Source organism: Dendropsophus ebraccatus, chromosome 3 (genome assembly GCF_027789765.1).
Source record: "Dendropsophus ebraccatus isolate aDenEbr1 chromosome 3, aDenEbr1.pat, whole genome shotgun sequence".
Classification (NCBI taxonomy): domain Eukaryota; kingdom Metazoa; phylum Chordata; class Amphibia; order Anura; family Hylidae; genus Dendropsophus; species Dendropsophus ebraccatus.
The window spans coordinates 38,811,246-38,955,424 of NC_091456.1; the positions used below are offsets into that span (position 1 = coordinate 38,811,246).

General features: G+C 43.0%; 3 protein-coding genes and 1 non-coding gene across 13 annotated transcripts in view; 1 reads left to right on the forward strand and 3 right to left on the reverse strand.

Moving 5' to 3' along the window:
* Nucleotides 1-9,492, reverse strand: part of SMTN (smoothelin) — a 110,041-nt gene extending 100,549 nt beyond the window's left edge. The window contains exon 1 of one of the 3 annotated variants that reach the window (XM_069961499.1): nt 9,376-9,492. In XM_069961499.1, coding sequence (XP_069817600.1) covers nt 9,376-9,477 — 102 coding nt within the window. In that variant the 5' untranslated portion in view covers nt 9,478-9,492. The remainder of the gene's footprint in view (nt 1-9,375) is intronic. The other 2 variants (XM_069961498.1, XM_069961500.1) reach the window with 2 other exon arrangements.
* A 35,120-nt stretch (nt 9,493-44,612) lies between these two features.
* MORC2 (MORC family CW-type zinc finger 2) lies at nt 44,613-85,944 on the forward strand. Of its 6 annotated transcripts, none has more exons than XM_069961506.1 (27): nt 44,613-45,377; nt 45,557-45,839; nt 53,057-53,110; nt 53,694-53,728; nt 56,024-56,092; nt 57,572-57,662; nt 60,264-60,372; nt 61,079-61,238; nt 61,349-61,460; nt 62,840-62,965; nt 63,306-63,385; nt 64,258-64,340; nt 65,579-65,664; nt 66,122-66,262; nt 72,862-73,016; nt 74,392-74,520; nt 74,784-74,889; nt 75,913-76,045; nt 76,341-76,412; nt 76,483-76,851; nt 77,721-77,903; nt 79,007-79,055; nt 79,926-80,067; nt 81,740-81,913; nt 82,790-82,883; nt 84,197-84,385; nt 85,614-85,944. In XM_069961506.1, the coding sequence occupies exons 2-27, from the start codon at nt 45,772-45,774 to the stop codon at nt 85,680-85,682; spliced, it is 3,078 nt and encodes a 1,025-aa protein (XP_069817607.1). In that variant the 5' UTR covers nt 44,613-45,377; nt 45,557-45,771; the 3' UTR covers nt 85,683-85,944. The 6 variants fall into 6 exon arrangements, with proteins under 6 accessions (XP_069817607.1, XP_069817602.1, XP_069817603.1 ...); XM_069961501.1 differs by having other exon boundaries at nt 44,614-45,377; nt 78,947-79,055; XM_069961502.1 differs by having other exon boundaries at nt 44,614-45,377; nt 45,561-45,839; nt 78,947-79,055.
* LOC138787659 (U2 spliceosomal RNA) lies at nt 82,929-83,117 on the reverse strand. The gene has a single exon (XR_011362423.1). It is a non-coding gene; the product is annotated as a U2 spliceosomal RNA (small nuclear RNA).
* An 8,934-nt stretch (nt 85,945-94,878) lies between the features above and the next one.
* On the reverse strand, nt 94,879-113,147 carry LOC138787037 (rab5 GDP/GTP exchange factor-like). 3 transcript variants are annotated; one of them, XM_069964138.1, is made up of 9 exons: nt 113,049-113,147; nt 111,529-111,752; nt 109,017-109,165; nt 106,618-106,763; nt 104,978-105,047; nt 101,132-101,267; nt 100,680-100,771; nt 98,206-98,462; nt 94,879-95,492 (listed from the first exon to the last, which is right to left on the reverse strand). In XM_069964138.1, the coding sequence occupies exons 2-9, from the start codon at nt 111,747-111,749 to the stop codon at nt 95,181-95,183; spliced, it is 1,383 nt and encodes a 460-aa protein (XP_069820239.1). In that variant the 5' UTR covers nt 111,750-111,752; nt 113,049-113,147; the 3' UTR covers nt 94,879-95,180. The 3 variants fall into 3 exon arrangements, with proteins under 3 accessions (XP_069820239.1, XP_069820240.1, XP_069820238.1); XM_069964139.1 differs by lacking the exon at nt 113,049-113,147 and adding an exon at nt 113,007-113,040; XM_069964137.1 differs by lacking the exon at nt 113,049-113,147 and adding an exon at nt 112,944-112,986.
* Nucleotides 113,148-144,179: the final 31,032 nt, after the last annotated feature.

A 144,179-nucleotide genomic window follows, 5' to 3' on the forward strand; every position in this document is an offset into this window, starting at 1 on the left:
CGATTGTGGACATCTTCCCCGTAATGAGGACAAAGGTTCAGCAGTGAAGGATTTATGACAATACACAAGGAAGTATTCTAAAATAGTCTGCTTTTCACATTGGTAGCTGCTGTCAACGTTACTATGCAACAGAATAATGGCAAGCTCGTAAATGAGCAAGACTAAAGTTATACTATAATGGTGCGTTCACACCTACAGGATCTGCAGCTGATTTTCTGCAGCAGATTTCATTTAAATAACTGAACACAGCATCAAATCTGCTGCAGATTTGATGCTGTGTTCAGTTATTTAAATGAAATCTGCTGCAGAAAATCAGCTGCAGATCCTGTAGGTGTGAACGCACCATAAAGAGGTATTCCAGGAAAAATAAACTTTTCCCCTATCCACAGTAGGAGATTGGAGGGAGCCCCCATGCCGATGTACCCCATGCCAATCTCATATCAGGACCTGGCTTCTGCATTATGAATAGAGGTGCAGCACATGACCTGCAGCTCTATTCATTCCTATGGAGCTATGGAAAGAGCCGAGTACAGCGCTATTCCGGCATATTTGCTCTTTCCATAGCTCCATAGGAATGAATAGAGCTGCAGGTCATGTGCTGCACCTACAGCTCTATTCATAATACAAAAGCCAGGGCCTGATACGAAGATCGGCAGGGGTACAGAGGTTGGACCCCCCCTCCATGATCTCCTACCTTTCCCCTATCCTGTGGATAGGGGAAGAGTTCATTTTTCCTGGAATACCCCTTTAACTTTAAACATGACATTTCTGCTACTACTTAGACATACAGTCGGCAACAAGAAGAATTTACACATTTCAGCAATAAATGAAGAAAAGAAAGTCAAAAAGCGACAAATGTTCTATACAGTTACAAACCAGAATTCCAATTCCCCAAATGTTTGCCAAGTTTCTAACCACTAAAGGATATAATGACACTGTTGTACCACTGAACACTCTGTTCCGCTGAAGTTTACAGAGTCCTTTAAATATCACAAATTCCATCCAAAGGCAAATTATATGCAAAGCATCTGTAAACCTTTTACCTTGACAAGCGACAATTCCTCAGGAAATAGCATTGTGAGGACAATCCAGATGGAGATACTACTGGAAAAGAAGGACTGTAACCAAATATCAGAGGAATATTGTAGAAATCAAAGGTTCGGCTTTGTATACACAGGTATCTCCTAATATCGAAAAACCATGATGGTAGCGCCAAATGGCGGACACTGAACGTGCCCAACAGACCCCACAAGTTGTGCTATTCTTCCCATCATATCTGACATAGGCTCCAAATTCTGACGGTAATGTGAGCACATCCAGTCACGTCTACAAGTCGAGAAGAATTTTAGAATGAACACTCATTTGTAAACTTTGACTATCTGACTCCTACAAATTATCCATTCTGCCTTAAGATCCTATAAATAATTACCAGGAAAAATACATTAACAGAACAGAGGGTGAAAAGAAAAAAAAAATCCGGAGCTCAGTGCCAGGGTGCACGTAAATACTCGGCATTCCTAAACGTACAGGAAATCAAAAGACTGCCTTTGTAGCCATTAACCCCTTTACTGACATACTGGTAACACAAGATCAAAAGCTTACTTACCACTAACAGCCCCTGTCCATCATCTCCATTGTTCCTGCAACAATTTCACATCTTTTTTGTTGTTAATTTCAACTTGAAATTTTTTATAATTTTTTTAAACTGAATCTAATGTTCTTGGGCCTATGATTACATGTGGACACAGTGCTTCAGCCCAATATAGAAAAAAAATTGGAGATATAGTAAGAAACACCAAAGTGTTCATGCTCCATGAAAAAGAACCTGTAGTGAGATTTTAGGCCCCTGAACTGCCACAATGCTATTATACACAACACTAATAGTATGATATAGATGTCCCTGTATAATCTGCCAAATGGTGATAACATAAAAGCTAAACCTACAGCACACACTGCACATAAAGAGTCATTTACCACGTTTCCCCGAAAATAAGACAGTGTCTTATATTAATTTTTGCCCCCAAAGATGCGCTGTGTCTTATTTTCAAGAGATGTCATTTTTTTTTTTTATAAAGAAGAGTTAACACTTAGGGGGAGATTTATCAAACATGGTGTAAAGTGAAACTGTCTCGCCCCTAGCAACCAATCAGATTGCACTTTTCATTCCTCACAGACTCTTTGGAAAAAGAAAGGTGGAACCTGATTGGTTGCTAGGGGCAACTGAGCCAGTTTCACTTTACACCAGCTTGATAAATCTTCTCCATATTGTTGAACAAGAATTGAGAACATTATATACTGTATACTAATTATCACAAACCAGCATAACCAGACAAAACCAATCACCTTCCCCCATACGCCCCCCACCCCACCCCGCATCGCGCTTGTGGCGTGGCGGCGATAGTCTTACTTTCGGGGTATACCTTATTTTGAAGAGGATGTACCATCAGGTATATCCTCTTTAATATGACCCACGGATAGAATGGCGCCGTGGTCCGTTTTATGAACTGCGGCCCGGTTCCTGTGTACAGCACCATTCTATCCACCGGTACCGGGCCGGGGCTGAAACAGTTCCATTCTAATGGAGCCGCGTCATAGAGAGGAGGGAATTCCCTCCCACTGGGGGCAGTAATTTACCTAAATTGTTCTCAATTGTTAAAACTGAACCTCAGAGACCATTGTTTGCCACTATGCCACCTGCCTTTAAAAGCAGTTGTATCAGGCCATGTCCACAAAGAGCAAAATGGACACCATTTAAAATTTAAAATAACAGCCGCTGTTTACAAATTTTTTGGATTACCCGTGAAGTGTATGTAAACAGCGGCCGTTGGTGCACACAGTGTATTAACTAACAGCAGCCGCCAAGTTAATGTTCGTGCCATTAATTTGCGGACGTTATTTTACATTGCTCACACACAGTACAGTGAAAATACTGTACAGTACAGTGAAAACTGTTCTTTTAACTGTCCTTTCTATTCAACTCAACTGACACACACATATCGGCCATTTTTAACTTTAAACTAGAATGTTTCAGCAGCAGCCATTGCAAAACCATGGCCGTTATTTGATCCTCAAAACAATGGCTGTTGGATAACAGCCTGTCAACATAGCCTTTATGTGACATGTTTGCTAATTCTACCATGCCCCCCCAATACACATTTAGGGTGCGTTCACACGTACAGGATCTGCAGCAGATTTGCTTTGAATCAGCAACTTCAAATCAGCTCCATCAAATCTGCTGCAGATCCTGTACGTGTGAACACATCCTTAAGAATTTACCACAGCAGCTTATTTTAATGGGACTAGCCAACTGTCCAACCTGTATGGCAGCCTTCCAACAGGGGATGTTGAGGGCAAAGGAGGATTGGGCATGCTAAATTTTAATAGCGTGATCCCTTTGTTCTTAGGGAGAGAAGTTGCTTGCCCCTAGTCTGTCAGCAGCAACCCAATCTATCTCCAATGCAAACATTAACGCCTGGCCCAGCGTTCATATGAATGGGGAGTGGGATCCAAGAAGGCGGACAGCTATCTCGTGTATATCTCATATTTGCTGCATCCGGGTGACATGTAAGATGTAATTTTCCACTTCCTCAATCAAACTTATGGACCAAAGTTTTAATAAGGTTTATATTAATGAACATCAGCCCTTCCCATTCTGTTATTTCAACCTAAAAGCCTGTTCTACAACATAATACATACTATAGAACTAATGATAAAGAGCAACTACCACCCATGTATTACCAAACATTATAGCAGACTAAAAACCATACAAAGAGTACTGTATGTAAAACAGGGATTTACAAATCTCATTGATGACTCCATAGAGTTTATGTGGGAGAGCCCACCTCTAAACGTGTCATATCCACCCATGTCATTAGTATGTGTACAAAAGAAAACAAATCTGTCTATACAGCTGACAGAACAGGCCTGACTGACGGACACAAATAGCTGTGTGTCTGCTATAAACTAAGGATGAATCATTATGATCTCATATCAACTTAATGAAAGAGATCACAACAAGATAATTATGAACGCCCTCCGATGCTCACACCTAGGCTGCCGAGCTAGAGTCCTGTGCTGCTCCTAAGATTAAAGTGACTGTACCACCAGGCCCAGGCTGAAGCACTGGAGGCGGGCCGACCACCCTTAGTGGGAAGAAACCCCAGCCCCTCCATGACGTGACTCCATTAGAATCAATGGAACCCTATCATAGAGGGGCTACGGTTTCCTACCACTAAGGGTGGGTCGGCCTGCCTCCAGTGCTTCAGCCTGGACCTGGTGGTACAGTCACTTTAAAAAGAGGATGTACCACCAGGTACACCCTCTTTAACCTGAACAGACGGATCGAAAGGCGCTGGCACGGGGAACCCGGTGCCGCGGTCAGTTTTTCGGACCGAGGCCCGGTTCCTGTGCTTGGCGCTGTTCTATACACCAGAACCGGCGGTGCTCAAGCACTGGAGGCGGGCCAGGCCGCCGCCAGTGGGAGGGAATTCCCTCCCCTCTCTCTATGACGCAGCTCCGTTAGAATGAATGTAGCCGCGTCAAAACGGACCGTGGCACCGGCTTCCCTGAGCCAGCGTCGTTCGATCCGTCGGTTCAGGTTAAAGAGGATGTACTTGGTGGTACATCCTCTTTAAGAACTTAGAAACCCACTGATAGAATTCTAGGGAGCATGCGACTCGTAAGCACCAGTGGAGGGGGTAGCATCAAAATGTGGACACTCAGGAGGAAAAAAAAATTTGAAAATCTGGTGTCAGAAAATTATTTAGATTTGTGACAGTTCCCGACATTGACAGATATGGCAGCAGAGAGCACTGTCAGACTGGAAAGAATACACCACTTCCTGCAGGACATATAGCAGCTGATAAGTACAGGAGATGTTTAAGTAGAAAATTAATAAATTAATTTCAAATCTATAAAAAAAACTTTCTAAAACAAGTTGATTTCAAAGAAAAAAAAATCTTTGGAGTTCCCCTTTAAGGATAAAAAGTTATGCTCAAGGGACAGAATTACTTACGTTATATTTATTATTTGAATTAAAATCTTTCCCATGAGAAATTTAAAACCATTACATTATAGATAATGGGACACTTGGAAATGAGTTTTTCATGCAGTTCCTTAAAGGAGTTGTCTAATGGGCTGTGTTTTCAACCCTGACACTCCAGCTATTAAGCCAATTCTATTCCTCATCCACTACACTGACTAAAGCAGTGGTCTCAATCATGCCACCCTCCAGCTGTTGCAAGACTACAATTCTCATCATGCCTGGACAGCCAAAGCTTTGACAGTGCAGGCATGATGGGAAATTGCAGTTTTGCAACAGCTGGAGGGATGCAGGTTTGACACCTGTGGTGTCCTGTAACAGTAAAGGCCGTACTACACACAACGATTTGCCGGGGGAAGGAATGGGCCCTATTACACCAACAGATATCTGACAGATGTTTGCAGCCAAAGCCAGAAATGGACTAAAAATAGAGAACAGGTCATAAAGGAGAGACTGGATTTCTCCTCTTTTCACATCCATTCCTGGCTTTGGCTTGAAAAATCTGTCAGATATCTTTTGGTATAATAGGGCCCTATGCGCTCGCTGCCTGTGCTATTACACGCACAGACAGCAAGCTGTGAGCAGTAGAAGGGACTATCCAACCAATTAGGGTATGTTCACACTGTGCAAATGGGGCGGAATTCAGTGTCAGACCGCATCCCTATGGGAGGGCTCGCGCGTTTGCACTGGAAGTAAAAGGGAACGGGACCCTCAGATGTAGGCGGAGCGTAGATCAGGTAAAGTATGCTCTGGCCGGCGGGGGGGGGAGGGGGGGGGGTTAAGGGGGCCGGCATTTACACACTTGCAGGGGGATGACAGTCCTGCTGAGAGTAGGTTATCTCATTGAAACTGACAGCTTGGTACTTGCAGCGGATTTTGCCGCAAACTCGCAGCATGAAATCTGCTGTGGATACGGTATGTGTGAGTCTAGCCTAAATATCCTTTTTATTAGACTGTTAAAAATAGGCTTCATCGGCAGCCAGACCCTCTAAATAGGAATTATTACTTTAAGGAAAACCTTAATGTCGTAGAGACTCAAAGTGTTAATCGGTGAAGGTCTGGGTATAAAGCCCACCAGCGATCCCTAGAATGAAGTGCACACTAAGGGTCCTATTTAGGGATGGTCCGAACCTGCCGAGGTTCGGGTTTGTACGCAATGATTCCCGCTGTCTGCCCGCTCCGTGGAGAGGGTGGATACAGCGGGAGGACCGCCTGGAAAACTGGGATACAGCCTATGGCTATGGCTGTATCCCAGTTTTCCAGGCAGTCCTCCCGCTGTATCCACCCTCTCCACGGAGCGGGCAGACAGCGGTATTCATTGCCGAGAGTTCAGGTTCGTACAAACCCGAACCTCGGCAGGTTCGGACCATCCCTAGTCCTATTACACGGAGCAATTTTTAACGATTGACGACTAACAATAAACGATCGCAAACGAGATTGTTTATATTAAAATCATTCGCCATATTACACAGAACGCTAGTCGTTAGGTACGATCGTTTCCCTGAGATCAGAAGGAATAAACTATGTGCAATGCGCTATTACACTGAACGATTTGTGAAAAAGTGCGGAACTTGAGCGAACGAACGTGGGATTATAGCGAACGATTAATTTTAGGTTCAGATCTAAATAAACTATCAACGACATAACGATTTTTCGATCGTTGCCTGCAATTACACAGAGCGATTATCTTTCAAATTCGAACGATTTAACGATTTTTCGCTTGATAATCGTCTCGTGTTATAGGGCCTAAGCCTGCTCTTTCCTAGCTCTGTGCATGAGACCAAGCCAGGCTTCTATAGTAAGTATAGGACCATTTCACTTCGCACACAGAGTCGCATACATGCTTCTCCCCACAAGTTCCTCGCCATTTTTGAGGGTCCTAATGGGCGTTAGGTCTGGGTGGTCCTTCATCAATCAAAACTTTTGACATATCAAGTTACAGGTACACTTTAAGCCAAAGTCAGGAGTGTATTTAAAGGGAATGGAGGAAAAGGACGACTTCTTCCTGGATGACCCACTTTGGTAAAACACCAGCAGCAAAAACTGAAGCTGAATATACCTTTAAAAAAAAAACAAAAAAAAAAAAAGCACTGTGTGCACTCTCACCTACTGGAATGCAGCTCCTCGAACCACTGGCTGACCATGGCTCGGTGAGGCAGAGGGTGTGTGCACGCAGGCTACGTTGTCTTGCACTACAAGGATTTATTTATTTATTTTTTTTACAACCTCAAGATCTTCCTACGTGAGCTGGGGGCAATCGCTCCACAAAACGTTCCCCATTGTGGTGAGGACACAGTCCTTTTACATGGAGCAAATATCGGACAAAACTCTCGATAACGACCAAAACTCAGCGACAATCTGCCTGTGTGAATACAACAACCGATCAAACGGTGAGCAATAAATTGTTTATCGTGGTCGTTCAACATGTCCTAAAATGGTTGATCGCGAGCAGATCCATTCGCCTAAACAGTCGTTCAAAGCAAAAAATATCAGGATAATGATTCCCCGCAAGGATCTTTTGTCGATCTCTTAAAAGACTAAATCATCGCTTCACTTAACAATCGCTTGAGCGTTTTATTTGTACGTGTATGGGCCAATTCACACTCAGCAAAAATCGGTGGAAGTTTAGGAAGCGTTTTAGAGGTGACATTCTCTTTAAAAACAAATCTTGGAGCAATAAATAAAATATGGGAAATCACGGGTGTTCTGGTTACAGGTAATGATACCTTTAAACTTTATAGGTGAAAGTATGAAAGTAATGAGAAGAGAGCGATCCTTATACAAGTGGTGCCTTGGATTACGAGCATGATTTGTTCCGGGACTGTGCTTGTAATCCAAATCCACTCTTATACCAAAGCAAATTTTCCTATAAGAAATCACTGATATGCAGACAATTGGTTCCACACCCCCAAAATAATATTTTTTTATTCTGAATAACGTGTAGAACCCAGATGAAACAAACAATGAGAAACAGCTGAATGTAATATTGACAGTTAAAGGTCTGTGTGGTCACTTGACACTAATAGGGAAGGGGTGTGTTCAGAATGGACAAATCAGAAGGAGAGAATCACAGAGCTGTGCAGGAGGACAGTGGCAGAAATTTTATATATAGCAGTGTGAATGGCTGAGTGTGAGTGCAGGCACATTATAGCAGCAGTGTGTATGGCTGAGTGTGAGTGCAGGCACATTATAGCAGCAGTGTGAATGGCTGAGTGTGAGTGCAGGCACATTATAGTAGGAATAGAAAGAATAGGAAAGAAAAGGGCTGACAGAGTATGAAGGAATGAGCAGGGCAGATGTGGGCACAGTATAGCATCACTCTGTTCAGGAGAGAGGGATTACAGGCAGCTATGAAGTGATTACCTCCACAGTCCTGTCCCCTGATGTAAGCCCCAGCCTGAAGTGGATCTGCTATGATTTGGAAGGTGAGGGAGACTTCCTGGGTCAGAGTACAGTGCTGTAGACCCCGCTATGCAGACCATACCCCTCCCCCACTCCCCTCCCACCCAGTACAGGGAGCTCTTAAACCAAAGCAATGCTCTTAAACTGTGAGCTCTTCTTGCAAAACACTCTTAATCCAAGTTACTCTTAAACCAAGGTACCACTGTACAACTGAAGCGTTCCACAAGTGATCAGGCGTGGCTGTGTCAGTACTCCAGCACAAAGCTTAAACTGTTTAGAAGGCGTAAGATGAGACCGACAACGCTTCTGCCACTGACTCCCATAAGGACACCTGGGAGGCACTCTACCCCTACATTCAGAGCCTGTCTGTTATTGGTTAAAAGAAAAAAAAATCAGCAGCATCACAGCGTAGAGAGTAGTAATAAAGCGAGGAGGATCAGCAGCCACACTAATATATATATATATATATATATATATATATATATATATATATATATATATACGCACACACGTACACACACACAGCAGTGATCAGCAGGAGTCATATCCTGACAAGCCGTCAGCAGGTAGGACACAGCCCCCAGGCAGGAGACTCAGACATCCTCAGTCTGGGAGTCCTCCTCCAGGTGACAGGGAAGCAGCAGACATCCACATCATACACCTAATAGACTGATGCTGCTGCCTGACCTGCGATCATTGATGAATGTGAGAAAGAAACGTCAGATCTGTGTATACGATTCCGCAAAGTATGTGCATGTTCACACAGAGTGCAGAAAACCGCAACTCGCGGGGAAATCTTATCAGCAGCATCTTTAAGACTGGAACAAAGACGTCAGAATGCCAAGAGGAGAGATAACCGGCAAGTGGGCACCGTGCGGTATAGGCAGCGCATCCGCACAGGACCGTATAAGCGGATAATCCGCAGCACTCACCAGCTTCCGCAGGGAGCCCTCATCCATGGCGGAGAAGCGCTCGTCAGACATGTCTATGTCACCGCTGAACCCCTCGCGTCTCCTGCTCCTGCCGATCTCCATCAACTTCTGAGCTCTCTCCCACACCACAACTTCAAATCACAGCGTTTCCGCTCACGTCCCCGCCCTCTGCCCCGCCCCTACTATTTAACCCAACCACGGTGCAGGAATGAGCGTTATGCCACGCCCATCTGATTCCTGAGTGGTTGAATTGAATCCCGAGGGCACGCTTCACCGCAAGGCGCGCCGGGAGTTGTAGTGTAGACGGGTGAAGCGCACTGTCTGCAGGTAAATACGGCTGTTTTAAATAAGAACTGTCATTCGCAACGGTCTCCGGCGCGGATCAATGAGCCTCCTGTGTGGCTTCAGGAGCAGCCAGGGATGACGTCACCAATGAATGAGTCATCAGGACTCTCCAATAGGCACTTTATTTCCTTACGGGAATGCTGCACATACTCACCCCCCTCTGTCGGCATGCGTCTGCCTTACCACGTACCTACCCTATTGATAAAGTGCACCAGACACTATCATTATTTTATTGATTCCTATTTTGTTAAGATGTTTATTTATTTTTATTTTGATGAGTAATAATAAGGTATGTGTCTTATCACGTCTGATGCACTAATGATATATATATATATATATATATACACACACACACACATATTGTGCATATACTCTGACTCTGTTTACACGAAGCGATAATTCGCCCAATCAATCGTTTAATGGTTTTGAAGCAACGATTTGGTTTAGACAAATAAATCGTTAGAAAAACCGTTATTGCGATCGTTTTTAAGATCACTTAAAGTGACACTGTCACCCCCTATTTGCATTTTGACTGCTCTCCACAGGTGTAAAGGGTCTTTGAGCCACATCGCTCCGCCCCTAGCGTCACTTAGCCCCGCCCCCATCAGTGACGTCATCACCACATAGGCCCCCTAGGGGGTGGGGCCTAATGACGTCATAGATGGGGGACGGGGGGGAGCGATGTGGCACAAAGGCCGCAAGGCCCCGCCCACATATACCAATCCACAGGGGATAAAAACGACTTTTTACCAGAACAAGCACCATGAGGTATAATATAAAATAAGTAATGAAAGCTGTAACATTTACCCTTTACACCTGTGGAGAGCAGTCAGAATGCAAATAGGGTGGGACAGTGTCACTTTAAGCCCATCTCACACATAGGGGGAATCGGTGAAAGACTCTTGTCACGGAGCGATCTGCGAATTTTTAGCAAACGACGAAGAACATGCTGAAAGATCAAAATGAACGTTTCCTCGCTTGTCGCTTGATTGTTCGCTGTGTTTACACGAGCTGGTAATCGCTCAAATGCGATCGTTATCGCGAAATTCGAATGATAATCACTCCATGTTAACGCATCATAACTGGGGGCAATTAAATTGATCAAAATCACAAAATGTCACAGACTTATGCAAAAATGTATGTGTGCACTTCTACATAAATTAGGGGAGTGCGGGAATCCCCCATGAGGCTACATTCACACGTTGCTTCTTTTGTTGTTGTTGTAGAACTGTATAGCAGTGTCAGCAGTCTTTAGTCCATGATCTGCAAAACTGCATCCATAATGCGTCCGTATTCCTCTGCATTTTTTGCAGTTCTGTAAAAGTGGAAAGTACATTACCTCCGTAACATCCGCAAATCATGAACAATTGGTGCGTCTGTCTGTGCCGCAGATTACGGCCAAATCACCGGGTTGTAAAATTATGGACATGTGAAAAGGTCTATAGAAACCTATGACACTACGCTTTGTCCATAATTGCAGATCCATAATTACAGACAAAAAATACAGAAGTGTGAATAAGTCCTTAGTATAGCTTAGAGCAACACCACAGCCTTGGATGCGTCACTGGTTTTCTCTGCACCGCTGCTCCCTGACTGAAGGCCCTGTTACACCAAGCAATTATCGGCCATAATGGCCGATTATCAGCTGTTATGGCCCATAATCACTTGGTGTAACAGCTAGGGTTAAGGGTCCATTTACACAGAAAGATTATCTGACAGATTATCTGCCAAAGATTTGAAGCAAAAACCAGGAATGGATATTAAAAGAGAAGAAATCTCAGGCTTCCCTTTATGACCTGATCTCTGTTTATGGTCTGTTTCTGGCTTTGGCTTCAAATCTTTGGCAGATAATCTGTCAGATAATCTTTCTGTGTAAATGGACCCAGTGGCGGATTATAATGTGGTCGGTGTGGGCGGCCGCCCGGGGCCCGAGGCTCCAGGGGGCCCATGCCGCGCCGCCCACATTATAATCCGCCCACGCCGCTGCGGCCCGGCCCCCCACTGCACTCTTGTGACCGCAAGCATTATTTCGCTTGCGGTCACAGGAGTACCCGGCTGATGTGCGGCTGCCGGGGGTGTCTCGTCCTATCCCCAGCAGCGCGCGCATCACACAGCTCACTGTGCCACCTAAGCCCTGACTTCCGGTATTAAGAGCGCACGTTAGAGACGCTCTGTACCAGAAGTCAGGGCCCAGGCGGCACAGTGAGCTGTGTGATGCGCGCGCTGCTGGGGATAGGACGAGACACCCCCGGCAGCCGCACATCAGCCGGGGACAGACCAGGAGCCGAGAGGATCGACAGGGGAACGGATGGCAGGTGAGTTGTGTTTTTTTTTTAATTTACTGACTGCTGTGCAAGGGGGGGGGGGGGCATCTATAAAGAGGGGACCATCTATAGAGGGGGAACATCTATAGAGGGGGAAACAGGGGGACCATCTATAAAGGGGAAAAAAGAGGAGGACCATCTATAAAGGGGAAAAAAGAGGGGGACCATCTATAAAGGGGAAAAAAGAGGGGGACCATCTATAAAGGGGAAAAAAGAGGAGGACCATCTATAAAGGGGAAAGAAGAGGAGGACCATCTATAAGGGGGGAAAAGAGGGGGACCATCTATAGAGGGGAAAAGAGGGGGACCATCTATAGAGGGGAAAAGAGGGGGACCATCTATAAAGAGGGAAAGAGGGGAACCATCTATAAAGGGAAAAAGAGGGGGACCATCTATAAAGAGGGAAAGAGGGGGACCATCTATAAAGGGAAAAAGAGGGGGACCATCTATAAAGGGGAAAAGAGGGGGACCATCTATAAAGAGGGAAAGAGGGGGACCATCTAAAAAGGGGAAAAGAGGGGGACCATCTATAAAGGGAAAAAGAGGGGGACCATCTATAAAGGGAAAAAGAGGGGGACCATCTATAAAGGGGAAAAGAGGGGGACCATCTATAAAGAGGGAAAGAGGGGGACCATCTATAAAGAGGGAAAGAGGGGGACCATCTATAAAGAGGGAAAGAGGGGGACCATCTATAAAGGGAAAAAGAGGGGGACCATCTATAAAGGGGAAAAGAGGGGGACCATCTATAAAGAGGGAAAGAGGGGGACCATCTATAAAGAGGGAAAGAGGGGGACCATCTAAAAAGGGGAAAAGAGGGGGACCATCTATAAAGGGAAAAGAGGGGGACCATCTATAAAGGAAAAAAGAGGGGGACCATCTATAGAGGGGGAAAGAGGGGGGCCATCTATAGAGGGGGAAAGAGGGGGAACATCTATAGAGGGGGAAAGAGGGGGACCATCTATAAAGGGGGAAAGAGGGGGACCATCTATAAGGGGGGGAAAAGAGGGACCATCTCCTATAGGATTAGCACCTCTCCTGACATCCTCTGTGCTGCTGTGACCTCCCCTATAGACCAGCACCCTCCTCTCCTGACATCCTCTGTGCTGCTGTGACCTCCCCTATAGATCAGCACCCTCCTCTCCTGACACCCTCTGTGCTGCTGTGACCTCCCCTATAGATCAGCACCCTCCTCTCCTGACATCCTCTGTGCTGCTGGGACCTCCCCTATAAGACCAGCAGCCTCCTCTCCTGACATCCTCTGTGCTGCTGGGAACTCCCCTATAGATCAGGACCCTCCTCTCCTGACATCCTCTGTGCTGCTGTGACGCTGTGACCTCCCCTATAAGACCAGCAGCCTCCTCTACTGACACCCTCTGTGCTGCTGTGACCTCGCCTATAAGATCAGCCCCCTCCTCTCCTGACATCCTCTGTGCTGCTTTGACCTCCCCTATAAGATCAGCACCCTCCTCTCCTGACATCCTCTGTGCTGCTTTGACCTCCCCTATAAGATCAGCACCCTCCTCTCCTGACATCCTCTGTGCTGCTGTAACCTCCCCTATAAGATCAGCACCCTCCTCTCCTGATATCCTCTGTGCTGCTGTGACCTCCCCTATAAGATCAGCACCCTCCTCTCCTGACATCCTCTGTGCTGCTGTGACCCTGTGACCTCCTCTATAAGATCAGCACCCTCCTCTCCTGACATCCTCTGTGCTGCTGTGACCTTAAGGGGGGGGGGGCGCAACATCAGGTTGAGTTGGCAATATGTTTATTGGGGGCAGCGGAAGTGGGGTGGACAATGCTTACTGGGGGTAGCAGCAAGGGACCAAACATTATGTTTATTGGGGCCAGCAGGGAGGGGAGGCAGGCAGTGTTTTTTGGGGACAGCGTGTGGAGGGGGGCAGTAGCGGATCATAATGTGGGCGGATTGACTGGGGGGGGGGGCCCAGGTTGGGTGGACAGCCCGGGGCCCAGGGTACATTTAATCCGCCACTGAATGGACCCTTAAAGACAGCAATCAGCTATATATCAGATATATGGGAGGAGGAGCACAGGGAGGCTATATACTACTGGGAGTGCACAGGGGGGCTATATATTACTGGGGAATGAACAGGGGGGCCATATACCACTGGGGGAGCACACAGGGAGGGCTATATACTACTGGGAGAGCGCACAGGGGGGGTATATATTACTGGGGGAGCGTACAGGGTGTTATATAGTACTGGAGGAGCGCACAGGGGGGCTATATACTACTGAGAGAGTGCACAGGGGGGCTATATACTACTGGAAGAGCGCACAGGGGGGCTATATACTACTGGGAGAGCGCACAGGGGGGATTTATATTACTGGGGGAGCGCACAAGGGGGCTATATACTACTGGGAGAGCGCACAGGGGGGCTTTATATTGCTGGGGGAGTGCACAGGGGGGCTATACACTACAGGAGGGGTGCACAGGGGGGCTATATACTACAGGAGGGGCGCACCGGGGGGCTATATACTACTGATGTTAAGCTCGGACCTTCACCTTCACCTGAAAGTCCACCCCGGTAAGTGGACCTTCACTAAAAGTTGTTGAGTACCCCTGTCCCATGGGCTTCCCGGATGATCTAAAGATCGTCCGGGGAGTCCCTCCCACATTTTCCTGTGGCCCCCTGCTCACTGTCGTCGCGTGTAATAGTAATAGGTCAGTGCTCACTTGCTCTTCCTGATCAAAAAGTTAATAGGGGCTTAACTCTCTACACTTTTTTTCTCCATCTTGGTTTAGTGGTCAGCACTGTTGCCTTGTAGCATCAGATTCTGGGTTCAAAACTCACCAAGTGGTAACATCTGAAAGGGGTGTTGAGGCAGAAACTATTGCTTCACATAGTAACAGTGCCCCCTGTGCCCTATATCACCAGTTATGCCCAATATGTGGCCCTGAATAGTATTCAAGCCACTCTGTGCTGTTTCCCCATATAGTATAGGAGGGGAGGTCTTCTTGCCCCCACTCTGTAAGTAGAATTTCCCATATAACTATCCACCAGGTTGGTAGTCCACCTGGTAGTTAGTACCCCCCCCCCCCCCCCCCCGTATTCCTTATGTAGGTTAACCCCTTGTAGTAAGCATTCTGCATCACGACTTGATAACCCCTGACTAGAGGTGAGTGAATTTACAGTATTCACAAAGCAATTCGCTAGCTTGGCAGTCGGCTTATCAGCTGGCCACTGCGCTTCAAGTGGTGGGAACAGCTGGATTAAGTCCTGGGAAACTGGGAGAAGTTTCTCAGGACTGGATCCAGCTTTTCCAGGCACCCGGGATGGTGCGGCGCAGAGTTTAAAGGCAGCAGGCTGATAAGCAGATTACCAAGCTAGCGAACTGCTTTGCTTTGTTAATACTGTAAATTCGCTCATCTCTAATGATGATCTTTGCACAGAGGCTCATACATTTTTCTACTTGCGGGCATCCGGAGAATGGAGGTCATCAGTGCAGGAGCGGTGAAGCAGAAATCTCTTTGTCTTCTGCTCTTTAACCCTTTTTGTGTTGCAGCATGGAAGTGAACTTTGTGTCATTTACACGCAGCAGTACATAAAGGGTTAAAGAAGCAGTTCACTTTTTTTTTCACCCAGACCTAGTAGAAATGCACTGACTCCACTCCAGCTTCAAAGTAAGGACATTAAATCACATTAATTTTTATTATTATCAATATTATTATTATTAGATATAGGTTAGTAGTCTGATGGTGATTAGTGATGAGCAAACTTGCTAGATGTTTGGGTTCGGCTGAACCTGAATGCTCGGCATTTGAGTCCCGATGGCTGGAGAGGTTGGATGATATGGCTGTATCCGTGATTTCCAGGACTCCCTAGGGCTGCATCCAACTTAAAATGCAAATGCAGAGTGTTCAAGTAATAAAGACACCAATTACAGTACACAGTCCTGAATTATAATACACAAATTCATCTTTATGGAAATGCTGCCAGACGAAGCAAGACTGAAACATGTTATGATGCCGTGGCTCCTCTTTTGTATCCTTTGATATATACATTTTGTGATCTGTATTCAGTTTGGGATCTGGTTCTATGGCCCATTATACTTTTATAATTGTTATACACATCTGCTCTACTATTTATGATTGTATTTACACTTACCATATAGACATCACTTTCTATTTAGCAGCAGCCATGTTATTTAGTGTGGTTGTGTACATCTATACTTTAGTATGCTTTTATTATGTATAAGTATGTCAATACAATAGAGATGAGTTTCTGTATTATAATTCGGGCCTGTCTACTGTTATTGATGTCAATGTTAACATGTCAGTATAGGTAAATCTCTATAATAATAAAAATTATATTCCCTTCATTTATATTATTATATTATAGTAAAAATGGTGAAAGGACAGTGAAAAAATAAAAAAAATAGGTAGAAATATGCACAGGTAATTATAGGGGTATATCATTGGTATGCCGCCCTAAGAAGCTTTTACATGAGACTGAGAACCTGGTCTCAGGTTGTCACCATAGGGACTTCAGTCTTGTCAATTATGTTGCCCTGGCTGATGCTCAAAGGTACAAACAGTCCCTTGGCCATTGTGCAGTGCTACAATAAGACTCGAGTATGGCTTCTGAAGATTGGTTTGGCTGGATTTAAGTTTTCTCTGATTCTGGCAGCTGTGGCAGTACACCTGTGTTCTTCCACAGGTTAAACTGACTTGCCCGTGTCCTTGATGCACTATTTGTCAGGGTGCGGAAGAGGTTAATGCAAATACAGAATGTGGAAAGAAGAAAAAAAAAGAAAGAAATCTAGCGCCACCTAGGGGCCTCCATAGAAAAATGTGTTCACATGACTACATTTTTATCTTAAATCCTTTTCCTTTATTGACATGGATTTAGGTGTGGGGGGATTTATTACAGTAGGTGTAAGGATGTTTGTGTTTATATGCGGCCTTTGCCTACGAACTTGTTAAATTGGCGCACGCACCTTAATGAATTTGAGCCCACTATGAAGCTAATGAATGTCAGTGTTACACTAAGCTAACAGACGTAGCTATTTAAGTGTGGTCCTGACTGGAGTGGATTTGCGCCAGTATCAGGGACTTTTCAACCAAAGTCACAATTAATAAATGTGCCATGAGCTCTAAACTGGACGTATTTGTCACGCTTAACTGACTATAGACGTGAAGAGTAAACTGTAAAGGCACAAATGGAGCAAATACGCCAATTTTTTAATTACGTTTTCACACCGAACTACAGACATACAGCAATGATAAATTCCCCCCCAAACTTTTAATGGTATACATCTCAGTATATGACAGAAAAAGTAGCAACCTCTTTACTCACTATTAGGGTACTGTATGTTCACACATACATAAATGCAATCTATATGAGGCACTAGTCCTCAAGTGCGGTTTTCCCACACTCCCCCAGACTTCACCCCTTCAAGTAGCTTCTCTTAATGGCGCGGCCCTCCCAGGAGTGGTGCTCTGTACACCACTGCCCCTTAAACTGCAAGTTGGGGTGCTGCTTGTTGAAGAAATCTACTTCTGTGTTCTCTCGGACTCTGTGAACCCTGTGATCCTGGGTGTCCCCTGGCTACAACTACATGAGCTCGTTATTGGTTGTCATTCTGGGCAAGTCCTGCAATGGGGATCTTCCGGACACAGGAGATCTGTCCTGAATCCCGGCCCCAGATACCAGAGAATATAACTGTGCTGACACCCAATACTCTTATTTGCGGACATCTTTGGCAATGAGGAGGCTGAGATGCTACCACCACACCCTCCATATGACTGCTTCCTTGACCTGCTGCCAGGAACCACACCCCCACATGGACAAGTCTACTATCTCCCTGAGATGTCAGACTTTATTAAAGGGGTACTCCGGGCTGGAGTTTTTTTTAGGGTATGGCCGAGGAAGGGGTGGAAATAGAGGCTGCCGATCACTTACCTCCAGGCACGGATTGGTAATCTGGCAGACCGGGCAAATGCTCTCTGGGCTGCCTGGGGGGGGGGCTGCGGCAGGGGCGGGCTGGGCCGGGGGCATATGCCCCCCGGGCCGGTCCCCCCCTTGCCGTTAAAGGGCCGCGGCCGCCGGACCTCTTGTAAATTCAGTGAGCTTACGAGACGCCGGCCCCGGCGGGAAGCTCACTAATGCAGCACTGCGGCACGCGGAATTCTTCTCGCTCCCGCTCGGCAGCTGACATGTGGGGGCTACAAAGGGGCCTATACTATGTGGGAGCTACACTATATGGGGGCTACACAGGTACCTATACTATGTGGTGGCTACTCATGGGGTCATACTGTATGGGGGCTACAAAGCGGCCTAACCTATGTGGAGACTACTTTGAGGGGTTTATACTATGGGAGTTACACAGGGGGCTACACTACATGGGTCTACTATACAGGAAAGGAGTGGGGCTATATTACATGGGGCTGCTGCACAGGAAAAGGCGGGTTATACTACATGGGGCTGCTGCACAGGGAGGGGGCTATAATATATGAGGACTGCTTTACAGTAGGGGTCTATACTATATGGAGGCATGAGGGTTCTATAGTATATGCAGAAACACAGGGGACCTAATACTATGTGGGGTTATGGAGGAAGCCTATATGGGAGCCCAAAGAGGGCATATGGGGCACAAAGAGGGTCAAACTATATTGCACACGGAGGGACCTAACTACTATAGGGGGCATAAAAGAGTGACCTAATACCATATGGGGGCAGAGCACACAGGAGGCCTATTACTAAATGAAAGCACAGAGGGGACACAGTAATATATAGGAAACGAAGGGGGCATAATAATATATGGGAACATAGAGGGGCCTGGCTACTAGTGGGAGGTTCAAAGTGGGCCCAACTGCATACATGGGGGCACAGAGGAGCAATGTCACTGTGTGAAGCAATACACATGAGGACTTTGTATAGAAAATAGCATGGTGCTGGAATGAGGAGCCTAAAATGTTTGTCTGATAGATTCTATGGAGACGACTGGAGAGGACTTTGTGATAGCCGGGCCGGATGGAAAAGAAAAGGAAAAATGAACAACCATTATTAGCAAAAACGTTGCTTGCAGTTCATGCAGAGAAGACGCCCCCTGTGAGTCACTGGATGTAGCTGCACTATAATCAATTATTATGTCTGCAGAACCTGCGTATGCTGCATCTACCTCTGCTTAGGGAGTAAAGTGGTATTATCCAGTTACTGTGTTGTGAAGATGGTAGTGGTCATGGTGTATTATTTCCCCTGTGTATACTGGTATCATTGGTAATTGTGTTTATATGGTGGATTTTATTCTGTATCAGTATTCAGTTTTTTGGGAAAAAGCAGACATGTTTTTTTAATCCTGGATAACCCCATAGGTAGGCGTCACTGAATGAGGCTTCACTGAAGAAAGGTGGGAGATTCTCTACAATGGCAGATTCTGCCTTATACTGCGTCTGATCAGTTCTGTAGTCTGTACTATAGTCGGCAGTGTGATAATACTTTCCAGTGCACCTATGTATTATCCGTTTTATTGTTCTTTGTGTAGTGGTAGTGGACACTTATTCCTGTCATTAGTGTCCGTGGTCCTTTTTTCCCCTTCTTGTGATGATGATGGAGGTCACCATATGAAATGAGGGGCAAAGATTGTGACCTGGTAAATCAGAGTTTGCCACAGCTTGCATTGCTCTCTGTCTTAAGACCGGTACAAGAGCTGATTATTGGCAAGGAGCAATGCTAGAAATGTTCCTTCTGCTGATAATCAGCCTGTGTAAAAGGGCCTTAACACATTTGTGCGGCCTGGCTGCTAGGTTAATCGTACCTTGTGAGGGCACTGCAAACAAACACCGGGGGTATTGTATGTGGGCTGGTAGGGTTAGACTGCCAGGGCTGCTTTTTAGTCCCAGTCAGGCACTGCTTACCTCCCCGGTTCCAGTGCCGGGTCCCGGATCGGGCCACCCAGTTCTTCCGTCCCACGGCCGATTCCTGGTCTGAGCTGCGGCTTGAGACGTGACGTCTCAAGGCAGCTCAGCCATTCAGCAGTCGTAGCGGAGTCCCGCCTTGGCCGCTGAATAGCAATAATACAGCAATGATCGATCAGATCATTGCTGTATTACTGTGGTCTGCAGCAGACCAGATAGATGGATTGCCGAGCCAGGATCAGCGTCAGTGCGACGCTGAGTCCTGGCTCGGTAAGAAGAAGAGATCTCCCCTTCGCAATCGCATCGCGGGGGGAGATCCCCCCACTTGACACCAGGGAAAGGGTAAACAATACATTTAAATGCAGCTGTCAGTTTAGACAGCTGCATTTAAATTTATAATTAGCAGGCGCGCTAATAGCCGCGGTCCCAGTCTACACCTAGCACCCGGGGTCGTGGCGGTTAAGAGCGGGGTCGACGTGGGGTCCCGTGAGCGGGACCCCTCTCTGAATGCCCTCACCTGCATCAGGACATACAATTACGTGCTGATGCGGGAAGGGGTTAATACCCGTGATGGTCATTACGAATACTCTAACTCGTCATGCCTTTCAGCCTCTTTTATTCTCCAGCTGTTTTTCAGGAGTTAATCAACAATGTGTTTCGGGGTCTGTCCTATGTCAGCGTGGTGATATACCTCGATGCCATCTGATTTACTCCGCAGTTATCACCACGCATCGGAGGCAAGTTTACTAGGTCTTGCAGTGCCTGAGGGAAAATGGACTGTATGCTAAGCTTGAGAAGTGTGTCTTCTAGAAGTCCTCTGTGACATTGTACACTGTACAATGCTAGTTAATAAAGTTGAACTGATAAAAAAAATTTAATTAGTTTGCTTAAAGGGAACCTGTCACCCTAGTGCAGCCCCGGATACTTACCCTTTCCTGTAAGTCCCACTCCTGGACCCGGTCCGGGGACGGAGATCTCGGCGCCCGAAGCTGAGCGTGCGCTGTATGCTAATCAGCAGAGATGAGTCCGATGCCCATAGAGAATGAATGGAGCCGTCATTCTCTATCAGCATCGGACTCATCTCTGCAGTGCGTGCATACCACTTCCGATGGGGATATCTTCCCCCCGGGACCGGGTCCAGAAGTGGGACTTGCAGGAAAGGATACGTATCCGGGGCTGCACCAGGGGGTCGGGCAGGCTCTGCGCCCGCGTTCCGGGAGACAGGTTCCCTTTAATTTTGATCTGTTTTTTTTTTCCACACGTCACAGATGTGACGTCCATGACGTCTGTGAAAAACACAGATCCCATAGACTTCTATTGGCTTATCCATACTGCAATCACAGTCTCCAGACAATTCTTCGTGGAGGTTAGAGGAAAAGTCCGGCGAAAATTTTTATTAAAGTATTTTATTGGCCCCCAAAAGTTATACAAATCCCCAATGTACACTTACTACGGGAAATGCACATAAAGTGCTTTTTACCCTGCACCTCCTACTGCATCAAGGCTTCACTTCCCAGATAAAATGGTGATGTCACGACCCGACTCCCAGAGCTGTGCGGACTGTGGCTGCTTGAGAGGATGATGGCAGAGGGATGCTCAGTGTCTATCCAGTGCCCTGTGTCCTTCACAGAAAGAAACCAGAAAGAACATTCCTGCAGCCCTTGAGAAGGGTATCTATTTGATTGTGGGAGGCAATTAAAATTTGCACCCCAATAAATAAATTATTGGGCAGGTTTTTAACTGTTGGACCTTATGTAGTTGGTGGATTTGTGACTGATCCTGAACCCTAGGGACCAGGGCTGTGGATGTCGGAGTCATGGAGCCTGAACCAGAGCTAGTTTTGGCTGGAGTCAGAGTCAGAAAAAGCTTTAAAAAAAAAAAAAATCTTTCACAATTTTATAATTGAGTTTTTATACGAATGTTAAAAATGTTCCTCATCAATAAATTTTATGTTCCATGAATCTACTTTATTGATTAAAACCAGGCCCGCTTCTGCCATGAGGCGGAATGAGTATTCCGCCTCAGGCGGCAGATTCTGCGCTCCTGCAGGGGGCGGCAGACAGCAGCCCTGCAGCCGCTTGCCTGTCCTGTCATCAGCGCTCACCACTGTACCCCGCCGGGCTCCCGCGCCGTCAGCCAGCATCTCCCTTTGCCCTTCAGCCTGTGGTGAGTGTCGGCGAGGGCTGCAGTCGGATCGTTGCGCGCGGGAGCGCCGGGGGGGGGGGGGTATTCCTATAAGGGCTGCATTCCCATGTCGAGGAATGCCTGTAACCGGAGTCTCCCCCGCCCGGACAGCATCTGATAAGATGCTGAGAGCGGGGGAGAACTGTACTGATACGTGCGATGCTGTAATGAATCAGCCGCGCGTGGTGCTGTCATTACAGCGCGGCACATATCAATAGAGTTCTCCCCCGCTCTCAGCATCTTATCAGATGCTGTCCGGGCGGGGGAGACTCTGGTTACAGGCATTCCTCGACATGGGAATGCAGCCCTTATAGGAATACCCCCCCCCCCCCCCGGCGCTCCCGCGCGCACCGATCCGACTGCAGCCCTCGCCGACACTCACCACAGGCTGAAGGGCAAAGGGAGATGCTGGCTGACGGGAGCCCGGCGGGGTACAGTGGTGAATGAGTGGTGGGGGGGGGGGGGGGGGGGGGGCGGGGGGGTCGCTAGTGTGGGGCGGCCGCCTGAGGTTTGCCTCAGGCGGCAGAGACCACAGAAACGGCCCTGATTAAAACCATAAAAACACTTTCTAATATACATTTAGTTAGAGGGTGAAGCATTTCCTCCATATATCAGTAATAAAGCCATGGCCCTATTAGATAAGGGTGGTTAGGGAAAAATTGCCAGTCACTATTTAGCAGTTTGTTTCTAAGCTGGAAGAGTTCATTGAGTGGGAGAAGATCTGTGTTGTTCTTTTCCTGGATGATTGTATATGAGCAGCAGTGTAATATGAAGATATCTTGTGTAATATAGAGAACAAGGAGAAGCCCTAAGTAATGTAGCAGTAAACTCCTGTCCTCAATTTGGTGTTTTCTCTTTGGGAGAAGGTTATGGGGGACATTTACTATGGAGTCAAATTTGTGCGACCCTTCTAATGAGGGTTGGTGTATATTTTGTTCCTATATCTTGTGACTAATTTATTAAAATTATACCACTAATTCCACCTGGATAATAAAGAAATTATCACAATATTCCTGTCTCAACACAGGTTATATCCAGTTTACCTTATAAAATTTATTAAAATCTAGCACTGCCATAGTAAATTTATCTAAGTAAAAAGTAGCAGAAAAAGTTGCAAAAATTGCACAAGCATATTCACCTGGTACTGACCAGACATAGGCTTGCACCTGTTTGTACAATTTTTAAAAAAGTTACAAATGATAAATTGGGCACTAATCCAGGATTATAAAAACTTTTGGATGAATGCTCAAAACAGACAGATTTCAATAAAAAATTTAAAAAAAAAAATCTAAAAAAATATTCACCTGTTGAATACTGGTTCATATATAGAACTTAGACCATAAATGGGTGAAAAATCCAATTACTCACCTAAAAATAGGTGCAAAGCCCTTGATAAAGTTCCCCCAATGTGTTTTTCTTCACTGTGCTATGGCTGCAGCAGGGTGTGTGTGTGTGTGCGTGCTATGGCTGCAGCAGGCTGCGTGTGTGTTTGAGAGAGAGAGAGAGAGAGAGAGAAATTAAAGGGGTTATCCACATAACAGCTAAAAAATTAAATACTAGCTGGAGTATCTTAATGAAAATAATCTTATACAGCACCAGCATGGGTTTATGAGGGATCATTCCTGTAAAACTACTTCATCCCCGGGTCCCGCGCTCTCTATCTTCAGAATGGCCGGTCAGCTGACAGGCCACACTCAGCCAATCACAGGCCGCGGCGGTCCCGACTGTTCTGAAGATATAGCGTGCGGGACCGGGGGATGAAGACAGCACTGAGAAGAAGCCTGGACAGGTAATGAATGCTGCTGCTTGTCAAATCGCCGGTCGCCCGCCGCGCACCGCTATTCAACCGTAGCGATGCGCGGTGGGGGAACGATGATTTTAGGTCTGGCCCTAAATGAACGATCAGCCGATGACACGATCATCGGCTGATCGTTCTCTCTATTTCACTGAACGATAATCAGCCGAATCGGGCCAAATGGGGCCGATCCAGCCGATTATCGTTAGTGTGGAATAGGGCCCTTAGTTATAGACTGGAACTGGGTGGGGCAATGGACATTGTTTATCTGGACTTTTCAAAGACTACTATGGATACCGTGTCACATGAAAGGCTGGTCTATAAAATGAGGATGCTGGGTCTAGGGGAAAATATATGTAAATGGATAAGTGATAGGAAACAGAGGGGGGTCATTGATGGAACACTCTCATTGGATCACAGTTGCTAGTGGGTACCGCAGGGGTCAGTGTTGGTTGCAATACTTTTTAATATGTTTATTAAAGACCTTGTAGAGGGGCTACAGAGTAAAATCAACATATTTGCAGATACTAAACTGGGTAATCATCACAGAGGAGGATAATATAATATTAAAGGGGGATTTGGAGAAGCTGGAGGCTTGGGCAGATAAATGGCAAATGATATTTTAATGTGGATAAATGTAAAGTTATGCACTTGGGCCTTACAAATAATCAGTGCAATTATTTGCTAAATAATAAAACACTGAGTAAAACTGCTTCTAAAAAGACCTTGGGGGTATTGGAGAGTAAACTCAACATTAGCATTTAGTGCCATGCAGCAGCTGCCAAGACTAATAAGATCATGGATGCATTAAAAGAGGCATAGATGCTAAAGATGAGAACATAATTTTGCCTCTTTATAAATCACTGGTTAGACCACACATGAAATACTGTGTACAGTTTTGGGCACCAGTATATAAGAAAAGCACAGCTGAACTGAAGCGGGTGCAGAGAAGGGTGACCAAGGTCTTTGGGGGAATGGCTGAGTTACAGTACCAGGTTATTAAGCTTAGGGCTATTTAGTTTAGAAAAAGACGTCTTAGAGGAGATCTGATCATAATGTACAAATATATGAATGGACAGTACAGAGACCCTGACAGTCCTGGATGCTTTCCTTGAAAATAAATAAATTTATAAAAGTTACGAGCAGTAGATTACATGTGATAGGACATTGATCCAGGGATTATTCTGATTGCCATTGGAATCAGGAAGGAATTTTCTTCCTGTGATGGGGCAATTGGCATCTGCCTCATAAGGGTTTTTGCCTTCCTCTAGGCCGGCGGAGTAGGGTTTGTGTAGGTTGAACTTGATGGACTCTTGTCTTTTTTCAACCTTTTTAACTTATAATATGTTACTGGATGATATAGCTTGTATGAGAGAGTCTCAGGCTACCATTAACACCTTTGTTCTAACACAAGGACAACATAAGTATCCCAATTCAGTGGGAGGAGATGTAACATATATTGAAGGTAGTGTTTATTTCACATGGCCTTTTTCGAAGAGTAAGAAATCCAATTTATCAGCCCTGTCTCTCAAGATCATCCTTCTCCATGATATTTAATTTCTACACTAAAGAACCTATTGGTGCTATCTGCAGCTGACACCTTCCATTATTAATAGCGACCGCAGCTGCTAAATGGTAAAGATTCCTGCAGTTTCAAGCTCAGTCAATCAGCAGCTGAAGCAGTGTCCCACCTCAGCAGCCGATTGGCTAAGCGAACATTTAAGAAGACAGAGCCCGGCACACATAAAGCTCAGTGTGGCAGAAAATGTCTGAAGGTATGAAGCTACACACTGCTGCTCGCTGTGCAGAGGAACACCACTACAAACTCAGTTCGTTCGCTTGTGTTACTACAGTAACTCCTTACCAATCAGTCTTTCTTTCTCTAAACTCTTCCCTCTCTGGTCTATCCTGAATGCTATCCAATGGAGATATAAAGAGATATGGCACTCATAAAAAAACTCTTCATAAAAAAAGATACGTTTTATTTCTTCCACAGCTGATTACATCCTCTCACCATGGTTTTGTCTGTCTGTTATGCTATGTGGAAGAAATAAAACGTATCTTTTTTATGAAAACATGAATTGGTGAGTGCCATATCTCTTTATATCTCTATTGGATATTATTGACACAGTCTACTTCATGATAAATACACACAAACAGAGATATAGCAGATCTCCCCTAACTACAATCTGTATGTATTTCAATCCTAAGAAGGGGATATAGTGTTGCTGGTGACACTGGGTTCTAGTTACAAACGCCAAACCTATAGAAAGACAACTGAACCTCCATAACTAATTTGCCATACAAAAAATACTTTATTGCATAAAAGACATACATAGAAAATCATACAGTGGACTGCGACTGAAAAATACATTAAAACCAACAAAGAAAACATACACATGAGGGGTGCTACTGTCAGGCAATATGTGGAGGGAAGGTCAGGGGTACAATATAATTCATCGGTATATTACCGTAGATCAACCCTTAAAACAACTCCATCATAGAAAACATAATCATACACAATACATTATCTTACCCAAATGTGGGTGATGTGCCAGCCGGACAGTTGCCCCCACCCCAACGCACGTTTCGGTGAGCAACCTTTATCAAGGGGTACTGACTAGTTGGAAGGCCCTGATATAAATACCCATATGCCAAAATATGGCGTCCAACCCGCTAAAACCCCCGGCAGGTGGAATTAATAATTACACATACCATGTCGAGCACGAGTCAATACATGCGTCACTCGCCGCTTCATATGCGTGATCATGTGATCATCGCATCAGTGCGACGCCAATACGTCATCAACGCGCGCTGATGCAAATGCGTCTATGCGCTGAAGAGGCCGAGTCACGTGACAAAGTCACACGACCGGACCACATGACTCGCTGCCAACGCAAGGTCTAAAGAGTATGCGCATGCGCAGCATATCACAGGCAGATAAACAATCAGACGGTAAAAAGAATCAAAACACCCGATATCTACGAAGAATATTACTTAACTTAATCTATAAACGCTAAATAGATACACCACATACTCTAAAGTCAAAATTAATACCCATAATACAGTTACATATAAACCATACAAAACCGCAATATTGCCATCTAGTGGTCACAACTATCATTGCATGTCAGTAATGTTCTATGGAGGAAATTAAAATAGAATCATAATAAATAAAGACAGTGATATAGATTAAAAAGTAATAAATAATAAATAATAAATAATAAATAATAATTACAAAAGCTTATTAGTTTAATATGTTTATCAGATCAAATTGTATGTGTCCAAAACGAATAAATAAGTAGATAAATAAATAATATAACTATCCCTAAGGTAACAAAAATGTCAGTATATTTAAAGTAATATCCAAAAGAGGGGGAATTAATGTAGGAGAGAAATTGATGCTGGAAATTAAAAGTGGAAAACAGTGATACACAAACATGCAAAAAACTGTGAATGAAAAAATACTAATATATGCAAATAAATGCATAAAGTGCAAAATAAGTGCAGTGAAGAAGTGCTCAGTGCTGTGTGACAACAATTGTGAAAGTGGTGTGCACAAAGTAAATTGGATAATACTTGACCATATATCGATATATACATAAAGTTCTTCCAAAGAACCACCTTAAACCTACATATAATCATAAAATACACACTACGTAATACTAGTGACCGTATTACTTAATACTAGTGACCATGTATATATTTAAGCAGCATAGTGAATAAATAAAATTGTCATAAAACCACATATGATTGATGTAACCGTGTTTAGTTCATGATGATATATAAAGTGCAATGTGCTATGTCCATAACAATAATTCCCGAGCTTTGGAGACTGATACCTATGCTGGGGTATAATAAACATATGAAAAAACATCTTAATAAAAAAGTCCATAGTGATGAAATTCTAGATTTCCTCCAGAAGCAGAAGAGATGAAGGTGTATCCGGAAAAACGGGGTGGGGGACTGGACGACCATATCCAACAAGGGCACTATAGAAATTGAGTCAGAAACAAGGAAAAACGTTAAAAATTTAATTACAGAAAGCTGAATTAGATAAACCTCTCAACCCAGGAAAACATCCTCATACATAAGAAATATTATAACCATATAATCAGCCAAACAAGGAAAGAGAAGACAAAAAAACAATAAAATAATTTGCATAATAAAAACTGGACCTACTTACAAGTAGAGCAGTCAGAGAAACGGTGCAAAGCTCAAGTTCTCATTAAGTCCCTTTGGAAAGACTGTCTTAAGTTTCCAAATCCATCGGCTTTCTCTTTGTGCAAGAAGTTTGGCATAGTTTCCCCCCCTAATCCCTACATGTATCCTGTCGATCCCCTTCACCCGAAGACCAGTAGGGTCACAATTGTGGAATCTCCAGAAGTGTCTTGCCACTGGCTTCAAACCCTCCGCACTGACTTCATCTGCTGCTCGCAAAATATCCCTCACATGTTCTCTTACTCTTATCTTCAGTTCTCTTGTTGTCAAACCGACATAGATTTTCCCACATGGGCAGGTAGCATGATATACCACCATTCTGGTAGAACAAGTGATCTGATGGGTGATCTTATATTTATTTTGGCCTGAACTATCCACAAATTCATTGGTTTTTTCCATATTAGGACATGCTATACACTTGCCACAGGGAGAGGAGCCCCATTTTGGGCCCTTAGAGCCAAAAATCTTACCCTCTACTCGTGGCAGATATTCACTTTTTACAAGAATGTCCCGAAGGTTCTTCGCTCGTCTTGCGGTAATTGCTGGTTGGGGTGGTACGTATGTACGTAAAATGGGATCTGCGAGTAAGATAGACCAATGTTTAGTGAGGCATCGTCTCATTTCTTCCCACTGGTTATTGTAATCAGTGAAAAACCTTACTACGTTGTTTTGAGAGTTACTTTTAGATGCTGTTGTTAGAAGATCACGTCTCTGAGTGTTTTTAGCCCGTAGGTATGCCCGTTTGAGAGATCGCCGGCTGTATCCACGTTTTAGAAAGCGCTCTCGTAATTCAGATGCCTGTTTCTCAAAATCCTCCTCCGATGAGCAAATCCTCCTAACACGCAAATATTGGCCCACTGGAATAGCCCGAATAGTTGAGGGTGGATGTGCAGAGGTTGCATGTAGATATGAGTTAGCTGCAGTTTTCTTACGAAACACGTCTGTTTGGATGAAGCCAAATTGGTCCCTACGAAGGGTGACATCCAAAAAATCAATTTGGTCACGATGGTAGGTATATGTAAGTTTTATATTGCGATTGTTGGAATTAAGTTCTTGAATAAACAATTGCAATTGTTCAGCATTGCCCTGCCAGATCATGAATATGTCGTCGATGTAACGCGCCCAAAAGAGGACGCGGTCCATCGACGACGATGTCTGTTTCCTCAGTATCGTCAACCAGTGATAGAAGTGAGACCGGTGGAGCAACGGGGTATCAGCCCCAACAGAGATTTAAACGCAAATGGGATCAAAAGACCACCTCTAGTAGGAAAAGAAGTGAATTCCAGAGAGGGACCATGAACACCTGGAACAACCCTAAGGTAATAAACTTGTCATCACATGTATTAACATCCACAGATTTGTCAGTGTTGGAGAAGGGTTTGACATTTTCTCCCAGCCCCCGGTTTGACAACTTTACAGTGACAAAAGATTTGCATCTCTTTGCCAGGGCTCTAATGTTTAAACGTTGGCATCATCGACAGGAATGTGGGGATATTTTTCCATCAGAAGTTGAACAAGAGGCAATACGTAACCTTAATGAGCTGCTACAAGAACAACAACCATCTGACGAAGGTAAGGTTCCACCATGCATTAAAAGAAAGTCGCAAAAATTTCCTCCTCTCAACTTATGTCCAGCCATCGACATCTTTGTACGCTTGGTGGAGGATGATTTGTTGCAAATCCCCACGGGGATCCGTCATGATAACCTCTCTTTCGACCAACGAAATAGCATCCGCAAATTACAAAAAATGGATGATGTGATTTTTAAACCTGCGGATAAGGGAGGGAATACAGTTATTTGGCCAAAACAAATGTATGAAGCGGAAGCATTCCGGCAACTTCGTGACAATTTGTGTTACAAGAAATTAACATTCAACCCTCTGTCCTCCTTTATACAGAACTTAGAAGATATTCTACTAACAGCAGAAGATGATGATATCATATCTAAGGATCTCCACCAAGCCTTAACAGTGCCAAACCCAACTATCCCCACACTCTATCTCCTTCCCAAAATTCATAAAAATTCATTGAAGCCACCTGGAAGACCAATCATTTCTGGAAGAAACAGTTTCACGGAAAACGTAAGCAAATTTATTGACCATATTCTCAAACCAATTGTAGAGTGCCTCCCCTCTTTTACCCGCGATTCATCTGACTTACTTTGCAAGGTAGAAGGGATCCAACTGGAGGATGACATGCTTCTGGTCACATGCGACGTGGAATCCCTCTATACGAGCATACGACATATTGATGGTATAGCAGCAGTGGATTTCTTCTTGGACAGCAGTCCCCTGGACAGGAAACTGGCCCGATTGGTAAGTGTGTTGTTACACTTTACACTAACTCACAACTTTTTCACATTTTTGGGATCCTTCTACCTACAGCTCCAGGGCACTGCGATGGGGGCGTCATGTGCGCCCTCTTACGCAAATTTGTTCCTGGGGCTGTGGGAGAGGGACCTGTTCCTGTCAGATCATGGACCGTCGTCGATGGACCGCGTCCTCTTTTGGGCGCGTTACATCGACGACATATTCATGATCTGGCAGGGCAATGCTGAACAATTGCAATTGTTTATTCAAGAACTTAATTCCAACAATCGCAATATAAAACTTACATATACCTACCATCGTGACCAAATTGATTTTTTGGATGTCACCCTTCGTAGGGACCAATTTGGCTTCATCCAAACAGACGTGTTTCGTAAGAAAACTGCAGCTAACTCATATCTACATGCAACCTCTGCACATCCACCCTCAACTATTCGGGCTATTCCAGTGGGCCAATATTTGCGTGTTAGGAGGATTTGCTCATCGGAGGAGGATTTTGAGAAACAGGCATCTGAATTACGAGAGCGCTTTCTAAAACGTGGATACAGCCGGCGATCTCTCAAACGGGCATACCTACGGGCTAAAAACACTCAGAGACGTGATCTTCTAACAACAGCATCTAAAAGTAACTCTCAAAACAACGTAGTAAGGTTTTTCACTGATTACAATAACCAGTGGGAAGAAATGAGACGATGCCTCACTAAACATTGGTCTATCTTACTCGCAGATCCCATTTTACGTACATACGTACCACCCCAACCAGCAATTACCGCAAGACGAGCGAAGAACCTTCGGGACATTCTTGTAAAAAGTGAATATCTGCCACGAGTAGAGGGTAAGATTTTTGGCTCTAAGGGCCCAAAATGGGGCTCCTCTCCCTGTGGCAAGTGTATAGCATGTCCTAATATGGAAAAAACCAATGAATTTGTGGATAGTTCAGGCCAAAATAAATATAAGATCACCCATCAGATCACTTGTTCTACCAGAATGGTGGTATATCATGCTACCTGCCCATGTGGGAAAATCTATGTCGGTTTGACAACAAGAGAACTGAAGATAAGAGTAAGAGAACATGTGAGGGATATTTTGCGAGCAGCAGATGAAGTCAGTGCGGAGGGTTTGAAGCCAGTGGCAAGACACTTCTGGAGATTCCACAATTGTGACCCTACTGGTCTTCGGGTGAAGGGGATCGACAGGATACATGTAGGGATTAGGGGGGGAAACTATGCCAAACTTCTTGCACAAAGAGAAAGCCGATGGATTTGGAAACTTAAGACAGTCTTTCCAAAGGGACTTAATGAGAACTTGAGCTTTGCACCGTTTCTCTGACTGCTCTACTTGTAAGTAGGTCCAGTTTTTATTATGCAAATTATTTTATTGTTTTTTTTTTTTGTCTTCTCTTTCCTTGTTTGGCTGATTATATGGTTATAATATTTCTTATGTATGAGGATGTTTTCCTGGGTTGAGAGGTTTATCTAATTCAGCTTTCTGTAATTAAATTTTTAACGTTTTTCCTTGTTTCTGACTCAATTTCTATAGTGCCCTTGTTGGATATGGTCGTCCAGTCCCGCACCCCGTTTTTCCGGATACACCTTCATCTCTTCTGCTTCTGGAGGAAATCTAGAATTTCATCACTATGGACTTTTTTATTAAGATGTTTTTTCATATGTTTATTATACCCCAGCATAGGTATCAGTCTCCAAAGCTCGGGAATTATTGTTATGGACATAGCACATTGCACTTTATATATCATCATGAACTAAACACGGTTACATCAATCATATGTGGTTTTATGACAATTTTATTTATTCACTATGCTGCTTAAATATATACATGGTCACTAGTATTAAGTAATACGGTCACTAGTATTACGTAGTGTGTATTTTATGATTATATGTAGGTTTAAGGTGGTTCTTTGGAAGAACTTTATGTATATATCGATATATGGTCAAGTATTATCCAATTTACTTTGTGCACACCACTTTCACAATTGTTGTCACACAGCACTGAGCACTTCTTCACTGCACTTATTTTGCACTTTATGCATTTATTTGCATATATTAGTATTTTTTCATTCACAGTTTTTTGCATGTTTGTGTATCACTGTTTTCCACTTTTAATTTCCAGCATCAATTTCTCTCCTACATTAATTCCCCCTCTTTTGGATATTACTTTAAATATACTGACATTTTTGTTACCTTAGGGATAGTTATATTATTTATTTATCTACTTATTTATTCGTTTTGGACACATACAATTTGATCTGATAAACATATTAAACTAATAAGCTTTTGTAATTATTATTTATTATTTATTATTTATTACTTTTTAATCTATATCACTGTCTTTATTTATTATGATTCTATTTTAATTTCCTCCATAGAACATTACTGACATGCAATGATAGTTGTGACCACTAGATGGCAATATTGCGGTTTTGTATGGTTTATATGTAACTGTATTATGGGTATTAATTTTGACTTTAGAGTATGTGGTGTATCTATTTAGCGTTTATAGATTAAGTTAAGTAATATTCTTCGTAGATATCGGGTGTTTTGATTCTTTTTACCGTCTGATTGTTTATCTGCCTGTGATATGCTGCGCATGCGCATACTCTTTAGACCTTGCGTTGGCAGCGAGTCATGTGGTCCGGTCGTGTGACTTTGTCACGTGACTCGGCCTCTTCAGCGCATAGACGCATTTGCATCAGCGCGCGTTGATGACGTATTGGCGTCGCACTGATGCGATGATCACATGATCACGCATATGAAGCGGCGAGTGACGCATGTATTGACTCGTGCTCGACATGGTATGTGTAATTATTAATTCCACCTGCCGGGGGTTTTAGCGGGTTGGACGCCATATTTTGGCATATGGGTATTTATATCAGGGCCTTCCAACTAGTCAGTACCCCTTGATAAAGGTTGCTCACCGAAACGTGCGTTGGGGTGGGGGCAACTGTCCGGCTGGCACATCACCCACATTTGGGTAAGATAATGTATTGTGTATGATTATGTTTTCTATGATGGAGTTGTTTTAAGGGTTGATCTACGGTAATATACCGATGAATTATATTGTACCCCTGACCTTCCCTCCACATATTGCCTGACAGTAGCACCCCTCATGTGTATGTTTTCTTTGTTGGTTTTAATGTATTTTTCAGTCGCAGTCCACTGTATGATTTTCTATGTATGTCTTTTATGCAATAAAGTATTTTTTGTATGGCAAATTAGTTATGGAGGTTCAGTTGTCTTTCTATAGGTTTGTACTTCATGATAAAGAACACCACCGTTGTCATCCAGACTTATACATCTACAGTGGGGAAAAAAAGTATTTAGTCAGTCACCAATAGTTCAAGTTCCACCACTTTAAAAGATGAGAGAGGCCTGTAATTGACACCATATGTAGACCTCAACTATGGGAGACAAAATGAGAAAACAAATCCAGAAAATCACATTGTCTGATTTTTGTAAGAATTTATTTGCAAATTATGGTGGAAAATAAGTATTTGGTCAGTAACAAAATTTCATCTCAATACTTTGTTATATATCCTTTGTTGGCAATGACAGAGGTCAAACGTTTTCTTTAAGTTTTCACAAGGTTGGCACACACTGTTGTTGGTATGTTGGCCCATTCCTCCATGCAGATCTCCTCTAGAGCAGTGATGTTTTGGGGCTGTCGCTTGGCAACTTTCAACTCTCTCCAAAGGTTTTCTATAGGGTTGAGATCTGGAGACTGGCTAGGCCACTCCAGGACCTTGAAATGCTTCTTACAAAGCCACTCCTTCGTTGCCCTGGCGGTGTGCTTTGGATCATTGGCATGTTGAAAGACCCAGCCACGTTTCATCTTCAATAACCTTGCTGATGGAAGGAGGTTTGTACTCAATCTCACGATACATGGCCCCATTCATTCTTTCATGTACCCGGATAAGTCGTCCTGGCCCCTTTGCAGAGAAACAGCCCCAAAGCATGATGTTTCCACCCTCATGCTTTACAGTAGGTATGGTGTTTGATGGATGCAACTCAGTATTCTTTTTCCTCCAAACACGACAAGTTGTGTTTCTACCAAACAGTTCCACTTTGGTTTCATCAGACCATAGGACATTCTCCCAATACATGTACTGGGTTAAGCAGTGGGACATGTCTGGCACTGCAGGATCTGAGTCGCGGCGGCGTAGTGTGTTACTGATGGTAGGCTTTGTTACATTGGTCCCAGCTCTCTGCAGTTCATTCACTAGGTCCCCCCGCGTGGTTCTGGGATTTTTGCTCACAGTTCTTGTGATCATTTTGACCCCACTGGGTAAGATTTTGCGTGGAGCCCCAGATCGAGGGAGATTATCAGTGGTCTTGTATGTCTTTCATTTTCTAATTATTGCTCCCACAGTTGATTTCTTCACTTCAAGCTGGTTGCCTATTGCTGATTCAGTCTTCCCAGCCGGGTGCAGGGCTACAATTTTGTTTCTGGTGTCCTTTGACAGCTCTTTGGTCTTCACCATAGTGGAGTTTGGAGTCTGACTGTTTGAGGGTGTGCACAGGTGTCTTTTTATACTGATAACAAGTTTAAACAGGTGCCATTACTACAGGTAATGAGTGGAGGAAAGAGGAGACTCTTAAAGAAGAAGTTACAGGTCTGTGAGAGCCAGAAATCTTGATTGTTTGTAGGTGACCAAATGCTTATTTTCCACCATAATTTGCAAATAAATTCTTACAAAATCAGACAATGTGATTTTCTGGATTTGTTTTCTCATTTTGTCTCTCATAGTTGACGTCTACCTATGATGTAAATTACAGATGCCTCTCATCTTTTTAAGTGGGAGAACGTGCACTATTGGTGACTGACTAAATACTTTTTTTCCCCACTGTACAACAGAGCTTCTGGGTAGAACATAGCTCTGTCTCTATTCCATGCTTTCTCAAGTTAGAACAGCATGAACAGATTCCCTTTAAATATCGTATATTTAAATGCATCAGCCATCTTTCTCTCCAGCTGTTACAGTGATGACTCCACCCTGTGCCAGTCATTGCCCTGGTTGCCCTTGTTTCTATCCCAGTGTTCCCTGCCCTAGCCTCCCTTGCAGTTGTTCTGCCTGGTACCCGACCTTCTGCCAGACCACCAACTATCCGTTCTCTTTCTGATTTTGTACCTCGCTGCCAGTTGTTGCTGACTTGGCTTGTTTACTTCTCTATATTGTGTTTGTCTCCGTTTTGTGTTGCACATATACAGAGTAGGGACTCTGTGGTTGTCCACGGCCGTTTAGGGCAGTCTGTGGCAAGTAGGCAGGAACAGTGGGTGGGTTTAGCTTCAGGGCCCACTGTCTTCAGCCTCTCAGCTTTCTGACAATATCTCTGACAGTTCCATGCATTTTGTACCTGTACGGGCTCACCCAACACCCATAGGCACTTTCCAATTCTATGTATAACGACTCAACCATTTGCCAATAAAGCACTTACTGCCTCCTGTGTCACCCCCAGTCCTCCTAGTCTGTAAGCTCTTGCAAGGAGGTCCCTCCTTTTGTAATTTTATTTAATTTTGCAATGTATGTACATGTATTGTAACCACTGCATTGCAGTGCTGCAGAATCTGTTAACACTACAAATAAATATTATTATGTGAACTGTAAAGGGCCCTGAAAAGCTCCTGCATAGAAAGTAGTTTACAGCTTCCAGTAGATCTTTCTGACGGTTGTATGTATATAGTTATCTATTTTTTATTTTTAATCTTCACTTTTCGATTTACATTTTTGGGGATTCAGAACCAGTTTTCCATAAAGTTTTAATCTCAATATACAATATTTTATTTAACATACAATATTAATTGGTTCCAGGACAACAATTGCAACTTGAGGGATCACTGAACACCCCTAAGTGAAAATGGGCAAACTGTGCTGAGTGTCAATATTTTGTATGGCTACCATTATTTTCCAGCATTGCCTTAACTGTCTTGGGCAATAAGTTTACTAGAGCTTCACAGATTGCCACTGAAATACTCTTCCACTCCCCTGCAACAACATATAGCTGGTTGCTGTTAGAGACCTTGCTCTCCTCCACCTTCCATTTAAGGATGCCCCACAGATGCTCAATATGGTTTAGGTCTGAAGACATGCTTAGCCAGCCAAACACCTGTACTGTTTCTTTAGCATGGTAGTTATTGTTTTGGAGGTGTGTGATGGGGTCCTTATGTTTGAATACCGCCGCCTTGCATCCGTTTCTGAAAGTAGGCAAGAAACGCGTATTTGTACGCCTCACCTGGTTGCCACCATACATGCCTGGCACCATCTAATACATAAATTTATCTTGGTCTCATCAGACACAGACCATAGGATCTGCTTCCTTTAATCCATATCCTTAGTCTGTTTGTCTTCAAACTATTTGTATGCTTCCATGTGCATTATTTTTAAAAGAGGCTTCCTTCTGGGATAAGTGTCATGCAGCCCAATTTGATGCAGTGTGCGGCATATAGTCTAAGCACTGAAGGCCTGACCACTCAACCTCTGGATTTGACACAGAGGACGTGTTCTCAACTTCTTTGGTCGACCATGGCAAGGCCTGTTCGGAGTGGCACCGGCCTTGTTAAACTGATGTATGGTCAAGGCCACTTTGTCACAGTTTAGTTTAAGGGTGTTAGCAATCTTCTTAGCCATGAGGTGCCATATTGACCTTCCTGCAACCAGTGAGTGAGAATACCAATTTAACACACCTGCTCACCATTCATACCCAAGACCTTGCAACACTAACAAGTTACAACACTAGGAAGGGAAAATGGCTACTTGGGTACAATCTCTGGCCATTTTCACAGTATAATCATTTTCGTTGTCAGGGGTTTAGACATTAATAGCTGTGTGTTCAGTTATTTTGAGGGCACACCTAATTTGTACTGTTATACAAGCTTTACCAACTACTTTACATTGTATCAAAGTGTCATGTCTTTAGTGTTGTCCCATGAAAAGATATAATAATCTATTTACAAAAATATGGGGGGGTGTACTCACCTTTGTGAAATACTGCACTCCTATGTGGCATTTTAGCAGCATTCCATTGTTATCCATGCATTACTTTTTTTTTTTGTATGTGTGCCTTACACCAATTAAACCAAATAATTTACCAACATATAAAACTATAGTGGTCTTTATAAAGCATCAAGGGGGATAATGACAATTTATTAGGGTCCGCCAGGACCCCGCTCTGAACGGCGCTGATCCTGGCTGACATGTGCAGCCGAGCAGTGCCTCTATTAGCCGGCGCGGGTCCAGTTGCCGCACCGGCTAATTAAGCCTCTAAGTGCAGATGTCAAACCTGACAGCTGCACTTAGATCCACACATTCCTGGTGTCTAGTGGGACTGATCTCCCCCCGCGATGCGATTGCGGGGGGGGGGGGGGGGGGGGAGATCCGTTCTTCTGCCCGTGCCGGGCCTCAGCGTCGGAATGCCGATCTGACCGATCTGATCAATCTTTGCTGTGTATATACACAGCATTGATCTCTATGAGAGATCAGTGCTGTCTATATACAAGTCCCCCTGGGGGACTTCTAGTTAAAGTAAAAATAAAAGTAAAAATTTTTTTTATTAATAAAAAATCCCCTCCCTAATAAAAGTCCAAATCACCCCCCTTTTCCCATTTTATAAATATAAACATATTTAGTATCGCCGCACGCATAATCGCCCGAACTATTAATCACATTCCTGATCTCGCACGGTAAACGGCGTAAGTGCAAAAAAATTTAAAAGTGCAAAATTGCGCATTTTTGGTCGCATCAAATCCAGAAAAAATGTAATAAGTGATCAAAAAGTCGCATATGCGCAATCAAGGTACCGATAGAAAGTAAATGTCATGGTGCAAAAAAATGACACCTGACACAGCCCCATAGACCAAAGGATAAAAGCGTTATAAGCCTGGGAATGGAGAAGGAACATATATTTGTTAACAATGGTTTGAATTTTTTACAAGCCATCAGATAATATAAAAGTTATACATGTTACATATCGTTGTAATTGTAACGACTTGAGGAACATGCATAACAAGTCAGTTTTACCATAGGGCGAACGGCGTAAATGCAAAACTCCCCGAAATCAAAACAATTTCCTTTTTTTTTTTATTTGACAGCGCAAATGATTTTTTTTTTCAGTTTCGCTGCATATATGTTATGGAAAAATAATGCCTGTCATTGCAAAGTACAATTGGTTTCGCAAAAAATAAGGGCTCGTTTCGGTCTCTAGGTGAAAAAATGCAAGCGCTATGGCCTTTCAAACATAGTGGAAAAAGCAAAAGTGCAAAAACGAAAATTGGCTTTGACATTAAGGGGTTAAACATCTTTTCATTATCGCAAACACTCATTGACTCTGAAGCTGTGGACATGTTTTTTGTATGATGCCACACACAAGGCGGCACAATTTATTTGATCACGTAAAAACATTTTTTTTCTCAGCCAACCAGGACAAAAAAAACAAACAAAACTAAACAAAAATAAATTATTTTGATCACAAAAGTTTGCCATCATGCATCACAACTAATTCACATTTAATTTTCTGACGATTGTCACCCAAAAGTGGCCACTGTGAGCAGCTGTTAGCTTAAGAATAATGCGTTTAAGGCAAAAAAAAAAAAACACACAACTTGTGTCCATCCAGTTTAGTTTACTAATCTGCATTGTTAAAGGGAACCAATCACGCCGAAATTGCCCCCATTGATAAGGAAACGTGCTGGTACATCAGCCAGCACGCTTCCCAAACATCCCCCTGTCCCCTCTTTTGTTAGCCCGTAATCTTACTTTTGTGATGTCCCGTGCCGTATGCTAATCAGCCCCAAGTAGTCAAGGTGGGCTGAACTAGTCAAGGTGGGCTGTACTAGTCACAGTCCTGGGCGCTGTAATCACGCCCAGAGGGGCGTGATTCAAAGACCTTCGCTCCGCCCACGTCATCTCTGGCCCGCGCTCACGTCGAAGGCGCGCCGCGTCTTTCGCATGCGAAGTACGGCGGGAGAAGACGCCGACGTACTGCGCGTGCGCGTCGTGCGGAAGACGTCGGCGTTGGAACGCAAGCGCCGTCGTCGTCTTCCGCACGCCGCGCACGCGCAGTACATCAGCGTCTTCTCCCGCCATGCGAAAGACGCGGCGCGCCGCCGACGTAAACGCGGGCCAGAGATGACGTCGGCGGAGCGAAGGTCTTTGAATCACGCCCCTCTGGGCGTGATTACAGCGCCCAGGAGCGTGACTAGTACAGCCCACCTTGACTAGTTCAGCCCACCTTGACTACTTGGGGCTGATTAGCATACGGCGCGGGACATCACAAAAGTAAGATTACGGGCTAACAAAAGAGGGGACGGAGGGGACAGGGGGATGTTTGAGAAGCGTGCTGGCTGATGTACCAGCACGCTTCATTATCAATGGGGGCAATTTCGGCGTGATTGGTTCCCTTTAACCCTTCCAACATCCCACATGAAGAGTTAAACTGTCAGCATGCAAAATTACATTGCAACAGATTAAGTCTGAGTGACATCATCTAGTGATCCCATTTTGAAGAAATGGCTGGTTTAAGGAACAAATCAATGTAACGCTGAGCTGTTAGTGTACAAGTGGTGAAGTTTAGTGGGGTCTGGCTATCGTCCATTATGCCACTCCACACCATAATCCCTGGAGTGGGACTGGTGTGACTTTTTTTTATGAAGGTCCCAGCATCTAGCCAGGGATATATTGTCACTCCGACCAATCGCAGTTAGAGCGACAGAAGGGGCTGTCGTATGGTAGCTCTTCTAGCCCCAATCTCCTCCAATGCATGTTGGAAAAGTTCAAAGCTGGGAGAGAACAGCAGAGCTGGAATAGTAATGTAATGTACAACACACATATCGACCCGACAAATACTGTGTCTGTAGCTCTACACTGTCCCCTCTTGCTGCCCTGTACTAGTCTCCATTGTCGTTCATTACTGTACCTCCAGTTGTCTGTAACTGTAGCTGTTTGTCCATGGTCCATTGCTATTTATAATCTTGGCTCCTGTTACTGTACCTAATTGTTGTCCCTGTTAGTGTGATTGTCACAACTGTTAGTGTACACAATTGCAGCTCCTGTTGTACATAATCATTGCTCCCGTTACTATACAATTGTTGCTGTTGTTACTGTACATGAAATTTTAAAATTTTGCTGCTAAACCGTCTAAAATTCTGAAAAGTAAAATGACCTTTACCAAATAATGCTATGTTAACACACAGTCATAATGACAGCCTTTTTTAGTGGAAGGCGTCATATAACAGCAAATAAAAGGATGTTATTTTGAAAACATTGGGTATTTTGAAATAATGTTATTTGCCATTAAATGACAGGTGTCCAACAAAAACAGGCGTCACTTTGACAGTGTTAACATAGCCATAGAGTAAACATATTGCCAATGTGAATTCTCTCATTTGTGTCACCTATCTTTGTTAATTGCAGAGAATTTCAAACCTTGAGAAATGCAAATTTGTTATGATATTTAAAGGGAACCGTGGACGTGGGCACAGAGCCTGCCCAACCCCCTGATACTTACCCTTTCCGATGAGACCCGCGACGGGATATCAGCGCCTGAAGCCGTGCACGCACACTGCAGAGATGAGTCCAATGCCCATAGAGAATGACTGCTCCATTCATTCTCTATGGGCATCGGACTCTTCTCAAGTAATATGATTACAGCACACGCACGGCTTCGGGCACTAATATATTCGTACCAGGACTGGCTCCAGGGGGCTGCACCGGAGGGGTCGGGCGGGCTCTGTGCCCTCGTCCCCGGTAACAGGTTCCCTTTTAAGCTTTTTCACAAGGGTTTGGTCACATTCACATGTCCATAGTGCAGCCTGTTACCACGTACTGTACTACGAATGTGCATCTAATGCTTTTATTTGTATAGCACCAACTGATTCCATAGCAGTTTACATAATTAGTCAGTTTCAGTCCCTGTCCCCATTAGGGCTCACAATCTAAAATCTGTATGTTTTTGGGTGTGGGAGAACCAGAGTACCCGGAGGAAACCCACGTAAACAAAGGGAGAACATATAAACCCTTTGCAGATGTTGCCCTTAGTGGTATTTGAACCTAGGACCACAGCGCTGTAACCACTGAGCCACCGTGCTGCATATGTACATTTTGTCATGAGAAAACAATCTCAGAATCACTTGGATAAGCTTAAGTGCCACAAATTTATTACAACATAGTTATACAGTGATACAGCCAGATCCTTAATGCCAAAAGTGGCTGGAAAGGGAGGAACATTAGAGGAATAAAATTATTTCCTGACTACAAATCTATCAATTCCTTCCTGACTCCAAATCTAGTAACTATAAGTAATATTTTAACACTCCATAAATGCATCCATAGCCCCACTTTAACAGTTAAAAATCCTTTTTTATATTAATTTAAAAACCCTCTTTTGTCTAGATATAAAGGAGGCCGTCTTATTATAGTGTTATACTGTGTGGTTTGAAGAGGCAATGCTTTGGTTTATTTGTAGAGTGTTTACTATAAATAGATGAATACAGCTGACTGAAGCTAGTTTAAAACATACAGGGAATGCAATTTGTGGTGTGAAAACTTAGACCAAAATATGGCGATCCCAGAGAGTGAATAAATCTTTTTATTAGTTAGTCTTAGGTATACATAGACCATGGAAGAAATCTATTAGATATATTTATACGGTTATTTGATCAGTTTTCCGAAAATAAAAAAAATTGATAATGGAGGGGAGAGGGGGGGTCTACCAAACCATCTTTGCATTATCTTTTCAACAGATGAAGTCTATTCATGGATTTGCTATTCCGTAATGCATTCCTTATTAAATTCAGCTCATTTCAGACATGTACCAACTCTAAAAGTGTCATAGGGCATATGTATCATTGTTCTTGCACCATTATTTTAGTGAAAAAAGTGTTTATGCTCACAGTGCATTTTTTTGCAGAATTTATTAAACCATTTACATAGTCTTAATAGCAGTTTATGGAGACTGTGCCTTTTTTTCAAATTGTTTTTGTGAAGGGGGCTTAGTTTGGGGCATGGTTCATATTAGCTACTATTTTAGTCAGATTTATCATGTGCAAATTTTTATTTTGCGCAAAAAATATTGCACAGCAGTACTCCAGTTAGACCCGGGTGTAGTTTGTCAGCCTCTTATGTTTAGCAAAAGAAAAGGCACAAGAATTGTGCAATATTTATCAAGGCCCATGCTTCTAGTGATAATTTAAGAGCATGAACCAGTTTTTTTGCACAGCATGTGAAAAGTGCACTAGCATGAAAACAATTGTGCAAATGCTACACATCCCTTTATCTTGGCCTATAATGTGCCAAAAAATTGTGTCAGTTTTACTGAGGGTTTTTCCATTTAGCAAATAATCTTAGCATAAATAAATCTCCCCTTTCCTATGTGCATAACCTTAAATCACTGTAAAACTTCACCTGCCACTTTACAGCAGAAGCCCCCAACTTCAGCAGATCCATTTACAACACCACAATGCAATGCTCACATTTGTTTAAAGTTTAATATCACCCGTAAATATTGATGCTGTACAATCCTTGTACAAAAAAAGAGCAACAATACTTACCTCTTTTGTACTAGTAACTATGACCCAATCAGTATATACCAATACCCTACCTGTTCATAGAAATGATCAGATGCCCAATTGATTACCCACATTAAGGCCAATTAATCTTTGCATTCTTAAGTCTTAATTGCTTGTAATCCAACATTGTCTAATTTGAACACATTTTGCTTTTACGCCGGTCTTCCCCTGTACTGTGCTACTAATCAATTTATACCTTAGTACAGCATCACAAACAGGTAGAAACCAGTACCATCACTACCTGCACTATTGTGTGCTAACAACCGTCCCTCAATACTTACCTAAATAAGTTAAATGTTGTTTTTTTTCTCACAAAGAAAACATCATGTGTATGGCTTTTTTGTCACATGGACATCAGCAGGGCAACTTGCTGGCTGCATGAAGAACTTGGAAGTCTGAGAATTCTGATGCTGATTATGCCCAGCTGTTAACAGACACTGCTAATCTAGAACACCTTCAAATATCACAGAAATTATGGAGTCTCTTGTCCATTACACTTAGAAATATTTCTAAGACATCCTTTGATCTCAGTTACTGTAGGCATTCTTCTGTTTGTAAGAATAAAGTAGGAATCATTGTGTTTTGTAAAGTGAGATGGCACCTTATCAGGCGTTCGGGTAGCAAAGGCGAACACAGTTAGCAGCTTTATCTACTTTCGGCATTCCATCTGGACTATCAATTACATCTTCTGGTGTGCTCACTGTGACAAATGTACATGTCAGTCACACAAGGAGTACCATTTCTTTTTTTTCACATATCATTGGCTGGACTTTTGGTATGCAGTTATAAAATGCTCCTCCTCTGCTCAGGTATCTCCATCTTCATAAGGCTACTTTGGTCAGCCTGGCTTCACTCTGCTTGTCTTAGGTGTATATTGTAGAGGAATCATTCAGCAATACCAAGAAGTTGAGCTTACTTCATTCTCAAGACACTTTCTTTAAGTACCAAGAGATATATATGTTATGAGCTTATGACAAACCAAACCTAAGGCGCTTCAATCCTAGAGCCAAGTAGAACTAGTTTAGTATCATCGAACATGTATTGACTATAATGTGCAGTGGAGTCTTCCATGTTTCTTCATTGTAAAACCTATGCTTGGAGTGCTTCGCTCATTCTTTCATAAAGCAGGGTCCATCTTAAAGCTCAAAATGATGTTTGAAAACGTCATCTTCCACAGCATGGCATGCTTCTTGATTTTCTTCAGACGGCTTCAATGTTGATGAGCACCACAGATAAAATACTGACAGTTTCGTGGAAAAAATGGCAACTTACAGAGTTTGGCCCACAATGTGTATTTTGACCAAGTATACCGAAGCATCAAAACACTGTGCAATCCTCTCCATGAGCTGTACAGAAAACACAGGCAGTGGCTTGTCTCAAATGCACAACATAACCATGTACTCTATACTGTGCACATACTACAAAACATGTCCACCTAATCCAGGAAAGAAAAAAAAAACATGGGAGGAGAAAAGACACTGCCCTCTATGCTGGAGACGCCTCATGTACAATCTCCCTCACAACAGCCCCTCCTCCCGCTTCAGCAGCGGCGGCCATGTTCCTCATGTAAACACATACAGAGTCCCTCACACGCTGGCAGCATAGCCGGCAGGTTACAACAGACAGCCGATATTAAGAGCGCGGAAAATAACTAACAAGCAAGCAAACAAACAACCGCCAAATCCGTAGTTTAATCACCTCACGGGAAACACGCCTACAGAACACACACAGCCGCCGGCCTTTCAAGAAATATTAACGCAACCGAACGCGGTTCCAGTGAGCTCGCACGCCACCGAGAGCCTAGATAAGTCCGTTACTCCCAGCACTCGCGCCTGACTGGAACCGTAAACGAGAGCGCGCCTCAACTCCGCCCCGCAGCGCGCCAATTTCCCCCGCCCCATTCCGGGGGTCTTCAGTCTGTCACGTGTGCCGCTGGGCGTGGTTTAGTCCCAGTGACGCAGATTCTGACTTGCTCCTCTGCTTTCTTTCGTTAAAGACACGTTGTCAGGAGGCGACGACGCGCTCTATGAAGGTTCTAGCTTGTGTAAGGAGCGACCGTTGTCCCATGCCCGGTTTTTGACCGATGTCCGCTGTACTTCCGTGTCTTTTTTTTTCCTCCTGTGTTCACGTCAGCCGCTACAGCCGCCTCGCCTCTTCCTTCAGATGCGCGTTCATGAACGTTTGGGCGGTAACTAGTAAGGTTTGCGCACTGCGGAAGGGGCGGGGAGGCGCGCCGGAAACCGAGCTGTTAGTGAGAGTTAGGCTTTAAGAATGTGAGGAGAGTCTGGCATCGGGAAGGTTAGCTGGACGCGGACTCGGGCACCCCGACTTACCTGAGGAAGCCTTGTTTAGTGTGAGGTGGGTTTCTTTTACTCAGGTATACAAGTTTTCCATGTCTTATACTGAAATACTGTTAGGCAGTTAAATGTAAGAAGGTTTTACCTGCAAGACCTGATAAAATGGCCCCTGGGGTATGTGACTGTGTTACAGGAGGTGTTTTATTAAAATGATTGGTAATTTTATATTTTTATTTGCAGATAGTGAGAAAATCTTTCTGGGGATGTTTGCGTTGCCACTGGAGATGTGTCGCTAACAAATGGGTTGTGAACATGATGTGATGCAACAGCAATAAACACTAATACCTAGAAAAGCTTTTCGTTGAGGCGTACACAAAACAGTGGGGTCCATTACATGCGATTGAGGACCCAGCGAGTCACGCATTTCAGCCATTTTGTCTGGAATAGCTGAAATCATGGCGTTTACAAACTACAGTAGTCTAAACCGGGCTCAGCTGACCTTTGAGTATCTTCACACTAACTCGTGAGTATTATTCATGCCAAAAAAAGCCTGTTTTGTTGACAAATGAATTTTCTATCTGCATAAACCTGAAAATATTTTGCTTTGCTGGTGTTAATGTCTGTTATGTTACACTCTATTGAAAAGGGAATTTCCACCTACAACAAAGGTCCCACAGAGCAGAAGAACCAGGGTCCTGTGTATCCCGGGTGGAAAAGAATGGCAGCCAGGCATGTACTCTGCTGCTCAGTTAAAAGTGACATTGTCACCCCCTTACTCTATGTGCGGTTCTCTGCACCATCCGCAAGCTTAGATGCTGCACATTTTATATGTACCTTTATAAAACTTTCCACTCTAAGGGTGCATTCACACATACAGGATCCACAGCAGATTTGATGCTGTGTTCAATTATTTAGATCAAATCTACTGTGGATCCGCAGCATAAAATCCACTGCCATACGGTGTGTGTGAAGCTACCCTAAAATAGCTTAATTTTATTAGTGGATAGTGTCGACTAGACAGGGCTTCACGGCAGTTGGGCCCTTTTCCTAGCCAGGAGATGGGGCCCAACTGCCGTGAAGCCCCGCCTAGTTGACACTGTTAACCGATTAAATGAAGCAAGAGCAAGGGTGATACCAGTATCACTTTAACTTAATATGCCTGATGAAGGTAACCAAGCACAGTACTTGCCACTTCATTCAACAGTAGGGGCAATGAACAGCAATCTTGTGACTAGGTGGGGGTCCAGTAATTGCTCCCCCACTGATCAAACACTTATTGCTCATTCTGCCCCAATTGCCCTAAAAAGTCATGTGTGACACTCAAGTACTTGTAGGTTTCAGGTTTTTTTTTAACATGTAGTCTGGACATGATAGGGTATCCAGCAGTAAAGTATGAAAGATGGTGGACAATGCAGGAGATGTAGGGCTTGCACTTGCAGCAGAAGTACAGTAGGGAACATGATGGTCAACACAGATGTGTGGCTGTGTAGGACTAGTAATGGTGACTGTCATTTTGAGACATTTGTCTAAAATGAATCTAAACAGATGCCAGATTTTTATTGTTTTTTGTAAGGAATTAAATTTATGCCGAATTGATTGACTAATCTCTAGTAATGAGTATTGGTAGAAAATCCTAAAACTTTTTAGTAGCCTGGTGGTTAAAAAGACACATTGAGGGCAGAGTTTGGGCAACAGCATTGCTTTAAATGGGTTATCAACTTTAGAAAACCCATTTCTATTTCACTTTTCTTTTTAAAGAGTTATTAAAGGGGGTCTTCCATTCAGGACCCTCATCTTTTTTTTTCTCTAGAATTAAGCCAAAACAAAGATCCCCTTCAAGGTAGAAGTTATAATGGTAAAATCCTACGTGTTGTACCAGTGTGTTGTCATATAAAACTTCTAACTTCTTGGGAACACCATGTATTCTATTTTGTTCAGCAATAGAGGCCTTCTACCTATTTCATTAACAGACTGCAGACTCGCTGTCTTTTACATCTATTCTTGCTATTGGCAGGGCGCAAAACCTATAATTTAAATTAGCCTTTTTTTTTTTTTTTCATAAGAGAGCATATAAGTTAGGTTTGATGTCCTCTTCATTCCCCAGACATGGTACTAGCTATTAGGGCTCCCTGCCTCCTAAGGTGGTTCTAAAAGTCACAATTTATTCGAACACAAATACATGGATAACCGAGAATGGGTTTGATTAGCAGACGTGCAATTCAGGAGTTTCTCGACTGGTTATCCAGTCAATTACAGCAGGCACAGAGCATTACCACAAATGTGGTCCATGTGAGGATATTCTACTGCCAGTGTGACGTGCCAAAGGGATGAGAAAACAGAGAGACATTCAGTATGGCTGTTTTAGCAGATTGACATACTTGCAATGTGACATTCCTTCATGTGGGAAAAAAATTGTCTGTGCTACAGTCAAGAAGGACCAGGAAAAAGAGCTACAGATGGCAGGGAACGACTAAAGAGAAATGAGGAAGGCATTCAGCATTGATTCATCAAAATGGACTTTGAAGCTCTTGGACCGGCCATTACGTTTTTTTCAAACGGTTTCAAATATCTCCATGTTGAGACAGAGCACTCAGGCTATGCCACTGCTTAACCGTTCTCCTTTTACACTCAGTATGAAAGTAGTTGGCATGAAGAAGGACATAATTATTTGCTGTGACATCATTAAATTGTCTGCGTGGCCAACAGTAGTAGAGGGGACGCAGAAAATAAAATGGAAGATTCTCTGTGGCCAGTTGAGACATACAGGTGGACAATAGAATTTAGGATGTCATTCTTGCAGAACAGGATCACCTAGAAAGTCATTTGAGTTGTAGTAATTTCATTCTTGAGGTGGTCTAAGAAAATGTGGAAGACCTGGTTAATTACCAAGCTTTAAAAATAAGCTAATCATCCCGCTATTCGGGGTAATATAGGCTTATACAGGTCCTCCTTGCTCACCCCTAAAAGGTTCAGACTGTACAGTACTCCTCAGAATCCTGCACAAACCATGTGCTGTTTAAATATGAATGGAGAACAACTGAGGTATACTACAGGCATGGGATACAGAGGTTTTCAAATGTACTGTTTTTTACATGTAGAATGCCATCTGTTCCTCTGTTGATGATGGGTAGCTTTCATAATCTAAGCACCATAGATGACATTGCATAGCCATTAGCCAAAGCTTGCACGTGGTATTGTGCAGCCATTAGTTACCACATACAGGCATGGTTTTGCCTGTATGCGACGATTGCAATACCAACCTTGGTGATGCAGCTCTACCATCTGCAAGTAAGAAGAGCAGTAACAGACTGGATCACCAGGGAACAATCATAGAAAGCACTTTACACTTTGCAGGGCAACCTAAGTGTGGCAGCAGGGTAGTGCCCTGCAAATGGTTACAAAAAAACAACAGCAAAGGAGTAAATTGGAACCAATTGTCTACAACTGTAGTCTTTTGCAGCTAGTGAGCTGGTCTTGTGAGAGCAAACAATGTCCCGTGCCAATAGCCGCACTGTGTGATGTATGTCTAGTCAATACCGAGTCGCCCACCTTGGCTCCACAATCCAGCAATACAAAGAAGACTTAGGACACGCTGTCTTTGTTGAAGATTATGCACAAATCAGTTCTATTACATATAGAAATAAACACATCATCATAGTGCTGTAGACAATAAGGGTCCGGTCTTCACGCCGCAGAGCTCTTTAGTTCCATTAGTCCATCGGAGACTCTAACTTTACACCACTACGTTTCGGGTACTTGGTTACAAAAACGTCCTGTCATAAAGATGGTAAAAACTACTCCATACCCTTACAGAAATACTGCAAAATTACATATCTGACTTAAACCTCTTGGTTGAATCTAATGAATGAATCCAGTAAACTCCTTTCTGCAACAACCTATGTTTAATCTCACCAGGGTTATTACCATAAATTTCTTCCAGAATTAACCATTTAAGATTGTACACTCTATGGTTGCTCTCATAAAAATGTTGTGCCACAGATGTTTCTTTAAATAGGCCAGGCCACAAGGGCATTTTAGCATGTAGACAGCATTAGCAGTCTTGCAAGTACACATACCATATAGGGATAGTCCGAACCGAGTTCGTTCGGGTTCGAACCCGAACCATCCGCAATGATTACCGATGTCTGCCCGCTCCGTGCAGCGGGCGGATCCAGCGGGAGGAACGCCTGGAAAACTGGGATACAGCCATAGCCATAGGCTGTATCCCAGTTTTCTAGGCGGTCCTCCCGCTGTATCCGCCCGCTGCATGGAGCGGGCAGACAGCGGTAATCCGATGCCAAGCGTTCGGGTTCAGCCGAACCTCGGTGGGTTCGGACCATCCCTAATACCATTGTTTAGTGCCACTATATTGATGTACCACTGCATCTGCTTTAATAATGCTGCTACAATTCTGGCCTACCTGGACCTCTGACAGTCCCAACATCTGACCTTACCACCATATTGGCAATTGATTTCCCTTTCCTATACGCAAAAAGCACAAATCAGGAAATTTCTAGATTTACAGTGAAAAATCTGCTGTTACCTGCATTCAGAAATCATAACCAACCTCTCATGCTTGATGGTAACATCATATTGTTGTTCGAGGGTCTTCAGCAGGGCCTTCACCAACCTCTGCACCACTCTATTCTATAAAAAGACTTGTTTCCAGCTTCAGTATCCGGCCACCTTGAGGGTTTTCCATAATCATGGCACCACATCAACCTTTACAACGCCAGAGAAAGCCTTTATCACGGAGGATGGAAGTAACTGCTCACAACCCTCAAGGGAGAAGACCCCTCTACCAGATGCAGGACTCTAAAGACAGGGATATCATCGCAGAGACGTCAGTCATTGTCCTGCACGAAAGGTCCAACTTAAAGTCACTTTGCAATTTCAAGGTTGAGGCTTGCATAAAATCTAGCTGCCCATGAGACACTTGTTTTTGTATGACATCTTGCCTGGGCTATTTTTAACAGCAATTATTTATTATTATTATTATTATTAAAGCACCATTGAGTTCAAATACAAATCATATCATAAAATCAAGATAACATAAGTAAATTAAGCCAACGACAGACTGGTGTACGTGGAGTGGGAGGACCCTGCCCACAAAGTATTACAGTGATAGTATGGAAATCATAATGGTCCACTTCTGACCAAACATATAAAACTTAGATTGAGCTAGAAAATGTTTGTGTCAGGGGGAAATTGTTACTTATGATCACCCACCAAGCTTAGTTCTGGACTCTTGTTAGCGAAGGATAGAACAGCCCTCCTGTAGGGACAGTGACTTTAAGTTGGACCATCCATGCAGGACAATGACTGACATCTGATATACCTGTCTTTGGAGTCCTGCATCTGGCAAAGAGGTCTTCTCGCTTGAGGGTTGTAAGCAGTTATTTCCATCCTCTACAACAAAGGCTTTCTCTGCTTCCTCTGACGTTGTGAAGGTTGATGTGGAGCCATGATTATGGAAAACCCTCAAGGTGGCCGGATACTGAAGCTGGAAACAAGTCTTTTTTATGGAATAGAGTGGTGCAGAGGTTGCTGAAGTCCCTCGAACAACATGTTACCATCAAGCACGAGAGGTTGGTTATGATTTCTGAATGCAGGTAACACAACAGATTTGTTATTGTAATCTAGAAATTTCTTAATTAGTTCTTGCGCGTGTTTTTTAGTCTAGTGGCGCAGACTCTTAAGTGCTGGTGGCCCAATTCTGTGTGCCCTTTCTATTTTACAAAAATAGTCCAGCCCTAGGGCTTCAGAAAGTTCATGTTCAAACAGGCGTGTAGCTCATAGGGTTTCATGCTTTCTGGTGGTCCAACCAAATGCTAATGCTTATTTCTGCGCATTCTGTTTTCTATATCATCAATCTTATTGTGCAATTGCTGCATGTTTTTGTACAGCTAGCTCGCAATGACGGTCATTACTAGCTGCGCGTAGGGATAGGATTTCTTGTTCAGCTGTGCTCTTTCTACAGTGTGGTCCACTTTACTTTGCAAATCTAACAAGACAGCATAAATTGCAGACTGTAAAGCACTTTGCATATCAGGCTTCAGATGGGCTGTAATTTCTGCAGCAAGTTTATTGACGTGTAGTGACCACATCCAACTGTGGTCTGTCTACTTGTCCTCGTCATTGCGTAAGGGAGATCTCACGTTCTGATTGTCCCGGGCATGTAATGTTTGATATGCCAGGAATCAGAACAGTGAGATATGAAATATGAAGAAGGCCTGGGGCCTGTACCTTTGCTGGGGCACCTGGGGAATTACCATTTTGAGGTGTGTTTCCTTGATGTGAAACGCACACGCATCAAGTGGGGTGGAGCCGAAAGGGCTGCACAAACGATCCTTAGATGATTTGGCTGCCCATTGAAGTCAGTGGTGGTCCATTGCCGGAGCTCCTATTGCTTATGCATGTCAGCTGATAGTGACCTTTCAAGTCCTATTACACTAAACGATTATTGATCTGGACGGTCGTTAATGATGGGTTCACACTGCAAACTGTTTTGCAATCTGTTTTTTTTTATCCGTTTTTTGCAAAAAAAGGATGAAAAACTGATGCATTTGTGTGCATCCGTTTTGATCCGCTTTTCCATTGACTTCCATTGTAAAAAAAAAAAACATCCGTTTTTTTTAACTGACACAAAAGTAGTGTCAGCTACATTTTTGTGTCCGTCAAAAAGAAAGGATCCGTTTTACAATGGAAGTCAATGGAAAAACGGATCAAAACAGATGCACACAAATGCATCCGTTTTTTTTCATCCGTTTTTTGCAAAAAAATATGAAAAAAAAAACGGATTGCAAAAACTTAGTGTGAACCCAGCCTAATCAGCCTTAGGCTGATAATTTTTCAGTGTAACAGGGCCTTTAAACTGAATTCTAATCAGGTCTGTGAAGGTTATTTGAGATCTCTGTAAAACCTTTTTCGAACAAAATATCTGAAATCTGTCTAAAAGAGCATCAAGGACAGAATGAACATCTGATTAGAATTAAGAGTGTAAAGGCCCTTTTACACTAAACGATTATTGCCTTAATTGGCTGAATATGTTCATTCTGTCCTTCATGCACTTTCAGATAGAGATTTCAGATGGCCTATTCGAAATAGGTTTCAGAGAGATTTTAAATAACCTTCACAGACTTATTTTGATCAAGAAGTCCTCTTTTGGACATCAATGCTGTCAATTGAAAAATCACTGATTTAAACCCAGCCTTCTGATTTGGGTGTGTGTCTTGGTCTGTAAACTGGTGTTGTCAGGTTTTGCTATCAGCAGTATTTTGAGAATGACCAGAAAAATCCAATGCTTTACATTAAATTCTATACAAATATTTATGTCTGGCACAGTTTTTTTGAATCGCACAAAAAAACAAGACCGCAATCTGTCAATATGAATAACTAAAATCATTAGTGTTTTGTTTGACGGCTCAGGATTACACAGAGACTGTCTTGAAGGCAAAGCTACCTCCAAAAATTGTGAAAGTGACCATGAATTTCCCCATATGTCTCCACACACCTTTTAGGTGTTTAAGTTTTCATATGACAGCCTTTGCTTGTATAGGAATATGCAGAGCTGTTGGTCAGAAATACTGCAAGGCTTGATTGTTTGCTTGTCCATCCATTCCCTTGTTGTCATCTTATATCTACTTTTAAAATGTATTTTTCTTTTAAAAATGTGCTTCTTATGTAATTTTTCTTCTTTATACTTAAACCACTTTTTCTTTTTTTTTTTTTGCTTAATAGGACCACACACGAGTTCCTTTTTGGAGCTTTGGCTGAATTGGTTGATAACGCAAGGTCTGTACAGTTTTTTTTTTTTTTTTTCCCAAACCTGGTTCGTTTTGTTTAAAAGTGTTTTTTTTTTTTTTTTTTGTGGTTGTGGGGATTAAAATTGAACTACGAGCTAGAACTGCCTTAGGTTATGTTCACACTGAGGTATTAGCAAGGAATCCTCTCTATAGAAAGCCTATAGAAGTCAATGGGACTTCTGCTTGAATTCCGCCAGAGCTGAATTTCCTCTTCAATTCCTCACCTATTCCTCACTGTGAACATACCCTAAGAAAAAAATTTTTAATTTTTTTTTACCACCCCCTTTGCCCCATTGCCACAACAGTGTCATAGGGCCTGCGGTGACATCGTGTATAGTATATTGTGCACATGATACTACTGCCATTCACTGTCCTCAGAGGTCTAGTCCTTTACAAGTTTCATGTAACCACTGAGGCTGCAAGGGCAGCAGTGGTAGATTTATGGGTGACTTACATTTTTTGCCCAGTTTTTTTTTTTTTTTTTTTGTACAGTTTTAAAATCCCCTTTAGGTGTTTTTCCTTGAGCAAGATGTTATAATATAGTATTTGATGTATCTATTGTTGTTTTATAGAGATGCTGATGCTACAAGAATTGATATTTTTACAGGTAAGTTGCAATAAAATTTTATTTATTTTGCCAATATATATTTTATGAAATGTTGCAAAAATGTTTGCTTTTGCATATAGCCTTTCAGTGCAGTAATAGGACTGCAAGACTGTGTTGATCCAGAGGAAGTAAAAAACATCCCTATAAGGCAGATGCCATTTGCTGAATACCAGGGGGAAAAAAACGCTTCTCAATTCAAATATGACAATCAGAATCAGAAGTCATTGCTCCAACATTGGCAGAAATCTTGTCTGATGTGTCAACGATTATAACAACATGTGGTAGAGTTCCATAGTCTCACTGCTCTTAAAGGGGTAGTGCGGCGGTAAAGAATTATTCACAGAATAACACACATTACAAAGTTATACAACTTTGTAATGTATGTTATGTCTGCGAATGGCCCCCTTCCCCGTGTCCCACCACCCCCACCCGTGTACCCAGAAGTGTGGTGCGCTATACATACCTCTCACGTGCCGACTCGTCTCCGATCTTCAGTCATTTAAGTCCTCTTCGGACGGCTGGGCCGAATCCCTCCGACCGTCCTGAGTGTTCAGCCAATCGCGGCTGAGCAGCCGATGACACGGCAGAGGGGGGCCGGCACTCAGGACGATCGGAGGGATTCGGCCCGGCCGTCCGAAGATGTCTTCAATGACTGAAGATCGGAGACGAGTCGGCACGTGACAGGTATGTATAGCGCACCACACTTCCGGGTACACGGGTGGGGGTGGTAGGACATGAGGAAGGGGGCCATTCACAGACATAACATACATTACAAAGTTGTATAACTTTGTAATGTGTGTTATTCTGTGAATAATTCTTTACTGCCGCACTACCCCTTTAAGGTGTCCATACACCATGAATAACTGACAGATGAACGATCGTTCATCCATCCTTTATCTCTTCCGTCCGGCCAATGTCCTCCCAATATGCAGGAATGTTTGAGGCTTTGGTTAAGCGGGAGCCAGAGAATTATGACTGCGGCTTATATATTTCATAGGGGCATGACTCCCGACCCCTCTTTCCACCGATATACACCTTATCATTGGTTGTCAGGAGAGCCCGATACACTTTATACAGACGGCCAATCCTCCGTGTCTTGTATTGCTGACAAAAGTATACCTCTAAAGTTGCAGCAAAATGGCTGAAAGGCAACAAAATGAAGGTAACTGAGTAGCCATCGCAAAGCCCTGAATACTATAGAAAACTTATGAGCAGAACTGAAAAGGCCTCTGTGAGCAAAGCTGCCATCAAACCTGACTCCGTTTCACCAGTTCTGACCTAAAGGTCCCTTTACACGGGGCAGTTAGTGTCCACTAAAAATGTCCGTCATTACGATGGTGTGTGAACATGGCCTAAATGTTAACTGTTGTGAAAATTAGTTTAAATACAAGTGGGTAAGGTGTATGTATGGCTGTAGATGCATTTAAAATAGTGCTCACATCCCATTTTATACTAGTGCGGCAGCTCCTATTGTTTGGAATAATGGTAAAATAATTACAATTGTTATTGTTAGTTCCAGCTTGTTGACTCTTTATGGCAGTTCTGCCTGGAAAATAAAGCATGCAAAACTGCTGTATTTTATCCAGAAAGAGGATACCAGGTTTCTCGTGTCACTTGCAACTGTCTACTGTGAAAGTCAATACCTGATACATTAAAGAAAGCTGAAACATGATCTGCCAAACTAGAGACACCCATCTGATACCTATTAGTATGTAGTGGGGTTCTAGTTTGCCCAAATTACCAGGTTTATTGCTTAAAGGGGTTTGCCACTTTATAGTAAAATAGGTCAGTACAAAGTATTAGTATATACAGTGAGCACACTTACTGACAGCAGCTCCCTGTGTACCTCATAGAGCTAAAATCAGACTCCCCTTCACCAGGCTGGGCTGCCTTGCTCTGTTTTGTTTCAGTCCATAAAATGGCCGACATGGAGGAGAATGTGACCATGCCCATGTGTCCTCCATAGACATATACAGGCTGAGTGGTGGACAATGGGGACGGGGCATGGTAACATGCTCCTCCATGTAAGCAATCTTATGCACCAAAACACCACAGAGCTGGGCAGAGCAGCCTGGAGGAGGGGGCTCTGATTGTAGCTCTGTGAGGTACACAGGGAGCTGCTGTCAGTATATACAGTAAGTACACTTACTAATCCTGTACACTGAGCAATTTTACTATAAAGTGGCCAACCCCTTTAACAATACTGTTTACCGAGTTTGGTATTCTGAAAGTTTTTTTTGTAGTTCTAATAATAATGCACAGTATTTCTCTTTTATTTTTAAATGTCACCTACAGTGCCAAGAGAGGAACTGAGAGGAGGTTTTATGCTTTGCTTTCTTGATGATGGAGCAGGGATGGACCCAAGTAAGATTTACATTTTCATGTCCTTTGTGTAGTTTTTGTAACGTGTATGCTAATCTTATCTCATTAAGTAATGGCACTAGGCTGTTATTTGCTTATTTTTCGACCTTCACCATGAAAATAAAGAGGCCACAGCACTTGACTCAATTTGTTAGACCTATACGCTGATTACAGCTGCCAACCCTACATTCCCTGCACTTAAAGGGAATGTACCATCAGGCCTGGGCTGAAGCACTGGAGGCGGGCTGACCCACCCCCAGTGGGAGGAAACCTCCACCCTCTATGATACAGCTCTATTGATTCTAATGGAGCAGTGTCATAGAGAGGCGGAGGTTTCCTCCCACTGGGGGTGGGTCAGCCTGCCTCCAGTGCTTCAGCCCAGGCCTGATGGTGCATGAAACCAGAAGGCCCACTTATAGTTTATAACTTTACTATAATAAACTTAAATAACAACAAACACGTTGAGTTGGTGAAAACAGGCCACAGTGTTTTATTATGGCTTACTTTATTTAACCATCAATTCAAATATTATTTATTCATAAATATTAATAAAATATAATAATTTAAAGTCCATAAATAAACCAGTCCACAGAGTTTACTCTGTGACCACACCTACTAATAAAACACTGTGACAATCCCTTGGGATCAAAATAGGGGGGGGGGGCGCTGTTCAAGGTGAGGTAATTGACTGAGCCCTCAGTCACAGAGCACAAACTATTTATAACTCTCTCTTTTCCCGCTCAGGATTTGCTCAATCAGCAGTGTCCATATGTCGCCATGACAACCGTAATCTTCCCAGATACTGTCCTTAACATCTTGGTGGTGATGTCATTTATCACCGCAGTCAATCAGACCCGGTTCTTTAAAACCATCACCTGAAATACAAATAGGGGCAGGGGAAGAGAACCACAAGACACAGACCATCACACTATAATGTGGCCTCTGCTCTCATGTGTCCACTATGCTAAAGCACAGTGGCCTTTTCATTCCCTTTAAATGATGCAGTACTATAGTACCCTACACACTAGGTGGCCAAAACTACCACTGTGGAGAAAAAAGTAAAGAGGATGCATCGGTAAATCACCACTCCTCATTTTCAGCATTGGTTGGGGTTTGAGGCCACACCCCCATCAAGTAATAGCATATCCTTATGTATAGAATAGTACCCCTCCTGTGAGGCCTAAAAACAGAGTGTTTCTCCAGGTGTGTAATCGTCACACATATGAATTATACATTAAAGTAATATGAATGATCCTTGAATTATATACTTGTGATCTACCATCACTTCCTATGGTGGGAATACATATTTTGCAATCATTAAACAGCAATTATTTTATTTTCTGTATTTAACTTTGAGATATGGCATGCATTTATAAATTTTATCTTTCCCTAATTGTATAGCTAAATATTTTGTAACCTTTTTCAGCAGTGGATTATATGCAGTCAGGTTCAATTATTGTGATTTATTGTCCCTTGTAATAGGTGAGGCAGCTAGTGTAATCCAGTTTGGACGTTCTGCAAAGAGAACTCCTGAGTCTATTCAAATTGGACAGTATGGCAACGGCTTGAAATCGTAAGTATCTGCATATTTATTTCTAGGTTAAAAGCAGCAAAGTCTGCAGCACTTTGTTTCTTTGTTCATAAAATCGGAACAGACGCCTCCATTGCTCTGTGCTGATTGTATGAATAAAGAAGTACAGCATGGTGAGTGCTGCAGACTTTGCTGCTTTTTACTTAGATAAATTGTATATATGTCTTTTAATTTTAAATCTTGGAGTAGCCAATTCTGGGATTTGTTTGGACTGTGCTGCTTTGAGTTGCAGTCTTCGGGTAAGAGTTCTGTGTGTAGAAATTGTTTTAATGTTGCATGGAGAACAAAAAATAAAAATGATTGATTTTACCTTAAATTTAACACTCTTTGTATGGGGCAGTAGCAGAGGTAGACTGAATGCCCACATACATACTTTGGGCTCTCTGTCTCTAATTTACCTAATGTTAGAGATGGAGAGCATTGAGTAAATATATTTAGAAAGAGAAAGCACAGAGCACAGCAGAGCATGCTTTGAAGGCGCAGATGTATCACCCAATGCTACACACATGTTGAATATATATATATATATATATTGCACACAAAAACACATTCTTTATATAATACATCTCAGGTTCATTTATGAATTAAGACTCATTAAGAGATGTTTTGGTGTAATGACCTTTGTAAACTAGTATACATTGGTGGGTGGAGAAAAGGAACAATGCCAACTTTGAGATGTATGTTGGTGATTGTCGGAGCTCTGGTATGTGCCCAGGGCAAAAAAATAAAATGCACTCACCTCCCTGGCTCCTACCCTAGTCCCTGTATACTGGTATTTCGTATTATATCATTGCTGAATTTTAAGTAGTTTATATTTTTTAATCATATAATCATCATTAAAACCATGAATACATATATAATCATGTAATGTAAATATGAACAATGGAGGAGATGGGATGTAATATGCAAAAATTTACATTAAACTACACTACCGTTCAAAAGTTTGGGGTCACATTGAAATGTCCTTATTTTTGAAGGAAAAGCACTGTACTTTTCAATGAAGATAACTTTAAACTAGTCCTAACTTTAAACAAATACACTCTATACATTGCTAATGTGGTAAATGACTATTCTAGCTGCAAATGTCTGTTTTTTGGTGCAATATCTACATAGGTGTATAGAGGCCCATTTCCAGCAACTATCACTACAGTGTTCTAATGGTACAATGTGTTTGCTCAGTGGCTCAGAAGGCTAATTGATGATTAGAAAACCCTTGTGCAATCATGTTCACACATCTGAAAACAGTCTAGCTCGTTACAGAAGCTACAAAACTGACCTTCCTTTGAGCAGATTGTGTTTCTGGAGCATCACATTTGTGGGGTCAATTAAACGCTCAAAATGGCCAGAAAAAGAGAACTTTCATCTGAAACTCGACAGTCTATTCTTGTTGTTAGAAATGAAGGCTATTTCATGTGAGAAATTGCTAAGAAATTGAAGATTTCCTACAACGGTGTGTACTGCTCCCTTCAGAGGACAGCACAAACAGGCTCTAACCAGAGTAGAAAAAGAAGTGGGAGGCCGCGTTGCACAACTAAGCAAGAAGATAAGCACATTAGAGTCTCTAGTTTGAGAAACAGATGCCTCACAGGTCCCCAACTGGCATCTTCATTAAATAGTACCCGCAAAACACCAGTGTCAACATCTACAGTGAAGAGGCGGCTGCGGGATTTTGGGCTTTAGGGCAGAGTGGCAAAGAAAAAACCATATCTGGAGACTGGACAATAAAAGAAAAAGATTAAGATGGGCAAAAGAACACAGACATTGGACAGAGGAAGACTGGAAAAAAGTGTTGTGGACGGATGAATCCAAGTTTGAGGTGTTTGGATCACAAAGAAGAACGTTTGTGCGACGCAGAACAAATGAAAAGATGCTGGAAGCATGCCTGACGCCATCTGTTAAGCATGGTGGAGGTAATGTGATGGTCTGGGGTGCTTTGGTGCTGGTAAGGTGGGAGATTTGTACAGGGTAAAAGGGATTCTGAATAAGGAAGGCTATCACTCAATTTTGCAAGGCCATGCCATACCCAGTGGACAGCGCTTGATTGGAGCCAATTTCATCCTACAACAGGACAATGACCCTAAACACACCTCCAAATTGTGCAAGAACTATTTACAGCAGAAGCAGGCAGCTGGTATTCTATCGGTAATGGAGTGGCCAGCGCAGTCACCAGATCTGAACCCCATTGAGCTGTTGTGGGAGCAGCTTGACCGTATGGTACGCCAGAAGTGCCCATCCAACCAATCCAACTTGTGGGAGCTGCTTCTAGAAGCGTGGGGTGCAATTTCTCCAGCTTACCTCAACAGATTAATAGCTAGAATGCCAAAGGTGTGTAATGCTGTAATTGCTGCAAAAGGAGGATTCTTTGACAAAAGCAAAGTTTGATGTAAAAACAATGTTATTTCAAATACAAATCATTATTTCTAACCTCGTCAATGTCTTCACTCTATTTTCTATTCATTTCACAACGTATGGTGGTGAAGAGGTGACTTTTCATGGAAAACACAAAATTGTTTTGAACGGTAGTGTATGTATATTCTTTCTTTCTACTTTTTTTATGTATATATTTTTCCTTATTTTATCTAGTGGCTCTATGAGAATTGGAAAAGATTTCATCCTTTTCACAAAGAAGGGAGATTCAATGACCTGTCTCTTTATGTCACGTACATTTCACGAAGAAGAAGGAATTGATGAGGTTTGCAGTGTTCAAACATTTCTCGTGCTTTTTATTTTAAAAGTATCTGTTAAGGCTTAAATAGCATTGTCTATGGCCCAGATTTATGAAAATGTGTAAAACAGAAACTGGCTTGAACTACCCACAGCGAACCATCACATCTCAGCTTTATGCCTGCTGCCTATTACACAAGCATCACAACCATACCTTTAGCGATGCTGTGTGATCTGGCGTCCTTGGTTAAAAAAAAACAACTATTTCTATTTGAGGCTAACAGTGTCACAGACCCCCCATTCTAGCTCCTGCTGTGTCTGCAGGCTGCTTTCCCTCCTCCAGATTGATACCCTGTTCATCTTGAAATTCCACGCAGCTGAAAATGAGCTGGCTAAAATAGATAGTTTTTACTGAAGACACTAGCTCACACAGCATTGCTAATAGTATGCATACAATGCTCGCGTGATAGGCATCTGGAAACTGTGCTGTGAGTTTTCCTTTTTAAGATTATTCAAATAAAATCCTATTCAGGTAAGAAAGGCAACACAACTTTTAATATGAATGTTATGTTCTGTGGTATTTAGTGACCGGAAACTCATTACTTTAGTTCCATTTCAGAGTAAAGGGTTTTGAATGGGGTAGCAATAGATGGCAAGAGATTGAAAAAAAAAAATGAAGGTTTCCCTAGGCTGTGATAATTACATATTTTGTTTCCCTTTTACCCCTGCTGTAGGTGATTGTTCCGCTTCCCACATGGAATTCAAAAACTGGGGAGGCATTGACAGATAATATGGAAAAATTTGCCATTGAAACTGAACTGATCTACAAGTATTCTCCATTTCGTTCCCACAAGGAAGTCATGGAACAGTTCATGAAAATTTCTGGAAGTTCTGGTAAAATTCATCTGACAGTAAAGAATAAATTTATTCCAGCTTACATACAGATTCATGTAAAGATAACATTTCATATCTTGTGTGTGTGTGTGTTGTTTTTTTTTTTTTAGGTACACTAGTTGTAATTTTTAATTTGAAGTTAATGGACTCTGGTGAACCAGAACTTGATATAGTGTCTGATCCTAAAGATATTCAAATGGCAGGAACCTCACCTGAAGGAACGTAAGTGGGAAGCTTGAAGCATGTGTAAAGAGTTGTTTGTTTTTTTATTTGTATGCTTTACTTCAAAGTGTATTGTGTACCATGTAAAAATGGACTTGGTGTGCATAAAAAATTAGGAAGATAATTATTTACCATCATGCTCTGCAGCTGCTGTTCCAAGCTTTTCTGGTCTACGCTGCTCTCTGCTTCTTACTGTTTTCTGTGTGTTCATGTTGTCCCTGCAGGAAATGCCTGCTTACCCAATCATTGGTTGAGGCAACTTCCATTGTTAAAAAGAAATAAAATAAAAAATGTTATGGTATATTGAAGGTGTCATTACAAAGTACAATTGGTCCTGCAAAAAACAAGCCCTTATATGACTCCAGTTGGAGGATGTCCACAAGGCTGAATCAACTGTGTCATTAAAGTGACACCGTCACCCCCTTTTTGCATTTTGACATCTCTACACAGGTGTAAAGGGTAAATTTAGCGGTTTTCATACCTTATTTTATATAATACATCACGGTGCTTGTTCAAGTAAAAAGTCATCTTTTATGAACTGCAGATTGAGTTAAGTGGACGCCCACAATGGCACAGTTGACCCCGCCCCCCTCGCCGGCCATTGGAACAGGCTGGCCGAAAGGTCCAGACCCCACCCCCTTTACGTCGGCCAACCAATGGGCATCAAGGGGGCGGGGCCAACGATGCCGTAAGTGGCGCTAATGGTGTGAGGCCACGCCCACTTAATACAATCTGCAGTTGATAAAAGGACACTTTTTACTTGAACAAACACCATGACGTATGATATGAAATAAGGTGTGAAAAACGCTAAATTTACCCTTTACACCTGTGTAGAGATGTCAGAATGCCCAAAGGGGGTGACAGTGTCACTTTAAGGGGTTGTATCATGAGCAAAGAAGTTAAGGAGAACAAATGTGCTGTTTTTAGTAAAGTAGCTTACTTCCTGATTTCTTCTCTAAGGCTGGGTTCATACTGCTTTTTTTGTAGACCTTATAACATATCCATCTTTAAATGATTACTTTTAAAGTACACAAAAAGGTTGTCAACCTGTGACCTGGTTGTTGCCTTGCAACAGGACAGACCCTTTCTTACAATCCCCATTGATTTGCACGTGAAGTGAAAACCAACTTCCAGTACTATTTGTCCTAATCAGGATACTGCACTGAGCATGAGTGGCCCAACCTAGTGGATGCCCAAAAGCGGGCCAGAACCATAGCTATCTAGAACCAGGTTATCAAGACAAAGCAGGCACAAGGGGGATTAGTTATCATTTTAAGAAATGCTTGTGCATATGCATGATGATTTATTTAACACACTGCATCACACACCACCCCTTGGTTTTATTACATATCACAAATGTATAAATATGTATTTTCTAGGAAGCCAGAGAGGGGTTCTTTTCGAGCTTATGCCGCTGTTCTTTATATAGACCCAAGAATGAGAATATTTATTCATGGCCACAAAGTTCAGACCAAGCGACTATCTTGTTGCCTTTACAAGCCCAGGTAAGGAAAAAAATGTTTTGTTTTATATGCATTTAGTAAGATTCTGTACAGTTTCTTTAAATTTTTATTTAAATGCATGAGCGATTTCAAGCTTAGGTTGTAGCACTATTCTTACAGTCAAGATGATGAAACATTGATTTACCATGTAGTAAAAGACAAATGTGTATGTGGAGAACAGGAGAGAGAGCTGTCAGTCAAACAGATGTGCAGCCAGCAGTTATTGAAAGTGTATTTGTTAGAGGGGTCAAGGCTTCTAGTATAAATGAAAAAGGGGTGATGCCAGGACATTTTAGCGTGTTATTTTTACTATGGTATTTGACAGATTTTTTTTTTCTCCCAGAATGTACAAATACACATCAAATCGGTTCAAAACACGAGCTGAACAGGAGGTGAAGAAGGCAGAGCACATGGCCAAAATTGGTATATTGGGGACAAAAAGGGATTTTGTCTGATGATGTCTGATTTTTTTTATTTATTTATTTTTCTTTAAATACCTGTAATGATGGGCTGCTTTTGGATCAGTGACTAGATCCACTGCTAATCCAGAAGTTAGGATCTTTATGGATACAGAGACACAATGAGACTGTAATGGGTGTCGCGTGCATTTCAGTCTCGTTGCGTCTTCGTATCTATGCAGGATTAGCAGTGAAATTTGCCGCTGATCCAGAAGCGGCCTGTTGTGCCAGGTACACTTTAAAGTTAATCTGTCAGATGCTATTCTGGTTCCAGACTGCTGACTATGTTTCATAGCTATTAAGTCAAGGAGGCACGTGGTATTTTTCATAAATCCTTCTGTAGAAAACATTAGAAAAATGCTTTTATTTTCTGGTGCATAATGTCAGAGGCTTTCCCAGACTTTAGAAGAGGTAAAGGCTGTAACTTCTTAACTCCCTCTCCGATCCCTATTTGTGCTTGTTTATTTGGAAGATTTGTAACAAGATTGGGAAAGCCTCTTTGACACCTTGCACCAGAGAGTAAAAGCGTTTCTCTACGGTATTGAATCACAGACAGATGTATGACAGGTACCATGTGTCTCCTTGTCTTTATGGCTATCTAACAGTGTCTGCAGCTTGTAATGTGAATTACACCTCACAGATTTACTTTAACCTTTTCTTTTTATACCTTTATTTAAATGCTAAATCTTTTTGAATTTGTATACATAACTTAGTTTTTTTTAATGCATTGTCAGCTGAAAGAATTTTTAAGCATATTGTTTTATCTTAGAATTAAAAATGCATTTTGCCTGAACAGGCTATATTTAATCGCTAAATGTAACCTTTGTCTTTTGGCAGCGGAGGAAAAAGCACGGGAAGCAGAAAGTAAAGCACGAGCCCTAGAGTCTCGCCTTGGAGATGACTTGGCCCGGGAATCTAGGGTAAGACTGATAATAGTCTAACTGTTGACAGAATAAGTCATGGCAGTATTTATCTCTAAAAGAGCGGTCATCTTTGGTCATCCTGTGTCACCAGTAGGTAAAGCTTTAGGATATTCTTACTATTGGCCAAGTGATATAATTGTCAGGTCATCAAAATCTGTTTTCTTTTGTTAACAATGCTTGTTCCTGGGCAGTGATCTACAGTCATTAATGGTACCATTTTGGGAGAAAATGGGAGATTGCCTTTTATTTTCTGTTAGCCCTAAGACGGCCTCCAACTTCTGTCGCTGTGGGGAATCAAAAGCTGCGCAGGTTTGGATACCGTTCCCAAACCCAAACATTTTGACAGGCTCGCTCAACACTACTTAGTAACAGAGCCCTTGTCATACTTGACGTGTCGACGTATCGGTCAGTATTGACCAACAAGGGCAATTACATTGATGCCAGCCATTAAAGTGTTTAGATGCTGCTCACAAAAAATGAATCCTTGCAAAACTTAGGTAGAAAAATAAAAGTAATAGGGGTCATAAAGTAATTCACAGATTTTTTTAGTTTATTTTATGTGTTAAAACATTTTCTCAATGTTTTTTTTCTGGCTTTGTAATACATTATTTGGTAAAATAAAGGGTACCAATAAAATGTACAACTTGTTCCACAAAAAAATAAGCCCTCATATGGCTGTTATGGTTCTTAGTAGGTGAAAAGGCAAAAAACGTAAGCCAAAAATTTTAATTTGTTGGAACAGTAAAGGGTTAATATCAAGTATTTTTTTTTTTCTTAATGAGAAAAGTGGATGAATTTTAATCTGTTATTGAAGAGACTCTTGTCAGCTGGTTTATACCCTATGTCCTATCGAAGAGAAGCGTAAACTAGTGACAGAGAGGCTGAATCATGTATTACTTTGTTCTGTGCAGCTCTTAATTCCTGGATATTTATGAGCATGAGCACTTTCTGCCTACCGGCTGCTGATTGGCAGTTGTCTATCTATGCTGTGTATAGGCAAACAGCTGTCAATCAACATCTGGGGGTGGAGGGAGTGGCGCAGCATAAAGCCCATCTTCCTGCATATCAGGAGAACGGCTGAACAGAGTGCTGTAAGTAATGTATACAAATCTGTTCAGCATTTCTGTCACTAGTTTATGCTGCCCTCATTTAAGGCATTCTAAAACCTAGTGACAGATTCCCTTTAACTATATTTACAAATTAGGTTTATATGTCTTTCCTTTGTTTTGTTTCAGGCTGCTCTCAGACAGGTGCATAATGCTGCGTTTACTGCTCGTAGAGAGGCCGATGTTAAGAAACGTATTAAAGAGGCAAAGCAAAGGTAATTTGTCACCTTGTTTAGTGTCATAAAGGACACTGTTTAATGGTTATCTTGCAATGATTTAATGTCCTTTTATTTGGCTACAAACCCATGGCTGTCTGTGGTGAACCCTGGAAATTTGCAGTAAAACATTATGGCTACCAAATGCAGTTACTTCATTGTGTACAGGCACCCTAAAACTAAGTCATTTCCATAAGGAGTACATAATATTAGCCAGACACACTACTCTGACTGTGATATAGACACAAATGTTGTAGGAGAATAAGAGATTTTTTTTTTGCATACTTAATGCATCTTCTGTAACAGAGGACAATTCTCCGTAGCATAAACAATTCCTTCCTATTCCTGCAAATTGTTCTTCCCAGTTACAAAAGCAAGAGCACAAACTCATATTTTAGCATGGGCAATTATGAACTGAAAATTAATGTGCAACTAAGGACACATGTTTTGTTTTTAGAGCCTTGAAAGAACCAAAAGAGTTAAACTTTATTTTTGGAGTGAACATTGAGAAACGTGAGCTCGATGGCATGTTTGTGTATAACTGCAGTCGTTTAATAAAGATGTATGAAAAAGTTGGGCCTCAGCTTGAAGGAGGAATGTAAGTATCACCTTTCTTTTTACAAACCAGTTATAAGATGGCCACTTAAGTTAGACATATAGACATCTTATTGCATATGGCACCTACACATACACAGTTAAGTTAGTTCTGTGCCACCATTCTATTTATTCTATTCTATTTAGTCTATACAGGGTGACTGTATATTACTGGGTGTTATTGTTTAACCCCTTAAGGACCGGGCCTGAAATGGCCTTAAGGACCAGAGCAAATTTTATGAATTTGACCAGTGTCACTTTATTCATTAATAACTTCGGGATGCTTTTACCTATCCGGCTGATTCTGAGATTGTTTTCTCGTGACATATTGTACTTCACATTTCTTGTAAATTGGAGTCGATACTTATAACGAATCTTTATGAAAAAACCCAAAATAGCGTGAAAAATTGTGAAAAAATGCATTTTTCCAACTTTAAAACTTTTCTGCTTATACAGAAAATGGTTATACCACATAAATTATATATTAAATAGCATTAGCAACATGTCTACTTTATGTTGGCGGCATTTATTAAACTATATTTCATTTTTTTTAGACAATAGGAAGCTTAAAACATTAGCAGCAAATTTCCAAATTTTCAGTAAAATTTCAAAATCAGATATTTTTAGGGAACTGTTCAGGTTTAAAGTGTATTTGAGGGGACTGTGTGTTAGAAAGCCCCACGAAGCACCCCATTTCAGAAACTGCACCCCCTAAACTCTGCAAAAGCACATCCAGAAAGTTTTTTAACCCTTTAGGGGAGTCACAGAAATAAAAGCTAAGTGTGTAAGAAATTTGAAAATTTTAATTTTCTGTGCAGAGATTTTATTGTAATCCAATATTTTTCATAATTATAAACCTATTACCAGAGAAATGCACCCCAATATTGATTGCCCCGTTTCTGCAGTTTATAGAAATACCCCATATGTGGCCCTATTGCGCTATTTGACGCAACCACAAGCCTCAGATATAAGGGAGCGCCTAGTGAATTTCAATGGCTCCGTTATTTTTGGTCATTTTTGACTGTACCACTTCAGGTTGGCAGAGGCTCTGGGGTGCCAAAACCTAAAAAACACCCCTAAAGGGACACCATTTAGAAAACTACACCCCTCAAGGAATGTAACAAGGGGTGCGGTGAGCATCTGGACCCCACAGGTGCTTCACAGATTTTCCAAACAATATGGCTTGAAAAAAGACTAAAGTATTTTTTACACTAAAATGTTGTTCTAGCCTTCAATTTTTCATTTTCACAAAGGGATAAAAGGAAAAAAAAAAACACAAAACATGTAGCGCAGTTTCTCCCGAGTACGGAAATACCCCACATGTGGACATAAAGTGCCAAGCGGGCGCAGGACGAGCCTCCAAAGGGAAGGAGCGCCAATTGGCTTTTGGAAGCTGGATTTCACTGGAATGGATTTCAAGGGCCATGTCGCATTTACAGAGCGCTCGTGCTGCCAAGACACTGGAAACCCCCCACAAGTGACCCCATTCTGGAAACTACACCCCTCAGGGAATGTAACAAGGGGGGCAGTGAGCATATGGACCCCACTGGTGACGGGCACAAATGTGGAACAATGTGACGTGAAAGGGAAAAATTTCATTTTTTCACTTTCATGGCACAAATGTGCCCGTCATCAAGGGGTTCATATCCTCACTGCACCCCTTGTTAGATTCCTTGAGGGGTGTAGTTTCCAGAATGGGGTCACTTGTGGGGGGTTTCCACTGTCCTGGCAGCACGAGGGCTCTGTAAATGCGACATGGCGTTCATCATCCATTCTAGCCAAATCCAACCTCCAAAATCCAAATGGTGCTCCTTCCCTTCGGAGGCTTGCCCTGCGCCCACATGACGCTTTATGTCTACATGTGGGGTATTTACGGACTCGGGGGAAATTGCTCTACATATATTGTGTGTTTTTTCTCTTTTAACCCCTTGTGAAAATGATAAATTCAAGGCTAAACCAACATTATAGTGTAAAAAATGTAATATTTCATTTTCACGCCACATTGTTCCACATTTGTGCCCGTCACCAGTGGGGTCCATATGCTCACTACACCCCTTGTTACATTCCTTGAGGGGTGTAGTTTCCCTAATGGGGTCACTTGTGGGGGGTTTCAACTGTCTTGGCAACACAGAGGCCTTTTGAATGCAACATGGCCCCTCGAAATCCATTCCATCCAAATCCAGCCTTCAAAAACCAAATGGCGCACCTTCCCTTTGGAGGCTTACCCTGCACCCGCATGGCGCTTTATGTCCACATGTGGGGTATTTCCGTACTCAGGGGAAATTGCTCTACACATTGTGTTTTTCTTTATCTTTTAACCCCTTGTGAAAATGAAAAAATCAAGACAAGATCAATGATTTAGAGTAAAAATTAAAAAAAAATTACACTAAATGTTGGTCTAGCCTTGATTTTTTTCCATTTCCACAAGGGGTTAAAAAAGAAAATGAACACAAAACGTGTAGGGTAGTTTCCCCTGAGTACGAAAATACCCCACATGTGGACATAATTTGCCATATGGGCACAGGGCAAGTCACCAAAAGGACAGAGCGCCATTTAGAGGCTGGAATGGGGGATGGAGGCCATGTCGCAATTACAAAGCTCCTGTGCTGCCAGAACAGTAGAAACCCCCCACAAGTGACCCAATTCTGGAAACTACACCCCATAAGGAATCTAACAAGGGGTGCAGTGAGCATATGGACCCCACTAGTGATGGGCACATGTGTAGAACATGTGCCGTGAAAATAAAAAATACCATTTTTTTCATTTTCACGTCCCAAATGTGGCCGTCACCAGGGGGCCATATACCCGCTGCCCCACTTGTTAGATTCCTTATGGGGTGTAGTTTCCAGAATGGGGTCACTTGTGGGGGGTTTCTACTGTCCTGGCCGCACAGAGGCTTTGTAATTGCATCATGGCATCCTCTAATGGGAATGGCGGCCATACCTACTTAGCTGGGGAAAAGGGACAATTCTAATTTATTTGGGGGTATTAGGCCAATTATTAGTTTATAAGGTTGGAAATGACAGGTGTCCATCAAATTCAACCTGTGTTGATCCAGAGGAAGGCAAAAACCCCTCGTGAGGCAGACGACAGTAGCCTCATCACAGGGGAAAAATTCCTTCCCGACTCCATAATGGCGATCAGAATAATCCCTGGATCAACGTGACCCCTGAAATAGGAATAAGGGACAGAATTTAGATAATGTAGAACCCCAGTGACGTGTGGTGCGCCTTGTAGCGATCCAGTATGCAGAGGCCGGGGTGATCAGGACAGGTGGCACACTGGTAAATGGCGTCCTTCCTGATCCCCCTGTTACACCACACTCTGCACTTCTTCTGGGGTCTCCCTTTCTCCAGTGTGGGGGACGTCACCTGGAGAATGTTGCCCTGGTGCGATACGGGGTCCTTCATATCCAGAAGCACTGGGTCCGCTCCATGGCTGCTAAATATTAGGGCGCTATTACTACTTCTGATATGTTCGGATCGTGCCGCAAGCTACAGTAGCTCGGGCAGCGAGGGACTGGAAGAGGGGGCGCTGGTATAAAAGTTATCCCCGTACAGGTGGTGGTGACCTTTATCCAGCAGTGGGAAGATCAGTTCCCGGACGATGTCCCCACTAACTCCGAGGATGGGGGGGGGGGAGGGGGCATCTGGGGGCTGGATTCGAGTGTCCCTTCCTTCATACACTCTAAGGGTACGTGCACACTGCGGAATCGCGAAGGATAACCCTTTGTGCATTCCGCAGCTGGCACCCACCGGCTGACTGATGCGGGCGCGCGTCTCCGTCCGTGTCGTAGACTCCATTCTATGCACGGGCGGATTCCGCTCTGCGTCCAACGTGTTGATGGAATGACGGATGATGGAATCCGCCCGTGCATAGGATAGAGTCTATGACACGGGCGGAGACACGCCCCTGCATCAGTCCGCCGGTGGGTGCCAGCTGCGGAATGCACAAAGGGTTATCCTTCGCCATTCCGCAGTGTGCATGTACCCTAAATCTGTAAGTGTACCCTGAGGTACTCTCACAGAGTTTGTAGAATTTCACACCATACCGTCATCTCTTATTGGGACGGTACTGGCGGAAAAGACGTGTCTGGGGGGCAGCGTACGCTACGCTACTCCCAGACACGTCACTGGATGATGAGGAGGATGAGGATGAATGGAGGAACAAAGGACCCCCCATTCATCCTCACTGGCTGTTTCGGTGTCGGAGGCAATAATAACGTATGCGTCTGATACCGAAAACACCCTGGGGGCCATCTTTATATGGGGATTGGTATATGGGGTATGTAGTGGTGTAGTGTAAAACTTTATTCAATGTAGTGTGGTGTAATGTAGTGTTTTTTTACGTGTTTTTTACAGTAAGTATACAAAAAAAACCTACGCCAAAAATGGTGTTGCTGACAAATGCCGCACTTATGTTCGGCACTTATCAGCAGACCGTGGCAGTAGGATATAAAAAAAAACCACCCTACGCCAAAAAGGAGGAGTTGCTGATTAGCAGCGCACTTTCGTGCGATGCTGATCAACACTCAGCGGCGATAGGGTGCGGAAAATAGAAAAAAAAAAATTGGGAAAAAAAAATTTTTTTTTACTACATTCTGAACATCCCTGTAGTGGCTGATACGTGTATTACACTTATCAGCCGCTAGGGGGCAGCAGAGCGCAAGATCCGAAAATAGACGACGCTGGAGCCGGAAAAAGACGAAAAAAGACGACGCTGGAGCCGGAAGAAGCCGATCGGGACTCACGGAAGAAGCCGAAGTCCCGACAAGATGGAGAGGACGCCGGGAACCCGGAAGACGCCGATCAGGACCCCGGGACAGGTGAGTAATGTACAAATACCTGCTCTGGACCCCTCAGCTACCTAGCTGAGGGGTCCGGAGCAGGTATTTATTACTTGTGGGGACTTTGATCGCCGTGAACGGCCGGCCGGCTGGCCGGCCGTTCACGGCGATCGGGACGGTGGTACCGTGACCACCATTACTTTTTACAGTAATGGCGGTCGGTGCCGTCCTCGGACAGCACCGACCGCCATTTTTTTCCGGGTCATCGGGCCACCGATGGCCCGGAAAGGTTCCGATCGCCGCTATGGGCTTATCAGCCAATAGCGGCGATCGTCGGCATGGGGGGGGTTAACAACCCTCCATGCCGACAGGGAGAGATGGCCTGCTATGTATTATAGCAGGCTATCTCCCCCGATCGGGACCCGGCCGGCCGCGGCGCCCGTTTAAAGGGCTGACGTACCGGTACGTCATGGGTCCTTAAGTGACAGTGATCCATGACGTGCCGGTACGTCATGGGTCCTTAAGAGGTTAACTCCCTAGATGCTGTGGTCAACGCAGCAACAAAGTGGATGGCAACCACCTCTATCATCTGATTGCTTTCACAGGATGTTGGGTGGCTAAGATGGCATCAAGTGTACCAGTACAGCGTCCGGTCACGATACAGTGCAGTCCAATAGTGTGCAGTATATTTACCCTTGTCGAAGCCCAACAACAACATATATCCGCCCCCAGGCCTACAAAAGCACCCCTTTTGCTTTGCCATTGATCATTTGATGAAAAATAACATCACTTTATTTTATTATTGTATCTGGATGACTATAAAAAAAAGTTAGTTTCAAAACTTTTATTTTTAAAGTGATACTGTCACCCCCTTTCTGGACTTCAGGACTTTTTTTACACAGCTGTAACGCTTAAATTCTGAAGTTTTCACACCTTACTTTATAAGACATTTCTTGGTGCTTGGTCCAGTGAAAAATGCTTTTTATCGTTGGTGGATTGGGCCCCACCCCCTCTAGGCCGTCCCATTCCAATGGTGACGAGGGGAGGGCCTAGGCACAGATTGTCACTGAGGGGCAGGACCTATGGTGACGATGTTGGCGGGGCGAAGTGGCACTGCGGTTGTGCTGCCCAGGTGGCACAACCCAATAACGATAAAAAGCATTTTTCACTTGACCAAGCACCAAGAAATCTATTATAAAATAAGGTAAGAAAACTTATAACAGCAGTAAAAGAAAAAATTACAGCTTACCGCTCTTGGCCTTGCAATGCAGCTCGGGCTCTAACTCCAACACGTGCTTGCAATTCTGTAACCAAAAACATTCGGAGTCCAGCGAGGAAAATGGAAGCCGCTTTATTGTTTTTCTCTGATTAAATCAGCACTGTGCACATTGTGCGTTATCACCCCCAACTGAAAACAAAAAGGCTCAGCCATGACTAAGACTGATTGCTTTTTAATTGTCTGGTGGTTTTTTTTTTTTTTTGGGGGGGGGGGGGTTTGGGGATACATCTGCCTCAAAGAATAGTGTTAAGACCTACAACTGATCCGCAAAAAAATTAGACCTAACACAGTTTTACAGACAAAAGAAAAAATTTAATTATTTATTTTCCCTTTTATTGACACCAGAGTGTTATTTTTTGGATTATGGCATCTCTAGAGCCTGGTGTAAGCTCTTCAAACGAGTGCTGATCTCTGTGATCGGTGCTCATTTGCAAGGCCACATTGAGCTATGTAAAAGGCCTGCCTTGATCACAAGTATAAAGCTGCTTTGACTACACTGAGTATAAAGTATAAACGTTTTGACTTCTTCTATTTCTAGGGCCTGTGGAGGAGTAGTAGGAGTGGTTGATGTTCCATATCTTGTTCTGGAGCCTACACACAATAAACAAGACTTTGCTGATGCCAAGGAGTACAGACACCTTCTGAAAGCTATGGGGGAGCACTTAGCACAGTACTGGAAAGATATTGGCATCGGTGAGTTATGTTTAAAATTGCAGTACAATTGACTTGTGTTATTTTAAGCCTTTATTCACTCTTGATTCTGAATTCTGTTTACAATGGAAAGCCTAACACATATCTGATTACAAGGTATGATTTGCAGTGGTGTCTACTGGGTTCTTAGTTGGTGTCAGGGCTATTTTTACAGCTCACGCTGCTTTAGGCACTAATTCTGAATGTGCCTCCTTTAATCTAGTAGATTGGCCCTTATACACAGCCCAATTACTGTGTAGAATTGGGTGTCCTATATCAGGGTAGCATAAACTAGCGACAAAGAAGCTGAACAGAATAATGTATCGCTTACATGTTCTGTGCAGCTGATTCAGAGATATCATCCTGAATAATGACTCTGCACCGCACACTAGTCCTCTCCATTATTTGTGTATGCTCAGTTGTCCTCCATATTCATGAGCGCCAGCTCCCTCTCACAGGCTGCTGATTGGCAGTTGTGTGCCTATACTATGTATCGGTAGACAGCTGTCAGTCAGCCGTTGGAGGGTGGAGGGAGTGAAGCCCGTTCTCTTGCATATTAGGACTGAACAGAATGATGTAAGTAATACATTGTTCTGTTCAGCATTTCTGTCACTAGTTTGTGCTGCCCTCATTTAGAATGCGGCAGAGTCCATGATTTTTTTTTTTAGGGCCACACAGTCCCAGCAATCAGACAACACACAAGCGATTTGCTGGTTTGTCAGGTGATTACTGGGTCTTTTACATGGGGCAGTAATTGGTCCGTTAAATAATCACCCTGTGTAAAAGGCCCATTGCACATCATCTCACTTCCCAGTTATAGCCATGACTGGCTAATTTCTGAGCAATCATAACGAAAATTGGTCAGTGGTAGCAAATCTCAGATTAGGAGAAGATCGTAATACAACCATCATTTATTACTGAATATTGTCATCAGTGACGTCTTTACTGCCGAGTGCACATCTAAGCAGACAGCAGGATGTACTTTCTTCTCCAAGTCATGCTTTGTTAGGAAATACAAGGCACACTATGCAAAATCAGAATCTGCATACATACATACATACATACATGAATTATCTCTACCCCTAATTTACAGTAACTATGTATTACTGCCCATTTAGTGTAACTGAGTAATAATGGTGTATTATATGTCAAGTACAGTACAGAGTATGCCAGTATGTTATATCAGAAAAGTAAAGTATATGTTGTCTACCATAGTTAACCAGTTTTTTTTCCCTTTTAAAAATCTTTCATTCCATATAGTTAGTAACTGTGCTAATTATTCTTTTAGCGTCATTGTGATTCATATGTATGAGCTGTTAAACTACCTTTTATTGTGTGCCAAAACTGAACATCTATCTTTGTTTATTCTCTCACATAGCTCAAAAAGGCATTGTAAAATTCTGGGATGAGTTTGGGTATATATCTGCCAACTGGAATCAGCCACCATCTACTGAGCTGAGATATAAACGAAGACGTGCAATGGAGATTCCAACAACTATTCAGTGCGGTGAGTACTTTAAAACTTGACATTCCCACATATGTTTGCTTATCATGTATTGATTACTCTGGTTTAGTAATTCATGTAATGTCAAAAAGAGTAGCAAAATGTGTCACTCAACAAGATTCTGCTGGAAGGAGGGCAGTAAAGGAAATGGCAGTGCTCAGTAAAATAGTATTTTCTGTTATTGGCTTCTCTTCTGGACTGACATTTTTTATTTCTGGCATTCTGCCTGGCTAAATGTGTTTTGTTTTTTCCCCCCCCCCTACCAGATCTATGTTTGAAATGGCGGACTCTTCCTTTTCAGCTCAGCGCTGTGGAGAAGGAGTACCCGGATACTTGGGTCTGCTCAATGAATCCTGACACAGAGCAAGATAGGTCCGTACTTTGGAAATTGATGCAGCTGTTTTACTTTAGCTTGGTTTCACCTGTGGTGTGTTTTTGTTTGTTTGTTTGTTTTCACCTAAAAACATCTATCACTATTTTTTTTTCTTTTTCTTTTCATTACCAAACAGTTTTTATATCCATTGTAACCTTTGACAACCAGTGGAAGCTTATCCTAGTACAGCACAAGCACTGAACAGCAAGGCTGGTTTATAGCTCAGCAGCTTTTATTTTACTAGCATATGTGAAAGCAGAGCTGTGATTGGTAAGGGCCAGTTCACACGGAGCAAAAGCGGTGGAATTTTGCGGCAGAGCTCTCCACCGTGGAATCCTGTCTGCATAAGTGTCCCATCGTGTCTCTATGGGGCGCCTCATGCGCCTCCACTTCCGTCGCTGTCCGCTCAAAGAATTGAGAGCGACGGAAGCGGAGGCGCGTAAGCCCTCCCATAGAGACACTGTTGGATTTTGCCGCTTTTGCCCCGTGTGAACTGGCCCTTAGGCTGTTCCCACTTTGGGGAAAGGCGTCTGTGTCGTTATCACAACCGCTGATAATGTCCATGATCATTATTCGTTGCCACCTTTCATCTCTATGTTCTCAAAATGGGAACATAGCCTAATGGTGCGTTTACACAGACATATTTATCTGACAGATTTTGGAAGCCAAAGCCAGGAATGGATTTAAGAAGAGAAGAAATCTCAGTCTTTCTATTATGACCTGTTCCCTGTTTTATAGTCTGTTCCTGGTTTTGGCTTGAAAAATCTGTCAGATAAATCTGTCTGTGTAAATGCACCATAAGACTGACTGATTATTCGCTCACGGTTTTCTAGATCTGGCACCATACCATGCTTGATCTTTTAATTCTCTAAAAAAATTCACTGTTTTACTGAGGTCAGTGGTACTGTACTGAGGCCAGTGATATTAAAGTGTGTGCTTTAGATGTGTGGAAACATTGATTTTTTTTTTTTTTTTTATGGTACTTGGTTATTTGCTTGATTACATTGCTATTCTGATTTCAGATGTGATGCGCCAGAGCTGAAGCAGAAACTTCCTGTTGGGTTACTTAAGAAAGAAATTTTAACCCAGGAAGAGAAGAAAAAACAACTGAGTGAAAAGATCCACAAGCAACAGGAGAAGCTAGAAGCAATACAGGTAAACAGAGTCATCCAGGTTAGGTAACAGTTCCTTACTTTTGGGGGACTTTTATCAAGACTGCCTTGTACATCAGTCTTAAAGCCAAGCTTCCTTTTTCCCATTCGGATTTACTAAGAGGTGCACGTCATCAGCAGAGTGGGGGTTATGGCTGGCGAACACCAAGGACAAGGCAAGAATCTGTGCCTTCTCCCTGGCGTACGCCAGGTACACAACCATGATTATTCTCCCCCATAGTGCAAAAATGGGCATTCCACAGTTAATTAAGTTTTTATTTATTTATTATGACTTGCAGAAATTAACAACCGTTCGGTCAAGTGCGGACTTGAAAAAGCTCCCCTTGGATGTTAGCACTCGTTCCATAGAGGTGAGTACATGTCCCTGTTCACCTTGTTTTCATAAGTTTCTGAACAGTTTTTGACTAATTTTCTTGGTAGACTCCTGTTTCAGTAAGTCGACCATTGAGGCCAAGATCTCCACCTCTTCCTGCTGTTTTAAAAGAAGCCGTTAAACCTCCTCCTGCACGAGTTAGCAACATGGTCAAAAGGTCCGAAACACTGAGAAGTCAAGCAGTGAACTCTGAGCAGGCTAGCACCTCAAAAACTCCGTCCCCAGCACCTGTCAAAACTAGTCACACTACCAAGACTCTTAACAAAATAACATCAGTTGTAAAATCTTCACCATCCCAATCAAAACCTACTGTGGTACAAACAGCTAAATCCTCCAGATCCATACCAGCAACACCACCCTTGAAGAACTCGAAGATACAAGCAGCAAAGAAACCAACACCAAGCAAAAGCCCTGTGGTGAGGCATCTGCTTAGTTACTTAGTTTGTGGGGATGGGTTGTCTGTCAGTGACTTCATTTTAAACAATGAATAAATCTTTTAATTGTCCTGTGGAAGATTGATCAGTGTAATGGGGTGCATTGTAAGAGATGCCTCATTTGTTTTAGAGCAAGGCTGGATGACTCTTTATCTGAGGACCACCTTCTCTATCATTTGGCGTAGATTTACTAAACAGAAAGCCAAAACCTTTTGTAGGTTTCTTCCCTTTTTAGGGTGCGTTCACAAGTACAGAGTTTGCAGCGGATTTCATGCTGTTAGTTTCACAGCGAAGTCTGCTGCAATACTTGGTACTGCTATAACCTATAGCTCTGCATTATCGCAGCAGATTTTCATTCCATTGTGAGAATGTAGCCGCTGGCTACTCAACTCATTAGCTGCCCGGCTTTAAACAAGCTGATACTTTACCTGTCCGCGCTCCCTTCCTGCTTCTCCGGCTCCTGGGTAACTCATGTCCCGCTCAGCCAATCGGTGCACTGTTCCACCGCAGCCACTGATTGGCTGAGCAGGATGTCAGTGGAGCAATTTTTTTTTTTATGTTATGTTAATTTTAAAGCAGTGAGTTGTTTTTTTTGTTGTCTTCCATCAAATCCAGAACTGCATCCTAAAGAGTATAAGAGAAAGCTTTATATTTTTCGATCCACTTCTAGATTCATGCATCTAGCAACTGCACCAAGGGATGCATTTATATTCCTCGCCTCGGCTACCTTTGTTTCCTCAGATATTCCCATATTACTGACTATTGTACAAGCCAATTAGGATCCTCTTGCAGCTAATGTCTTTACTATCTTCTTGCTCACAGTTATTATTATTGTTTGATTCCAAATTCAGGTAAGCAGTGGGAGAAAAAGAAGTTCACAACAGATAGTAATTGATGAGGAGGAAGAAGAAGAAGAAGAAGAGGAGGAGGATGAGGAGCCAGAGCCAGTTGTTTATCGGAAACCTGAAAAGGCTAAAAGAGCTAAGTTAATGGTAGTGAAACGGGAGAAAAAAGAATTAAATGAAGAAGTTAAGGTAATATATAATAAAAATCACTTATTCACCTATTAAATGTAGAGATCTCTGGCCGGCAAGACTGATATCAGCCGATAAGCAAGTGATTATATTGTCAGCTGATTGCTGTCTCTCTTAGGGTCCATTTACACAGAAAGATTATCTGACAGATTATCTGCCAAAGATTTGAAGCCAAAGCCAGGAATGGATTTGAAAAGAGGAGAAATCTCAGGCTTTCCTTTATGACCTAATCTCTGTTTATAGTCTGTTTCTGGCTTTGGCTTCAAATCTTCGGCAGATAATCTGTCAGATAATCTTTCTGTGTAAATGGACCCTTACACGGGGAGATATCTGCCTTAGGGTCCATTTACATAGAGAGATTATCTGACAGATTATCTGCCAAAAATTTTAAGCCAAAGCCAGGAACAGACTATAAACAGGGAACAGGTCATAAAGGAAAGCCTGAGCTCTCTCCTCTTTTCAAATCCATTTCTGGCTTTGGCTTCAAATCTTTGGCAGATAATCTGTCAGATAATCTTTCTGTGTAAATGGACCCTAACTTGGCAGGTAATCACTTTGTGTAATAGGGCTTAAATGTGTTATCCAGTGTTAGAAAAACATGGCCACTTTCTTCCAGAAACAAAACAACCCTTGTCTCCAGGTCAGGTGTGGTTTGCAATTAAGCTCCATTCACTTCAATGGAACTGAGTTGCAATACCGCACCCAATCTGGAGACAACTGGAGTGTTGCTGTCTCTGGAAGAAAGTGGCCATGTTGTTCTAATGCTGGATAATTCCTGTGAGAGTGATTTAATTAATAGTTGTGAACTGTTAATTAAAATCCTGACTCATTGACTGAACATGAATGCCATAAACTGTGTTGCTAATGTTTTGAGTTGGAATAATTTTTTTAAATTAGTATTTAATTGGTTTTATTTACATATTAGAAACTAACATTAAAAAAAACCAATGCCACCATCCAAAATGACTTTAACCAATAGGCCTAATTAAGTTTAATATACATTATGCAGGACATATATTTTGCACTTTTTTTTTTTGGAGCAGGATCTACATGCACACTCTGATTCTTCTCATGACTCAAACATGTCATTGCAATCATTGCAGTTGGACATCCCAGAGGTGGATACTGTATCCACTAAAGCAGCACAGAAAGGTAAATGATTTTTTTTTCTCCTCTCTTTGTTGCCTATTTATATAGTAAAAATATGTAAGTGTCCAACATTTTCCAGGAGTTATTCTGTTACTGGGGAACTTTTAATTACTTGGCAACCCTTGTACCACTTATTTTAGGGTACGTTCACATGTACCGAATCCGCAGCGGATTTCTTGCTGCAAATTCGCTGCGAGACCCGCTGCAAATCCCTGCCTAGTAAACTCTATGGGCAGACAAACTCGCAGCAGGATGGACGCCGCCGGAGCCTATACATCATCTGGTCCCCCCTCCATCTTGCTTCAGGGCTCCCGGTGTCTTCACGTCCTGCTCAGCCCATCAGTGTGCTGCCGCGGGGCAGCGCTCTGATTGGCCAAGCGGGACGTGCCGAGAACCCCCGAAGCAAGCAGGAGAGGGGACCAGGTGATGTATAGGCTCTGGCGGTTATTCACAAATACTGTGTAGTGTGTGTTTTAAACCCTATGTTACGTCTGCAGATGTTTGTTTAATTATGAGGGTACGTTCACACATACCGGATCCGCGGCAGATTTAATCTAAATAACTGAACACAGCATCAAATCTGCTGCAGATCCTGTACGTGTGAACGCACCCTTAGAGAAAACCTGTAACATAAAACCAGGTGTAAAAACCCTTAGTCATGTCCTAAAAAAACCTAAATACAAAATCCGCAGCTTGTTTCAGTACCCCTAACCGTATACGTAAATGCTAAAGGTAGCAGAAGACCTTTCATAGACTGAAATCTATTGGCTGGCGGAAAATTTGCAGCACTGTGGGTTCAAACCTCATGCATTAGTTTTTGTTTGTTTGTAATTTGTAGACGCCAAGTGTAAACCTATTAAATTTTTCCTGCAGATAAAGGTTTACTTGTAGAAGTGCGTGTAAACAAGGAGTGGTTTACAGGACGTGTTACTGCTGTAGAAGCTGGAAAACGTTCCGTTCGCTGGAAAGTGAAATTTGATTATGTGCCAACAGATACAACGCCACGTGATCGATGGTACTTCTTCCTATAAAAACTATTAATAACTAAACATTGTAAATATTATACATATCACTGCAAGCTTTCAGTACACAATGCTTTAGAAACAATGAGTTACAAATATGTATGTTTTATTTCCGTTTTTTTTTTTTTCCTTAACAAAAATAGTGGCACACAATGTGCACTGTGGCTAATTCTGCTTTACTGTATAAAACTGCTCAACACTCCCTAAAATATATAGGCCACACTATCAAAAAATTGACCAAAAATACCCCCACCCATACACTGATCTTCATCCCACGTGGGCTTGCACCCAAGATCCCTGCCTATGGCTCCCCTTTATAGACTACTGCCTGTGGCCCTCTTTCTGAGACCCCCTGCTCAGCACCTCAGATTGTCTCCATGCCCCCCTCTCCCTTCCACAGACCTTATTTGGTATCACTACATGCAGAATTATCTGCTGTATTAAAATGTAATGTTATTAATCCCACATGGTAAATGGTGTCAAGGAAAGAAAAAAAAATTGAGACGCAAGTTGTAGATTTTTCGGTCACATCAAACATCAGAAAAAGTTAATGAAAAGAGATCAAAAAGTCCTATATAAACCAAAATAATATTGATAAAAACTATGGATCTTGGTGCAAAAAAAAAAGGCCATAATAGACTGAAAAATAAAAAGAACCATATGGGTTAGAACAGAGAATTCAAAAGTATTACTGTCGTTAGTTTTTTTTTTTGTTTTTGTTTTTGCAGAAATAAATAGTACAGGCAATTTTAAGAAACTTTGTAATTGGGTTTATTAGCTGAAAAATGCATTTTTATCATGAAAAAGCAGTTTGAAGCTCTCCCCCCTGTCTTTATTATTCTCTATGGAGAGGGGAGGGGTGGAGGGAGATGAGGCACCAAAACAGGACAACAAAGAGTTAATTTACAGCTTCATCACCAGGCTATCTCTTCTGAAGTCAGTACTGACCTCTGAATAGGGGCTTTCAGCGGCGCCAAGCTGTGTAATCTTTTGTTATCTGCTCTCTGCTGCTGACTAATCTCCCTCCCTCCTTCCTCCTCCCCCCTCCCCCCTCCCCTCTCCATAGCACAGACAGGATCCGACTGATGTAAAACAGTGAAGGTTTCCTGATATTGAGCAGTGGATGAGAGAGAGGAGGGGGGGGGGGACCTGTGAAAAGTCTTTTTAAATGCAAATAAAAAAAAAAATAACGACCGTGACACTTTAATCATATTAACAATAAAGAAACGATCACTTTTACTGTAATTTTCATGGCAATTATTTTTTTTCTTGTCTTTGTTTCACTGTACATTGTATAGTAAAATGAAAGGAGTCATGAGTGCAATTAGTCCAGCAAGCCTAAAACTGAAATTAAACCCGGGCAAGAAGGGGTTAAAAACCACATGTGTGTTTTCCAATAATTACCACAGTTTTTCAATTTTGGGTATTGACCATGCAGTTTTTATAATTAAAACAAGATAAACACCTGAAACTGCAGTGTGTTTTTAATACAGTATTTATCCCATTCTATGCGATATGTCAAAAGTTAATTTACATTTTAAGATGTAATGTTTTCATCTAGTCACTGATAGAGTCTGTCAATATAATGTAAAGATATTTTCCTTTGGTCACATTCTCAATACTATTTAGCAACAGTTTAGCAACTGAAATAATGTGTGATTTCAGGGTGGAGAAAGGTAGTGATGACGTGAGACTTATGAGGCCAGCATCACCAGAAAGTGAGACACCTGACACGCAGCAGGCAGAGCCGTCTACCTCTGATAACACTCGAATAGAGCCAGATACAACAGAGCCCAGTGCCTCCCTTGCTCCTGTGGAACAACTTACACAAGTCCTTCGGTAGGTTAACAGCTTATAACTGCATGATAACTTCTAATCAACAGCAATGGCTTGGGCTGTGTTCTTACATAGTGTTTTTTTTTTGCATTTTTGGTGCATTTTTCCCACTGTTTTACTGTGATTGTGCAATTTGCAGCAAAATAATGGGAAGATCACAAAAGAAACGCAAACAACACCATGTGGGAACACAGCCTCAGTATCACAGAAACATAGGTAACTAATGTTAGGATGACCTATTAGCTGATTATTTTTCGCATTAGTTGTTGATTTGCGTTATCCACAATAGTGTGGAATTAATCAATGGTGTAGGTGTGGGCTTTTGTGTTAAAAATCTGCAAATTTTGTTTGATTGCACAAAAGTTTGCTATTTGATTTCTTGATCCACTGTTACCACACAGTATTTTGCAACCAAAATGAATTGAAAAGACAGAAAGGCTATGTTCACACACTGTTGAAATTGAGTGAATGGGCCTCCATTTAAAGGCGCATAATGCCCTCTATTTCAAAAAAACAGCCGTTGTTTTAAGATAACAGCAATTATTTGCCATTGAATTGAGGCCCATTCATTCTTTTGGAGGACCGGTGCTTGAACTAAAAAATCCAGCGCTACAAAAATATGGCCACTCTTCCCCCTCTCTTGTCTCCAGTTGATGTGTGGTTTGCAATTAAGCTCCATTTACTTCAATAGAACTGAGTTTGAAACCCCACCCAATCTGGAGACAAGAGAGGCGGGGGGGGGGGGGAAGTGGCCATGTTTTTGTAGTGCTGGATAGCCCCTTTAAATGCAGGCAAGAAGAAACATACTAATGACAAGGTGTCTGGTGCTTGATTTTTTTTTTTTTTTTCTTCGTGTAATGCTATTTCTTTCTATTCCAGGAACTGCTTACGGTATTTTCTACCACCCAATTTTCCTATAACAAAGAGTGAACTAAGTACAATGAGTGCTGAAGATCTTATAGCTTTTCCACTGGTGAGTGAAGAAACAAATTAATTTTATTTTTTTTTCCCCTCTTTTTTTCGATGTGCTGAACCTGGAAGCACTGCAATACCAGGTCAATGCCTGGAGAGGACAGAGCACGCTTTCCCCATCTCCCTGTTCTAAAAATCCATTTAATATATGGTCCCCAGATATTGGACGTATCAGATATTACACTGATGAGAACAGATACGACACTTCGTCTTAGCCAAAAGGCTGAGAAGCGATAGGAAATAAATGAATTTTAACTTATGTAAGATAGTATCTGTGTGGACAGTGCGGAATCTGTCCCTGAACTTCCCAATGTACCATCTCTGTTTATTTACTGCATCAGGCTAATCAGTATATAGCTACAAAAAAAATAAATTTAACTGAGTCCGTTAACAAAGTCTGCATACATTGGGCTATTAAGTTAAGTCTTTTATGGGTTATAGGAGCTCCAGTCCTGTTTGTTTTGGGCATGACGTGTTATATTAGGACACATTTTGAATCATTTTTATCATGATCACTGTCAGAAAGCTGAAATGACCTTTCACAGTAGTGGTGGTGGCATGTATGCATGTAGTATTTACAGGGGGTTCATATTCTCACCTTTGTCATCTAAAATTAAGACTTTGTTACCAAGCAAGTATCATGGCATTAACCTTAGCCAGAATTTTATTGTATGTACCACATGCACACGCTCAGTGGTTCTGTTGTGAGTTCATTTGTGTACTGCATCATGGCTGAACTGCTACAGTTCTTAGACTTCTCGACTTTACAATAATATCATATACAGTTGACCAGGGCAGATCAGAAATACATGACAGTGGTGTGGAATCCTTGACAGAGTACTTGATTGGGTAAACAGAACCTAAACTAGGGCCATCCCATCCCTTAAAGGAAGTTTGTCACAATTTTAATTTTTTTTTTTTTATTGTTCTTGTTTTATTACATTTTTGTTTTTTAAAATAGTTACTTTATTATGAATTTTAAAAAACAATGAGCTGAACTGGAGGCTGTCATTTGCAATAGCATCTGTGCAATGTGTCAATGCGCTGCTGTGTGATCCAGTATCCTGTTCTCAGGAGAGCCGAAGAGCGTGATGCTGGATCTTACAGCAGTGCAGAAGGTATGTATGCATTGCAGATGTGATCTGGAAACTGACAGCTTAGATATATGCATATGTGTGCTGTCAGTTTCCATGGCCACACAATAAATGTGTCGTGTAGAGGCGCTGCAAACAAATACTGATCTCGGGCAGCCAAGAATCTTTGCATCCAAAAGGACCCGAATTCACTCTTTGTTTTTCTTTTTGTGCTTTGCAGAAAGACTACTTTAAGCAGTATGAAGTGGGACTTCAGAACTTGTGTAACTCATACCAGAGCCGTGCTGACCTCCGTGCAAAGACCTGTGAAGAGATGCAGCGCAATGCTGAGAAGAAATACAAAGAAGCTGAAGAGAAGTTGCAGAAATTAAGGACCAACATTGTGTCTCTATTACAGAAAGTTCAAGAGGTGAGAAATGATCTTTTCTAAAGCATACCATAATGGGGTTGTCTGGTTTTTAAAACCCAATTTCAAACACTTTATAAAGGAATTCTGGGTTCTGTTATCTGTTAGGCTGGCTTCATATGGGTATAGTACGGCCTCATATAAATGTCCTTATTATAGATGGGTCATTAGAAAAGCCATCCTAAATGTACAGCTACACAGTAACTTTTGTAATGCCACCAATTGAATTTTGACTATGAGGTTCCAGCTGAAGTCAAAACTATAGATTTAGTTGTATGTAATCTTGTGTATTGCAGCTGTCATTCAATAGTTAAATCAATCAGTAGCACCACAAAATGTAACCCAGACCTTCAACCATAGCAAAGCTACAAAGTGTTCCGCAATCTGAAAGGCCCAACATATCTGTTCTTTACAGAGCTTATTGCTTTCATATTTGTCCAATGATTTATTTTCCCTCGGATGACGCTTCAGGGATATTAAACACTAGCAGTTATATTTCTATATAAATTACAGCTGGAGGCTGCAAACGAGCACTGATCCGCAAGATCAGCGACTTGTTTGCAGTGCCTTTACTTAGCGAGAGAAATTGAGCAGATGGGCTGCCTGAACCATCCTTGTAGCCCCGGAAACTGACAGCACAGATATGTATATATCCATGCTGTCAGTTACCAGATCACAAGCCGTCTATACTTACCAACTACGCTGCTTGTGATCCTGTATCTGGCCCTCTGTTCCTCACGCTAGCTATATGTTCATGCCCTGCCCCCTCCCCCCTCCCGCTGTTTATCATTCCAGAGGTGGCAGGGCCCAAAGTTGCGGCAGCAGCCGGGAAACCAGATGCTGGATCTCAAACCACGTGGCTGATATGTAGAGACTGCTAGTGATCTGGAAATCGGCAGTACGGATATACATATCTCGTCTGCTCACACCCTGTTTACACTGGGAGATGTACAGCCAATAAAGAAATTTCTAAGCAGCGGAACCAGTCTTTGGCCGATCATGTCTTCATGCCGTTCAGTCTTTTGGCCGATCATGGTCATTTTTACACAAGCCAATTATCTGCCGCAGTGATGTTTCTAGTGACACTCATGGGTGATAATCGGCCCGTGTAATAGGTCTTTGGCTGCATCCATACAGCAATATTTTGTATTTGTAAGCTAATAGCAAGAGTAGGTACATGATACAGAGGAGATGCAGCATTTCCATTAAAACTTTTGAAATTTAATTCTAGGATATTGACATAAATACAGACGACGAGTTGGACGCTTATATTGAGGATCTCATTGCCAGAGGAGACTGAACTATTCTACATAACTTGTCTCGTAATCTGATGGACAGAAGAATTTACTTTAAAGTTCATGTAAATGTATTCACTGAGGAGGGAGCTGATACCTGTTGTCTTGTAAGAAGTTTTCATGGTTTTTACTTAACAGGCATGTGCTTTTTTGGAAGATTTTAAACATTGTAGTTCTTGAACTCATGTCTTTGTTTATAAATATTTATTTTTTATTGGAAACCAAAACACCTGAGCCTTGGTGCTTTATTAAAAAAGATCCAGTTGACTTGTAGTTTTCTTTCTTCTTAATTTACAGTCTGAATTGTCACTTTTAAACTTATGTAAACTAGCCTCGCTGGTAAATTTAGAGCTTAAACTGCCACTGCATAAAGCTTAGGCTGGGTTCACACTGCCTTTTCAGCATACGTTTAACGGATCAGTTTTTTTTTTATAACAGACAAAAAAATAGTGTCAGCGACGTTTTTGTGTCCATCAAAAAAAACGGATCCGTTTTGATGCGTTTTTTTTTTTTTTTTTATAATGGAAAAAACGGATCAAAACTGATGCACACAAATGCATCTGTTTTTTGCAAAAAACAGATGAAAAAAAAAACTGATTGCAAAAACGCAGTGTGAACCCAGCCTTGGGATTTCGGGCCTCTTTGTTGCTTATCGGGCTAAATGCCATACATTTTGTAGAGACTGTACCTAGAATTGTAACTTGTTCCCCAAAGGGAGCCCATCACCCATGTTATACTTCCCCTGCTGAGGTCAGCATAATATAGCTACAGACATGCAGTTTTTTAGCAGTGCCTGTTCCGGTGTGTATAAGGGGCCATTCACACAGATACAAAATACTGTCTGTTCATGGACAGTATTCTGTGGAGCGGACCCCACAGCTCCTGGCATTAGCATGCATTACGATGCTGAAATTCCAGTGATAATCTGGTGTGAACATGGCAACAACCAAACGACAAAGGAAAAGTTGTTAGTGTGTTGATCTGTGTGAAACAAGAACTGTTGTGGTTTGCCCATAGCAACCGGTCACAGCTGATATCTTAACAAGCTCTGTTAGGGTGAAGACTAAGCAGTGGTTAGTTGCTATGGGTTAATGACTCCAGATTTTTGTCTCTCGTAGATTGATAAACCTTGGCCATAGAGTAGGATAAGGCTGGAGCTACACAGTGATTCCCAGTTACAGTTGGTATACTATTGCTGAGTAGTAAGTGAGCCTTGGTGATCTGACTCACAATTAAAAAATCTAACCCCCCTCCCTTAATTTAGACATTCGTCCTTATTTATTTTTTCTTAGCAGGTAAACCTTGAGGAGCTTCAAAAAGATGATCAGTGATGGTGCAGAACCCCTGCCAAATCTTGAGCTATATTTTAACAGTTAAGAGTCCAACTGGTGCGCAGTAGGTTAAAAAACTTTTTAGGCTAATTTTTTAGCAAATCTGGGCAAAAATAGAGATATTTCTCGTGCGTCTTATTGGGGGACACAGATACCACGGGTATAGGCTGCTGCCACTAGGAGGCGCTGACACTAAGAGAAACAAAGGAAGTGACTCCTCCTGAGCAGGATATACCCGCCCACAGGCACTGAGGTTAACCAGTTTAGCTTAGTGTCAGTAGGAGGCAGACACAGGTCTGGGTTCTCCAGACCAGTTTCTTCCTTTATGTTTAGTTAGTTAGATTTTCTTTTTCCTTCTAGGTCCTATGGATTCTTGGGCACGGTGGGTAATCTAGACCCACCCTGATCCCCTCACTATGCGACCAGGGAACAGACCATAAATATAGATGGACTGTCTACCCTCTGTTGCCACCGGCCGGCAACGTGACACCATGGCACCAAATCAGTCTGACTGGTCGCCTTTTCTGCGGACTCTGTATCCGCACAGCCCCTTCCCGCCTCGCCCCCCAGAGCTTGGCGCGTAAGGTGAGGCACCCACCGGCTGAAGACGGCAATGGTGAGTATGGGCTCCTATATGGTGAGTATATTCCCCCTGCCCTCCCTCCCAGGCCACCATTGTATTCTTATAGACAACCCCCGGGCCATGCTTTCCTCACACAGGGATTTCTCCATCTCCCCATGCTCCACTCCCTCAGGGTCACTGTACCTCTGTGGCTCTCCCCTCAGTCAGTAACAGGCCAGCCCCCTCCTCCATTTTATTTTGTACTTGTGCCTCTCTCTCTGGGTGCCATGGGGTGTACAGTGAGGGATCGCCCACTCCTGTCAGTGCTGTGCAGGCTGCAGTTTCCCGCCTTTTTTCCCTATTGTGGCTATGTCTGGAGTACCTGCTCTGGAGGATGCTCCGCCTCCTCCGTTAGGCCCCGCCCCCTGTCGGCCGCAGCATCCCGCCATTTTTCTTAGGTTGCTGAGCCTGCACTACTGCACTGTGGATGCCCCGCCCCTCCCGTTAGGCTCCGCCCCCTTTCGGGTGCCGCGTGGGCCACAGCATCCAGCCCTGTATCTTATGTGGCTGATTCTGCACCGTGGGATGCTCCGCCCCCTCCCGTTAGGCCCCGCCCCCTTCGGGAGCCGCGCAGCCCGCAGCATCCCAACATTTTTCTTAAGTTGCTGGGACTTACTGTGGGATGCCCCGCCCCTCCCGTTAGGCCCCGCCCCCTTTCGGATGCCGTAAGGGCCGCAGCATCACCATTTTTGTTATCTTTTTAACTCTGTGGAGCCTTCACTGTGATGCCCCCCCCCTCCCGGGTTGCCCCTCCCCTTTTCGGGTGCTGCGGACTGCAGCATCCTGCCTTTTTATTAGGATTGTGGCTACACTGAGCCTACACTGAGGGATGTTGCTCCCCCCTGCCACGTGTGTGTGGTCTCCCGGGAGAGCTACCACACACACTGTTCTATTCCCAGCAGCTTCTCCTGCCACCTACTGGTGGAAGTGGTTATTACACCATTACATATATAAGAATGGCTTGCATCAAATTTTCTTATGGCCAATGTTCCATATAATGTTCCAGCAACCCTTGGTCTGCAGATCCAGCATTTTTGGTGCTGGTTGACCCCTCTGTGTCAGATTTTATATATTTAAGATTACATTAATACTTATATACACATTCTGGTTCCCCTCCAACCACATACGCACAGACACATTCCCCATCACCATACGGTGTTTCTGTGCCCTCAGTGAGATCCTTCTGCTACATGGTGTCACAAGTAGGACACTGCACCAGACACGTTACTCACTACTAGACAGAGTTTACTGTGCTCTGAGCAGAACCCTCTGCTACATGGTGTCACGAGAAGTACATGGAACCAGACACGTTACCCGCTATCCAGGTGGTGTATCTGTGCTCTGAGCAGAACCCTCTGCTACATGGTGTCACGAGAAGTACATGGAACCAGACACGTTACCCGCTATCCAGGTGGTGTATCTGTGCTCTGAGAACCCTCTGCTACATGGTGTCACGAGAAGTTCATGGAACCAGACACGTTACCCGCTATCCAGGTGGTGTATCTGTGCTCTGAGCAGAACCCTCTGCTACATGGTGCCACGAGCAGGACACGGATCCAGACACGTTATCTGTTTCCAGGCGGTGTATCTGGGCTCTGAGCAGAACCCTCTGCTACACGGTTTCCCAACCAGGAGAACCGTCTGCTACATGGTTGGTCATACAGGTTATGGGACCAGACACATCACCCATTGCCAATCATTGTTCCTGTGTTACTCAGAGCTACCCCCTCTGCTACAGGATGTCACAAGCACAACACATGTCCTGTCATTCACATCACCCCTTAGCGGGCGGTGCTTCAAACCTGCCTCTCATCTTCATGACATAGATTCCTTTACTACATGATGTCACGGACATAGAACTGGACATGTTACCCCCTCCCAGGTGGTGGTACAAGGTTATTCAGAGCTCTGCCCTCTGTTGCATGATATGGCTCCAACTACATTACCTGTAGTTCGGTGTGCACAGATTGTGGTATTCTGTTACACGATGTAATACACCTTCTTCAGGTCCACTCATTATAGTGCATTATCGTGGTGATGCTTGGCATTTCTCGTGTCCAGTTCTCGTTTACATTGGGACTCAGTCCTCTTCTCTTCCCTGCTCCCAGAGCACACCCTGTAGGCTTCTGTTTGCTTGTCTAGTTTACAGGTCTGACCAGGCACATTACCTGCTTCCAGTCCAGGGATTTGTATCTCTTGAATGCTGGTCCTTGGTTACTTACTGCTTGCAGCTACTCTGCTCGTGTTACCCTGTATATTACCTTTCATCCTCGTAGGACTCCCATGATCGGTGCCTGTCACTTCAGGGGATCATCATAGGGTAACTTGTTACCACACCATTTCGTCTTCTGTATGTTTCCACTAGCAAGTCTCATTACCTGCTCTCGGGCAGTGTAACCTTGGTTTATTCCTCTCGGGCCGTATCCTTTCTAAAGCCCAAGCATCCTGCTACGTGTCCCACTACACAAGGTACAGAACCCCTCGCTTTACCTGCCCCTGGACTGTTGTACTGTCATACTCTGGTCCTCTGAGTGGCCAGCAGCATATAGGTACAGTCACTATTTCATCCTGGTACTGTCAGGGTGGTTCTTCTGTCCTTCATCTGGGCATAACTACCATGTTTTGGCATTTGTTTCACTGGCTGTTACCCAGTAGTATGGCTTAGTAACAGTAGTAGTATTGTATTGCTTAGACCGTCCCCTCTGCTATACTGCGGATGGCCCTCAGCGAGGTTTGTTCTTATTGTCTCATGGTGCTCTACTTCAGGAAGCTGTCCTTGGTCAGCACCAGCCACATTGCCTCTTCTCTTTGATCTGGGTGAAGTGAGGCCTCTCAGTTCCTCAGGTAAAACAGTAAGGGTTTCTTCTACCCCTGGTGTATGTAGGACATCGACTGCCTACATGACTCACAGTGCTGCTTTAGGACTTCTCCTTCTGCATCTGCCTATGGCCAACATGGCTAGTATTTAGTCTTCTCTCTCTTAGGCAGCTGCAGTCTCACAGGGTAAGGATTCCTGTTTATTGCCTGTACTGTTTCTCTACCGTCCTAAGCCTAGGTGTATGGTCCCTTTGTGGTCTAGCTTCTCCAAGTGTCCTTTTTTTGGCCATATGGACTATGAAGCATTGTTGTTCTCAGTTCAGGGTTTTGCAGTGCTCCCGCATACACAGTTATTCCTACGCTCTGGAGTAGCACACTGTTGTGCATGACCCCCCTATCCTAGGTTTGGTTTTTTACTACTCAGTCAGGAAATCTTCAAGCAGTCCTTCTCTCCTCCGTGAGGATGGAATATTTAGTATAATAGGTATCCTACAGTCCTCCAGAGGACTGTTATTCCGAGATTGCTTCTTCCGACAGGCAGGTGTGGGTTTTCGGCCCTCATTGGCCTCTATGAGCACTCCTGCTTGACTTGCTTGTCCTTGGTTTTCTTGTTGACCTGCCATGCTCTCCAGATGGGACTCCCGGTCCCCCTCCCTAATCTTGTCTCCCATGTGGAGTCCTCGAACTTCTCCCTTAAAGATTTCCTCTACTTGCAAACAGGGTTGTTCACTGGCCTATGTCTGGCCCTACCTAAGGCTCTATCGTCTCCGAACCTATTGCATTCTGGCCAGGCTTCATTTGTTCGGCAAGTTGCCAATTCTCGATCATCTTTTCTCATTCACCATTAAAGTCCCCTTTGTTTTCCTGTTGCTCTGTCCACCAGAATGCATCTGGCTCTCGCCTTTCCAATTGCCTAGGGATCCGGTTGAGCTGGTTGATCCGCTAATATCTTCAATGTGGCCATTGGATCCCGTATAAGGTTCCTTTCTCAAGCAATGTCTCTGCTCACCCTTTGAGGCGTTGGTTTCTAGATCTAGTCTACATATGGACTCTAGTCTATGTATTAATTGTTGTTCCCATTGTCCTGTGACAACTCCCGTGCCCATCAGCCTTACCTCGACCTCCCTCAACGGTTTTCTTCTTTGACTCCATGCTCTTGAGTACCTCTAGGCTTCCTTGGAGCGGAGTGTTTTATATGATCGACCTCCTTTCTAAGGCTTTAACAGCCCATGGAGTTGTTTTTTTCCCGGCCTACCGGCTTCCTCTGCTCATCTTTTCTGCCGGACACTGCGGGGTACCAGGTACTACTGTACTCTTTTCAGGACAACTTGCTCAAGATTCAGATCATGGTTTTCTTTTCTCCCTCTCCTTCTTTCCCTGGACTGCATTACGCTTGGAAAGCTTTATTCTTATTAACATGTATGTGTTTCTCAGATGGGGTAACTCATGTCATAGGCCATGGCTTTCTCTTCTCAGTGAAGACTGTACTCCTAGGCCTATGGAGCTTCCAGCCGGGCCATTCTTCCCTGCTCCATAGTCAGGGACGCAGCTTCTCCTGCATCTCATGTGGCACCTTCTATGAGAGACTCTCAGTCCTTTCTCCTTTATTTGACGCCTTAGGCCTCTAGGTGCCACGAAACATTTTCCAGTCTCTCCCGTCATGGTTGTATTTGCCTTTTTTCTGTTCTACCTCAGAGTAAGTCCCTGCCGCCTGTGGTCGCCTACTTGGCTGGGCGTCTGCTTTTTTCCCCACATCTAGCCTACTAGTTCTGTTGGACTCAATGTTACATCAGGTCGCTGGCTTCCAGGAAGGCCACAACCCACTCTGCAGTGCAGCACGTTGCTCCAGGGACTAGACCTGCTTTCCTTTGCCGCGGACCTGTCGGGGTTTTCTCTGACGCATTCAGCATCCTCCCTTGCTCTATTCCTAGTTGATGGTTGTGTTGGTGCTATTCTGTGCCTTCTCGCCAAGCGCTCTTGTCTAGCGGTTATCTTTCCCACCCCATGGACTGCTTTTGGACGTCCCATGGTATCTGTGTCCCCCAATAAGACGCACGAGAAAAGAGGATTTTTTTACTCACCGTAAAATCTCTTTCTCGTAGTCTTCATTGGGGGACACAGCACCCACCCATTTTTCTTTTGGGTTTTTCCTCGGTATGGTAGTTTTCTCCGTTTTGGTGTTATTCCTACTTTACCTGTTCTTGACTTCTCCTACTGCTCTTGTACAAACTGGTTTAGCTCAGTGCCTGTGGGCGGGTATATCCTGCTCAGGAGGAGTCACTTCCTTTGTTTCTTTCTTAGTGTCAGCGCCTCCTAGTGGCAGCAGCCTATACCCGTGGTATCTGTGTTCCCCAATGAAGACTACGAGAAAGAGATTTTACGGTGAGTAAAAAATCCTCTTATTCTGTGCACGGGGAGGATGCACACAAGGGGGTCTTTGCACAAAACTATGGTGTTGCTGAATTTTGTCAAAATTGCACGTCCAGTAAGAAGAAAAAATCCTGTATTTTATTGAGTACTATAAAAAAAAAAAAGTCTGTGGTGCTCATGGTTAGTAAATGTGGTCTCACTATGACATACAGTTACCAAGACTGCGACAGAAATCGAAACCTGCAGCATTTTTGTGCAACCAGTTACTATTCTCACTTATGATTTTAGCAGCGCAGTATATTCTTATATTGCCTTGTAGCCCTAACTTAATGCTAAGGCTGGGTTCACACTGACGCTTTACTCTCCGCCACAGTTCTGTTTAGCTGTTCCGTTTTTAAACAACCATCTGTCCAACACCCCATTCATTTCTATGTATTTTTATTCTGCTCTGTTTGTCATATTTGTGCTCCGTTTGCATGTATTCTGTCAGGGTTCTGTTTTTGTAAACGGAAAGAAAAATCCTGCATGCAGAAAGTGCACTTCCGTTTTTTTTTTTTTTTTACATTATAGTCAATGAGGAAGGATCTAAACAGAAGGTATTTCCGTTTACATCCGTTTGCAAGTTAACAGTTTTCATCAGTTATTTCACTGAGCATGCGCAGAAGAAGTGAGAAACCAAAGAAAAAAAAATAAACTGATATGAAAACTGATGCAGACTAAAGCTAACTGTAGACAAAATTTAGTTCTTTAAAGCCAAAATGCAAACGGACAATGAAAAAAAGAGAACATCTTATGTCAGTCTGCTCATTTAGCATATAAGAAAAACGTTAGTGTGAACCCAGCCTAAACCTAAAAATGCAGACTGGTTACTTGAAGAATAAGGTGGACATATAAACATCAAAAACTATGCACATTTGTATATTTGTTTAACTGCTCTGTTTATTCGTTCTGCTGTAACTAGTTAAAGCAGAGCGATCCTTTGACCTCACTTAAGTATACAATTCAGACAGACATTTCAGCAACTAAACTCAAGGGTTAGTCTGGTTTGACCAGTACCACTTCTCATAAATCTTTTAATAGGTGTGTAAATGTCGATGTAACTTACCCACATTGTGAGGAATCTCATTCGTCTGGTTAGAGAAATATAAAGGTATTGACCACACTGAATGCTGTAGATTTTTCCATCCAGATTTACAGGCTCCAAGTCTACACCATATTTTGTGGGTTTTGGTGCACAGTCAATGAGATAAAGATTTGCAGATGTGTATTTTGCTGTGCATCTATAAGTCCCGTAAAAGCATCAATGCATACAGGTCTCAGTATTACGGTACAAACACACTGAGCTTATCTGCAGCGGATTTCTCACTGCGAATTTGCAGCGAGACCCGCTTCAGATCCCTGCCCTGTACACTCTATGGGCAGATAAACTCGCAGCAGGATGGACATCGCGCTGCGAGTTTGTCAGCAGCTCGCCCCGTTAACCCCCCACCCCCAGAGCATATACATCACCTGGTCTCTGCTCCGGGGGTTCCCGAAGGTCCTGCTCAGCCAATCAGTGTGCTGCCCTGCCGGGAGCCCCAAAGCGAGATGTAGTGGGGAGAAGTTGATGTATACGCACAGGCGGCCGGGGGGGGGGGGGGGGGGGTTAACAGGGCGAGCTGCTGATAAAACCGCAGCGGGATGTCCATCCTGCTGCGAGTTTATCTGCCCATAGAGTGTACAGCGCAGGGATCTGCATTGGGTCTTGCTGCAAATTCTCTGCGAGAAATCCGCTGCGGATAAGCCCAGTGTGTTTGTACCCTTAGAACAGAATTCAGTCAGTGGGTAGCAAAATCTGAAGCAGATTTTCTGTAGTTCTACATACACAGCGGATTAGGTTAATGTGAATATACTAGTAACAACCGTTCGGCAAGTCCGCTTATGTTCGTCTGAACCCGAATGCTCTGCATTTGATTCCCGACGACTGGAGAAGTTGGATGCAGCCCTAAAGAGTCATGGAAAACGTGCACAAGGACAAATCAAAAGTCGGATCTTCACCAAAACATGAATATATTCAGTATAAACAATAAAGTGATTTATTTGGCAAATTTTTAAATAACCAGAATTATCTTTGTCATTGTGAGATTAGCAAAATCTTGCCAAAATCCCTATAATCTGATTAGATTAAAAGCAAAATATTTCTTGTTGGATTACATAAAACATCTTGGTACCTAGTAGAAACATATAAATACAGTAAACAGTTTAATAAGTGTTTTTTTTAGAAAAATCCTTCATCAGTTTGCTCAGATTGAACTAGGTCAATAACAGCTTAGTACAACCTGCCAACATCTCCATTTTGTAAAAAAGAAAAGTCACTGGAGATATCATACACAACTACTTGGTGAAGCTTTGCTGTCTAGAGGGAATCTTCGGATGATTTCCTGGATTTCTCCCTGTACAGACAAAGGCCAGGCTTCCACCTCCTTTCCCAGGCACGTGGCTTTTTGGAACAGACTATCCTGTCGTTGCTGCAGTTCTCCCAGGAGTTCCTTGTTTTTCTCTATTTGCTGCAATGTGCTTATACCGCTCCTTGAAATAAACGTTGCATCTGAACCCTGCATTAACCGATTAAACTCTTCTTGTGTGAGGCCAAGAGATGAGGCCTCTAGACTCTCAATAAAGGAAGCCGCACAACACTGGAAGAGAAGCACAAAAACCATTGTAACTGCAGAAAATAAATGTCAGGGCATATACTACATTTGTGCCTGATCATCTGTCATCTGATCTCCATGGACAATCTGGCCAAGGATATATTTTTTTTTTCCCAAGGAGAAAGGGCCCCAAAGGGAAATACAAAAAAGTAGATGCACTTAGCATTAATATATCCAATCATTTCTATAGAAAAGAACAGAGGGACATCTGATGACATCATTTAGGACCATCATGCAGTTTTTTGACATAAAGATATCCCAGGAGATTTAAAAATAATGGTCCATCTGCAATACGGGAAGTCGTAATGACGTGTAGGAAAATTTATGAACGTTAAGTATTGGTATTTATCACTTTAAGGTCATTTCAGTATGAGCCGAAACATAATTACCAATAGGAGATATGTATACAATATTGATATGACATTGTGCACTGTTTGCTTCATACACTGGCCAATGACATAAGTACATGCTCTTGGCACTTGATGTCTTGCTCGAAGCAGTCACTAGTCACGCAATTTATACGTGATCAGCAATAAACTGACTGCAATGAGTCCTGCTATTTAAAAAAAAACCAAAAAAAAACAGCTACCGTGTTTCCCCAAAAATAACACAGTGCCTTATATTAATTTTTGTTCCCAAAGAGACACTATGGGGGAGATTTATCAAACATGGTGTAACATGAAACTGGCTCAGTTGCCCTTAGCAACCAATCAGATTCCATTTTTCATTCTTCACAGACTTCACAATGAAAGGTGGAATCTGATTGGTTGCTTGGGGCAAGTGAGCCAGTTTCACATTACACCATCTTTGATAAATCTCCCCCTATGTCTTATTTCTCAGGAACACCACAGGGAGGGAGAGAGGTGAGTAGCCCATAGGAGGAAGGAAGAGAGGGAGGTGAGTTGCACAGGGAGGGATGCGAGCAGCATGGGGAGGGACAGCTTTACTTTCGGGGTGGGGTGCCTTATTTTTAGGGGAATGCCTTACTTTGGGCTAGTTGATAGACTAGTTGGGGGTGTCTTGTTTTAGGAGGATATCTTATTTTTGGGGAAACACGGTAGTTCCAATAGAGGAAAGGCCCAAGTGGTGGACACCGCATTATTTCTAATTTTTTTAAAATTTAAATACTTTTATTAGACAATTCAACATACAAACATTAAAAATCACCGATCCATGTCTAGATACAACCGCTATTTTGCTACATCTTTAACCATATGTCTTCTTTGACGTTCCACCTCGTGACAACACAAAAGAGAATTAAAGTGACACTGTCATCCTCTGTGCATTCTGACATCTTTACACAGGTGTAAAGGGTAAATTTAGCGGTTTTCATACCTTATTTTATATCATACGTCATGGTGCTTGTTCAAGTAAAAAGTCATCTTTTATCAACAGCAGATTGTGTTAAGTGGGCGGGGCCTCACGGCATTAGCGCCACTTGGCCCCGCCACCTCGCCGGCCATTGGAACAGACTGGCCGAAAGGTCTAGACCCCACCCCCTTTTCGCCGGCCAACCAATGGGTGTCAAGGGTGTCGTTGTGGGCGGCGCTAAGTGGCACTAATGCCGCGAGGCCACACCCACTTAATACAATCTGCTGTTGATAAAAGATCACTTTTTACTTGAACAAGCACCATGACGTATGATATGAAATAAGGTATGAAAAACGCTAAATTTACCTTTTACACCTGTGTAGAGATGTCAGAATGCACAAAGGGGGTGACAGTGTCACTTTAACATTTCATTTCTCCTCCCGGAGGATGCGTATCCGTGGACGCCAGCTATTCAGTACATCTCCTTAGCCCTTACCATCTACTATTTGTAATTTAAAACTTCATGTCCCAGCCGGTCTCCTCCACTGAGCAGGGGGCCGCAGGAGAACAGAACCTGCCCCTACCCACCCGGGTGTCCCACTCGTCCCCCAGGCACCTGCCTCTACCGGACCGAGAAGGAATGCAATCCCCAGCGTCAGATAAATATAAAAACAAAAACTAAAAAAAAACAACAACATCATAAACCATATTTCTCTAATGTCCAGTCCTATACATACTTCTTTCATAATGCATACCATTTAACCCCATCTAGGAGCTCAGTCCTCCACGGTACCGAGCCACCAGTGGAGCCTTTCCCAAACAATCCAACAACACAGCCCACATATATTATATAGACTTTTGGTGTTACTCTGGGGCAGGCTGTCTGGACACCAACAAAGGAACCCTTCATTGCTCCATCTCGCCCGCTCCAGCTTATCTCACATTGATTCATCCACCAACGGACCTCCAACTTAAATAATAATAAATAAAATAATTAAAAAAAAAAAATCACACAGCATAGTAACCCTCCTCCTCTTCCTCCAGCCAAGACAGGCGCCAGAGCCTCACAACCTAGGGCCCCGAGTCATGAGAAACAGGTCCAGACCCCCACAACCCCCCCCCCCCGTGATCGGAGACCAGCCACGACTCCTGTCCACCAACTCCATCATTTCTTATAGGCGTCCAGGAGTCACCCCCTCCGGTTACAAGTAACATCTCTCCTGTTTCACTTTCTGTATATTAATTGTCAAAATTGCCCAGACATGATCTTAATACTACATTTCTAAATTTGTAAATGTAAATAATGAGCAAAGAATAAAGGGAAGAAGAGGAGAACATCCCATGTTCTTCATAGTACACACTGCAGAGATGTTTGCGGTATACTCACAAGGTTGGTAAAATAGTATCCAGACTCCCCCGCTATAAGTCTCTTGGGATTACAGAACCTGGTAATATACTGTAGGTTTGACCACAGACGTGGTGGGTTTGCCTTCAGTGTACTATATATCAGACAAGACAGTAAATCATCAGCTGTGGCTGGCTCCTTCTTAGAGCTTTGTATAGATTTGTAAAGGGAGTTACAAGCTCTAGCCACACAGGTTAGCTTGTCTTGGGGAGCTCTTTTGGAATCCATTTCTATCAGTGCTGTAACAAAGAAAACACAAAAGGATCAATGGTTTTCACAATAGCAGAAAAAAACATTATAAACTGAGGACAACCATGTTAAGGCAGGATAACAGACACAGACAGGAAAGCTCTCTAGAAAGGATGCAGACAGAGCGGTTCCATCTGTAGCCATGTTACAGGAAGCCAGGAAACTCTCCTGTTTAAAGTGTAACTGTCGTTAAAAAGATTTTTGCAGGCGATTTTAAGAAACTTTGTAATTGGGTTTATTAGCTGAAAAATGCATTTTTATTATGAAAAAGCAGTTTGAAGCCTTCCCCCAGTCTTCATGGTTCTCTTATGGAGAGGGGAGGGGTTGAGGGAGATGAGGCACCAAAACAGGACAACAAAGAGTTAATTTACAGCTACATCACCGGGCTATCTCCTTTGAAGTCAGCACTGACCTCTCTGACCTCTGAATACAGCTTTCACACAGGTCCTGCTGTGTAATACTTTGTTCTCTGCTGGCGACTAATCTCCCTCCTCCCCCCTCCCCTCTCCATAGATTACACAGGGCTCGACTGATGTAAAAAAAGAGTTGAGATTTCCCGATAATGAGCAGTGAATGAGAGAGAGAGAGAGAGAGAGGAGGGGGGGACCTGGGGAAAGTCTTTTTGAATGCAGATAATGGCATATTTATTTAATAAACCCAATTCCAAAGTTTCTTAAAATCGCCTGGACTATTGATTTCTGGGGGAAAAAAACACAACAGTCACACTTTAAGGTTTGTAGCAATTTGCATAGACCTACAATAGCACAACAGTACAGCTGTGCTTCTGGTATATTTTGTATTGTGTGAGAATTAACATATAAATCAGGCCATGGATATTAGAAAATAGTTGGTGAATGAGAATTTCATTTCTATAGGTGCTTCCAAATCTTTAATCTCTAGACCTCTAAATTTGTTTTTATGCTAAATCTGTACACATTAGCTGAATACAGGAACAGCATAGCTCACCCCCTTCCCTCTGCTCTCTGTCTCAGACATTGGGTACAGCATCTAGTAAAGCTATTTAGAGACATAAAGCACTGGGTACAAGCATCCGGTAATGCTCTTTACTGATCCACAGCACTGGGAGTTAACAGCAGAGCTCTGCTATTCCCTGCTGCTGCCTGATCCCTGCCAGACTGCCCAGCTTCTCTGCCTCTCTTAAAGCTATATAGAGACGGAGAGCAGGGGAAGGGGGAAAGGGGAAAGGAAGGCGAGTGATGTTGCGCGCATACAAAGCTAATGTATGGGCAGTTTAAAGGGGTACTCCAGCCAAAAGCTTTTTCCCAGTAATTGAAACACATTACAAAGTTATATAACCTTGTAATATGCTTCAATCACCTATCTGCCCCCTTCCCTATCTTTCCCCCCTCAACCCCCCGCAGGAAGTGAAGTAAACTCATTCTTACCTAATGACTGTTGACCCCAGGCTTTTCTGTGGAAGCCATTTTGTGACAATGACATCATCTGCATAGGCCCAGCTTCCTGGTTTGGGGTTTCCCATGATGCACTCAGTGAAGTCTAACTGACTCTTTAGAACTGTTCGATGGCTTACAGCTTGTTCAGCCTATCAGACCTGAGCAAGGTGAGACATCTAACAAAGAGAGGCTGGCCTAACAGGGCTTAGACCCGCCTCCCTCTTGATGATGTCATTGTCAGAAAATGGCTTCCACAGAGCAGCCTAGCGTCAGTAGTCATTAGGTAAGAATGAGTTTATTTCACTTCCTGGTGGGAGGTTGAGGGGGGAAAAGATAGGTAAGGGGGGCAGATAGGATGCTTAGGAGGAGGGTTATGTGCCTCATCTTCCTCCTTGGCGCCCATGCCACATTGTTAGCTGGGGTAAACACCGCTCCGGAGCACCCTTAGGAGCACTGTCGCGTCATCCAGCCCCCCACTTATAATTATAATCAATGGAGGGGGAGAGCCGGATGACGCTGCAGTGCTCCAGAGCAGAGTTTACCCTGACTAACGCCAAGGAGAAAGGTAACCTTCCTCCTTAGCGTCCCCGGTGCTATAGGCGGCTAGCAGCAGGTTAGCTTTGTCTAACCTGCTGATAGTTCCCCTTTAAATTCGGACAGTTTAGAAAACCCCTTTATCATACTTGTCCCTCCACTGGTGGGACAGGATAAGCGGACGCCTTGTAACCTTGTAATTCTACTAATTTCATATGACATAAGGAATTCTTAAGACAAATACAAGTTTCTACTCACCAGTCACAGCACAACAGATCCCATTCTTCACTTCATCACTCTCTTCCACTAGTGGGAGTTGAAGCATCCTTTGCGTGACCCAACTCAATGACCTAAAACAGAAAGGTGATCATAAGAAACACTAACACCGGAAAAGGGTATCAGGCAAATGACATGAACTGGAGATCCGAATGTCTTCTAGGCTTCCTATAGTGAAATATTTTTCTGTCAATTCCTCTAGGTCCACAACCACATGCAGGAACCCACAGGGAGTCTCGGGTTTCAGCTGCGTTACTCACTGATTTTACACAAAGATCTCTATTTATAGATCACTCATTGCACCATCTGTTCGAATCATCATGGCTTCCAGCGAAAACAAAATAAGATCAATACTCTAATGGCCAAGCATCTGGGGAACAAGCAGTAATACTAGATTTAGCACAGGCTTGGAGTACAAAATATGGAACACTTACTCGATGCGCTTTTGTAGAGCGAGGTCCTTCTGTTCATCCTGTGAACTATTCAGGCAAAATACAGACTTATAAAGTCGCGTCATCACCAGCTTCTCAATATTATCCAACAAGCGGTCCTTCTCATCTGACATGTGATCTACAAGGTATAAAGTATGAGGAATACTGAGGTCCTAAGACAAGTCATGGCGGCACACAATTATATACTGCATGACACCACAGATCACTACCATCCTTACAACTAAATATGCCCACATTACCAGAGACTAATATGTGTATCACAACCATAGAAATTGCTATTCAGAAACATATTGGTGGTCCCAGACATCCACATTCATACACTAAATATTGTACCATTTGGGGACTTTTCTAGTCCTCGCTTGGCAGCAGCTTATCTCAGATGTGAGAAAAGAATCTGGCATTTTGAAATCTAACATGCCCACTTTTTGTTTTCCCCAACATCTACCATCAGCGGAGAGTAAAGAAGGCCATAAACCTTCAATAACCGAATGAGCTGCACAGCCAATCTATCCTGTGTTCTCCGGAGCCAGAGAGCTCTCTCCCCGAACAAAGGGGTCATGCAGTAATTTTCCATCACGCCTGAGCCCTATATAACCACTATAACCACTAACATCATCTGCCGGTGGAAGATTGTGAGAGACCCATTCACTCATGACTAAACCCCATACACATGAGGACCTTAAAGTGTACCTGTCGTTTGGAAACACTTCTGACATGTCATAGAGACATAAAAAAAAACATGGTGACATGGTACACTCTGTTTGATCAAATAGTTTGATAACATCCTCATTTTTTAATAACTATAGAGCAGGTTTTTATCGTGTGTGCCTGGTGGAGTATGTACTGTAAGCACTTGCACCTGTAGGTTGCTGTTGCACTTTCTGTTTTTTTTGTCTGTACTTAAGCCACATGCTGCATGCAACCTGCAATGTGAACAAAGGCAAAGACGTGCAGGCCAATTTTTTCTTTGTTTATGCCATTGAGACATGTCAAAAGTTTTGATCGGTCCAGGTCTGAGAGACCCGTACTGGGCAGAAGAGGACACGCTGCAGTATGGTCAGTGTCAGTGAGAGTCGGGCTGCCTAGACTTACATTAGGAGCCCGACTCATCATGTGACGCAGGGCCTTGGTAAAGCAAAGGGAGCTTAAAGAACAGAACTCTCTAGTGGACATGGTCAAGCTCTTAATGGGCAAATAAACACATGGACACTTCATCTCTTATTTACAATGGTCAACAGAACAGCACAATAAAGAGATGCCGGTGAAATGTTCCCTTGACAGATGGAAACCATTTATTGATTTACAATCCACAACAGCTACAGGGGTGAAACCTTTGAGTATGTAAACCACAATGGCAAGGGACAGTCTATGGACTGCTAGTTGTACATGTACAACTACCTTTTAAAAGGGCAACTATAGTGAAACTTGACCAGACTTCTCTTTTCAAATCTATTCCTGCTGCATCAAAAAACCTGAATGTGGAAAAATTCAGGAACTTTTCAGCCCATTTCACATTTTGTTATGTTATGGCCTGGTACTAAAACAAATAATAAAATAAAAAACAAACAAAAACACCCCCCCCCTTAATTCAGCACTCAATACCCCATTAGGACAGATCGTTAGAAATCTTTGCCGATTTATGGAAAAGGAAGAACTAAAATATTGCATTGACATAGGTAATCAGATCCTTTACTCAGTAGTTAGTTGAAGCATCTTTTACAGCCTCCTGTCTTCTTGGGTTTGATACCACAAAGTTTTCACACCTGGAATTGGGGATTTCCTTTTATTCTTCTCTGCAGATCTTCTTAAGCTCTGTCTAGTTGAATGGGCACTGTTGGTGGTCAGCCATTTTCAGGTCTCTCCAAAGACGTTCTAAGTCAGGGCTCTGGCTGGGCAACTCAGACATTCACAGAGTTGTCCACAAGCAGCTCCTGTGGTCTTTTGGCTGTGAACTTAGAGTCATTGCCATGTTGGAAGGTGAACATGCAGCCAAGTCTAGTGGTCCAGAGAACTCAATCAGGTTTTCATTAAAATGTAATACAAAAGAATTGATGATCCAGCGGTCTGGTAAAATCGGAAAACTTTTTATTTGTAATCCATATAAAATTCAAACATATAACACCATGATGCAACATACCACAGGGCTACATGTGAAACGCTTTGAACGCATGCGTGTTCTTCATTACTGATAACATAGCGTTAAACACCAGGCAACACCAGAAGCAGACCACCGCTTGAATTCAATGGGCTACCCAAATGATCTAAGACTCGTTCGGGTGGCCCCTCCCGCTGCTCCCTGCTTGTGCGTGTTATAGTACAGGCAGCGAGTGGGGAACAAGGAGGAAGCAAGCACTGTGCTGACAGGTTGGCACTCGCTTCCCTTGGATTAGGACGCAGTGTAATACACCCATGAGATCTAATCAGTTAGATTATTCAGCAGCAGTGCACAGGGGCATGTACAAGGGTGTGCACGGCCGCTGGCCAATCAGCAATCACCATCACAGGACCAGTCTGTGCAAAGCAAGGGGACAACTGACATTAATTCCTGAATTAGATTTTTTTGCTGTTACTAAAGACCAAATGGCCTTAGTGACAGAGCATCAATTGTCGTTTTCCAGTAAGTAAGACACCTAGTAGCTTAAAGAGACTCTGTCAGTAGGTTTAGACTGTCCTTCCTCAGGATAGCATAAACTAGTGACAGAGAAGCTGAACAAAATGATGTATTACTTACACTGTTCTGTGCAGCTTATTTGGAGATATCCTCCTGAATAACATGGATAAGTAGCCCTCTACATTATGTGCGTGAGCCCAGTAGTCCTGGATATTCATGAGAAGCAAAAAACTCTGCCCACCAGCCACAGCCCATAAAAAACAGCATAATACTGCCACCATCACCATGCTTCACTTTAGGGATGGTATTGGGCAAGTGGTCTCCTCCAAACATGAAGCTTAGAATTGAGGCCAAAAAGTTTAAATCTTGGTTTTATCAGTTCAGAGAATCTAGTTTCTCACAGTCCTTTAGGCGCTTTTTTGCAAACTCCAGTTGGACTTTGATGTGTCTTTTATGAAGGAGAGGCTTCTTTCTAGCCACTCAGCCATGAAGCCCAGATTATTGGAGAGATGCAGTGATGCTTGATCTTTTGGAAGTTTCTCCCATTTGCACACAGAAACTTTGGAGCTCAGACAGAGAGACCATTCATTGGGTTCTTACCAAGGCCCTTCACCCCTGACTGCTTAGTTTGGAGTGGCAGAAAGTTCTAGGAAGAGTTCTGATTGTTCCAAACTTCTTTCATTTAAGAATTATGTAGAACACTGTTTTCTTGGGGACAACAATTTAGCTGCACTATAACTTCCCTCCTCCAGATCTGTGCCTCCAAATAATCCTGTCTCTGAGCTGTACAGGCAGTTCTTTCCTCCTCGCGGCTTGGTTTTTGCTCTCACATGCATTGTCAGCTGGGAGACCTTATACAGACAAGACTGTGTCTTTCCAAACCCTGTCCAGTTAAGTGAATTTACCAAAGGTGACTCCAGTCAAGGTGTAAAAACATTTCTAAGATGATCGAGAGGAATAGGAGGCCCCCCAGAGATAATAGCCAAGTGTCGCAGCAAAGGTTTGAATATTTATATCCATGAGAAATGCTACTTTCTCTTTTCTTATAAATCTGCAAAAAATTCTAACATTCAGTTTTCACATTCTCTGGGTTATTAGATGCAGAATGATGGGAGGAATGCAATATAAATGTTTATTAACATAACAAAATAAAAAGTGGTCTGCAGACTTTCCAAATGCATTGTATATAGCACTGGATATATTGGATATTCTCTTACCAGGGTAGTAGCGAACAACTTGTTGGTAGAAGCTCTGCACTTCTTCTGCTTTTTTGTCCACAGTTACAGTCTAGAATACAAACAGTATTTGTAAGTAACAAATCAGTTCTTATAAGGAGGGCAACATTACGAGGACACAATGGATCCTTAAAGTGACTCTGTACCCACAATCTGACCCCCCCCCCCCCAAACCACTTGTACCTTCAGATAGCTGATTTTAATCCAAGATTTGTCCTGGGGTTCGTTCGGCAGGTGATGCAGTTAATGTCATAAAAAACAACTTTTAAACTAGCAGCCCCTTGCCCTTTGGCCGTGGCTTACATTGTGTATGCATTAGGCTGGCACACCCTCTCTGTCCCTCCTCCCCACCCTCCTCATCATTAGGAATGCTCCAGGCAGATTGCCTCCTATTCATCAGCTGTGTGAGCCCGGCACATAGGCTGGATGGTTAAGGCACCTGTGTAGTTTTCACTGCAGAGGAATAGGAAAAATGGTGAAGAGGGTGGGGAGGAGGGACGGAGAGATTAAGCTAGCCTAATGCATACACAAACTAAGCCACGGCCAAGGGGCACAGGGCTGCCAGTTTGAAAGTTGTTTTTTATGACAATAACTGCATCACCTGCCGAACGAACCACAGGACAAATTTTGGATTAAAAGCAGCTATACGAAGGTACAAGTGGTTTAGGGGGGTCAGATTGTGGGTACAGAGTCGCTTTAAGGCATTACTGTATTAACTTTTTACATGTCATCCAACATATCAAGAGTTACTGATTGCACCAGGTCTCACTCCTGAGAATTGCTGCGACCCTGAGATGCACCTGGGGAGAATGCGTGGCAGCATGCATTTCTTCCCAGCTGTCAATCAAATCCATCACGAGAGTCACAAGCTGCTGCACACTTCCCCTGGCTGTAGCTTGGGATTGCAGCGGGTCTAAGTTCCAAACAAATTGAAAAATGTGTAATAAATATGAAGGGAGAGTACACCTAGATAACGCTAGGATGGCATTCTGAAGACACCCTGCCGATTCCAAGAAATGGCTGACCACAAAGAGGATAGGTTAACACCATCTGGACATGTCTTGTGTTCTATAAACCCTTCAGTGTGATAAAATTTTGCTTAAATAAAAGGCCTGACACACCATCAGGCTGAATGGTGTTTGACCTTGCAACTTGTATGCATTCAGTTATTACACTTCTCCCGCCATGATGTTATTCATCTAGAAGCATGTGATCCTTTTGCCTGAAGTATATCAGACTCTTCTGTGAGAACCTGAATATGTCTTTTTAGAAAAGTAGGAATTCCAAAGACCGAATCGTCTTCGATCCCATTGTGACGCACTTGGTTGTCTCAGTGTTGATACAAGGCTGAGGCACCACTGTGTCCACTGATCAGCTGAGGGGGCACTCCCTGGCATCAAGGCCAAGACCGGGAAGTGCCATTTAACAGGACTGGAAATTGTGAGAACACTGGTGGTGCGGGTGCAGGGAAAAGCTCTTTTTATAATTGTTTTTACCCCATCCTGGCTACTTTGATTGTAAAATTCTTTATTGGTTTTACTGCAGTGTGTCAATATTATATGTAGGCAATAGAGCAGCTGTTTGTGGAAAGTTTACATTTTCTGTAGTTACTTAACACTCACCTCAGCTTCTTGCATCCGCTGAATGAAATTATTGGAGGAAGTCAATAATGGTTGTGCCTCTGGACTGCGGAGAGCTTTGAGAAATTGTGAAAAATCTCCTCCAGCCAGTAAGAGAAGACAAGACCGAGAAAAGTGCAATACCGAGCCTGTAAAGTCATCAAAACACTGAGTAAGAATTATTATTATTATTATTATTAGGCATTTTCAACTTCTACAGTTGATTGATTAATAAAAAAAAAATAAATCCCCAGAAATATAAAGTATCCCAATGCACAATACTACATAAAACAACAACGTTATAGGGAAAAATATAAACAATTTTTATTATTGCATAGAATAATAGTTAAAATACATATATATCACAATAAAAAAGTTTCAGACAGGACACAAAAAGACCCCACATGTAGCATAAGAAAGGACCCCAGGACATACCTCCAACTAAATAACCTATGTACCATATACAGTCACTATGCAGTATTCCCCCGAACAAGCAGCCAGTCCCAGGTCCATGACCCGACGTACATTTTGGGAGAAGCTTGCAGTAGTGAAACGTACATCGGGTCTTGGCCCTGGAACTCTCTGCTTATTACTATTGCTCACTGACAGGCCTGTGGCCAGGCTGGGTGTGGTAGAATTTTCATGATATTGTAGCTGACTTATATCCTTATTGCATTAGCTAGACTGTTACCCTTTTTATGCACTTTTGCACTTTATTTCTGGTTACAGGTCCTGTTTGTATAGCTATAGGGGGGAATACTGCATAATGATTGTATATGGTACATAGGTTATTTAGTTGGAGGTATGTCCTGGGGTCCTTTCTTATGCTACATGTGGGGTCTTTTGTGTCCTGTCTGAAACTTTTTTTTATCGTGGTAAACAGACCCAGGTTTCTGGGATCTGTAGTTATATATTTATTTTAAGTGACTCTTATTCTATGCAATAATAAGGATTGTTTGTATTTTTCCCTATAACGCTGTTGGTGTTTTATGTTACTTCTAGAGTACATTCACTTGAACATGTTGTGGATTTCATGCAATTTTTCAGGCAAAATCTAGTTTAGTGAGTATAAAGGGCACCCAATACTTTGATAACAAGTATTTCATTGCAGTTTTTATAGTGTGTTTAAAAGAAGAAAAAAAAAACACAGTATTAAAACCTGCTGAATACATGCTTTTATCTCCAAATTTCCTTTTGTTAAATCCATAGTGAATATACTATGTGTGCACATACCCATAAAAAGTATTTTTTACACCTTTATACCACTTTAATGCAGTCCGTCAAATTTCAGTCATGGTGTCAATAATTTTACTGGACTTTATTTTGTTGGCGTCTCTCGTGCATTAGATCCACCCGCTTTGTTTTTCCTTCTTTTGTTCCCAGAGTAGACAAACAAACCAAAAACACAAGCAGATGTGAACCCAGCCTAAGTGCCCTATTACATGGCCCGATACTGAGGAGCAAGCAAGCGCCGACCTATCAGGTCAGCAATGGTTTGCTACTCGTTCCCAGCTCGCTGTCTTTGCTATTACACGCAAAGACATTGGGCAGGGAGGGCTGCATAGAAGTGGCCCATTATATTACATGGAACGATGGCCAGCAGACTTTTGTAATTGTTATTGTTGTGATAGGTCATGTTTTAAGGGTGCTTTTACACAGAAATCTGACAGATTTTTGAAGCCAAAGCAATGAATGGATTTGAAAGAGGAAAAATCTCAATTTTTTTTATGGCCTGTTCCCTGTTTATAATCTATTCCTGGCTTTGGCTTCAAAAATCTGTCAGATAAATGTGTCTGTGTAAAGGCACCCTAAGAAAACAATCAGCTGACATTGTGCATGTCAGCTGCACGTTGCCTTTTAACATGACATATTACACCAGATGATTACCGTCCAGAACGGCTGATAATCGACCAAGTACAGCCGATGATCGTTTGCTGTAATAGGGTCCTTAGTAGAGATGAGTGAACCTGGAGCATGCTCGAGTCCATCCGAACCCGAACTTTCGGCATTTGACTAGCGGTGGCTGCTGCACTTGGATAAAACCCTAAGGCTATGTGGGAAACATGGATATAGTCATTGGCTGTATCCATGTTTTCCAGACAACCTTAGAGCTTTATCCAAGTTCAGCAGCCGCCACTAATCAAATGCCGAATGTTCGGGTTCGGATGGATTCGAACCCGAACCCGGTTCGCTCATCTCTAGTTTTTAGTTTGTGTTATGGTGTCTGTACCAACACACCTGTGCGCATATAAACATAAGGCTAAACAACATTCACATTTTACAGCAAAAAAAATATGCCTTCTTGAATAGTTGTAGTCATGATTAGTAACTAGATGAGCGCAACTCAAACATACATTGGAATGTATAACCAAATAAATGTTTGTATGTGAAGAGTGCTTTACCTGTCGCAGTTTGGTATGGGACTGAGGTAGCCTGATCACTTCTGACATTGTTACTGGAGACATTCTGAAACGTATCTATTCTGTTCAGCAGCTGTGTAGTCACATTCACGTCAGGTTTAACCTGCAGATTTCCTGTGTGATGTCTAAAACTGAAGAGAGGATCAGATCATGTAAGTATATAAGCTCAGAACATCATATAAGCTCATTGGGAGAGATTGAACATGGCAGTCTTACAGTAATGTCTTCTGCTGCCCACAGCAACCAATCACAGCTCTGCTTTCATATATTAATGTGCTCTGGTAAAATGATTGGTTTCTATAGACTCCAAAGATTATTCTTACTGCCGCAGACTGTTTGATAAACACCACCCATATCATAATGCATAGCTTGGTCATAATCATACTGGTTCATTTACTCAGTCTTAGGGTGTCTTTACACAGAGAGATTGATCTGACAGATTTATGAAGCCAAAGCCAGGAATAGATTTGAAAAGAGGAGAAATCTCAGTCTTTTCTTTATGACCTGTTCCCTGTTTATAGTTCCTGGCTTTGGCTTCAATGGTCTGTCAGATAAATCTCTCTGTGTAAAGGCAGCCTTATATTAGAACTATAAAAGGCCTAACCCCTTGTTACTTTCCACCTTACCTTGATGAATATGTAGTAAGGGTGACCTTTATGTGAAATCCACAGGGAAGTCACATGGTCACAGATGATAACCGGTTATATAACAGACTGTTCTGGAACATGTTTGCTTTTTAATAAAACACATTGGTTCCCTGCCCTGAATAGCTACACAACATGTGCACTTAGCTCTTGTAAGTTACTGGTACGTAGGAGCAAGTAGGAATAGTATGAATAATCAAAAAAAAAATGTCCCCACAGTCAGGAAAGTGGAAATTCATTTTTGGTGATCCTTCAAAAAAAATACAGCTCAGTCAAAATTAGTATCTAACAAAAGAATAAAAACTAGTGGTATAAATAATAGAATTGTTCAACTTGTAAGTCAGGTTAGTCCGTGTTACTGCTTATGGAACATACACAGTTTTGTAACCTAGATAAGTGCCAGACTTCTGGATTCCTTTCATGTGAGGATGGGCTGTCTACAGTGCACAACACCTTAAGGCTATGTTCACACAGTATTTCCATCAGTCTTTCGGTCAGTCTTTTTTCAAAACCAGGAGTGGGTTAAAAACACAAGAAAATGTGCAAATCTTTCCATTATAATTTTGCACTGTCAGTTCCACTCATGGTTTTGGTTGCAAAAAGACTGATCAGAAGACTAACGGAAATACGATGTGTGAACACAGTATTTTTGCAACCATAAGCAGGAGTGGATAAAAAAAAAATAAAATAAAAAAAGGCTATGTTCACACACTGATGAAATTTCGTGGATGGCCGTCATTTAATGGCAAATAGTTACTGTTTAGAGATGATCGAACCGGGTTTGATTAGCGGTGGCTGCTGAACTTGGATAAAGCTCTAAGGTTGTCTGGAAAACATGGATACAGCCAATGACTATATCCATGTTTTCCACATAGCCTTAGGGCTTTATCCAACTTCAGCAGCCACCGCTAGTCAAATGCCGAAAGTTCGGGTTCGGATCGACTCCAGCATGCTCCAGGTTCACTCATCTCTACTAAGGACCCTATTACAGCAAACGATCATCGGCTGTACTTGGTCGATTATCAGCCGTTCTGGATGGTAATCATCTGCTGTGGCATGCTCCAGGTTCGCTCATCTCTATTACTGTTATATTAAAACAACATCTGTTGTTTTGAAATATGGGCCATTATTTTACGTTAAATAACGGTCATCCACCAAATTTCAACAGTGTGTGAACAGAGCCCTTCTGTTTTTTTAATCCATTCCTGCTTATGGTTGAAAAATACTGAGCAAAAATACTGTGTGGGAATATGGCCTAATAGTGCACTTTCAGTGTATTTTTCAGAAATGACTATTGAGCAGAACTGTGCACGGTTATTTCTGTAATGCACATCTATTTTGAATCTGGCGCCAAAACAGAGCTCTGCGCGCTCATTCTCTCTGCCACATACAGAGGAACCTTATGAGACAGACCATCCTCTGTGCCTCTCCGCTCAAAGAATTGACATGTCAATTCTTTGAGTGGAGAAGCTTGAAAAGCAGAGGCACGCAAGCCCTCCCATTCAAACAGATAGAGGCAGGATTTGGCGCCCAGTGCACGAGAGGTTTCTGCACAGAATCTCGGCACTGATTCTGTAGTGTGAACGGGGCCTTAGGCTGGATTTACTTTTTGTCACTATGATATAAGCAATCCTATTGCTTTAGTTAGTATGCAGACTTTGCTATTACTGGAAAAGCATCCATAAAAAAAAATCTCAGCATTGAAACGACCAACCAGTAATGGATTATAACAATATTGATTCAATCAGGGCAGAAAAGCAGAAAAGTATATATGTAAATGACAAAATCAATTCCTCCAGGATGCTCTTAGTGTAATGAAACAAGGATTTTGTTGTGGGGTTCAAACCTACCCGTCTGTGAGAGGTCGGGTCTGCTGCCTGTGCTGGATCCAACACCTGGAGCAATACCCATGCCATGCTGGATTACCATAGAATCCACAGTTCTTTCTGCACATCTCTGCCTGGTAGAGGAACCCTTGGAGTTGGAAGGAAGCATTGTCTGTGCCAAAGTGAGGGAGATTCTGATTTGGATGTAAGGGTATGGCTTGGTCCTCTGGCGAAGCAAAACTCATAATCTGTGGAGGAGAGGGAGGGGGGGGGGGGGTTAGAGGATTCTTCAAATCAACTGGTACCAGAAAATTATACAGACTTGTAAATTACTTCTATTTAAAAATCTCAAGTCTTCCAGTACTTATCAGCTACTGTATGTGCTACAGGAACTGGAAAAATGAATGCAATAGCTGCTGACTAGCAATCTAATGCTGACTGATTCATCAGGTTTCCAATTTTACTGTTCTTACAGTCAAAACTATTGGAAGCCATCACAGAAAGTGATAGACGTTAAAGGGGTACCCCAGCGAGGGGGCATTTTTTTTCCTGGGACCAGGGGTTCCAGCGGCGGGTCCCGCATCCTGGGACGAGGGGTTCCAGCGGCGGGTCCTGCATCGTCTGAGTGGACTTGAAACGGATCCCGCCTCCGTCCCTGACTGGCTGAGCGTACCTGAGACGTCACGCTGCTGGAGTACCCCTTTAAGGCTATGTTCACATCCCGTTTATGCCTTCTGAGGCGTGGATGTTAGAAAAATCTCAAAATGGGGCGCGGACGTATCATACAGAAGCATCGGCCCCATTCATTCAAAGCCACTAGCTATGTTTAAGGGGTTAGTCATCCAAAAAAAAATTCTTTCAAATCAACTGGTCCCAGCAAGTGATTGAAATTTGTAATTTACTTCTATTTAAAAAAAAATCTTAAGTCTTCCAGTACTTATCAGCTGCTGTAGGTCCTGTAGGAAATGGTAAGTTTTCTATCAGGATTTCGTACAGTTCTGGACAGGTCCTGACATGGATACAGGTGACAGCAAAGACACCACTTCCTACAGGACATACAGCAACTGATAAGTACTGGAAGATTTTAAAATTTCTTTTTAATTGAAGTAAATTACAAATCTCTGGTACTTTCTGGTATCCCTGTATGACAGGAGGCTGTGCACCTATCACAGGGGTAGGGAACCTTGGCTCTCCAGCTGTTGCAAAACTACAACTCCCATCATGCCTGGACAGCCAAGGTTGTTTGGTCACCTGACACTCCATATATAATACTTGATAGGTGATACAGGGTGTAAATACAGTGTTATGGTGGGAATGTACTATTTCCTGTAGCTTCTGATCGCCCCATAACAATACTCTGTGTCCTAGCCTCATTGTAAGGCACAGCAGGGAGAGGAGCGCTGTATGGGGGCAGGAAGGAACAGAGCACAGCGATATACCCGGCCATTCATAGTGAGGACACGAGCACGGAGATCCGCAGCCCCCCCAGTCCACCCACCAACCTAAAATACCACGCCGATCGCTGTCACCACAGAGTCACATACCACAAGCCTCAGCTGATCACTCACTTCCGGGTCAGCGGCTGCCAAAAGCCGGAAGAACCTGGCCCGGAAGTATCCTGCCGTTACTATGGAGACCAGAGTCACGTGTGTAACGCTCAGACCCTAGAGGGAGAGCGGGATCCGCTCCGCTAGGAGGCGATAGAGGGATGTGGCTGGTGCTGGCTATTGTTGTGTATGAGACACACGCAGCGCTGGGCACAGGTCTCTGCCAGATGTCTCTGCCATTTTGGCAGCTTTCACATTTACAGAAATGGTGGTCGCCAGGGGCACGTGATGAGTGACGGCGCCAAGATGGCGACACGCGTTACTCCACCGCCTCACTCGGTGCCGGGGTTGTAGGATAGGATGGCGGGTGTTATACATGTATTACTATGACTGGTTTCAGCAGTGCCCAAAGAGTGACATAACAACAATGTGTGCACAAGGAGGCGAGCTAAGGGGGGTAAGGGCTCCATCACTAAAGTCCCTATGCTGAGCAATGAATAGAAGCCGAACAGAACTCCTGTAGAACAAACACTACTCACAAAAAGTTTGGGATATTTGGGGCTGATATGGTTCCCTGAACCGCTGTATACAGCTCCTACAGCAGCTGCGGCACCTACCGACCGAGGCTGCAGCAGTTGCTGTATACCCCCAAAAAAGCAGGGGGGGGGGGGGTGACAGGCAGTGGTGAGGAAATAGTCATCTGGGCGGCTCCCCACCGTATCTAGTCACTGCTCTCTGCCGGTCAGCATGCTCGGAGGGGATGATTGACAGGCAGAGAGGCCAGTAAGGTTATTTTTATTATATTCTTTTATTTATGTTTGTGTTCGTTATTTTTTATTTACATTTCCACATTATGTTCTTTACATTATATTTACATCTTTACATTATATTCTTTACATATACTAAGGGTAAATTCACATGGGCGCAGCAGCGAAATCCGCTGCTGATCCTATGCCAGTGACTTCCAATGGAGATACATACTCGCAGCAGGATTTAAATCCCGCTGCTAGTATGTATGTAACAACGGCCGTACTTTGTGCTGGGTGGAACAATGTCTTACTTTCTATGGGATCCCGACCAGAGCGTATACACATCGTACACGCTCTGGCCGGGATACCATGCGGACCCGCAAATAACTGACATGTCAGTTTTCTGCAGCCTCAATTCAGTGAATTGTGGCCGCAGAAAGACCTGTCAATTCACACAATGAAGTGAGCGGCTCCGGGCGCTTGCTTCATTGTGTGCAGCAGGGAGCTCTAATGCGGGGGCGCGCTGATGCGCCAGCATCAGAACCCTGCGGCCGGAGTAATCATCTTTTATTAAAACTGTTAAGGATAAATTTTTATGTTCACCTGAATCTATGGAGACAGGTCCTCCCAGGTATAGGATGGTTTCAGATTAGAGTTAGCAGCTTCAGTTCTGCTTACAACTTAAAATTACAGACACAGACAACTGATGTACATATCAGTAACATAAGTTTGGGAAGTGCCCCCTTTATTGATTTGTGTTAACTTTTATAGACAGAATATGGGGTGGTACTACTCATGCGCAGTGGATTCACATGAAATACATAAACTTTTAATACAGGCGGGGTCTCAAGTCACAAGACACATACATATCACACTCTGATAGGTCATTCCATAGAGGGTCAGCAGTTTCCTGTCCTGCGCAGTCAGGCTGGCACAATGTGTTTTTTACCATAAATTGTTTATATATCAGTGTCTCTTCCTTGCTTGTGTATTGTGGCTGCGATGTAAGTTGAATGTTCTGTGCTCACTGGCGTGCTGCCAGCATTCCTCTTCTTCTTGCAGACTTTCTTTCTGTCAGGCTCTGATTACGTTCTGATTCAGTGACCTCTATATATAGGTGTAGTCCCACAGGTACAGTGTAAGCAGGTAGAATCACATCACCTAGCCTTATCAAAACCTGTCAGGTGCCTTTTAGTAACCAATAAGCACTTTCCCTTGCTGCCAGTAAAAGACTCATGCAGACTTAGGCTACATTCACACATTCAGTAACTCTGGAAAAAAGTGGCTGCATTTTTTGCAATAAGTGGAAAGGTGATGGTTAAATTAAGGTTATCCGAAATTTTTGCGGACATTATGGACATTACCTTCACGACATCTGCAAATTTCAGATGCTCCCATAAACCTCTATGGGTGAATCTGTGCTGTAATTACGGCCCTTACTAGGGCTTGTCCTTATTTTTTGCGGATCAGTGAAACACATTACGAATCCATAAAACTACGTACATAGACATGAAGGGGTCCTAAATTTGTCTATAATTGTTGATCCACAATTATGAACAAACTTTCTGAACGTGTGAATGTAGCCTTAATAGCAGCGGTTTTAGCACACTAAACCCAGTGTAAACACGTGCCAGTGGTTTAATGTGCCAAAACTAGCAGAAAGGTTTCCATCAAAAAAAAAAATTCAGTACAACACAAGAATTTCCAAAGAGATTTGTCAGGATTATGCTGCGAATTCGCACGATAACAATCGAATCCGAACAATAATCGTACGTGTAAACGCTGCGAACGATCAAACGACGAACGAGAAATCGTTCATTTTGATCTTACAACATGTTCTAAAATCGTCGTTCGCAAAAAATTTGCAGATCGTTCCGTGTAAACAGTCGTTTGCCGATTTAACCAATGTGTGAGATAGGCTGAAGGGATTGCAAAACGAATTTCTGTATGATATATCGTACTGTCTAAACGCTGATCGTTATGGAAAAAATCGTTACTCCGACATCGTTAATCGTACGATCGGGCCAATTATCAGTTCGTGTAAACACAGCATTAATTGCCATTTTCAAGAGAAATAACAAGAATGTAAGCATGCAACCAAATACTTTTCTGGTAGGAACCCCGGTCATTTACATGTAGATTAGCAGCAGTACTTCAAACAGGAATTATCTTTTATTTACAGAGCAAGTTTACCACAAAATAAAAGCTATCCAAGCTAAGCATCATGACTTGTGGGCTTTGGAGTCCCAGCGTATAGCCGACCAAAGTAGTTTTCAGTGAACAACAGAGAACAAGACGGTGTATGATGTGTAGGAGACCGCACTGTACAAACAGAGATACTCTTGGTGACAATGCAGTCATCGTCTTTGTGTATCTGATAAGCGACCACTATTCCTCTAGCTGAGCTTTTCCCTTTCCTGACAGAGAATCCCTGCAGCTGTCTCAGAATAACATTAATTTCCTTCCTGGACATTAGCCTGGAGCCGCCATAATGCCATGTAAGGATGAGTAGAGCCCAAGGTTAACCATCTTCGCCTGGAAACATCTTGAGATATTTGTTTGGATAATGGAACTTCTTATACCATTACTAATATTCCATATCCATGATATCACAATATATCGTAATCAATAAAAACACTGTAATACATACTACTCTTAAAGGGGTTCTCCTGTCCACAGCAAATTAGGAATTCATTTACTGACTTAATATATGATCAATTTTCAGGTCTATTGACATGTCATGCAATCTGTGATGTCACCAACTCTTCCTTCTAGTAATTTCCTAATCTTAACATTGGCAACAAAGTATACAAGCCCATCGGGGAGTACTCGGGCTGAGGTACTGCATGTGGCAAGTATCATTTTTATCATTGTCGTCAGTATTGCAATGTGAGGGAAAGAAATGTAAAGAAACATTATTCTACCTTGTGTTTGGTTAACAAGATAAAGACAGAACAGTACAGGCACTGCTTAGTAGACCCTGCAGAGTATGCAGCTCTTGGACAATGTTGTCTATGTAATGGTTAGTACCAGAGAGTAAAGGGAATCTGTTGCTAGGTTAATCTCGCCTTAAATGAGGGCAGCATAAACTAGTGACAGAAATGCTAAACAGATCAGTGTATTACATTATATCATTTTGTTTAGCTATTCTCCTAATATGCAGGAGAACAGGATTTTTGCAACACCACTTCTCCCACCCCCAGCTGCTGATTGACAGGTGACTGCCTATACACAGATAACTGCCAATCAGCAGCTGGTGTGCAGAGTTTTCTGCTAATGAATATTGAGGACTACCTGGCTCATGCACATAGTGGAGAGGACTACTTATTGTCCATGTTATTCAGGAGGAGATCTCTGGATCAGCTGCACAGAACAATGTAAGTGATACATCATTCTGTTCAGCTTCTCTGTCACTAGTTTATGCTACTCTTACATAGAGGACAGTATAAACCTACTGGCAGAGTCTCTTTAAATGCAAGATAAAGAGTGATGATTGACAGCTGGTGGAAGCTGGAAAGTGGACTGGTATTGATAGACATGAGAGGAGGGGTGCTGGTCTGATCACCAGTATACTGCAACGAAATACGTTGCAATAACAGAGCCACCCCAAACCCCCCCCCCCCCCCTTATGTCCACATTGCTGAATTATGATGAGTTGCACGACTCTTGACGACTCAAAGCCATAAATTACCCCTGGCTGCAGGCTTAATAAATGTTGTCCAGTTGCCCTTGTCCAGTGCCATACCCCTCCCCATCTATTTGGCAAGCGGGAAGCAGAACCAAGTATCATCTGCATGTTGATAACACTGATAAAAATTGCTGAGTTGGCCCAGGAGTAGATGGAAAAGAGGGACCAAGATTTACAAAAAAAAGCCACACACCCTGTCCGCCCATCGGGCGAGGGGTGAGGCTTACGTTGGGGCAAAGGCGCAGATTTATTTGCATACGCCAGGGTGAACAATAATAAACCTCTCCCTATACCAAGAGAACTTGTATTCACCTAGTAGGAAAAAAAATTAAACTAGCTTATGTATATAAGGCTAGGTTCACACTGCGTTTTCAGCATCCGTTTAACGGATCCGTTTTTTTTAACGTCCACAAAAATAGGGTCAGCAACGTTTTTTGGTCCGCCAAAAAAAACGGATCCGTTTTTTTTAATAATGGAAGTCAATGGAAAAACGGATGCACACAAATGAATCCGTTTTTTGCAATCCGTTTTTCATGCGTTTTTTACAAAAAACGGATGCGTTAAACAGATGCTGAAAACGCAGTGTGAACCTAGCCTAATAAGTTAAAGGGAAAATGTTTTAATAATATATATGAAAATGAACTTGTGTTTATGATGATGTACACAATTTTATATTGTTTCCTTTATTTCACATTGGGATCTTTAGAGTTCATTACTTATTATATTGCTGCTAACAAATAAAAAGAGTCTGATGCTTATTTTGTCTATTCTTATGGCAGAAAGTCTGTGTGCTGCTCACCAACAATATTTAATTTAGTTTTTCCTGTTTTTATCCATTGTTTCCATTTTTGATATAATCAGATGTGGGTGAGGCTGGAAGCAGCAATAATTATGCTACTGTATATCCTGTTGAGTCAGTCTCATCTTGGAAGTATTGGCAAGCGTAGAGGATGACCTGTGCTTATCTAAATTTATCATAATATACAGTGTTAATATATTAGGCCTAAGCTGTCTCAGGGCCCTATTATACTCAGCGTGCGTAATTAAGGGGGAAATATTTTTCTTTGAGATCAACTAGTTTCAGAAAGTTGTATAGGTTTGTAATTTACTTCTATTTAAAAATCTTAAGTCTTCGTATACTTATCAGCTGCTGTATGTCCTGCAGGAAATGGTGTTTTATTTTCAGTCTGACACAGCGCTGTGCTACAACCTCTGTCCGAGACAGGAGCTGTCCAGAGCAGGAGAGGTTTTCTAAGGGGATTTGCTACTACTCTGGACAGTTCCAGTCAGATCGGCACTCGTTTACTAAAATGATTGGGCTGTTTTCGGCCCGTGTAATAGTACCCTTAGGATAGTCACATGCTCCTGGTTAGGACATCATCTTATAGACAGGTGCTCTGTTTGTCCGTATACAAGGACGAGGGCAGGGGTGGAGCAGCATAATACAGCATTTGTAAGCAGAAAAGAAGGAACTGCGTTGATAGGTAAAGTACTGCCCCCAGTATGCTGCCATCTTCAGTCCTAGATGGTGCCACAGCTTGCAATGCTTTTGGCAGATTTCCAGCTTAGACATGACCAAAGCAGTGCATTTTTAATTGCGTTTTTCCAACTTAATTCTGGAAAATGGCATGTGTAAAAACCAAAATGCATAAGCCTTTGGCTGTATCCATGTTTTCCAGGACTCCCTAGGGCTGCATCCAACTTCATTAGCCAACGGTATTCAAGTGGCGAGCAATCTCACTCGAACATGCTCGAGACGTGCTCATCTCTAGATAGGACCTAACAGATTGGCACATAGGCTACCACTATAATGAATGGGCTGACCAACAATGACCACATATGAACGTTGGAGTCAATAGCTGTTCTTTTACACCACTATGGAAAATACCCCAACCACGTAATGTAAATGCTTGTATTTTACGTCATAGGCTTGTACTATAACTACCGTGTTAAATAACCCAGTGTCTTATATAAATTTTTGCTCCCAAAGACGCACTCTAATTTTCAGGGGATGTCTTATTGTTCCAGGAAGAAGAATACTTACCAAAGTCCTGGGTCCTCAGTAGGTGCTTGCTGCAGTGGGACCTCAGGGCGTGCAGTGGGACTTTACCTCAGGCGTGCGACAGGGCATGACCTCGGGCATGTGGCAGGACGTGACCTTGGGCGTGCGGCAGGACGTGACCTCGGGCATACGGTGGGACGTTCAGCGGGATGTGACCTTGGGCATGTGGTGTGACATTTGGAGGGATGTGTGGCAGGACGTGACCTTGGGCATGTGGCAAGACGTGCAGCGGGCTGTGATCTTGGGACGGGACCTTACAGCAGGACGTTCGGTGGGATGTGCTGCAGGACATGACCTTGGGCAAGCGGCGGGACATGGGGGGCCATGGATCAGCTGTATGCCTGCGGAAGGGCTGGTGGTGAAGGGTGGTAGAGGGTAGGGGCATGGTGGCGGCGGAGGTCTTACTTTCTGGAGATGCCTTAGTTTCAGCGGGTTGCCTTATTTTCGAGGGGAAACCTTCTTTATTAGATGGATTGCCATCTATGTAATACAATGATGAATCAAGTCTCCCAGAAAATGGGCTACTCTCAGGACATCTATATGCCCTAATAGAGCATATGGACAGGGGTTGTCTTCAAGAGAGTCCGACCTCTGTTCACACATAGGAGACAGCGTACGTATTGGTTACAGTTAATGTGTTGTAATTTTAGATCTTACTGGAGCTGACATCCCCTTGTGAGAGCTAGACAACAGCAGAGGATGTTAATCTCAATGCTGAATACAATGATCTCTGTATTCTTACTGGCACCTGCATTCATCCAGCTCAGAGCAAAGTACTTGTGTATTGCAAACCCTATAATGGTCTGTCAGCATTGTGCATGGCAGGTCTAATGTCTCTTTAGTTGTTTCCTAAGCTGTCTGTTTCCTATTCACATTGACACTGATCCTTTCACTTACAAGAATCAATTGTTCTCAGAATTGACGTGTAAATGTACAATCCTCTTCTGCTTTCTCCTGCTTCAGTTTTTATTATTATAATATTCGCATTTTACTACTTTATCCTTCCACTTTATGTTCAGACATGTCCTTACCACTACTGTGAAGAGCCATGGATAGGACAGCACTTCTTGTCTGGCAAGCCTTGTGAGAATGGTGTACCATCGGGATACTAGAAACAATCGGTGTCCAGAATATGCAATTAACAAATGTATATCTACTACCTGAATCACAACCAGGAATTCAAATTCCCATTTGCAGAATACGAGTGTACAAAAGCTACATAAGTATACAGACGGGGGTGTAAAATCACTCCTGCTGGGAGACGGAATTAACACCCATTTTTTATAGATTTTTTTTTACATTAGCTATAAAACTTTGAATTGGATGTGTATGGCAGCTGGTAACTACATGGTATGTTGTAGAACTTGATTCAGAAAAGGATTTGATACAGTTCCACATGAATTTATCAATGAGTTATTACAAGCTGGACTTAAAGCGACTCTGTACCCACAATCTGACCCCCCAAAACCGCTTGTACCTTCGGATAGCTGCTTTTAATCCAAGATCTGTCCTGGGGTCCGTTCGGCAGGTGATGCAGTTATTGTCCTAAAAAAAAAACCTTTAAAACTTGCAGCCCTGTGCCAAACGGCCGTGGCGTAGAGTATCTGTGCCCTAACTTTGTATCACCCCTCCGTCCCACCTCCACGCTATCTTTATCATTAGGAATGCCACTGGAACATTTTCTCCTGTCTAAACATTGCACAGGTCCTTAACGATTCAGCCCATGTGCCGGGCTGACACAGGTGATGAATAGTAGAAAATCTGTCTGGAGCATTCCCAATGATGAAGAGGGCGGGGAGGAGGGACAGGCAGGGTGAGCCAGCCTAATGCATACACAATCTAGGCCACGGCAGTTTGGCACAGGGCTGCCAGTTTTTTAGGACAATAACTGCACCACCTGCCGAACGAACCCCAGGACAGATCTTGGATTAAAAGCAGCTATCTAAAGGTACAAGCATTTCGGGGGGGGGGTTCAGATTGTGGGTACAGAGTCACTTTAAGTGTGCAGAAACTTTCTTACAAAGGGGCCCTGGGTAAAGGCAAAATAAAAAAAAATAACGCATACTCGCCTGTCCTGATTCCTGCTGCTGCAGTCCCACTGACTCCTGCTGTTAGCTTCTTACTTTTTTCTGTGACCTGACTACCATTTAGGAGCTGTTATTCACCCCCAAAAGATTGACCTTTAAAACATAGCTTTAATTAATGCTATAAAATGGTTTGAGTAACCCAGTATGCATCATACATGCCTTATCTTTTGTCCCTGTAGTGCATACTGAGATACTGAAAACTTTTTACCTGTATGTTCCTCATATCAAAGAAAGTATAAAAAAAATGGAAAACACTGGGAATAAGGACCTGGTGGGACTGTAGAGGTGTGCGACTAGGGCAGGGGAGTATGATTTCTTTTGGCAGCTTCTGGGCTCTTTCTTAAAATATTTTCTTCTTTGGACTACCACTTTAAGGTGGCCATAAACCAAAGCTGTTAACACAATTCACATTTGGCCAACAACTATCCCTGCCAACATCCCCATACATACACATTATGTCAGGACGGGACTAAGAGAAAATGGACAGGTGCAATTTTTCTTCATCTCTGTGGAACCTACAAACATCTTTGGCCCCACAACTTTGTAGTTTGTTACTTTTGACCTATATATTGCACTTCAAACTGTAATAATGCCACAATAAAGTGGGGAGGTAAGTAGGTTGTGGGAAGGGGTAAGTAGGTCTCCCCAATAACTAGGTAGATTGCTCCAGCAGGTAGACAGATCCCCCAATAAGTAGTTTTCACTATTAGGCGGATGCCACCATTAGGTAGCTTCCCCATTAGGTATATTCCACTAGTGGGTAGCTTCCCCAGTATATAGATGCCCCAGTAAGTAGTTTTGCCAGTATGTAGTTACCCCAGTAGGTAGTTCCCTCAGTATATAGGTTCCCAGGTGGAAAATTTCCCTTGTAGACAAACCTACAGTAGGCAGTTTCCCTAGTATATAGGCAGCCACAAATATTAAACTGTATAGGTGTCCTGAGGATGCCCATGTAGTTAAAAGAAGTTCGGGAGGGGGGGGGGAGAGATAATGATATGTCCAAAAGTAGACTGAAAAAAATGAATGTATGTAAATATAAGAAGATCTGTAGCACTTAACAGGTAAGTAAAAATCAGACATTTATTCTAAGTATGGCAGGGACATTAGAGCAGTGGCGGATTAAATGTACTCTGGGCCCCGGGCTGTCCACCCAACCTGGGCCCCCCCCCCAGTCAATTCGCCCACATTATAATCTGCTACTGCGTCCCCCCCCCCCCCCCCCCCACTGTCCCCAATAAACACTGCCTGCCTCCCCTCCCTGCTGGCCCCAATAAACATAATGTTTGGTCCCTTGCTGCTACCCCCCAGTAAGCATTGCCCACCTCCACTGCCCCCAATAAACATATTGCCACCTCACCTGGTCCCCTGATGTTGCCCCCCCCAAGGTCACAGCAGCACAGAGGATGTCAGGAGAGGAGGGTGCTGATCTTATAGGAGAGGACCGAGCAGCACAGAGGATGTCAGGAGAGGAGGGTGTTGATCTATAGGGGAGGTCCCAGCAGCACAGAGGATGTCAGGAGAGGAGGGTGCTAATCCTATAGGAAATAGTCCCCCTTTATAGATGGTCTCCCTCTTTCCCCCTCTATAGATGGTCCCCCCTCTATAGATGGTCCCCCCTCTTTCCCCCCTTATAGATGGTCCCCCTCTTCCCCCCTTATAGATGGTCCCCCTCTTTCCCCTTCTATAGATGGTCCCCCTCTTTCCCCCCTTATAGATGGTCCCCCTCTTTCCCTCTTTATAGCTGGTCCCCCTCTTTCCCCCTCTATAGATGGTCCCCCTCTTTCCCCCCTTATAGATGGTCCCCCTCTTTCCCCCTCTATAGATGGTCCCCCTCTTTCCCCCTCTATAGATGGTCCCCCTCTTTCCCCCTCTATAGATGGTCCCCCTCTTCCCTCTCCCCCCTTATAGCTGGTCCTCTTCCCCCCCCCCTTATAGCTGGTCCCCCTCTTCCCTCTCCCCCCTTATAGCTGGTCCCCCTCTTCCCTCTCCCCCCTTATAGCTGGTCCCCCTCTTCCCTCTTCCCCCCTTATAGCTGGTCCCCCTCTTCCCCCCTTATAGATGGTCCCCCTCTTTCCCCCTTTATAGATGGTCCCCCTCTTCCCCCCTTATAGATGGTCCCCCTCTCCCCCCTCCCTTATAGATGGTCCCCCTCTTCCCCCCTTATAGATGGTCCCCCTCTTTCCCCCTTTATAGATGTTCCCCCTCTTCCCCCCTTATAGATGGCCCCCCTCTTCCCCCTTATAGATGGCCCCCCTCTTCCCCCTTATAGATGGTCCCCCTCTTCCCTCTCCCCCCTCCCTTTATAGATGGTCCCCCTCTTTCCCCCCCTTTATAGATGCCCCCCCGGTGAGTAAATAACACAAAAATAACAAAATATAACTCACCTACCCTGCGTTCCCCCGTCGATCCTCTCTCCGGCTGCCTCCGGCTGATGCGCGGCTGCCGGGGGTGTCCGGTCCTCTCCCCGGCAGCGCGCGCATCACACAGCTCCTAGTGCCGCCTGGGCCCTGACTTCCGGTACGTGCGCTCCAAGTACCGGAAGTCAGGGCCCCAGGCGGCACTAGGAGCTGTGTGATGCGCGCGCTGCCGGGGAGAGGACCGGACACCCCCGGCAGCCGCGCATCAGACGGAGGCAGCTGGAGACTCTTGTGACCGCAAGCGAAACAATGCTTGCGGTCACAAGAGTGCAGTGGCGAGGGGGCCTCCCGGGCGGCATTATAATGTGGGCGGCAAGGCATGGGCCCCCCCGGAGCCTCGGGCCCCGGGCGGCCGCCCAAACCGCCTACATTATAATCCGCCATTGCATTAGAGACACTGTTAGGCAGTCCTATCTTTGTAATGTCCCCTGTATACTTACCTGATCAGAGCTACAGATCTTCTGCTTTTATTTTATCTTTTGAATCGTTGACTGCAGTTGAGCACCACTTGGGCTTGGAGGTGTAGGATTTGGAGTGTCTGTATGTTTGTATGTAAGACTACGTTTTTGCAAAATAACGGATGAAAAAAAGGTGCATTTGTGTGCATTCCTTTTGATCCCTTTTTCCATTGACTTCCATTATAGAAAAAAAAACAACACACCCTTTTGATCCGTTTTTTTTAAATAATGGATGTCAATGGAAAAACAGATAAAAATGGATGCACACAAATGCATCCGTTTTTTCCATGGGTTTTCATCTGGTTTTCTTTTGCAAAAACGGATAAAAAAAAAACGGATTGCAAAATTGTAGTGTGAACCCAGCCTTACAGACATTATCCAATTCAGGGTACCAGTACATCCTGGAAATAGAACTGAGTTTAGAGAGGGTTTATAAGGATAGGGGACAAGTAAGAGATCAAAGGGGTCCGACCTTTGAAACCCCCCAGCGATCTCCATATGAGATCCCCAGCTTCTGTGTTATGAATAGAGCCACTGGTATGGAACGTGACCCCCGGCTCTATTCATTCCTATTAGGGTACCAGAGGTGCTCTGTGGCACCTCCATAGGAATGAATAGAGCTATGGGTCTCGTGCCATACCAGTGGCTCTATTCACAACACAGAAGCTGGGGGTTGATACGGAGATCGCTGGGGGGGGGGGGGGAAGGGTGTAGGTCAGACCCCTTTCATTTCTTACTTGTCCCCAAGTACATTTTTAAAGGAATACCCCTTTAATATTGTAATGGTACCAGGGTTCCCATAAAAACTAAGGACAAATCTCTGTACAGAATAGCGAGTAATGGAACAAATAATAGAAATGAACAGGGCTACTGCTGTACACAGCACAGCTCTTCTTAATCTGGAATTACAGCGAACGATTAACGATAATTTTAGGTTCTACGTTAACGATTAACGACATATGAACGATTTTTCAGTTGTTGCCTGCAATTACAGAGAACGATTATCGTTTAAATGCGAATAATATAACGATTTTTCCTTTCCTTTTTTTTCATAATGGAAGTGTAAACCCAGCCTAAGACTTTTTGAAATCCGTTTGAAAACTGTATCACTGGAATAAAAATCCATAGAACATTAAAAAATATAATCACTTAACTTGTTTTAGCCGGGTGGTTATGTTGAACAAACACTTTAAGTGGCTCTTTTTTTCCAGCGCATTGAAGGAACGAGGACAGGAAAAAAGGATAGTGAACCTTTTTTAATTCCACTAAAGGCCACTTACCTGTGAAAAGCACATCAGGAAGGAGGGGTGTGAAGGCTGGTGTGTTTGTCAGATGGGATATAAGGAGAGATGTCACTGCTTTGAATTTGCAGTAATTGGGAGAAGTTTGTTTAACTGATCTTAAGTGGAGAGAAGGGAATTAATTTGCTAATAGGGATCAGCATATAACAGAGAGTTAAAAAGAATTCACTAGCCTTTTAATGAATGCACAAATCACAAGGGAGAGATCAGCTCCGAGGTGTGAAAGCAAATATTTACTGAACTAGCTGTTCATTTCATTACCCTACTGCTATTAATGACATATCAGGCTGCTCTGTAATCCAGCCTTGTTATATCCAAAAATAAGAGCCATTCTTATGAGCAACTGAGCAGAAATAATGGCCACCGGATATCAATGCAGTCCATGGCGGCCAATTATAATTCACATGTAATTTGCTAGTTTTCCAGACAGTTTTCATGTATGAGGCCTATTAAAAATTGTTCTTACCATTATTCTTGTCCACAATTGTATTCTCAATGGAACATGCAATAGCATCAATGCATAGAGAAGATGTCTATTATTGCCAAACAGAACCTGGCTCAGGGGTGGTTCCATAACATTCCTTTTTGTTGCAAGCATCTTAAACAGCATGTTTAATTGAGTGGCCGGGCCGTACATACGATCACGCTATCGTTCGTGCAGCCATTTAAATGCATGGTAAAATCACCCATCGCACTAAAGATCAAATCAGCTGACCAGCAAGTATTTGCTTAGCAGTCCACTTAATGCTGGCCCTTTAAAGGGTTAATGAGCATTCCTAAGAACTAGAGATGAGCGAACCTCCGAGTCCATTCGAACCCGAGCATTCGGCATTTGATTAGCTGGGGCTGCTGAAGTTGGATAAAGCTCTAAGGTTGTCTGGAAAACATGGATACAGCCAATGACTATTTCCATGTTTTCCACATAGCCTTAGGGCTTTATCCAACTTCAGCAGCCACCGCTAATCAAATGCCGAAAGTTCGGGTTCGGTTGGACTCGAGCATGCTCCAGGTTCACTCATCTCTACTAGGAACGTTTTTTTAACTATAATCGGTTCAATTGTGCTTAATTTCATTCCCCCTTGATCTTGTAGAGTGAAGGCCCTATTACACAAAGCGATTATCGTCCATATTTAGCCAATATCGGCCGTTAGAGCAGATAATCGTCTTGTGTAATAGAAGACAACAATCAGAAGACATGCAACTGATGTCAGCTGTTTGTTGTCTTTCAATGTGAAGCGCTCGTGACCGGTCATTTGCTAGATAGTAACGTGTGATGCCACTACTGTGGTGGTTGGTTGAAGTATAGCTCAGCCAGATAGCAAATTGTTGTGACGCCAGTGCCAGGTGGGCACACAGATATGGAGGCACATCTGCTTTTAGTTTAGAGTGGTGAGCTATACCCTTTTCCCTGTGGTCGGTGACCTGACGGTCTTTCAGGGGGTCCTTTGGGTACTTATCACGGTGGTCCGGAGTGAAGTTGTTACCCACCCGGACTATCCATTCTGACACCCACAGAAAGGGGAGCTGACCCAAGCATGTGGTGTTAACTGTGTAGGTGCCTGAGTAATAATCACTGAGTCCAGTTATCATAAATAAATCTTCTTTACTGTAGAAATACTTTATACAATAGCTGATAGCAGACTGTAGACTTGACAAAACAGAGTCTGTGCTGAGAAACTTTAGGATAGTAGAGCTGAGAACAGTAGAGAGGAGTTTGTACTGAGAGTCCAGAACAGTTGAGTGGAGTTTCTGCTTCAAGTTTAGAGTAGTGGGGAAGAGTGTGTGCTGAGAGTCCCAACCCAGGGTAGAATAGTACTCTGACGGAAGTTTAGAAGAAGAAGAAGTAGTTGAATACTGATGACTTGAAAATAGAAGTTTACTTGTGCCGTGTTTCGACCTTTGTTGCTATTCCACCTTTTGCCCACCAGTGTCGGGTGACCCCGTCCTATGAGGGTGCCACAAGCCCCAGACCTTGGTACCTGGGTCAAGCAGAGTGGCCAAGATTTCCTGGTAACACCCGCTCTGCGAGATAGATTAAATAGGCTTCTTGCAACTTTGCTCTATCCAGATCAGTTCCCCTTGTTATCAGGATATTGTCCGGCACTTTTAGACTTGTTCTTGGCATGGGTTGGGGTGATCTCTGACTTGTCCTCTTCTTGCAGTAGATTAACACTGCATAGTGTGTGAAAGTGCTGTTTTCAAGAAACTGGGGTCTGCGTCTTCCATGGGCATCTGCTCACTACCACCGACTGGACCACACTACAGAATAGTTCTGGAGTGGGAACCTGGCAAAGCCAGGGCCCAGCTGGACTGCAGCAGGGACCTATTTGTCTTGCGTCCTCTCTCTACCAAAACTTGGGTAAGACTCACTAAGTGTGGGTGTATACTTCCTATCCCCATGTGACAACTTCCTACAGGAGGTGTAATGTCCCCTGTGAGTGGTGGAGAAGAAAGCATAGTAAGAAGGGAGCATAGAGATAGGCAGAGAAGAAGAGAGGGTTCCCATTGGTGCACACATTACAACAAACAATAACCCTTTAGTTACCTGCAGCTGTGCAAAATACAAGTACAGTTACATACAATAGCGGCTTCAATAGTGACTTCAATCTGCTCAAAAAATGCTGTCTTGTGTGGCAGTAAATTGCCAAAGAGGCGGGGCAAAAACTAATTTTATTGAAAGAGTAGTAGGTTCTTGGAACAAACTACCGGCAGATGTGGCAGGTAAATCAACAGTAAATTTAAACTTGCCTGGAATAAGCATATATCTATCCTAAGGAAACTATAAAGAAAATAATAATGGGAGGACTAAATGGACCGAGTTGTACCTATTAGTTCTACCAATAATTTTATCTTCTTTCAAATGCAAGGAAAAAGCCCTCTTGTGTTGGCATCAGCCTGGCATAATAACTCCTTGTGGATTAGTTACTCACCTTAGAAATTAACTAAACACAACATGTATTTTATTTTAATAAAGTTGTCCAAACCCCTGTGTAAAATCTGTTTGATGGCACAATCCTTTAAATACTGATTGGGAAATCTTCTTTTCTCTAGATTTTGTGGATGCCTACCATAATCTTGCTGGCCTATCCAGCGTAAGTTTATTACAACTCACATGCACCCCTAAAAGTGCCCATACACCTTATACTAAAGGCAGCCAAACCCCCTGACATTGGTAGATTGGTAGATCATCTCCCTGCCGACACATGATGGCATAATAAGAAGAGGCATAATGGATTTTCAACCAACGGACCCTGTTGCTCTAGAAGGGATAAGCTGGTGCCAGAGCTGTCTGGCTATGGCTATGGCTTACCCCCCATAGGGAAAACATGAATGTTCGGCCATGCTGAATGCTCATAGTTATGGGGATGCTGTAAGAGATAACTGCTGAATTGTTCGCCTGACAGTTACTGACAATGTATGGCCACCTTTAGGGTAGTTTCACACATACCATATCGCAGCAGATTTTCTGCTGCGGATCCGCAGCGAATTTTACAGTGCGGATTTAATGCTGTGTTCATTCATTTAGTCAAATCTGCTGCGGATCTGCAGCAGAAAATCAGCTGCAAAACGGTACGTGTCAGGGGATAAAATAATAATGTGTTTTAGGGGAATATTTTACGGAAGATTGTATCATACATGTTCTACAGCATATGAAGAGTAATATTAAATAGTAGTAATATACTTCATATGGTTAGTAATTGTTTATAGGGCAAAGCTGATGATTGTGTTAAGCTACAATAATTACAGCTTATCCACAGACGCAGCAGCTTGCACGCTTGGCCGCTGTTTCATTCACATGGGGGGACAGGAAACCCGTTTTTGTGAACAGTGTGGGTTCCAGTTGTCGGACCTACATCAATCAGACACTTTCTATCTATCTGGTGGACAGGAAATACGTTTTGATTATGTGATAGCCCCTTTAATAAGCTCTGTATACTGTGTACCCGATCTTGCTTCAGCTGTAGACTTTTGGATCCAGGATATTTAGGTTTCACACATTGATGTTGTTATTTTATGTCTAGGGCTTTGTTTCCTCTCTGTCAGGCTGTATTTACTACTTTGGGACTTGTACATCAATCTCAGTGACATGTTAAATGTCATGTTATTCTGACTTTCCATGATTGACAGCATCTTTGCGGTTTCTTTTCACCTCTGTGTTCTGCGTTATGTCATGCTGGCTAAATGTCCCTGGATTCCAAGGTTGTGCTCCTCATTTAAAGATAAATCCTCTTAAAGTTTAATCCATAGATTTTCTCCATACAGATCATTTGTATATGTAAAACTACTATTGGAACCTTCTAGCGCTAATTAGTAAATGCGGTACAACGGTTTGGCTTTCGTAAGAGCAAGTGTGTTGTTACTAGGCCAGTTAAGACTCTTTATATGGATAATGAGAAATCCATCTGAATACAGGACACATGAAGACTATTGTGTTCAGGTGTGGGGAGTTAGATAATTATGGGCAGGGGATGTATCAAGACCGATGCATCAATAAAAGGTGCCTATACACATGGACATGCAAAAGGACGCTGGTTGACCTCAGGGAGATCAACCAAAACACCGCAGAGACACCATCACTTGTCTCAATGTCAATGTATTCTAGAACATTTCCCCCTGGGAAATCAAATAAAGAAAAGAACACTGCAGAGACACCATCAAGTGTCTCAACGTCAGTGAACTAGCCAGACAACTAGACAGAACAACCATACCAAGGGATGTCTCCAATCAAGGAAACCACCCAAGCAAGGTATCCATCCACAGACAGCTGTTTCAGTGTTTTGCCCCTCATCAGTGTGGAGTAGGTTTCTGGCTAGTGGGAGCAATGACCAGTAGGTGCATGCAAAAGGACGCTGGTTGACCTTAGGGAGATCAACTAAAACACAGCAGAAACACCATTACATGTCTCAACGTCAGTGCATTCTAGAACATTGCCCCCTGGGAAATCAAATATGCAAAAGAACACTGCAGAGACACCATCACGTGTCTCGACGTCAGTGAACTAGCCAGACCTTCCTCCGGGAAGGAACAACCAAGCCAAGGAATGTCTCCAATAGTGGGAGCAATGACTAGTAATCCACAGACAGCTGTTTCGGATGGATACCTTGCTTGGGTGGTTTCCTTGATTGGAGACATTCCTTGGCTTGGTTGTTCCTTCCCGGAGGAAGGTCTGGCTAGTTCACTGATGTCGAGACACGTGATGGTGTCTCTGCAGTGTTCTTTTGCATATTTGATTTCCCAGGGGCAATGTTCTAGAATACACTACGTTGAGACACATGATGGTGTCTCTGCGGTGTTTTGGTTGATCTCCCTGAGGTCAACCAGCTTCCTTTTGCATGCACTTACTAGGCATTGCTCCCACTAGCCAGAAACCTACTCCACACTAATGAGAAGCAAAAAACCTGAAACAGCTGTCTGTGGATGGATACCTTGCTTGGGTGGCTTCCTTGATTGGAGACATCCCTTGGCTTGGTTGTTCCTTCCCGGAGGAAGGTCTGGCTAGTTCACTGATGTTGGGACACGTGATGGTGTCTCTGCAGTGTTCTTTTGCATATACACATGGACATGTCCATGGCCTTCTTAGGGTGCGTTCACACGTACAGGATCTGCAGCAGATTTGATGGCGCAGATTTGAATCTGATGGCCCAGAGTTACATTGCATGGAATCTGCAACTTCAAATCTGCACCATCAAATCTGCTGCAGATGCTGTACGTGTGAACGCACCCTAAGGCTGGGTTCACACTATGTATATTTGAGGCTGTATTTGTGAGGCTGTATAGCAACCAAAACCAGGAGTGGATTGAAAACACAGAAAGGCTCTGTTCACATAATGTTGTAATTGAGTGGATGGCCGCCATTTAATGACAAATATTTGCTGTTATTTTAAAACAACGGCTGTGGTATTGAAATAATGGCCGTTATTTACTGTTATATGGCGGCCATCCACTCAATTTCAACATTGTGTGAACAGATCCTTTCTGTGTTTTCAATCCACTCCTGGTTTTGGTTGCTATGAAGACCTGACATGAGGACCAAATACAGCCTCAAATATACATAGTGTGAACCCAGCCTATTAAACTGTTGGACGAATGATTGTTCAGCCAAATGTTCTTGTATTCTCTAAAGGGAGGGGTAAGCTACAGTCAGACATCTCTGGCGGTGGCTTATCTCTCTGAGAACAAAGGGGTTGGGTAGTGGAAATCCATAATACATCATCTGTCAGTGGACACTTGGGAGGCCCCCATACAATTTATACTGATGGTACATTCCGCTGCCAGTGGCTAGTTTGGGCAACAATAGTATAAAGTGTATGAAGACCTTTAATCCAACATATCTGAGGCTGCCTCAGGTCTCCCTGCAGGTGGAAAACATACCCTCTTCATGCCAAAAAAGATACATATGCAGCAAATTGGTACCAATATATATATATATTTTTTTTGCATTTTTCTTCTTCTTTTTTGGAAACTTTAATATTGATGGTCTATTCTTACAACATTACTATTATATTGGTGCAGGTCTAAGGGTGCCTTCACACACAGTGATTTATCTGACAGATTTTTTAAGCCAAAGCCAGGTACAGACTATAAACAGAGAACAGGTCATAAAGGAAAGATTGAGATTTCACCTATTTTCAAATCCATTCCTGGCTTTGGCTTCAAAGATCTGTCAGATAAATGTCTCTGTGTAAAGGTACCCTAACTCCTGGCCCATCCTGGCCATAGCCCACCAATCAGCTGATCAGTGCTTACACAGCTCACATGTGGTATGTCACAATACCAGCCACAGCCACTACAAAACCTATGTCGCTGTCCCTGGTAAATAAAGTAAAGGCTGCACTACTCTAGCAGGACAACCACCGACCTAATTTTGACTCAAGAAGCAAATCCCTATGGAAAACCTCTCCTGCTCTGGGTAGTTCCTGTCTTGGACAGAGGTGGAAGCAGAGAGCACTGTTTCAGACTGAAAAGAACACACCATTTCCTACAGCACATACAACAGCTGATAAGTACTGGAAGACTTGAGATTTTTAAATAGAAGCAAATTTATATAACTATCTGAAACCAGTTGATTTGAAAGAAAAATATTTGCGCCGAAATACCCCTTTAAGTCATAATATAGCAAAGTATGTGATACGACCGTGATGTTCGACCATTGTATGATTATAAGAAACAGCAGAGCTAGAATAGGGAGACATTTTCCTTTTTTTTTTAATAATACAATGCTTAGTATGATGTACAGATAAGTAGTGCTTTGGGTATTGGAGGTATGATAGTCTTTGGTAATGCATTCCACAAACACATATACAGGTGTCAAATTGGCGTGGCCTAGAGTGTCTATGCCCTAGGATTGCAACGCCTCTCCATCCCTCCTTCCCACCCTTTTCACCATTAGGAATGCCCCAGGCAGCATTTTTCCTATTCATTACCTGTCTGAACACTGCACAGGTGCCTTAACGATCCAACACATGTGCAGTGTTCACACAGGTGATGAATAGAAGAAATCCTGCCTGGGGTTCTCCTCATGGTAAAGAAGGTGAGAAGGAGGTACGGAGAGGCGGTGCAAGCCTTGGGCTTAGACACTCTAGGCCACGCCAATTTGACACAGAACTGCAAGTTGCTTTTTAGGACAATAACTGCATCACCTGCCGAACGGACCCCAGGACAGGTCTTGGATTAAAAGCCACTATCCGAAGGTACAAGTGGTTTGGGGGGGGGGGGTCAGATTGTGGGTATAGAGTCGCTTTAAGCACTTAGAGCTACACATGCAGGCATTGGTTAGTGATTGGTTCACCTACCTTTACCAGCACTGCCTTATTTATAAAGATGGCCGGACCATTGTAACAATGAAGGACTTTGAAGCTCATGCATGTGAGCAGGGCCCTAACTCCTCATGTATGGATAATTATATGTATATTTTTGTAATGTCTGATTTTTGTCTATGTATGCCCCCCCCAGAATTGTAAAGTGCTGCAGAATCTGTTGGTGCTATATAAATAAAAATTATTGGTATTAGTATTATTATTATATTGTCATTTATTGCGCCATGTATCCATACTAGCTCCAGACTAGTTTTTACCTGGTAACTGCTAATACCATACTACGACTTTAGTTTCTGTCAGGTTTTGTTAATATTGCTGCTGTCTGGAGTTACAATCCTGATGAATCGGCTTATTGCTGACACTTAATACCGCTCTGGGCGGTGAGGAGTACACTGCTGCTTCGGCTTGGCATTGATGTGGTACACAGCTTTGTCTCCTCTCTTTCCTCCAGCTGCCGCCTGTCACAGCTTTATCTCCCCTGGGCTCCCTTTGCTAATGAAGTTAAAACAGGTTGTTAAATAGACACCAATTGCTCCCAGGAACACCCTCTTCATCTGAGGTGTGAAGTCCTCCCCCATCCTGGGATCTGACACTGTTTTTACAGTATTTTGATCCCTTGACTAAATCTATGCTTAAAAAGCAGCTCATGTTCTAAAGTAGCGGAAAATTAGAACTGCTTGGGGTAAATGCGGCCTCTGCGAGTTGCTGTAACTCATGTGATCTCGCTACCTAATCTCTATATACTCAACATTAAAGCAATGACCAAGGCAGCTATGCAGACATTGTAGCTCTCAGCTCAGGTCACTGCTATCTAAGACCTCGTTCACACACTGTATTTTTGCAATAAACAACGGCCGCTGTTTATTAACAGTGTGCAATTACATTAGGGTGTATGGAACAACGGCAGTACTGTATACACTCTGTATATACTACGGGTGGTGTTCTCTGCGGCTATTTTGTGCGGCTGCTATTCGGTGAACAGTGGCCTTAGGGAATAGGCTGTGATCAGAGTGTAAAGTGCGGCTCCGACCGTACTTTACATTGTGGTCTATGGCTAATTGGAGTGTGGGCATACCCGAATGTGTCCACATTACAGCTCAAATAAAGTGATGTTCATCCGGCCGATACTATAGTGAACATGTAAGACAGTGGCTATTGTTTGACACTGAAAACAACGGCTTCGTCAAACAATGGCCGATGTTCTCACAGCGTGTGAACATGGCCTAAAACTGCATTGTACATATATGCACGGTGACTGAATTTCATGGTGCTTTGCAAACAAAAAAAAATACTACAAAAAACAGTGGGGGAGAGATATCAAACATGGTGTAAAGTGAAACTGGCTCAGTTGCCCCTAGCAACCAATCAGATTCCATCTTTCATTCCCACCAGATTTTTTGGAAACTATAAGATGGAATCTGATTGGTTGCTAGGGGCAACTGAGCCAGTTTCACTTTACACCATGTTTGATAAATCTCCTCCAGTGTGTGTATGTGTGTGAGTCCTAAATGTACCTATATGATGCTTAGGTTTACAAGATGTCCCACCAGCACTCAAGGTTGATGAAACAAGACCCCAATCAGATTAAGGTTAGAGTTGAGGGAGAAGTAAAATACTCAAGTCCTCCTTACTACTTTTTAAATGCTTAAATGCTGGAGCGCCATTGAAATTAATATGAGATTAGAGCATTTTACCAGGTGCCTGTTATTCAAAAGCGGAGAATGCCTGGTTTACGTAGGGCGCAATAGGCCCCGCCCATCAGGCCTCTAAGTCGCCTCATTCCAATGGCTGTGGAGGGGGGTAGGGCTTAAATGCTGATGACATATTGGAGGGGGCGGGGAATACAGCACTGATGTGGGCGGAAATATGGGGGTTCAACTGCTGTTAAGCCCCGCCCCTACAACACTGTTCGCCAACAATAACATGCATTTTTGAGGGGATAGACCACAGAAAAAACCCTTTATATGGTGAGATATGAAATGTCCAGAATATAAGCTTAAAAATGGTGCTGAGAATTCCCTATGTGGAAAGGGGGGGGGGGGGGACAATCACTTTAAAGTGTAAAGCAATTCTATCATTTAAAAAAAAACAAAAAACATTTCAACGTGTCATAAAGTTTTGATCAGTTGGATTTGGGTGTTCAGCCTGCTAAAGTGAGTGGTGAAAAGTGCATGGCTTGTCTCCCCAGCTCTCTGCTCACTCCGATGGTCACCCAGACCCCAAAAATTTCCGCTATTAGATGGATTTCTGGTCACTGTTAGATCATGGTCACTATGAAACCAAATTTACTTTTACAAGCTGCGTTGCAGCATAATCTGACCATCACATCTGACCCCTATCTTCACCCACATGATCTGTCGGTGGGGTCTTAGGAGACCCCTATACACTCTATACTGACAGCCACCCAGCGGGTTCAGCCAGCATCAGTATAAAGTGTATGGGGACCTTAAAGTTGAATTGATATCAGTTTGTGGGCAAGCTCCAGTTAGCCCATACAGTACAAAAATATTGTACCATTTGGCTAATAGGAGCAGGATATAAGAATACTGCTTTAGGATAAGTGCACACTATGCAGATGCTTCTATGCACGGGCAGATTCCTTCCTCTGTCCAAAGAATGAACTTGATCATTCTTTGGATGGAGGAAGGAATCCGCCCGTGCATAGAATGGAGTCTATGACACGGGCAGAGACGCATGCGCCTGCTGCAGTCCGCGAGCGCCGAATTACGCAACGGAGTTTCCATGACTTTTCAGCAGTGTGCACATACCCTGATAGGTTCAATGTATGTATAAAAGGAACGCTTTCAGCCAGCCCTTTGAGCAGTGATTGACAAGCTGGATGCAGACATGCTGTCAGTCACTTCTGACACTAGAAGGAGAGGTGGGGAAAGCTCTCATCATAAATATAGTGGTGTACAGTGGCCTGCCAAGTGTGACCCCCCTCCCCCCATAAGAGTACATTGTTACTTCCTTGCAGCAGAGGCAGCCTGCGGTATAACATGGGATTATCTAATCATGGGATGGACATAATGGATGTTTAGATCTCCAAGTAGCAAGCTGTGGCAGAATGGTTACTATCTAATACTAATAAAGTGTAAACGTAGCAAAGTGTAGCTCACACCTTCTTTGATACCAAGAAAATATTGACCAATTTGTTACTTTCACAGAGTCTGCTGAATGACTCGAGATAAAGGCCCCTTATACTTATCCCCCTCTCAAAGTCCCAGTCCCGGACCTTGTCCCGCCGCCGAGAAATCCCAGTCGGAAGACGTGCGCACGCTCACCAGAGATGAGTCCAACGTCCATAGAGAATGACTGGAGCAGTCGTTCTCTATGGGCGTCAGATATACAGCAGTGTTGGTGTTTAGTTGTGAACCTCACCTGACTGCAAACTTATACTTAAAGGGGTACTTTGAAGGGAAAAATAGTTTTTTTTTAATACCCTGGTGTCAGAAAATTATATAGATTTGCAAATTACTTCCATATAATACTAATATATAATACATGATAATACTTCCAGTAATTATCATGTGCTGTATGCCCTGCAGGAAGTGGTGTATTCTTTTCAGCCTGACACAGAGCTCTGTGCTGCCACCTCTGTCCGTGACAGGAACTGCCCAGAGCAGGAGAGGTTTTCTGTGAAGATTTGCGACTGCTCTAGACAGTTCCAATCACAGACAGAGGTGGCAGCAGAGATCACTATGTCAGAATGGAAAGAATACACCACTTCCTGCAGGACATACAGCAGCTGATAAGTAATAGAAGACTTGAGATTTCTAACTAGAAGTAATTTACAAATCTGTATAACTTTACAACAGCAGCACTTAACAATTCTGGGGGTACATACATAGACATAAATCTGACATTACTGAGATATACATATAATTATCAGCCTTACATGAAGAGTGAGGGCCCTGCTCGCATGAGGGGCAAAGTTAAAAAACATTTTTATTTTTTGCCATTGAAGGCATGAAGGTAAAAAGAGACACTATTTTTGCCTTTTTCTTTTCAAACTGATATATGTTACCCATTATAGAAAATAATTACATATACTATCATTGAAATGGTACTATATGCCAAAAGAACCTATTTTTGCCATACAATACATTACATTACAGGCTCAGTGGTTAGCATTATTGCCCTGCAGCTCAGGGGTCCTGGGTTCAAATCCGAGCTAGAGAAACATCTACATGGAGTCTGTATTTTCGGCCAATTATCGCTGCCTGTAATAGAGACAACAATCAGCTGGAGACAACGATTGTTGGTTAAAGTTTGGACCTACAATCGTTGGGGGCTGACCACCTATCGCTATGTGTAATATCGATGCGTAGCCAACGGCTGACGATTGCCCAAAAGCTTGATATCTTACCTCTCCCCTGCTGTGAGCTGAGCGCCTGTCAGCTGACAGGCAGCTGAAAAGCTGCTGATGCTGCGGAGCACAGGAGAGAAGACCAGAAGCAGCTAGAGGTAAGATATTAGGTGTTTGGGCAAGGGCTGCATGGACATCGCTAACAATGTCCATGCAGCCCTTACTGCCCGATTATCAGGCTGTCTAATAGGTCCAGTGAACGAGCATCGATCTAGCAGATCAGCGCTCGTTTACTAAAATGATTGGCCCGTAGTCGGCCCATTTAATAGGAACCTTAAAGGGGTAGTGCGGCGCTAAACATTTATTCACAAAAAAACACACATTACAAAGTTATACAACTTTGTAATGTGTGTTATGTAAGTGAATGGCCCCCCTTTCCCGTGTTCCCCCCCACCCCGAAAGTGTGGTGCATTATACTCACTGCATTCGTGTCGACCCCTGGCCGTCATTTTGGGACAATGATGACATCTTTGGGAGGCTGGCCGAACCGCTCCAGCCGTCCCTCATGCCGGCCCCCCTCTGCCGCGTCATCAGCTGCTCAGCCGCGATTATATAGTTATACATATGACGGTGTGTATGGCTTTTGTTGTTGTTGTTTGGTTTTATATACCACTGTTTGCATGTATAGTTATACATATGACGGTGTGTCTTTTGTTGTTTTCTCTGTGAAGTAGCTGTGTAGATTAATAGCACCTCCGCAGACAAGGCTCATATGTGAACCTAGCCTGAAGCGTCTCGCTTGCTTTGACATCTGCAGGACAGAATTTGACAATTCATATTTTGAAGTCTGTGAACTTTTGACTTCTGAAACCTATAGTTGTAGGAATGTCAGTGAAAGGTTATCCTGCTCCTCTTCATCTACCGGCACTATGAGCTGTGCTCTCCTCCAGGTACTAACCCAAGTTACAGATTCCCTGACACGCCACCCCAGGGTGAGTAGGCCATTTATTTTCAGGTCATTAAAGTATTTATTAACACTTTGCTGACAGCATTTTGTATCCTGGCAGCTCAGCAGTTACAACTTGTCTGCTATGTATGACTAATAGCAGCGTCTTAGGGTTGTCTATATGATTTCAGGTGCTAAATGTTTCTTTTTGTATGTGTTTGTTTTCGTATCTTTCTCCCTGTCTGTCACTAGGAGGCACAAAACCATCTGGGACTTATCTGAGTGAGTGATAGATAAGAAGATAAAGAGATAGGGGAGGAGGATTGTTGTGGTGTGAGGGATGTCTAGAACTATTAGGCGGCAGTCACATCACGTTTTTGGCAGAAATTGTATATTTTGTACAGTAGCCATGTCTATTATCCTACATAGAGAAAATAGTTAAAGGGGATGTCCGATTAACTCTGAAAACGAACTTGTGCCCCTATGCACAGGATATGGTACATGTAAGGAATTGTGGGGGTTCGACTTTCATGCCCCCCCCCGGGGATCTCCACATCCAGATTGTCTCTTTCTGGCGGCTCTACAGAGAATGAATAGAAACCTTTAAAGGGGTACTCCAGCAAAAATCTTTTTCTTTCAAATCAATTGGTTTCAGAAAGTTATAAAGATTTGTAATTCACTTCTATTTAAAAATCTGAAGTCTTCCAGTACTTATCAGCTGCTGTATGTCCTGCAAGAAATTATGTTTTTATTCTGACACAGTGCTCTCTGCTGAGACCTCTGTCCGAGACAGCAACTGTCTAGAGCAGGAGAGATTTTCTACAGGGATTTGCTACTGCTCTGGGCAGTTCCTGTTACAGACAGAGATGTCAGCAAAGAGCACTGTGTCAGGGCCTGTTCACACTACAGAATCCCTCCTGCTATGTCTTTCAATGGGAGGTCTTGCACACCTCTGCTCTTCGCGCTTGCATGAGTTAGCTATGAGTAAGGTCAACCAAAATGATTCAGCTACTGTCACTGAGTTTATTTTTTATGTAAAGTTTCAATAAAGACTGAATTTTGGACGTATCCCAGGACTACCGACTTTTATCCTATAACCCACCCATATAAGTCAGAATATTTCTTATAACAGATCTGCATAAAACGGCACACAGCATGGTTCCTACAGAGCTGCGGTATTACACAGTGGTTGGGGAAAACTAGTGTAGAGACTGCTGTACATTGTTGTAAATCACTATGAATGCTTGCTACTATTTATAAGGTCCCCTCTGCTCCCCACGTGTACAGATGTAGGCATGTAAGCCAGCTGTTACATAGTGATCCTTAGCTAGACAATCCCGGTCTACTTGTGCATTACTGTTACCAATGTGACATTCTGTTCTTTGCCTATTTATGTATAAAGGTGCCTAATGCCTGAGAAGCACTTGAGCTGTGATCTGACAAACAGTCATCTTGCATTGCACTTATCTCTATGATGCAGGTTGTGATCAAATGAAAACAAGAACGTGGTCATCTCATATAGACAGTTCATAAAAGTTCAGGAAAAACAACACCAAAGTTTTTCCAAGAGGCCATTTAAGTTATTGGAAATATAGAATATACACGTATAACAAATAAATAAATAAAAAATAAATAAATAAATAAATTAAAAAAAATAATAATAATAATATATATATATATATATATATATATATATATATATATATATATGTGTGTGTGTGTATATATATTTATTTATTTATTTTTTTCATTTATTTAGCACAAAATGACATCCGCAAATAACAATCATAGCCTTAACCTCAATATTATGGACTGTGTATGTGTTTATGCATAATGATAATGTGGGTTAAGGCTATGATTGTTATTTGCGGACGTCATTTTGAGCTAAAATCCCAGAGTGGGAACATGTGCTTAATGTTTCCTTGCACACTGGAAGAAAATACAGAATCCCCTGTAAGTGATTTAGGTATTAGCTATAACCTTGGGGTGATGTGACCTCAGCTATCACTCAGCGGGAGACCTTCTGCCTCCATGTGATAATGGACCAGTGACTTCTGATGTCATCATAATTTACAACAAGGGATTAATTATTCTTTGCTATAGTTAAGATGTGAAGCATGGACCATTTGTTCCTGATCAGACTGAATACATACATAATGCATGCGCTTAATAATACATAAACTGACATCTGTCTCCATTTGTGTACATATATACTGCAAGCTTACTGTATAGACTAAATTCTGTTTAGTAACCTTCTTAGATACACACAGTAACATATTTGGCATTTTTTACATTAACAGTCTACATATAAGGGTTTGTTCACAAGACCAAAAAAAACCTGCAAAAAATTCAGCAAAAACTATTTTTAATGAAAGGGGTACTCCGGCATTTTTTTTCCTTTCAAATCAACTGGAGTCCAAAAGGTATATAGGTTTCTAATTTACTTCTATGTAACATTCTTAAGTCTTCCAGAACTTATTAGCTGCTGTATGTCCTGCAGGAAGTGGTGTATTCTCTCCAGTCTGACACAGTGCTCTCTGCTGTCACCTCTGTCCTTGTCAGGAATTGTCCAGATTAGTAGCAAATCCCCATAGTAAACCTCTTCTGCTCTCCTTGCTGGAAAGAATACACCACGTCCTGCAGGACATACAGAACATAAAATGTCAGCTTATTCTTTCCAGTCTGACACAGCGCTCTAGGCTACCACCTCTGCATGTGACAGGAACTGTCAAATGCAATAAAGGTTTTCTATGTGGATTTGCTGCTGCTCTGGACAGTTCCTGACATGGACAGAGGTGGCAGCAGAGACCCCTGTTTCGGACTGGATAGAATACACCACTTGCTGCAGGACATACAGCAGCTGATAAGTAGTGAAAGACTTATGATTTTTAAATAGAAGTAAATTACAGGTCTGAATAATTCCCTCACACCAGTTGATTTGAAAAAAACAAATAACTAAATAAAATTTCACCAGAGTACCCCTTTAAGCTACCATTCAATGGGATATAAAGGCAAAAGCAAATGGAAGAAGTAATATGTAATTTCTTTTTTTTTCATGTGCAAAAAGCAACATGGATTTGGCGTCTAGGATTAATGACATTGTCACGTGTCATTTCTCCTCCCTTTTAAAAAGTACTTGTCTCGCAAAAAAAATAAGCACTCTTCATGAAAAAGAAAAAGCTGGTTTATCTCACCTTGGGCATACATTTTCCTTGCAGCATAATTTGGGTATTTATTCAAATGATTGGCCATCCATGTTATATATATTAAAGTAGAAGTTTGGCGAAAATTCTTATGAAAGTATTGTATTGCCCTCCAAAAGTTAAATAACTCACCAATATACACTTATTATGGGAAATGCTTATAAAGTGCTTTTTCCCTGCACTTATTGCATCAAGGCTTTACTTTTTGGATAACATGGTGATGTCACGACCCGACTCCCAGAGCTGTGCGGGCTGTGGCTGCTGGAGAGGATGATGGCAGAGGGATGCTCAGTGTCCCTCCAGTGCCCTGTGTCCCCCTGCCATCATCTTCTCCAGCAGCCACAGCCCGCACAGCTCTGGGAGTCGGGTCGTGACATCACCATTTTATCCAGGAAGTGACATCACCATGTTATCCAGGAAGTGACATCACCATGTTATCCAGGAAGTGAAGCCTTGATGCAGTAGTAAGTGCAGGGAAAAAGCACTTTATAAGCATTTCCCATAATAAGTGTATATTGGTGATTTGTATAACTTTTGGTGGGCAATACAATACTTTATAAAAAATTTTGCCAGACTTCTCCTTTAAGTGTGAGTCCACCTGGTTCCTCCACATAGAAGGCCATGTTGTGTTAACATCCTTATGCTCTGCAGTTCTTTGAGGGTTTTTTTTGCCAAAACTATGAATGGTGAATGTGAATGTATTTCTGTATACCCCATACTGATGAAATGTCTATAATAAATCTGCCATTTGTGAACATAACTTAAAGGGCCACATCAGACCAATCTTATATAAAGTCATGTGATTGGTCAGTGATCTGTATGTGTGTAAAGCCAGCCTTCCGGATAAATAAACATATACACCCACAAACAAAGGGATTGCATGGCTCTGTTATTAGGGCATTAGTGGTGGTTTAAGGTGATGCTTGTTTTGCACAAGGGGGGGGTGGGGGGGGGGTGGATTGAGAAGCACCAGATGGTTTATCACAGGGTAGCGTAAGAAGTAAACATCTTAGCAAATGGCAAGGAAGGGCCACCTCCCCCAGACATCAAAACTTTACATATCTGACAATATCCAGAGCCCTAGAATGGGAGCAGAAAGATGGGGCTGACAGATAAGTCATGGGCTGCAGACATTCTCAGTCCGCCCTCATCACAGCAAAGGTTATCTGTGGTGAAGACAGCAATAAAGCATTACACACTATGTGAAATGTACGTGTACAATTGCGGCCTGCAAATCAGCATATCTATTCATCTATGTATTAGGAAAATGGTAAAAAAGTAAAAAATTTACAGATTTTTATGCAGTCAAAAAACATTGGGCAATACTGTTTTATTGACATTGTTGTTCAGAAAAAAAAGTTGTAATTAATCTAATATACATTTTTTTCACAAGTTTTTGGTGAACTGGACTGGGGGAGGGGGGGGGGGCGGTACAGATGGGGGCGGAATGGGCGGGACGGAGTGGTGCTCCCGGACCCAGGCAATGCCTCAAATGCTCTTAAGCCCCATATTTGCATAGGGGCTCTTTAAAGGGGTTCTCTTGCACATATATATACTTCTAACCTTAAATAAAACTTAATAAATGTCTTATCCCTTAGGGCCGCCCGATGAGTTGATCTAAATGAGTGACGATCTGTTAGATCAGCGCTCACCTTCTAAGCCCATATACAGCATAATGATAATCGGACATTGTTAGCGATGTCTGTGCAGCCCTTGCTTTATAGGTGTCATATAATTAAGTTACATACCTATCCGTGCTCCCCGATATCCTGCTAGCTCCCCGCAGTGTCTGAAGTGACAGGCCCTAACTCTTCACGCTCCCCCTGTTTCCTCCTTTGGCGTATCAGGGTCCCCCAACCTGTGGCGTTTCCGGGATCCCTGCTGACCTGTGGTGCCGCCACTGCCATGACGGGTTCATCTTGGAAATGGTGATGGCAGCAGCAGGCAACAGGACAGGAGGACACCTGGGGCAGCACTATATCAAATGTTTTTAAAGTGTCACTGTTATTATAAAAAAAAACTTTTGTCATGTCTGAGAGGTATGTCAAGATATGTAAGTTTTGATCGGTCCGGGTCTGAGTGCTCAGACCC

Bases quoted from the DNA above. Each gene is read 5' to 3' on its own strand.
- MORC2 (XM_069961501.1), top strand. From the start codon at position 45,772: ATGGCGTTTACAAACTACAGTAGTCTAAACCGGGCTCAGCTGACCTTT. The intron at 76,413-76,482 runs GTGAGTACATGT...TTTTCTTGGTAG, and splicing joins TTAGCACTCGTTCCATAGAG to ACTCCTGTTTCAGTAAGTCG. The intron at 81,914-82,789 runs GTAGGTTAACAG...TTTCTATTCCAG, and splicing joins CAACTTACACAAGTCCTTCG to GAACTGCTTACGGTATTTTC.
- LOC138787037 (XM_069964137.1), bottom strand. The intron at 98,463-100,679 runs GTGAGTAGAAAC...TCTTTGTTACAG, and splicing joins GATCTGTTGTGCTGTGACTG to CACTGATAGAAATGGATTCC. The intron at 95,493-98,205 runs GTGAGTATACCG...CTTCTCTTCCAG, and splicing joins GATACTATTTTACCAACCTT to TGTTGTGCGGCTTCCTTTAT.